This window comes from Centrocercus urophasianus, unplaced genomic scaffold, assembly GCF_019232065.1.
Source record: "Centrocercus urophasianus isolate 14NV4802_14NV808 unplaced genomic scaffold, USGS_Curo_1.0 seq_11, whole genome shotgun sequence".
In the NCBI taxonomy this organism is placed as follows: Eukaryota; Metazoa; Chordata; class Aves; order Galliformes; family Phasianidae; genus Centrocercus; species Centrocercus urophasianus.
Genome location: NW_024884253.1, coordinates 55034889 through 55179067, shown reverse-complemented (window position 1 = coordinate 55179067; position 144179 = coordinate 55034889). Strand labels below are relative to the sequence as shown.

Here is a 144179-nt window from a genome sequence, read left to right as displayed (position 1 = left end):
GTAGCCCTGTTAGCTCATAAGAATGCATTTCTAAGAGTAACTAGGAGAACTTCTGTAGAATATTGAGTTACAAGTGCTGACCTATCCTATAGGAGAAACAAACGTGATCTCAGATTCCCATTTCAATTCATTTTCTGATTATAGGCTGTAAGGATGTTCTCTGGTTTGATTCAGTTCTCAAATTAAGTTCAGGAAGAAATGTTTAGATTTAAATTAACTTGTGCAATGAATATGTTCACCAACGGCTCATCAAACAACCACAAAAATTCAGAAACAAACCACTCATGAGTATTGCCGGATGGTCTGTGCTGCTTTCTAGGGGAAGGTGTAATGACAAAGATTTATTTTTGTCTGCTTATTAAATATGACCTCATAGCTGTTAGCAATATGGTAAAAGCTTTTGACACTGTCTCCTGCACAGTATTCTCCTTTGCGGGACAATGACAGCAGGACCACTTTTACGTTGCTTACAGACTACTGACAATAAAAATACACATTAAATAAAAAGTACACATTCATACTGGAGGGGGATAAGTGCAGTATAAATGGCATTAGAAATAAGCTAATATTTCAAGATACACATACACTGTTGGGACTGAAACATATTATCTAAGTCACAAGAAGGCAAATACATTCCTCCAGAGAGATACTATAATAATAACCAAGTCCTCACTGATACCTACTATTTTCAAGGCTCTAAACGTTTCCACTGCATTTATCCAAGCCAACACAGGCCCTTTATTATCTGTTGCTCCACGCCCATAGAGATTTCCTTAAATGAAAAAAAAAGAAAAAAAGAAAAAAAGAAAAAAGCTTTCAAGCAATTTTAAACTCATTTAGTCTCATCAATGCAATCTGCAAATTTCTATTGCCACAGAAGCTGTACCAGCATGTCAAGTGAGATATCAACAGAATCAGGATTTCGTTGATGGGTTTAAATTAAGGTGGTGGCTGTTTACCAGTTAAATTCTATGTTGGTTTTTGTTGTGATTGTTTTAAATTTTGTTTACTTCATACAGCAGTTTCTGCTACATGCTGGGGCTTTTTTTTGTTTGTTTGTTTATTTCATTATTATTTCCACGCCTGTTTAAAGGAGCTCTTTGATCCCTCCAGATATGCCTGAAGAGTTTGCACAAGATGCAGTTTCAGCATAGGTGACAAGCAGCAAAAGAGCACAGATGAGCACCACCACAGAAGTGTGAACTGCAAGTACAGTTGCAGAATAATTTTTTAACAATCAGCTGTATAGCTACATAGGACAGATTTTAATTTCACGTACAGCAGTAAATATGTGTGGAAGTCCCCAGTGTAGGTGAAAGGGTTACCTTACTAAACTTGTTTGAAACCAGTCCCAGCAGATGGGAAACAGTGACTTACTGGCTACAAGACTAGGAACCAGAATCCCTGTGTTCTTGAATTCTCTCACCCTCTAACTCACCATCCACCATTTGTCTTCCTTCAGTGAACTTATCATGCTCAGATGATTGCAAGACAAGGATTGCTACCTCAAGTGAGGACTCATATTCTTCCATCCAGTGGCACTAGGTGAACCTCATGAGATTCAACAAAGACAAGTGCAAGGTCTTGCAGCTGGGTCATGGCAACTCCCACTATCAACATAAGGTGGGGGGTGTAAGGATAGAGTGGAGCCCTGCCAAAAGTTCTTGGGGGCACTGGTGGATGGCAAACTGGACATGAGCAAGCAGTGTGCCCGCGCAGTTCAGAAAGCCAACCATAACCTGGGCTGTATCAAAAGAAGTGTGGCAGTGGGTCAAGGGAGGTGATCCTGCCCCTCTACTCTGCACTGGTGAGACCTCACCTGGAGTAGTGTCCAGATGTGGAGTCCTCAGTACAGGAGAGACATGGACCTGTTGGAGTGTGTCCAGAGGAGTGCCACAAACATGATCTAAGGGATGGAACACCTCCTCAATGAAGACAGGCTAAAAGAGCTTGGGGCTGTTCAGCCTGGAGAAGAGAAGGCTCCAGGGAGACCTGAGAGTGGCCTTTCAGTATGTAAAGGGGGCTATAAGAAGGGGACAGACTCTTTAGCAGGGTCTGTTATGACAGGACAAGGGGAAATAGTTTCAAACTAAAAGAGGAGAGATTTAGATTGGATATAAGGAGAAAGTTTTTTTAAGATAAGGGTGGTGAGGCATTGGAACAGTTTGCCCATAGATGTGTTGGAAGCCTTATCCTTGGTGACGTTCAAGGTCATGATGAACTTACACTCTGAGTAACCTGATGTAGCTGTAGGTGTCCCTGGTCATTGCAGGGGATTTGGACTAGATGATCTTTAAGGGTTTCTTCCAACTGCTCAGAAGATTCTATAGTTCTATGAAATGCTCCTAAGTTCCAGTGTGGCAGGAGGAGATGCTAAAGGATTACAGTGACTGATCCAACAACCCAATCTTAAAGCAGAAGTGGACTTTCTAATGATCACTAAAAAGTGACATTAACCTCATGTAGCTCTTCCACACCAATTATTAAGCAGTCAGTGATGAGTCTCACAAATCACAACGTGGTATCAAGAAGTAAAGTTGCTGGATTCGTCCCATCAGATTCCATGGGAGAAGTTCTTGTGCTGTAGTTAACAATATAGGGAACATCCTCCTGCTGGAAATCTCAGAGTCATATTTCAAATGATGACAGAAGAATTATAATTGGGTACACACCATTGATTTCAGTCAATGTGAAAGGGTCAGTTTTCCAGCCATCTTCTTTTTTGGCAGGCTGTACATCCACGTGGCCATAGAAACAGACGGTGAGGTTTTGGGGATCCTTGCCAAGTTTCCCAAGAATGACAGGTGGCAGTGGAAGGTGCTGGCCATTCAGCAACTGTAGATCAACATTATAAACAACATTATAATCAACATTATAAAAGCAACCTTTGAAAACTTGCAAACGTTATAAGAACTGGAGAACTCATAAGAACTCATTGCAAATAATTCTGCATATTCAGTTGATTTGATCAAGTCCTTAAATCGGATTTTGAATCGAAATCTAACCCACTTAGAGAGATTAAGACTTTTTTCCTTCATGTTCTGCTGGGACTTTATGGAGCTTCTCTAATATTTTATTGCAATAAATGGACTCTTTACTAAACTAGTACTTCTCAGTACTGAAGGAGAGAAAGTTGACTGTATGCTGTGTTGACAAAAGCATATCTTGTGACATTAAAATAGTCAAAAGCTACACAGAAGCTAATTTGGGGACTTATTTTTCAACAGACAGATGGCAGGAGGATTGCAACTTCAGATAAAGAAACAGAATAAAACTTTGCTGGCAGCAGAAATTTGGTAATGTTTTGAAAACAGGTTGTGGCTCTAAACTACTCTTATAATTCACAGTTATGCAGAACAGATCACCACATCTTGGCCAGGAGAGGCTGGACATCTCACAGGGGTGAAAAATAAGAACTAAAAGAATGCACGTATCTCCTCAAATTCACCAGTAATATTGATTTGTATAAATCTGTTGAAGACTAAAATGTAGCTACTTCTTGCCCAGCAATAGAAGGCCCTAAGCAGAAAGATGTGCCTCTGATCTCTGCTTCAACAACAGGTAATGCGTTCCCTACTGTTATTGACACAGGCTGTTGATATATATCTTGGCAATCATAATTGCATGCCATGTGCTCAGGTTTTAATTTTAAATGCATTCATTTTGACTAGTAAGTGACATGGCCTGATAGTAATAAAATATTGCTGTGCCGCAAGATTCTTGAGTTGAGAGGTTCACTGACCTTCCCAGGAGCCTCATAGGAAGGAAAAGTGAATCCCTGGTCATGAGTTTTAAATTCCTGTGAGCACAGAAAGCCAGCAGCTTGGGGCAGGAAAGAGCCACAGCCTCAATGAGATGAGTAAACTGGAGATAAACATTTCTCAGAGGCTAACTCTTACCTGTTGTTTTCCAAGAATCATTGAGCCCCTCAAAAAACAAAGATGACACTTAAGGTCCTATTTCTGGTAACATTTTCCTTGAAAAAGTTGCTTCCTCGTATGGAGACTTTGGTGAAGAGCTGATGCATTAACTGTGGTACATCATCAAGAAGAAAGTTAAAATAAACCATGGTAAAAATTCAGACCTTTTTCCTTTTCTTTCTGTCCTACAATTAATGGGTAAAACATGAAACATGCACAAATATGACATTTTAAATACAAGGAACGGACATGCACCTGCTGTGACCCCAGGCTTACTGAATTAACAGTGGCTCCCAAAGCTGCAAGCCTGGCTGCTGCCAATGACATCATGCGTACAACTTCTTTCCTCAGGTCTGGTTGCACAGAATCACTTTCCACAGCCACCCATTCCTTGAGATTCTGCACAGGAAGAAAAGAACAGCTCAAAAAGCTGGTTGGTCTAAAACCTAGGAATGTGTGGTGATTTAATCTTCGTATGTGAAAGCATCACACGGGAATATGTTTTCCTTTCCATCCTGTCAGCAATATGAAGGAAGCTGTATGTTTTCCAACTGGTAAAGATTTGCCATGAGCCAGGATTGCCTTTCTTATGCTTAAAATGCACTCACCAGCCTTGGCCCCCAGCAAATCATTAGAGCCCCATGCCAACCCATCTCTGCAACGCTCCCTGGCATTAGCAGTAGGAGCTGTGAGGTCTGGTCACTTCTCCTATTCTGGTACATTTTGATTCAGTGGAGCCTCTCTGCCCAAGCTCGGTCTGCAAATGTCCGTGCAAATACCTCTTCCACCTGGAGAGTCCCCGGCATCGATTGCCTTTTTGCAACTTTGCTTTGCGGCACAAAGGTGGCATACCCAACTCCAGACCTGAAACCTACTGCTCTCTAAATGGCAAACACTTATCTGTCATGTGGAACGTGAGCCTCCAGTACATTAGTGCTGCCCCTCAACTGTTTCCTAGCAGTACAATTCCTACCTCAATGAAGTCACTTTGATGTGCATCAATGTAGTTGAAGATCTCAGTCTCCAGCACTGAAATGGATGACAAGGACATTCTTGCCTTAAAGAGCAGCACAAGGCTGAGGTGGGCACTATCTGAAAGTGAAAGATAAAATTAAGGAGTAGAGAAATCCTGTAACGTGCACTTCTTTTCTGCACTATGAACCACAGACAACTGTGCAGAATACTGAACCTTCTTTAGGTCCTCCAAACCAGGAGAAAGGATATCTGAGTTATTTTATCACAAAAAATCTGCAATCATTCATAATCAATCTTCCAAAAGAAAAAAAAAATAGTGAAAAATTGACCAAAGAGTAAACAGCTTTGTGCTTTGCAATTTCTGCTTTGGAAGGAAATCAGGGGAAGTATTTTCCGAAGAAATTCTCGCTGCATCAGTTTGCAATGCACAGCTGCACGCTGCACATTCTGCAAAGACAGCCGCAGGGGAAGGCTTACAAACACCAGCACACGGCCGCTGCCCAGGGGAGTCATCTTTCCTTTTCTTCATTTCCAGAAAAGGAGGAAAATAGGTTCCCTGACACACACTCTGTTTTTCACATGAATAAGGAATAACAGCCCCAGCACAGATAACTAATAGCTGCTGCAGGTGAACAACAACAGCAGATATACTGAGACACTCGGTAAGTGCAGAATTCATTTAGTGCTTGCAAACCTCTCTGCATCTTGTTTTTCCTGAGATGAGCGATGATTTTAAAAATGTAATTTTTAAAAGTGTTTTTCTTTCTTTCTGAAGTTTTATTTTCTTGTTTCTTTGAAGTTCTTACTGTAGATTCTTGAATAGTTGTTAACGAAGTAATATATACAGTGAGGCTAAATTCAGAATAGCTGCTGTGTTGGGCTGGGTGATGGGATGAATCCCAAGGTCAAGACCCCACACATTGACTCTATGCAGGTCCAGCCATAATTCCTTAACTCAGATGCATCATAAAATGATGATCTATAGCAATAATAATAATTTAAAGTATGTTTTTTTCCAACAGAGGAGTATAGGAAACCTGTGTGGAGAACAGAAGAGGGAAAGAAGGGAAGGGGAGTAGGAGAGTGGAAAGAAGAGCTGGGGTTATCCCACCTGGAGAACAGTCAGCTGAGGCATAGTAGTACTAAGTAGCCTGATGTGTTTCCAGCAACAGGCATAGCCATTGTTACTGCATGACACTTCAAACCAGCAAAGGAAACAGCAACAACAAAACACAAAAAATTCACTTTTTTTTTCCTAAAATAACCAGACTAACTCCAGTCAAGATTTTCAGTTAGTTCATCTCCTAGACCTTAATTACTTCAAAGTGTTTGCAATCTTGATCTTTAAAATCAAACTAGAGAAAGCAAACCTCCAAGATAATGATAACTAAAAACTGCTTCTGTGATTTCAGTATTGACCTAAAAGCCTGCAAGACCTGTTTTTGAACAGGGAGCTCTTTGTCCCTTTGTCAAAGCACATTTACCTGTAAAAACTACAGATTTGTTTTCCCGTAGAGACAAACTAGACAAAACAGCTTTGAAAATAATCTCTGAAACACTGCTTCAGCCGTGCCTTCTAGGAATTTGGTAAAGAACAGATCCTGAAGTTGAAAGCTGAACATAGAGATCCCTAACATATGAAGTCCAGGCACCATTTTTCAAATCCTCCTTTCAAGCACAGTTTCTTCCACATTACCGGTGACACAAGCCACTCTTTGAAGTAAAAACTTGAGAAGCTTTGTGACACTACATGTAATCACCACTGTCCGGTTCCTCATTCCTGCTGACACTGGCAGCACTGGTGTTGCCAGAGACCAAATGCCAGTTCTGCAATACATTAGAGCTGCAAAGCACAGCTACAGAGGTCGCCTGTTGATTGAGACAAGAAAAAAACAAACCCAGGGCAATTTTAGGATGGAGATGTTAAGTGTGAAATATAATTTAAGTGATAAGATTTGAAGGAAAATATCATAAAACCATTAAGGCCTGAAAAGACCACTAAGATCATCTAGTCCAGCCATCAACCCATCATAAGAAAAAACAAAAATCAAACGATGGTCAAAGAGGCACATTCTTCCCACGCTGTTTTCTTTATGAGAAGGCAAACCTTGCCTCCAGCAGGTGGACCTAACCAACCATCATCTTCAAATACTACTATCATCCATCACAGAAGCAACAATTTGGCATAACACAAAAGGGATTTTTCAAGCAAGCATGAAAACATTCAAGACATTTAAGAGGAGACAAGCTTTTAGGATTTAGCAACAAAAATGTAGTGGAGAATGAGGATTTGGACTTTAGTAGGTAAAGTTATTATAGACATCTTTGGATGGATCTTCAGTAGGGATGACTTAATAACATAAGTTTCTCAACCGGCATCCCAAACTTCAAAAGCCCAGTCTGGCTATTTCTTCCAGCCTTTGGCTGTGCAAAAGGCTGCAAAAATTTGGCAACTGAAGTCCATTTTATAGAGAACAAGCATAATCACACATACCACCAGCAGGATTTCCCAGATGCAGAGAAGACAAGGCTGGGAATCCCATGTGGGGGCAGTAGTGGCTCTTCCCTGATGAACAAGGTTTACTGACAAAAGTGAAATTTTGACACTTTCCAGGGTGCTGCCTGGATGGATACAGAGGTTATTTGGGCTGTGATGCTGCAGGCTGTGTCTGAAAGAAGCCCAAAGTACTGGGGGATGATAAATGTTAGGCAAGAGATAGGCATAGAGGCAATCTTTATGCAGTTTGTAACAGCTCTGTCTGCATGATTTTGCACTACCTCACTTGAACCAGGAGCAGATTACCTTCATGTTGTCACAAATCCTCCTCTGTTTCACATACATTTCACTCGTTCTTTCTAGTTTGTTGTTTCTAGACCTTGACAGGGTAAGTACTTGCAATGAATGCGTCCTGATTTAACCTTATTCTGTGAAACAAAACAGGCTTTTCTAATTTCAGCTACCTAAAAAAGTACCTTTTGGGTATGTTGCACTTGAACAAGGAAGATCAGAACACAGGTTACAATACGGTTGTTAAAGTAACCACATTCATACAATGAATAAGTACTGATTTCTCCATCATCCATAGTTTTCCCTCTTTCTGTTCATGTATTCCATCTTTCTGAATTGCATGCATTTTCACTGTAAAAAAAATAGATGAGTATATATATCTGGCAGCTTTGCGTGACTTGAAGAAACGCAGTTCTTTTAATATTACACAAAGGTCAGTATCACAGGAGGGCTTCTACATGGGAGACTTATAGTATGGTGAGGTTATCTCCTTTATATGCTACATATGAATGACCTGGAAGAGATGCAGACAAGAGACATACATTTTCAAGTCATGTCTTATTAGCTTCTTACCACTTAAGAAAATGAAAGGAGGATTCTAAAACCCTGCGGAAGGAAAAAGAAAAAACTCCTTCAAGCAAGCAAAACATTCTAGAAACAAGTGAGATAACTGCAAGGTTTTTCAGAGACAACCTTCACTAAAAGTTTATAGAATGTCATAAGATTTTCTTTAAAGAGATAAGCATTAAACAATGGCAAAGTTCAGAAATTGAATGCAAGGAGATACTTACACAGTCCTCCAAAGCAGCAGAGCACACCAAACACTCAAACAAGAAATTAGGTAGCAGAAATGTTGCACTGCACTTCAGGGAAACGGGGAGCAGCAGATGGGGCTTCTCATCCACGCATTGCTCACGCACAAACAAGGCTGATAGAAAGTGTTTGGACAGTGTCTGGGAAAGCTTGTGCAAAAAGAAGGTCGGTTTGATAACGGAGTAGAAAGATTTCAGGCAAGGCTGAAATAGCTCAGTGTTGCAAGGAGGGAAAAACAACCTGAAAGGATGATAAAGCCTGCAAAAGAAGCAACATCAAACAAAGACTTCAGTGTTCAATTTCAAGTGTGTTTGACTTGTTCTCATTTTAAAGAGCAGTTGCTGCCCTATAGGAAAGTGCAATATGACTATTTTTAGAAATAATTTCTGACAGTCACGCAGTTTCTCTTCCTGTGTTTCTTTGCAGTGAGAACACTGCGTGTCTCATTTCCTTCCATCTCCTTCAGTACATTAAAAGAAAACTTGATTGCCCTTAGAGGATGATTTAACAAGAAATCCAAGCTGATTCTTTAACTTGGATGTATCTGTGATAAAAGACCAGCTAAGTTTACAAAGATTTGAGAACTCCTGAATGTGCTTTTCCACCATTCTCCCCATTCTTGGCATGTTTATCTTAGGTGATTCCTCCCAGAGATGCTGAGATGCAGCATTTGACTGGGGAGCTGCAGAGATTACCGATGAGAACTGAACATTTTACAACCAAGCTACAGAAAAAATAAAGGCAGAAACCACCTAGTTTTCAAATAATAAAAATAAAATTTGATGTGAAAAGAAGTAAAAAAACGTGTGTGGCGGTAAGAGTTTATTGATGGTGGCAGGCTCCCTTGAGAGGAATACTCCCTCTACCAAATCACTGTCATTTAACTTCCTTTCATGATATTCAGAAAGAAGTGCTCCCTCTTTAATGGAAGCAGGCAGCCAAGGACCAGAGGCCTCTCCAGCTGGGTGAGGCTCTGCGAGGCGGTGAAGCACAGCTCTGCAGGCCAAGGACAGACCTCTTGCAGCTGATAAAGGTGTAACAACATGGAGCCACGCAGATCTGGACATGAGTACCCTCACAAAGCCTGACTGTGTGGAGATGGTTAAAGAAATGGCATCAAGTCCAGAGAGCTGCATAACAGCAAGGATGCTTTTTGGTGGGGAGCAGAGGTGACCCTGGCACTTGCTGCCAGATGAGGCTGCAGCCTCCAGCAGAAGCCCTGAAGAAGCATTGAATGTGAGCTGCCTTGAGGGCTTTTCAGAGAATAGCAATGGTCATCCTTGCACTTTTTTGCTCACAATGACTCCCAGAGAAAAAAACAAGCCTCTGTTTATCAGTTCTGGTTTGCTATATTGCAATAATAGTGAAGAAGAAAGCCCTTACCTCTTTGTTTTCTTGTTTTGCAGCTTTATAGCTGGTGATGAGACTCTGAGCCAAAAAAGATCTCCTCTGCCACGTGCAGAGCAAGGGCATTAATCTCAGTTCATGGTAGTGTCCTGTCGTTATGAAGGGTACTTGAGAGTTAAAGATTAACTGTTGGTTTAGATGTTTAAATCTGTTCCTCTACCATATAATAATCCAAGCAAGAAATCCAATTCACTCACACAGTGATTCAGGAAAAAATTTCCCTTCCCCTTCCTCCTTTTCTCTCTGCAAGCGTTGGATCCTAGCAGCAATCTCAGCATCAGAAAGCACCTGAGCAACGCTGATAACTGTTCCTGCTTCACAGAGCTGCTTTGGAGGACGGAGAGAAAAGAGATGGCTTTTGTTTGCTGCTTCAGTTTGAAAACTGGCAAATAAAAGTGTACATTTCTCCTAAAGGGAAGATCTTCTTCCAGGGAGTAATATTTCACTCTTTGCCCACGGAGGAAAACTTAATATTTATCTAAGATTTTTTTCTGATATCAACTGAGTTTGCAATCAGATAAACACTGGTTTAAGGAGATCCTTCTCGGGAAGATAACTGAGCTGCCTTCTCCTCTTTCATAACAAAAAGGTTAATATGAAAGAACTACAGGAGATACTGAACTACATGCAATAGCATGTAAGGCTGAGCCTATTATTATAAGGGTTCATAATGCCCTTTGGAACACAGTGAGCACCAAAAGGAAAAATGCAATATACACAAACACTGTTTACCAACTCTCTGGGATGACACTTGGCATGCAAATAATATCCTCTCAGATGTGGGTAGTCCCATCATCATTTTGCAGCCAGTTCTTCCTTACAAAAGAGCCTCTGAACTTGTAGCAGACTCCTCATTTTAGGTGCTTGTGTCTGTGGACAAGCTCTATCCTTACGTTCGCTGTCCATTTTGAAGTATTCAATTATTAATACCTTGTATTAACAAATCTTACAAGAGAGGTCATGCCTCATAGCCTTAGGCAGACATTTTCATTTATGTATTTCTTCTTCATTCAATATATAAAACCCATTTGCAAATGAAATGCAAAATTTAGGGGAATATTAAATACTTTTTATTTTTGCATAAATCTTGCCTTCCTTTACCCTAATTTTATATCTATTGCTTGTTGGAGTTTTACTTGCATTACAATAGTAAGCATAAGATTAGAAATAGGTCAACTAAATATGTAGTCATTTAAGTCTATTTATCATTATACTACAGGAAAATAATATGATTGTGGGAACAAAAAGGAGTGATGATTACTTTATAACTTATTATTTCATTGCTAATTGCTCCTTATTTTATACCTTATAACTTGGGACAAGGTTTAGAGTCCACAGGGTAAGAGATTTACTGTTTGATAGTCATTATATCGTTTATGGAGTACCATAAACATTGACAACATTGTTTAGAAGCTTTTTATATGCAGGCAGCTTTATCTCCTTCATAAAAGCACTGTGACAGTAGCTTATTAACTGCAAGAAAGGCTGGAAAGATAACTGCAGGAAAGATAACTCAATTTGAATAGTTTAGCTAAGTGCTGACGTGGACACCTTCTCCCTGGTAAGTCTTCAAGCAAGAGGAAGTAGCTTACAGAAAATTTAGAGAATTAAACGGCAGGTTGAAGTGAAGGAGAACCAATGTGTTTATTCATCTTGTCCTTTGAAAAGGTAAGCTATCCAGGTCAGAGATGGTCTCCCACTTTGAGTTTTTACTACACCTCAGGGAAGCAGCCTCAGTTACAAAGTGTTGATGCAAATATGAGTAACTTCATTTCAGAAGCAATTCAGCAGAAGTAGCATGCCTTAATTGTCATCTTGGTTTAAAAGTATCGTAAGTAATTACTAAGTTTGTAATAATACTAAGTTTGAGAGAGCAAATATGTAAGTATACTGTTAGGAGATATACTTCATTGGCAGATAAATGATATAGTGGGTTTCACCACTACCTGTCCCTCCACAAGCAATTACCTCTAGCTCCAGCCGGCTCTTTTTCATTTCTTGAAGGTATATTTCAGGAGAAGGAGAATGATATTGTAATATCACAATCTGTGGTACCTGGTAATTATTGCAGCCAGTATTATTTCAGTCATTTCTCAGTACACCACCTTCATGAAATTTAAATTATCCCCTTCTCCTAGTAGCATAAATCCAGAAAGGAGAAGCTCCTTCACACAACTCCCCAAAATACCAGTCACCACAAGCATTTCTCTTCTGCTCCCAGTGCAGCAGCAGCAAGCCCTTCTATCTCCTCACTCTTGCCTGCATCACGCTGCAGTCTGAGTAGAATTTTCAGACGTTGTCTCTTGAGATACTCATAACTGATGCCAAAATCTGGGACTACAAGTTAGGCAGCACTCTCTGCTACAAACTTATCAGACAGAGCTGTGAAATTGCATTATAACCTGCTCAGCCAAACTTTCTGGTTTATTTCATAATTATAACATCTTTATGTTCATTGATTATATACCAGGCAACAGGTCACACAATGCTTCACAAAGGTTGGTGGCTGCAGGCTGTGCTGCATGTGAAGCAGTGATGCTCAGCACCTTTCAGGAGCAGGGCCGCCAAGACTTACAACACTGTAAAACAGCAGTTAGTAACATGGAGCCTGCTCACCCCATATTTCTGGTTCAGCAACAGATCTCTGACCACGCAGAGTTTATATGACAGGCTGGGGAAGAACAAAAAAAAAAAATATATATATATATATATATATTTTCATCGAGCACCTTCTCCAGTACAGTGTATTAAATGGTAGAATAGAAGACTTCCTATTTTTTCAAGACTAAGATTGTAAATTCATTTAACAGTTAAGCAGAAGTATTTTCAAATGTTAATCATGCTGAAGTGACAGCAGGAGGTTCTGCCAGTCTTAATATCCTTCAGGCAGCTTTGCTCAGACAAACCACAACAGCATTCTTCCAGGGGTGATTAAAGCTCTCCATGCAGGTGAGGTTCTTACCCATAGATCACTCACACAGCAGTTATGCAGCAACTACAGTCAGACACCGGCTTTGAGTTTGCAGCATTAAATTGATGCTAACCATGCAGTACATCTTCTATGCATTCTTCATACTGCCTTCTCCCAGGAGAAAACATTCTGCGGGGCCCAGGAGCCAGAACAGACAGGAGGCGAAGGCCTGAAGGGTGGTGTGCAATGTGCCCCTGGGAGTACCAAGGAGTTAACACTGGGACAGTTCACTGACCTTCATCCTGGCTGGCATCAAAGGCCACAAGCAGCAGCCTTTGAATAAAGCCTGTGTATTTCCATTGCTGCCATTCTGTTGTTGGAGTGAACCAAAGCAAGTGGAGAGGTACTTATCTTAAACAATTTGCTCTTAAAGAGCTCAAAACTAACTGTTCACACATGTGTATATATACATATAAATGCATTATGTATAAACATGTAAACAAAACTTGCATCCTAGGGTAGCTGATGTTTCTGCTGGGAGGTCTGTGTGGTTGTAACTTACTTAAGGAGGAGTACGAGGTATTTCATAGCACATCTCTCCTATCAAAGTACTGCTGTTTATATCAAGGGTAAAATAAATACTGCCAGAGCCCAGAGCAGGTGTGTGTGTTAAACTGAGCCTCTGCACCAGCGATGTGTTGTGCACATCATACTATCAACAGCCTGTTTTGTGAGAGATGTGATAACATCCCAGCAAAAGCACAGGCAGATAATTACAAGGCTGGTGTCTTTGGTTAGAAAACCAGTTCATATTTGGGTACCTTGTTAAATGCCTGCATGCTGGCTCTGAGCCTGCTAATGAGTGAAGCAGATCAAGGCAAGAAGGTCAGGCACTTTGGATGAGATGCAATAAACTTAATGGCAACATCAGCAGGAAAAGCAGCCTTACTTGTTCCAGCAGGGTTTACAGTCTAAACATTAAATATTTTGCCTACAAATAAGCAATCTGTCCCCCTTTGTGACAGCCTTTCTGAGCAGAGGAAAGATTTCCCATATGTTCAAAGGCCTTCCAAGAGAAGTGCAGCACATGCCTTGACATGGCTTGAAAAACAGCAATGGCTTTACATTTTTTTGTACTATAGGCATCCAAACATTTAGAAGTGATGTTTTCATAGCTCATAGCCTCTAAGTGAATGACAGTTTTGGATATAAGTCATTAATCCTACATTCCAAATGCTTAAATCCTCATACAAGTTCCAGAATTTTTGTTGAAATATTTGATGTAATTCATGAAGATGCATAAAGTTGGTATCCATTCAGTGCACTTCAGAGGGAAGAAAATCACATCTTAATTATAGATCCCACAGCTGACAAGACTCTTGCACTCAAAATGAGTAACATCATTGGCTTTGCTTTTCTGCTTTTTCTGAAGCATTTTTTCTGTGTGTGATCCCACCCAACTGATCAGCAGCCAGACCCCTGCAGGACTCTGGCTTTCCTTCCCCTGCCTTCAGCAGATTGTTCTTAATCCTAAAAATTAGGAAACTGAAAGGAATTGTGTGACCAACTGCAAGGATGCCTTTGAGAGACAGAAACAAAAAATATCAAAACACATCCAGTGAAAAGAGGAAAATTACTTTCTGCCACAAGGATGATGTTACGCAGCCAAAAGGGCCAACCATACATTGGGGTGCATCAGGCCCAGCACTGCCACCAAGCAAGGGAAGGGGTTGCATTGCTCTGTGCAGCCACATGTTGAGTACCACATGCAAGTTCGGGTGCCACAATATAAGAAGGACATGAAACTATGAGAGAGCATCCAAAGGAGGCATACAAAGATAGCAAAGAGTCCAGAAGACAAAGTGTGAGGAGCAGCTAAGGTCCCTGGGTTGCTTCAGCCCAGAGCAGAGGCAACTGAGGGAGGCCTTGTGGTGACTGCAGCTCCTCCTTTTTTTCCATCCATTTGCACAACACCATGATTCTTTGATTATTTGCTGCACACTGGGACTGACACAGTGAATGGCACAGGTGAAGATCCTTTACCTTAATCCATTACATGAAACTACATAGAAACTTCCATAACAAAGCACTGAAAATACAGAGATGCCATTATTGTTCTTTCTACATGGGAAAAATACAACACCCATGTCCTTTGTCATGCCCCTTTATCAGAACACAAAGAAACCTTTTGATGAGCAAATGTATGAATTTTCATGCCCCAGGTCAGTGTCCTGAATTAAAAAAAAAAAAAAAAAAAAAAAAAAAAACCACACACACAGAAACCAGAACACTTTTTCCTCACATGCCCCTCACATTCCCAGGGCATCTCCCTCCCTTAGTTCTGTACAGATTAGGATTACATTTTTTCCTGCTTACACCTATGGGAAACCAGCTGAACAGGTGGATTTCCGCATCGGAACCTGAGAAGCACAATTTTGCAGTACAAATTTTGCAGATAATTTATGGCAAGCAATCAAAAACAGAAAATAATGTCATAATAAGATGCACTCAGTTTTCCCATCACATTTAGAGAAGAAAAAATATATTCATAATAACGGTATTTAGTTTCCCAACTTGCCATAGGCCTGCTTTCATCTATCTGATCATATACTGTTGGGGCAAAAGAAAACTTACTGTTAAAAGTGTTGCTAGAGGCAGGATATGTCTCTATTCCCAACACAGTAAATACAAAAAGAATTCATCTAGAAGAGTCTAGCTTGGAAGCATAGCGGGCATAAGGATACAAAGTCAAAACTCTCCCTTTGGTATCTTACATGAATGACTTCAGCTGAATGCAACGGCACCATGGATGTCTCAGATTCTTCAGAAGCATGCAGTGTCTACAGCAACAGGTAAACACACCTGTTATCTACCTAAACTTGCTCCTTCTTAGCTAGGAAGGAAATACTCTACAGAGATGTTAGATATCGCACTTTGCTGAGGCTTCATACGAAGCCTGCAAGAGAGAAGAAAGAACACATTTTCCCCATAAACAGCTAATTTTCAAGGAGTCACATTTATAGCATAAAAAATAATGTCAGCTTGAAGTAGTGTGGCTGATTCCTTTTGAATTATCTCAGCACAGTGTCATTTTATCTGGATATTTCATTCATCCCTGTGACTGGTAATTGGACCCTAAACTGGGTAACAGATTTAGGGGGATCAAGCTCTCAAATTCAGAGTACCATGAAAACAGAATTTTTCATCTTTAAACTGAGAGATAAATGGATGTTTTCCAGCTAATATGCGCCACTTTAAGACCTGAAGGAAGGGGTTTACAGGGTGTGTTGCTTTGCATTTGGTGCATTTCCTGTTAATACTAAGATGCAAGTTTTTCCCATGCCAATCTTGACAATTCTCAGAAGATTGGTGAATCTGAGAAAATAACTGACAGACCAAGCTTGTGAATTGATGCATTGCTTGCCAGAATAGCTGCCTTACCTGAAGTACCCAATCCTCTCTCAGAATCCTGCATATTTCTGGATATATTAGCCTCCCTACTGCATTGGTGTCTATTAATTTATATGGAAGAAAAGACTGCCCCATTGCAGACCCCTTGCTACTGAACAAATATCAAGTTCTTATTTCAGATTCATTTTGTTTTAACGTTAACGTTAAGTGCATTTATTTTCAGAATCTTTCTTCTCTGCCATTAAGGTCTCTTAATGGCAGAGATCATAGAATCATAGGCTCACCAAGGTTGGAAAGACCTCCAAGATCATCCAATCCAACCACCTGCCTAACTCCAATATTTTCCCACTAAACCGTGTTCCTTTATGCCATTAAAGCTCTTCCATGTTAATCAAATTACAGGAAGGAGTTGGAGGAGTTCTTATTGCTGCAGCTCTCTCCACTCTTCCTAATGAGGGCAGAGTAGCTGAACCTGTTTTACCTTTGGAGCACAATGCTAATCAGCTGTTAGTGAGCACTTGCTTCAAGGTGACAGCAGCATCCTGCTAACTCTGCTGTATTTGTATGTAGATGGTTGTGGAACTACAAGGCATTAAGAAAATGAGATGAATCATCTTAAATATTAATATTTTCACTTGATGACTGAATCACCTGTCATGTCATACAGGAACACTTTCACAGAGTAGGCAATGTAATACAGCATCATTTCCTATCAATTTAAAACTAAGTAAATCTAGCACTCCCTAATTATTATGTGTTTTTTTTTTTTTTAATTATTCTGTCTTTTAATTAGTTCTTAACATGAAATTTAATTCCCTTATATATCTTGAATCTCAGGAACTGGCTATAATTTTGTACAGTAAAGAGATCAGATTTCTTCTTCTATTTACTCACTATCCAAGAGAACAATGAAACAGTCATCTAAAGATGCTGCTTTATCTTGACATTTAGTGGTTTTATTTATTTGTAGACAGAATCAGCAGCCTTCAAAGGCTTCTTCCTCAAATACTATTCATACACATTGCTTGTGGACTCAGACATTACCAAAGCTGGTCATCCTGTGCACATCAGTGAGTTCCAATTGACCACTGCAGAACACACATTCACACGAGAACACGGAGGTGTCTCTGCACAAATACTTCCTTAAGTATCTTCCTAATAACTGAATGTTATTTGAAACTGATAATGTATTTGACACTTTCTTTTTTTGCCATTGGTCAAATTTGCTGCAATCGGCTATAACTATATAGGTTATATAGTTAAAGTTTATATAGATTATAAAGTTTATATAGATTATGTAGTTACTCATAAAGGAATTTACTTCCTCTTTCTGTGATGATACCCTGGGGGATCAACAGGTCTCACGAGTCAAACGCACCGCACAGTAAGGATGACAAAAGCAGCTGTTTAGTTGTGTTTGTTGCCTCATTGTTCAGAAGGGATGAAACATAAGAACTCTGAGGGTTGTCCCCATGATTGAGAAGAACACAAGCCTGCCCAGATAGAATGAGGCCACCATGTACCAACATGTCAGCATCAGCTGGCACATTCCATTGGCATGCATTTTAAGCAGTTCAAGAAATCTCAGAATCTCTCAGGATATGCAAAATTAATAGAATAATGAATATTTAAAATATTAAAAAAACATGCCTTACCATACAGGGTTTGTCAGAACCTAGCATCACAAAATGGAGTGGTATGAGTAAGATAGCAAGGGACTGCAGTCAGAACCACCCACCACTAAGCTTTTCTGAGCAGTCCAAGCAGATCCTTCAGAGTGATCTAAATCCTCTGCGTAATTTGTGAATTATGAGGACATTGAATCAGACTGACTCCTGATGCATAAAAGCATCTTGAACACCTTGATCAACTCTATCTTAATCGAACAAATTGAGATAAAAATTTTAAAAAAGTAATATTTTTAAGCTAATACCTTAACAAAGTGAACAAACTTGCATTCTTTATCTAGGTCAGCTGTGTTACTTCTACTTCACATTGCTTCCAGGTCAAGATCACAATGTTTTTGAAAGTGGTCTATAGAATAAACTTACGGAAAAATGTTTTAATTTATTTGCTCCATGTAAACTCATTGTTAAACCAAAGCCTGTGCTTTCCAAGTGTATGGGAAGTGTTAAATCACAGCCTGAACCAACTTACTGAGCACCTGGGGAAAGGACCTGGTCAGCCATGAGAGCACAGGTGAAGGCAATTCAGCTGTGCGTCCAGGAGTGGAGCCTGGCTGCACCTCTCTTAGACCCCATTTAAAGGCTGACTGCTGCTGGGGAAGGATCTCTTTCTGGTGATCCCCCCAGACCATGGTGAAGCTAGTTTGGCTAAGCAGAAGTTCATAGAAAATCCCAACAATTTAAGGACATGTACCATTGGGTCAGCAGGCAATGAGTTGAGCTCCTGCCTTGTTCAGCCATAACAGCTAAATATCAGATGAACAAAACATGGGTGCCAAACAAGAGCAAGCAGTAAACGAGCCAAGCATGCATACATTGGTAGCCCTTGTAGGCCCAGCCAAGAATCAGACAGATAAGAGAAGAGCATAACACCCTTCCTTTTTACAGCCTTACCTTTGTTTTCCTGTAAATAGAGAGCTGGTATTAATATTCTCTGCTCAGATAAATTGGAGACTGCAGCCCTGCACCTCTGTAAAGTTGTTCCTGTGTAAATCTGCCCCACGGAAATGGTGACTGTAGGCAAAGAGATGAGTAAAACTGCACAATCAGCAAGAATATTTTTCCAGTACTTAACATCACATTGGAATTATTCAGCACAGTAAAATGCCCAGTGGCTACAAAGCTATCCAACACTCACAGTCCTGTTCTTCTGTAGTACCTTCACTAAACAAAGACTGGTCTGGACAGCCAAGTCAGCTCATCTAGAAGCCTTTTAATGAGCATATATTTATACCTGCGTTCATGTTATATATTAACTGGAATTGATCAACCTTTCAGTAAACAGGGAAAAAAAAGCAACAATACAAAGTTTCGCAGGGAAAACATCACTCATGCATCCAGCAGATGGTGCTATGATCTCCCATACTTCACTGAAGTTTTTTTTCCCCCATGTTTAACTGTTTCACAACCCATGTAATGTCCAGCTTCCACATTCTGAGTGCTGCTTTTCAAACAACATCAGCTACTGAGAATTTAAGTAAACCCCCGTACAATGCAAAAGAGTCAAAGATGTCACAGACCAGTTCTCTGCAAAGGGTATTAGTTTCCTGGAAGCCTTCAAGAAGGCAGTTCTGAAGAAGGCAAACAGCAGAAGCTGGTATCATAGTCCTTTCTGCCTGCAGTGTTCATTCCAGTCAAGTATTACCATTTTTGTTATTGCCTTTGGCAGTGACACCTAAAGAAAGCTTTGCTACTATGCAAATATACACTACTATGCAGTAATACTGATTTCTAATTCTAAAGTTATACAACTTAACAGCTGCAACATTGTATAATCAATGAATATACAATCAATGAAATGTTAAAATTAAGAAATATACAAGGAAGTTAGGCTACACAGATTATCACACTAAAGAAGAATGGATGGAAAGCTTACCCTTGCCCTGGGCTTGCTGAGTATGCTCCAAGAGGAGTGATCTCCAAAAGATATCCTTTCCCAGTGGTAGTCAGCTCTTAAATGGGGTCTAGGAGAGGTAGAGCCAGGCTCCACCCCTTCCAGTAGCACAGGTGAATTGCTTTCACCTGCATTCCCAGTGCTGACTCATTGTTTGCCTTAGGTGGTCAATCAGAGGTTCAGGCCATGATTCAGCAGTTCCCATACAAAAGTCCATTTAGTTTTATAAAGGCCCTATTACTTTAGCAACTTACACTTCAGTGCTCATTTTGCTTAGGGACAAAATCTTATTCTAAGTTTTTTTCCCCACAGGGCTTGACACTCACCCCATGCTGGAATATTCCTGCAGTCTGTCCAATAGAATCTGTTTCCAAGCCTCTTCCAGAAATTCCTTAACATACCTAATGCTGTTTTGGACAATTTTCACTGCTCTGCCATACCATGATTATTCAGGAAGTGTAGGACCTTAAGCAGAATCTTTAGTGCAGAACTTGAGTCAATTGACTGATTCTCAATACAACAGTTAGAAATGACAACTATAAACATGCTTTCTGAACATAGTTCATGATATTATCAGTTTTCTGACCATTTAAGTAAGTTCCTTTACACACTGTGAGAAACTCATTACCCTCAGTCCATGAAGTGGATTTTAGAAGTTTTTATACTTCTCAAATTAATAGGTAGAAAAGCAATATAAACTCACCCTAACCCTTTTCAGACAGTCACTCTATTTAAAGAAGTATGAGCCATCAACTCAGTAACTAGGGAAGCTGCTTTAAACATACTGATTGCTTGGACATGTTGTCCTATATAACCAGTTGGTCTCCACATACAGATGACCCCTGAATACTTACACGTGCCATCTTGCACATACCAGATTTCAGCATCACTGGGAGGTGAGAACCTCATGTTACTAGAGAAGCTTGGTACTTGCAAGTACCAAAATGGCCATATGATGCAGGTCTCAGCCTGTACCCCAGCTGCAAGTACAAGTGCAATGTTTAAACTTCCATTTAAAAAAAAAAAAAAAAAGGGGCAGACAGAGAAGCTCTAAAAGATGTATAGTGAGAACAGAAGCCTCCTTCCTGCCTCAATAGTCTTTCACAGTAAAGACTCCAGATCGCCAGCAACAGTAAAAATCAGACATAGGGCATTACTACTTACTGTAGTTCCCTACAGATGCAGCAGATGCTACTTTACTCATCACTATACAGGACTTGTAGGAATGCACCATACTCTCAGGCACTTCTCAGAGCAAAGCATCATTACTTAAAATATTTGCCTATCTTAACCTGCTAATGCTTGTCTAGGAGGTCAGAAACAGTGAGTCAAATCCAATTCAGATTAGCAAACCCTTAAGAGATTTTTTTTTTTTTTAAACTTAACTTCAGAAAGTGCTGGAACTGAGTGTTTCCAAAAGATACTTTGAAGCCCAGTGTCAGTAATTGTAATGAGTGATGCTTCTCTCCCAAATCTGCTTATAGATTTCACCCACTCACTTTCACTATCACTTGTGTGAGTGCAATGTCCTGGCTCATAGAGCCAAAAAGAAACATCCCGTTTTCTCTCAGATGGGTAAGATTCTGCAACATGAGCTTCACATCAGCTAGCTGCTATAGAACTTAAAAGTACTCAGCAATAAAATTGTCTCCCAGCAAGTACAGTCTGTATCCATCTGCCTCAATAGTCACAGAAACGTTCCTCCCAAGTCATAACTTTATCCTCAGAAACAGAGCCAAATACTAGAGCATGATTATTTATTGTCCTTTTTAGGGAGTACAAAGGCAGCTTTACAAAGATGACCAGTAGTCATTATCACAGTGAATTTTGTTACAACCTACTGCAGTGAGAATTGAAACCTGCAGGCAGGTATAAACCGTAAGACAAACTACTCTTCCAAATCCTTTAGGAAGACAGATGCCATGCTACAGCTTGAGCACACTCCAGTATAGCCCCTAATCTGTCACTGTGACTACTTCCAGAACATATATCTTCAAAGTCTTGGAAAAAGTACCTTAAACCTGGCCAACAGTTCTGCAGCTAATGTGGCTGCTGAAACAGTTGAGAGCACCCAGTTCCTCCTGCATTACAGGAAAAGTAGATGAGTATAGCAAGCCAGAACTTTGAAGTGATGCAGAGAAGAAAGATGCCTTTCAGGACTACTGGACAAATAGGAAATAGTCTGTCATTTGAAGCATTTGAAGATTTTTTGTTTACAATGTTTGTTTCTTAAGTAGAACGGCATGCTCCCCTCTTCTCCAAAGTTGTGGAGTGTTGGTGGAAAAGGGGAGCCATGTAAGAATTAATAGATGCTGTTTCCTAAGAAAAGTCAGACTTCTGAATCACAAGCCAGAAGGTAAGATGTCTTAGTTCTTCAGTTGTGAAACTTCATAGAGGTATGCACCAAGCATCTTCACTCCCTGAATGTAGTTGTACCTGTAAAGACAGCTTCCATCAGCACTACTGTAGTTTGAGCTGCTTTCCTAGCAGTTGTGCATGCTGCAGCATTAGCCCTCTGTCAACAACAGATGCTACAAGCAAAACTGTGGCAGGAAACAGACTATTCCCAACCTGCTTGCATTTCCCTTGGCAAGACAGAAATGTCACCCATGAGGTAAGACAGAGCAGCCCAGCCCTGGGCTGAACTATGAGAAGTTACTTGTTGCAAGCATGCACAGCCAGAAGCAGTAAGGACTTAACAATTCAGCTACAGACCAGTTAGCACAACCACCCACTCAGCCATCCTCCACTAAGGATGTCTTCCTAACACTTGAAGCACTTGATTTGCCTTAGTTATTTTCATTATACACAAAAAGACCCACAGGCACAACTCAGTCTGGCACAGGGATAAATATTCTTACCTATTCAGTTTCTCATTTTGAGAGTGGGCACCATCATCTGCAGCTCCAACAGGAAGCAGCATGACATTCTTGCCTGTTGCTTCTTGGAAAGTGAGGGTAACAGGAATGCTTCCTCCCTCCCTTGTCAGGTCTGGTTCAACTCCAAAAACTAGAACAAAGTGATACTCTAGTCAGTTTGAAATTGTACCTTTTCTAAAGCTTCTCTGATAGGCTGCAAAAGTAACAGAACTGTGGAGTTCCACCCCAGATATAGTGCTGGAGTACTGCCAATTTCATATGGTTTATGAACTTCAACAGAAATCAGATTTGCCCTTGTTATCCTACCTACAGCTAAGGATGCCAGAATGCATAAGCTTTGAGGGCTTTGATAATGTAAATTGTCTGAACTACTGACATTTGCATCCTTATCTAAGAGCAACACCATGCCAGACTTGTTCCATGTATTGGAATGAGCTTGATAGTAACTTTTCCTCCATCCTGTACTTCAAAATTAAGGATGGCACATGAGATGCTTTCTTACTCAGCAAGTCAAATGTATCACCCAAGTAAGACACCACAAATATTCCACAAACATGACCTCCACAGTATTTCTTGAGGTGCTGGAACAAGAATACTTCCCAATACAAGTGGAAAACCCACTGACCTGTCTTCATGGCCCTTCTGCCAGCCATGTAGTGCGGATGATCAAAGTCTGACACCCAGGGTTTTCCACCATGGCCTAAGTATACCTTGAATTTGTTAGGGCTCTGCAGCTTCGCAAACTGTTTGCTCAGGTAATCTTTAACCTATAGGAAAAAAAAAAAAAAAAATCAAGTATCCTTATTTTACTGTTACATGTATGAACACTGGTGAAGACAGTATACTAAAAGCATCCTGGAGACTCGCAGGTCACAACTGCATGCAGCAATAGCTTTCATATTACTATAATCTCATATTACTATGTAATTCTGCAGTCAGAATATCTCCATCAGGCAAGTAAAAGCACTACTGTAAAACAGTCACTATGCTAAACTCTTACACTTTTGAATAGACCCTTGTGGTAGGTCAAGTGCCCCACAGTTCAATCAGCATTCAGTTCTCAGCTGCATCTTCAAGTTAGCTGAGAGAAAGCAGAGACCAAGGCCACAACAGTTCAGTGTGGTACTACACTCATTCCCTCAAATACCTGAGCTGAGGGGCAGACAGGGAAGACTGTAGCACAGAAAACAGAACTGTTTCAGAAACCACAAACATTTTTCCTCCCAGATACGGAGAAAAGAAGCTGAGAGGCTTTTAGAGATCATTAATCCATCTCAACATACATGGTTGGTGACCTCTTCAGGAGTCATGTTTGGCACAAGTCTGATTGAGAACTTGCCAATCACTTTCCTAGGAATCACAGTCTTGGCACCAGAGGCTGAGAAGGCTCCTTCAATTCCATGGAGAGACAAGGAAGGATATCTCCATCTATGCATAAGGATATCTCTCTGTAGAAGCAAAGGAATTAATGTAAGGTCACATCAAGTTTTGACAGATGATGAGATTGACTTGGGGGAGCTCTATTAAAGACTTGCAAAGAACAGTGCTTTGCTCTCTGACATGGAGAAGTGCACCTCAACCAAGACCACTCAATTGCAAACAGAAACCAACAATTCTATAGAGCACATTTAAATAGAAGAGCTGGCTTTCAGCAACTACAGAGATTTTTCAGTAACTCTAGTTTGGCTTTCACCTAGTTCTGCAGAACTTACTGGACATGCCCATTCTGCTTCTGAAAAGAATACAAATACATTTATAAAGATGCTCAAGCACGATAAGAAGCACACTAAGTTCTGGTCCCCACAGCATTAAGTCAGGCACGTCTTCAATACTGAGTCACACACTAACAAAGATCAGAAACTTCATAAAAGCCTCACTGCTGCCAACTGAGGCACACAGCATGCTCCTCCTTTAGCTGTTGACAGTACCAGCTGTATTAAACTGACTGAACTCCAAGGTCACTGACATGAGCACTACTACCTACTATCACAAGGCCATTTCAGATACACATTTCCTCCTTGTTGCCTTGGACACAGTTCAGTACACTGGACACTGTGAATTCAACACATTTGTGTCCTGGGCAGACAACTACAGTAACTCAAAGCTGAATTACACTGCAGAGGTTAGGGAGACTTAATTTTGTGGGCTTTAATGCCAAATTTGTTTTGTGCCAGGTACAGCCTGCCTCTATTCTTGAGCAGAACTATCACTTCCCAAAACTTTCGAGCATGCAGTTCCTCACCTGGAGATTTACAAGCCTTCTCATCTCCCTTTAGCCTCAAAACATTCCTTGCGCACATTAACTTTGAATTCTCTCCATGAATTACACCAGGATTTCAGTCTAGCTAAGACAGAACAGTTTTAGTACCTTAAGTGAAGGGCACCATGCCAACTCCTTATATACAAGTTATATTTCATCCATTACTTTATAGAGAAAGACTAAACAATAAAGTCTGTGTGCTCTCAGTTGGTATAAACTCCTGCATGTAGAAACAACACCGAGCATATAAAATTGTTACTTACAGCTACTTCAGTTCAGTCTGAAGTCCTCTCCTGATACTACCAGGAGAAAAGACAGACCTGCATGTGTAAACTTGTCTTTTACAACACTTCCTTCAGCATGTTATGATAGATTTACATCTATAGCTCAGATTTTAAACATTAGTATACACTACTTGTACCTTGTATTTTCTGGCATTCATTTAGAGAACTCATGGGATGAAGATTTGAGAAACAAAAGACGTGCATATACTGAACTTGAGCCTGGCCAAAGATTTCAGCAGCCGACAGAAAGGTCCTTGCTTGCTAAGACTAGGAAGATGTTCTGCATGTCAACCTTAAGATCACAGTTAAACTGTTTTCTTACCTAATGAGAAGATTCAACTACATAAGAAACTCAGTTTCAGATAACCCACTGAACTTTCTACAAAGATTCATTAAGTCAGATGCTTAGTGCAGACATAGCATTTGACTCCAGGAAACATTTCTCTTGTGCTAACTGTTCTTATCTAGCTTTAAGAGGACAGCATTAGATAGGAAAGTTCCATACAAGTTTGAAATGCTATTTACACGTGAGTAAGGAACAACTTAGGAGCAGCTTTCATATTGCCTAGACTGCTTGCTTTAAATACAGGATAACCTAGACAAAGTTTCCAAGTGCACACTTTGTAGAGGAACTGATAGTATTAAGTATGCAATTAGCTATACAGTTTGTCTGAACTTACAAGCTAACCAGGGCATGCAGGAGTACAGTATACCTTTGTATCATGCAATAGTTTTGTTGCTCCTACATCTTTCGCATATTCTTCTAGGTCAAAATCAATTTTCTCATAAATGGCCAGCTCCTCATCAGTAACAGATGCCACTGCTTCATTAATGCCTGGAATGAGGATTTTCCCTTTCTTGTCTATGAGAGAACCTGTAAACAGAAAGCACTTCAGATCAGGATTTAACCAGAAGAAATAAATGCCATTATGGGGGAACAGTTTCTGTGGGAAGTAGCAGTCAGTCTTCTGAAAATATCTGTAAGTGTAATGAAACTTCTCTCCACCTCCCAGGGTCTTTTCCACAAAACATAAAGGGCACTGATGGATTTTGCAGCTATCCAAAAACCTGTACGTTCTTGCACCTAGACATAAACCTACTGCTATGTGTTTAGCTGGCTGTTTGAAGACAGGACTGCTCAAGGAGCTCAATATGGCATCCACAGAAGAGTTTGCAGGGAAGAGCTGATTAAACTAGCACAGAAATGTACAAGGTTTTAAGAGAAGCTTGGATAGACCTTCCTCACTGTTTCTGTATCTAAGGTATCACTTTATTTTACACTTATCCTGGTAAGCACAGCTCCATCGGCTCTCCATAACAAATGGAGTGTAACCAGTGCTTAGGAATGCCCCCCTGTTTTAATGGGGCTTCCTCCCACTTTAGATGCATTCACTGAAATTTGCTTTTTCTTACCCATTAAAGCAATGAGATCCGTCATGGCCTCATGTATTGAGCCACCATAAACTCCAGAGTGAAGATCTTTGTCACTGCATTCGACCTGGTTAGAGATGAATTATGAGATTCAGGTTAATTTTAACATCAAAACAATGAAAACTGCATAGATTTCTATCCTAGATTTTTGTTGCATGCATTTTGAGAACGCATCTGTTTTTGAAAGCTGACCATTCAGCATTTGAGCAGATATGCTTCCTATTGCTTTGTCAGTGCAATAGGAAGCTCCTATGCAAGCTCCTACTACGGACTGCCCCAATCCTGGAGACTTCAGAGGTGACTTCTTTACTCACAGAAGTATCTGGATGAAGATACATGCCATGAGATAACCTTCCAGTGAAGCTCTTGGATAGCTGAAAGTTAACCCTTCTTGTCCAAATATCATATAGGATACTAAAAGGAATTATTCAGATTATTCAGATGATTATGGTAGAACCTGTTCTATCTACCCAGTCAGTCCTATCATTTCTGAGGAAAACCTATTGGCTTGAAAAACCTGGATTTTCTAATAGAAAATTTAGCTCTATAGTACTAGCCTGGCCATGTATTTCAGAACTTACCTCTATGAAGTAGTAGCAAATACCCCTCAAGCCATAGGTGATACAAGGTTTATTCTTGCCTAGCCAGTAGTTGTCAGAAATGCAAATATAATCCACATCTTTGAAGAAAGCATCACGCTGAGCAAAAATCAGTTCATCAAGGCCTTCTGACCCTGATTCCTCCATACCCTCTAGGCAGAACTTAATATTTACTGGAAATTCCTTTGAAAATGAACAAGAACAGATTAAGTATAGGAAAACATTCAATTCCTTCAGTGACCAGTAATTTTACATCTATCACATAACTAAAAAGTACAAGGGTAGCTTAGTTCTACAGAGGCTGAATACATTAATTATATTCAAAGTCTGTTTTACAAAGTACAGATGCACTTAAATCAAAGGCACTTGTGCTACCTTTCATTTGATGGAATCCAAACTCTTCAAAAAAGTTTTAACTAAGCACTAGACCAACTGGTTCCTAATCCTCTTAACTGTGGAAAAGCAACAGAACAGCTGCCAGAGGTAAATCACAGGACTAGAAAAATTAGTTAAGCATAAAAATAGCCTGCTACAGGACAAGTCAGAGCTACCTTGTCTGACCAGCCTACCATATTCTAGAAGCACTAGAGAATTGCTAGCTCTTATCCCAGTAATAATCAGTCTTACAAGATAGCTCAAGATAACTACTTTATTTCTGATTGCACTTTTTCTTTCACAGAAATAGGAAAGCTCCCAAGTTCGTGATACCATGTTAATCTTTTCTTAGAATTCAGTGGCAGTGAGACATTAAGCTTTGCTGAAGGCCAGGCTAATTTGACATGCCTTCATGCAAGTCAATTATTACTCCTACTCCAGATGACTGCATATATATTTTCCTTCCTACGTATTTCTTTAAAGCAAAAATGTTTTAAGTGCAACCCAAGCCATCTACAAAACCAACTGGTAAGCAAGTCAATTCAGTTCTACCAGGAAGTTAGGAAATTTACAGGACTGTTGCATCATTCCTTCAATCAGCTGAACAAACAGGTCTCAGGCTTGTGGCTTGGCTAACATTTATTGCTAGACTCAGCTGTATGCAAAAACGACAGAATACATACTGGGCACACACCTGATTAGTTTTCTGATAAGCCTCCAAGGCATTCAGCCAGGCAAGCACTGGACCTTTGTCATCTGTTGATCCTCTCCCATACAGCTTTCCTGCAGAAATCAGACAAATTAACCAGAACAGAGAAAATCAGAATGAAGTTTATCATCTCTTAATTGTAGAAGAAAATATCTTTCTGGATAAGCCTTTTAGTGCCACTTACACTAACTTTTCTATGAGATCCTTCTGAAATAGCAGTTTTATTATCCTACTTCATACACTCATGCAGTGGGGTAGGTACTGCAGTAGTTAATTCACCTTCAGAGCTACCCCACCTCTTCCATGAGCTGCTACCTGGGTAGAACAAAAAAACCTAGAAGAGATGCTACTGCCTTGGACTAATTCATTTCCATACCCTTTCCATTAATACCATTTTCTACAATTACATCAGTAAACATATAGAAACAATCCATCTCCTTTTAATAGAAACTTAACCAGCATTGATTCAATAATTCTTTATTTGAAGAATAAGACTTCAATAGCGACCAGTTTCCTGAATACCAGAAAACTAGTCAGAGAAGTTCTACAGGCAATAGAAAGTCCCAGGAAGCGGCAGTGGGATCAGAGGCAGATACTGTTGCAACTCCTAAGTACTGGCTACAACCCCTAAGCTGTATAACCACAGCACCAGACCATACCAGAGGCCGCAAGGTAAGGAGCCATTGGGGAATACAACACCTACACTGCCAGGCTGCACAGAGATAAGCCACTGCCTGAGGCAAGTCTAGCTTTTACTATGGGATAACAATCTAATCTTTTAATTTTGATTCTGCTACCTATTACCTAGTGCCCTGCTACAAATACCAGTTACCACAAACACTTCTTGGCAATGATTAATGCTTATGCAATACAAGAAATTTTTTTTTCAGGTTTTACTTTCCGCTTGGCTACAGGAAACATGTTGTTTAAACATAACTTACTGCATGATTTTTTTCACCCCCATTACTGGAGATGAACACTTCTCTGGCTACTGGCTCTCTCAAAAAGCTTGTGTACTCACTGGAGCACAGTACACAAAGCAAACCATGCAGGTTGCTGTATCGCTCCTCTCTCTCCAGAAGTAAGGAAGTAGTGTTGAGATACTGCCCCCTGCAGTGGTTCAAAATCTCAGTCTGGCATGACCTCTCAGGCTGCAAGTTCTGAAAGGTACAAAACTAGCACACAGAAGGTTTCTGACAAGTTGTTTTGTTTTTAACCATTGAGGGCAACAGTTATAACTTCATTGTAGTTACAGAGAGGAGAGCATGTAGGTACAACTTAAAAACCAGAAAAACTAAGAGCAGCTGAAATTTTATATCTCTATTGTCGACTACTTTCCCCTGCATCTTTTCAGTTACATTAAGAGTTCTCCCTTCCTACTAAGGGTATGACTCTAGAATAATTAAGGAATACCAGCTAAATAAAAGCTCCATTTCTGAAGTCAGTGCTCTTACCATCTCTTTCTACCAGTGTAAAGGGTTCACTGTCCCAGCCGTCCTCCAGTGCTGCTGGCTGAACATCTAGGTGCCCATACACACACACAGTCTTTTTGTGTGGATCTGAGCCAAGCTTTCCCAGAATAATTGGAGGTAGGGGGATCTCTGATCCATCAGGCAGCTAAAAAAGGTGGCAGGAGTTTTTTTTTTTAAACACAGTATAGAATTTCAGTGACACAATTACATCACATAAATGAATGACTTTAACACTACACCTCTAATCTCATAACCTCTACAGACAGAGAAACAAAACTAAGCTACTTAACCTGACTGCAAGAAGCAGAATGTGTCTGTGAAAGCATCACAGAATCATGTCAGAAAAGAATTCCTTACAAGTCTGAGAAAGAGTCAAAGTGTTTCCAAGCCCAGAAATGTTAAACACTCCTACATTAGATTTTAGCAGAGCAAGCTATCTGCATGCCAAACTGCCATATCTAATGCTTACCTCAGCATCAGTACTGAACTCCATTCAGAGTATTCTGCACTGCTTGTCATTGCACTTTCATCCTGTCCACAGTACAGATCTCATGACAGTGATTTCCTGACACTGAAATCACCAAGTAAAACATGCCTATGCTCACATAAGGTCTTTCTTTAACAGCTCTATTTCTCCATACTAGCCTACACTTTTAAGTGAATGGCAGGGCAGTGCTGATAAAGCTAAATTTAGCCTAGTTCCTTGGAGTAACCCATAAGCAATTACCACATGCTATTCTCAGTCAGCACTTACATCCATATTGGTGAACATACGCCTAGAAACTGTTCAGCAGATCAAAAGCAGCATCAGATATCACTTCTGGGCTCTAAGTTCAGATTTTTATCAGCTGGCTACAAGGTCCCTGGCCAATAGCAGCTTTAAGAGATTAAAACAATATTGCAAGAAGTTACAGTAACTAGTACAAATTGCTGTACAGCAGTAAACTTCAGTTGGGTCAGGCAACTTGGCCAATTGCTTTACACTGTTCTTCATTGCTGTAGAAGCAATAGTTCTTACCTCCCAAGAAAGTAACACTAACGAACAGAGCAAGTTTGTCTCAGGGAGTTAATTGAAGTTAACTGAGTTAATTCTTCCCCTCAAGATGAGGCAAGAAGTCGCATGCTGTCTTGCTGGAATCTGCAGTGCTACAAATAAGTGTATTCAAGTTGCCAGAAGCAAGAACTGCTCAGAGAATCCTCTGGTAGGCATAGATTTCACCCTTCAGACATTAGTACCAATTACAATAACCATCTTCTGAAATTCAGATGCTGCAGTACAACTCCATTTTGAATGCCACTATCACAGTGCTCATCTAACAACTTCAGCATGGGACTCATTCTGCATAACAGAGTGACTGGGAACTTCAAAGGAGCAGATCAACTGGATTGTTCTCTAGGATGAAATTATTCTCAGCACCACACACATTTCTCATGTGAAAAAGCAATCCAGACAGCTGAAAGTTAGGAATATGTTCATTCTCAAGCATCCATCTCTATGTGGCAAGTGACGAGTGCAATATTTTAATAAGTGTAATACCCTTCTGAAAGAATTATTTATTATTTAGAAGACTTTCAGAAGACCTGAAACTTCAATCAGTATCATATTTACAGTCTATGGGCCCAAGGGACAAAACCTGCCTGTCGTTAAAAATCACATTTTTCTTTGCAGATGCTCTCTTCATGTTCAATCAGTATTTAAAAAGATTTAACACACAGCCCAACATGTAACAATATGCTTAACTGATATGGACCCCAAGACTTTTCATAATAAAGGTCTTAACATGAAGCTTAAGACTGCAGAAGGACTTTACCCCATGTCTCATGAGACTGCTGCTTTTCTAGGTCACAACTCACAAGGCTCCTGTAGTGATCTAGTCCAGAAGATACTCATACACCAAGGAATTAGTTACCCATCTAAAAGCCCAAGTATCCCCAGTCCTGTGCAGCTCAGCCTTCAGGCAGACATTGCACTGTGCATATCACTTGGCTGCAAGATAAATCTGGCCAGCAGACTGCAACTTGTAGGCAGATCCCACTTGCTATAGGCGATTACAGCACCTCCATGTCCTTGTCTTTATCAGAAATCACAGCAAGTTCTCATGTGAACATCCCTTTTGTCTGACAATGAAATCAAGTAGTTTTTCAGAAATTTTCACATAGTTTAAATAAGCAAAATGGAACACCTTCACAAATAGGGTCTAAACAGCATGCTACATGCCAATGGGATACCTGCTAGATGCTGCACAGTTTGTATTCCCAGCATCTAAAAGGATATAAGATTATCTACGCTACTCTTTCATTGTAACTGTAGCCCTGGTAAATAACATTAAGTGATTCTTTGAAGTGTATGAGCACCTTTCTCACTGGAATTACAGAAACTAGCACACTTCTGCATGCAGACATCTTACCAGCTTAAGAACTCTATTGAGAAGACAGATGCTCACATACCTTTTGTGTCCCAATATCCATAAGTTGAGCTGTGCCTCCAAGTCTCTCAATATCCTTTGCAGCAACTTGCATCATATGTTTGATTTCAGCCCTCTTCTCTGGCCATGCTGACACACTCTGGATTGCCACCCACTCAGCCAGCCGCTGCAGAAACACAGAAAAACTACAGTTTTCACCATGCATTGGATGGAAGGCATTGTTAACACTAAAATTGACTGAAATATCACTAAAGCTTAAACTTGAGGCAAATCAACTCCATTATCTGCATAACAGCTCCATTATCTGCATAACAGAATACTGATATCACACTCAAAACCTCTCTAAAATCTCACTTTCCTACAGTCACACCCCACTGCCAGCCTAGCACAGTCTGCAAATAAGGCAGGCAGATTTAAGGCTATGGTATTTTGTGCACATTATGCCTCTGGTTGCTTTTCCTCAAGCAAGCAGAACCAACTAGTGTCTATCAGACCACCTTTGCTCTTTCTTCAAGTGAGATCAGTGAGAGCTAAACACCACATATTTCTTGTCTGGGAGTTGCTCAAACCAGTCACACCCTTTGCCTGACCCCTCTCCTTCCAGTTACCTGACTTCATTATTAGACACACCACACTGGTGTAACTCAAGCTTGAAGCTGGCCACCTTTTAACTTTCAGTATCCCATAGCTGCCTGTACTACAGCACAAATGTGAAAGAAAACTTACCTTAACATAAAGGTCTTGGTGTTCATCAATGTATTTAAAGAGGATGTCAAGAGCAGCCATCTTCTGACCAGAATGCTGTTGCTGAAAAATTATGTGACAAAAATAATTTAGCCTCCTGAGGTTTCACTAAAGAAGGCTTTCAACTTTCAACTGCTAATGCCAGACATCAAGCCATACAGATGTAAAACTTGAGGCCATTCCCTCTTAAGAAATCACAAAGTGACCAAAGCATGTTCAACTTGAACACCACTGTCTTTGCCTCTCCGCAAACAAACTGTGGGAATTACAACTGAGCAGGCTGGTCTGTAGAGATGCTTCATGTACTTAACTAAAGAAACACAGGATAAGCACTACTCAAATGAAACACACCCTCTGAAGTTGTGTTTTATTATAAGAGTTCATCTTGAGCCTTGAACATAGCTAAGTTCACTAAGTGCTTTTTTTTTTTTTTCCTTCAAATCTGACCTCCTCTGAGCACTGAAAGCAGGCAGTTTAAGAAAGTCCTAGCCTTCCACTCACACTTCCAAAGGAGGTCAGAGTGAAGTCACAAGAACAGAAATCAGCCCCAGCAGAGCCAGAAACTAGTCCAGCACTACCACTTCCTTCTTTTTGTAGGGCTTTTTTTTTGTACCACCTGAAGCTCATACGATAAAAATCCAAGACCTTCTCCCTTCTCAGCTCCAAGTCAGAAAAAAGTGAGCTTTACAATCCAGCCTCTGAAACCAACGCACCTGGACCACAAGCAGAACTCCACATTTGCATGCTACTCTAAGCAAGTATGTTCAGCAGCACTAGCTGCTACAATTCAAGAGCTTGTTTAGTCAGCTTAACACAGAGCCCTTAGGCCTTTCTACTTCTATGTGGAAGTCACAAGACAAGTATGATAGTCATTAAAATATCTGACTGTTCATCTCAGGAACAGCTGACTGCTCTGCATAGCAAAATGAACACTACACCAAGCTGTCCCAGACAGTATACTGTGATATCAGCACATCCTACTATCCCAGATCTGTAAGAGACTTATAGAATGCATTTTCTGTCAGTCAGGATTGTATTCACGCCAATCTCTGATGTCCTTTTACTCACTGGAGAAATCATGAACTGGTCCAAGCCTGAGATAACTTATAATCCTTTCAAAAGATTACACAGATACAGCCAAGTTGAAGTACTGCCTTCTACCACAGCCTGGTTTCCCTAAAGAAGCCATCATACTTACATGCAGCTAAAGCACACATATGACTCACAGGATGGCCTGCATTGAAAAGGACTTCAAAGATCATCTAGTTTCAGCCCCTGCTATGTGCAGGGTCACCAACCAGCAGACCAGGCTGCCCAGAGCCACATCCAGTCTGGCCTTGAATACCTCCAGGGATGGGGCATCCACAACCTCTTTGGGAACCTGTGCCAGTACATCACGCTCTGACTGAAAAACTTCCTCCTAGTATCTAAACTAAACCTCCCCTGTCTCAGTTTAAAACCATTACCCTTGTCCTACCACTATCCACACTTGTCAAGTCATACCCCATCCTGTTTCTATGCTCCCTTCAAGTACTGGAAGGCCACAATGAGGTCTCCCTAGAGCCTTTCTTCTCCAAGTTAAACAAGCCCAGTTCCTTCAACCTTTTCTCATAGGAGAGGTGCTCCAGCTCTCTGATCATCTTAGTGGCCCTCCTCTGGACCTGCTCCAAAAGCTCTGCATCCTTCCTGTACTGGGGAATCCAGGCCTGGATGCAGTACTCCAGCTGGGGCCTCACAAGAGCCAAGTAGAAGAGGACAATCACCTCCCTCTCCCTGCTGGCCACCCCTTTCTTAATGCAGCCCAGGATGTAATTATAGATGGCCTCCTCACCCAGCTTCTCATCTACCAGGACCCCCAAGTCCTTCTCTGCAGGACTACATTCAACAAGATCTTCCCCCAGTCTGTATAAACACCTAGAACTGCCCCAATCCAAGTGCAACACCCTGCACTTGGCCTTGATGAAACTCATTAGGTTCACATGGGCCCACTTCTCCAGGTCCCTCTGGATGTTTTCCCTCCGGTGTATCAACTGCACCATGCAGCCTGATGTCATCTGCAAACTTGCTGACAGTACACTCGACACCGCTGCCATATCATTCAGATTTAGAGAAGTCATCAAGAGCACCACCACTGCACTCACCCTACAACACAGTGACCAGTTCCTATGGCAGAACAGCACTTCAGCTTCACAGCAGTCGTCGAGCCAACCCTCTTCTTCTGTCCACAATGAAAACGGACCGAAATGCCTCTTCAAAGCATTCTGCCGTTTGCACCATGGACAGCTTTGCCCTCCTCACCCCTACGGAAGGGCAGCACCCAGGTGAGAGCACCGCGCCACGCCAGGAGAGGCCCGCAGCCCCTCGGAGCGCTGCCTGCTCTCACGCCGCAGTCCTGCCTCCGGGCTGAGGCCGCCCGCAGGGCTCCGTCCGCGCTCCAGGTTCTCGGAGCGATACAGAAACCCGGTCGCGGCCGCTTAGGGGAAGGAGCGGGCAGAGCAGGCAGGAGAGGCACGCGGAGAGCCGCCCGGAAGAGAGCCGCCCGGAGAAGGGCCGCGGGAGAGCCGGGCCGAGATAGCAGGCGGGACACCGCGCAAGGCCCACCGCCACGCCGGCAATCCGGCCGGCCGAACCGAGCCGCGCCGCCCCGACACTCGTGACCCCCGGCCCGACACATCCGCTCACCGTCCTCACGCCGTACCAGCTCCCCTCAGAAAGGTACAGCTCCGCCTCCGTGCCTTAAATACCCTACGGCCGCCCCGCCCTGCACCGCGTGGTGCACCGGCCGTGGCTCAGCAGCGGGGGCGGAGCGGGGCGGGGACGCGGGAGTCCGTTGTTGGGAAGGCCTCGCGTTAGGCCTTGCCCGAGCCGCTGGTATTGGCCTTGCGCGGGCCTGCCCGGGCCTGGCCATGGGAAACTTCTTCCTGGCCTATCCTCAGCCCCAGCAATGTGCTCTATAGCATCGTGTCACCTCACGCTGGCCTGTGTCGGTGGGAGAGCAGAGACACAAAGCTACTTAACCCAGGCATATTTGGCTTAGAAGCTGGAATAAACTTTCTGTCCTCATTTTTTTTATTTTATGTATATACCTATATATATTTTTTTTTTAAGGAAAAACCTTGCACGGGAGCAATGGGAAGGAAAGCATAATACACACAAAAACAGCCACAAAGACAAACAAAAAACCCTGCTTCTAGAATGTAGTCTGTTGCATTTCTGAAGAGAATTGTGTGATGTGACAAAAGATGCTGTTCATAACAGTGTGTCAGTGGACAGAGGAACAGCCTCTGATACCGTCTATCTGGATGTCAGTAAGGCTTTCCTTCCAAATTGGAATGATGTGAATTTGGTGGGTGGACTGTTGGATGGACGAGAAGTTGTGAGATCATATCCATAGAGTGGTGGTAGATAGGTCAACGTCCAGATGGAGATCAGGGATAAGTGGTCCCCAAGGGTCAACGCTGGGGCTGGGGTTCTTTAACATCTTCATTAATTACACAGACAGTAGAATCAAGTACACCCTCAGCAAATTTGCTGATGATACCAAGCTGTGGGGTGTGGTCAACACACCTGGGGGTGGGATGTCATTCAGAGGGACCTAGACAGGCTTGAGCCGTGGGCCTCGGTGAACCTCATGAGGTTCAGCAAAGCCAACTGTAAGATCTTGCACCTGGGTTGCAGCAAGCCCCACTACTGACATAAGCTGGAAGATTAAAGAATTGAGCTCAGCCCTGCTGAAAAAGACCTGGAGGTGATGGTGGATGGGAAGCTGGACATGAGCCAGCAGTGTGCCCTCACAGCTCAGAAAGCCAACCATATCCTGGGCTGCATCAAAAGAAGCATCACCAGCAGGTTGAAGGAGGTGATGTTACCCTTTAGTTTGTGCTGGTAAGACCTCACCTGGAATACTGCATCCAGATGTGGATTCTTCAGTACAGGAGAGACAGAGCTGTTGGAGTGTGCACAGAGAATTATTCAGGAGAGAGAACACCTCTCCTACAAGGACAGGCAGAGAGAGCTGGGGCTGTTCAGCCTGGAGAAGAGAAGGAAATTACCATGTATTGTATTAGAGAGTTTTATATATGCCTGTATTGATCTAAAATCCACAAAGGATTATACTGAAGATCAAACAAGGAAACAACACAGTGGCTTTCCTGAGTTTAAACAACATTTTTAAAAGACTGTGGGGCCAATTATCAGCTTTGAGAGCCTTATAAATTGCTTGTAAGGAAATGCAGTTTTATTTTACAAGGCTGGTATTTTGGAGGCAATGTACGCAGAGACATGTTTAGAAAAATCTTTTGGCAACACAAGAGGAAGGAAGGATAGGAAAGTAGGACTGGTTTAGGAACAGAGGTTGACAAAGCAAAATATTTTATAATATATGTATATATGAGGATATTCAGCCTTCTCTGCTCTTACAGAAGCCATCTAAATATCTAAGCAGCTAAATGGTTTTGTTGTAAGCAAATCATTAGTTGATACTTGTGCCGGTGCTTTTGAATCAAGGGGGCGTGTTGTGTGTAAGACAGCTGAAGCGACAGTTGTTGTGTAGCTGAGGGGCCAAAAGCAGAGCCGTGCTTTTGGAGTAGCCGTGTGCATTAGTTCTGTGGTATAGCTGCAGTTGTGTACGTGCAGATGTATGGCACCTAAGAATCTCACATTTCTTAATTTCTTTTTCCTTTCTCTGAATTAAGATAATTACACAACGGTTGTTTTAGGGTGCTTTAGAGGGAAAACAAGAACAACAGCAACAAAAACCGCAATAACAACAATTTGGAAGGCTATAAATTAGCTGTCTTCTGCCTCTTTATTTGTCCTGGTATTTCTCTATCTATTCCTTTTCATCTTTATCTTGGTACAGTTCTGCTTAGGTGGGTTACAGTCTCAGCTTTTTAAGCATCAGGCACTTACAGTACATGAGGTGGACTCTGCTTGAAAGGAAAGATTATGTACGCAGATTCACAGAACAGTGCAGCTCTGTTTGTTTTACATGCTTTCCTCACACACAATAGTTTTCAGACTAGTGACAGTAAATCTAAAGCATGAGGCAAGTTGTGACTGATATTTAAGGAATTACTCGCTGATGGCTTTAATTCCTTGAAAACTTTAGTGTTCTACTTAAATCACTCCTATGTACGTGACTTTACGTATGCATTTTGACTCCATTAATACTGCCTACCTTAAATACTCTAATCTGAGGAATGACTTGAAAGCTTCAAGAAAATATTTTTTGCAGTCTTTCCTTTCGTATTTTCAGGCACATAAGATGGCATAGTGCATTAAGTTCTGCAGATTCTTGGTGGATTCACCGAGATTTTGTTTCTCTGTTTTCTCAGGTGCTTCCTACAACCAGCATTATAGACCTCATGAAATCAACTTAAGTGCCCAGAGCACACTTATAAAATAAAAGGAGCTCTTAGTCCTTAATCTTTTAGGATCATGATCCCTGGGTATATCTCACTCTCATTGTCTTAAAAAACATTTCATTCCATTCTTCTGGAGTCTGAAAAACATTAAGATGCCACCAGGCTGTGTTACTGAAAGTACATAACTAACTTCATCTCTCTTGGACAGTTGCAGGCAGCTTGTTGTGGTCAGTGGATTTATGTCCAGATGGAGTGACATTCCCCAGGTTCAACAAGGCCAAGTACATGGTTGGGGCAATCCCAAAGTTGTGTACAGATTGGGATAAGAGCTCCTTGAAAGCAATCCTGTGGGAAATATTGTGAACTTAGGGATTGTGATGGACAGAAAGCTGGACGTGTGTGTGTCAGCAGTGTGTGCTTGCAGCCTGGACAACCAACTCCATTCTGGGATCCATCAAAAGAGGGCTGGCCAGCTGGGAGAGGGAGGAGATTGTCCCCTCTACTCTGTCCTCATGAGGCCCCATCTGGAATACTGAGTCCAGGCCTGGGACTCCCAGCACAAGAAGGGTGCAGAGCTGTTGGAAGAGGTCCAGAGGAAAAACACAGAGGGTCAGAGGGCTGGAGCATCTCCTGTGAAGGGAGTTGGTCTTGTTTAACTTGGAGAAGGCTCCAGGGAGACCTCATTGCAGCTTTCCTTACTTGAGAGGAGCTTATAAACAGAAGGGAGACTGACTTTTTACATGGTCTGATAGTGATAGAAAAAGGAGGAATGGTTTTAAAATAAAAGACGGGAGATTTAGTTACTAGATATTAAGAAAAAATTATTTACTCTGAGGAAGGTGAGACATTGGCACAGGCTGCCCTAAGAAGCTGCGAATGCCCCATCCCTGGAGGTATGGATGGCCAGGATGGTTGGGGCCCTGGGTGCACTGGTGGGTGGCAGCCTTGCCCACAGCAGAGGGTTGGAACTACATGATCTTTAAAGTCCCTTCCATCCCAAGCCAATCTAGGATCTGTAAAATTTATGTATGTTAACACCTTATACCAGACTTTGATGAGTTTTCTGTCCTTTCTGCAATCGTTTTCTGGCCAAGTATGAAATCTGGGACTAGAGAAGACTGAGACTGATATGTTTCGACCCAAGAAAAGGAAGTAAATTTGTGGACCAAATCCAATGATGGAATTGTGCAGCATTTGATGCACGGACTTAGATGTGAACTATCCAAATCATTTATTACAAGTTCTCACATCACTTAGACACCTTCACAAGTTTTCTTTTTCTAGCTTTCCCATCTGCCCCTACAACTTTCCATGTCAACAGAGCATCCTACAAACACTCTTCAACCTTTCATGCAGGAGCTTATCCAGTCAGAGCCGTGAGACGTTCTTTCTTCTAGAGGTGTCCTTGGTTCTCATGCTGTTTGCCTTGCTCCACAGCTGCTGCTCTGAACAGCTTTTCTTGTATTCCCACAGACTTGCAATCAATTCTGCCCTGTTTGCTTTAGATGACTAAAAGTGAACAGAGCTATTGAATGCCTTTCTGTTGTCATTCCAACAATGGAAGCCTCACCTTTGCAAAACCAAGTGGCAGGAGGAATGAGGCCTCAAAGGCAAAACTCATTTTGAAGTAATTAATGAGTTGGATCCTCCCAAATTTCCTCAAAACAAAAACAAAAACAACAAAAGGAAAAAAAAAAAAGAAAAAAAGAAAACCCCATCCAAATACTCCTCTTTTTTTTTTTTTTTAATAGATAATTAATCACAGTAAGGGCAGATTACGTTTGGCTTATGTAAACGTTCGTGTTTAGCTGAGAGAGTACAGTGTGGGCTGCCTACGCGACCATTTTCCTCGTCTGAATCCTGTTGGAGTGTCCCTTCATTGGACTATGCACCCAACTTTTGCTGTTGTGGACAAAAATATGCCAAGAGGATTGCTGCAATTGAGACAAGAACTAAAGTCAAGAGTCTTGGTGGTATGATCTTTCTCACCCTTGCACAAAAGGGTGCCAGTACTAAATGGGGCTTGTGTCACTTGATAGCCCAAGTAATAAAAAATATTGAAGGACCTTTCCTATCCTCTCTATGCCTTCGCTTTGCCACACTGTTTATTGCACACTTTTTTGTCATCTCCAGTGTCCTCTCACTAGACTGAGCCTGTCTGGTGGAGGGTTTATATTGTCAGATCATATATTACCCTGTGGCTCCATCCAGACCAATTCAAAACAGTGTCCACACCAGCCTCCTATGAACTCCACAACATGGGGTGGCTGTGTACCAAGCTGATGAACCTGCATAAACACAGCACTACCGGGTGGCTCTGAGCTTCTGTGCTAGGCTGACTTAGGTACAAGCCTGATAAACTCTGTGCCCTGAAATGGTGTGTTGTATGCAAACCCAGGATTTGAAAAGATCTTTTTCCTCCTCATTGATCCCTCAAACTTCTTTCTGTCTCCAGCCTTCTTGCTTTCTGGTTGATGCGTAGAATCATAGAATCCTTTGAGTTGGAAGGGACCTTTAAAGGTCATCAACTCCCTTGCAATGAACAGGGACATGCACAGCTAAATCAGGTTGCCCAGGGCTTGATCCAGCATCTCCTTGAAAGTCTCCAGGGATGGGGCATCAACCACATCTGTAAGCAACCTGTTCATACCTTTCATCAAACCTTTCTGCACCCCTGTTATCTCCTGTAGCAACAAGAATTACTTTCCTGTTAAAAGTCACACTCAAAAGCTTCTTCAAATTCTGGGGTGTCTTTACAAAGTACCAAAACTTGGTTACTCTGCACCTTCAGTAGTTACTAACTCCTATACTGAGTCTATCAAGGACACCACAGATCTTGAAGTCTTTCATCTCAGGCATTAATTTTATCCATAAACAATGAAAACACTAAGTAGAACACAAGGGTCTTGCTGTACCCTGCTGGATAACTCTTTGCTCCCTTTTGTTCAGCCTTTATTCAAGGTGGCTTGTTCCCTCTCTGCAAATGCTATTTTGCTGAGTCTGTACACTATATTGCAATCTGTATTTTCTATATCTACTCGTCAGGATGCAACAGTTACAAGGTGGAAATGTAGGTAGCTGTTAGTAACGCAAAATAAACCTGTAGGCTGGCTAACCTGCCTGCAGGGCTGGAGAGACTATCTGAATCTAGGAGAGTGGCAGAGAGCCAGGCATTAAGAAACTCATAAATTTAATGAACAGAGTGCCCAAATATGAATGTGCTTTTTGGCAGCGCACTCCACATTTCACTGCCCTAACGTTGCCCAGGAGCAATCAGGCTTTCTATTTTGGGGATCTTAGTCTCACAGAGGGCAGGTACAGCTCCCTCTGTGGATTTTGAGGCACAGATGAAAGAGTGGCTGGAGAGGCTGTTAGTAGATTGCTCTTCCCCAGTGCTTTGGAGGACTGGCTCACAAAGTGCAGAGCCAACACATCTTGGAAAGTCATTGAGTGGGCATGCCAAATGATCCCTTGTTTTGCTGAAGTGTTAGGCCAGATGTGCCAGTACTCTAAAAGGAGTAAAAAAATCCACCAGTGTCCCTTCATTCAATGTCTGCTTCTTTGTCTAAGTCACTAAAGCACTCTGAGCTTCTGCCTACTAGTATTGACACTCAGCATTAGTTCATCAGGGCAACAGCTGAAACAGGAGTGGTGGAATATGTGTCATGTAATAAACAAGTGGAATAGACAGGCAAGCAAAGGGTCAAAAGCCCAGCTAGATGTGGTCTGACTGCAAATGAGAGTCACAGCCCTTGTAGACTAACTCAGTCCAGAACTTTTCTTTGGAATGACCATAGATCTCAAATGCTGAAACCTTTACCCTTTTGTAACTTAATCTCTACTGCCCTTTATTTTATCCCAGCTTTTCATCCCAACACAGTGCCCAGTTTATCCTCGCTGAAAGTGCATGGAACATGCTGTGTGCGTGAGTAGATGTCACTTTCAATTTCTTCTTGGACATATTTTGGAGTGTTGGAAGACTTTATTTCAGTCTTTTATTAGTTGTTGATTTGCCAAAGTGAAAGAGAAATATTAAAGAGACTTGGCCAGTGCTTCATGCACTCCTGAAGGAAATGGAGCTGAAGTGTTTCCCCAGATGGAATTTTCCTCCAGTGTTGCAGCTCTGTAGGAGTTTTCTTTGGTGCCTGTTGTGGCTTCGCGGTGGTTCTTTCCCCCACCCTTTGGTGGATCTCCACACTTCTCAGACTGAATATCACATCTAAAATAATGTAATCCGTTTTCTATTGAGAGATTTGCTACAAGATTTTTTTAGATAAGAACATACGTGAGTTTCTCTGTGTTGAATTAGAAATGTACAGGGATGAGGGGAACATGAAAACAAGGAATATAAAATATTGTGTAGTAATGGCAGCTTTGTGTATTCCTCCTTTTGTGTATCTTAGTATAAACTAAATCCAATGATACTGAATCAGAATTACGCCTCTTTTTGCCAGAAGACCCTTACTAAGGGTTTGGAAGAAAGTATTTCTTCTACAAGACATGTTGTCCTTTGATGAGAGAGATGATTGACAGATGCTTTGGTAGTAGATAAGTAAAGACTAAGAAGGCTAGAAAGGGTCAATCACCGAAGAATAGAGAGAAATGAAAAAAAAAAAAAAGGAGAAAAACAGAATCATACTGAAGAAAAATGAGAAAAGGCAGACAATAGGAAAAGATGACAGTGTCACTTCAAAAAAAAAGTAATGTCAAGTTAATGATTAGAAGTTCTGCATCAAAAGCTTCATTATAAAAAGGCATTTTTCAAGCTTATACGAAGTTCTACTTTTAAGAAAAGGATTTAGATAATCCAATAAACAAATGCAGATATGCACCATGCCAAATCCAGCAGAAAACTGTCAGATGACTTCTGCTAAGTGCGGTGACCATTGGCTCCAGCCCTTAACAAATGGCTTATTCAAAAGGTGTGTTATTGCCCAGTACAGTACTTCTCGGTCAATATCGTTTCTTATCAAAAGACAGCTCACAAAAAGCAACACAGCTGGTAAAAACAGCTGACTCACTACCAGATTATAAAATATCATACAACAATAATATTAAATCTCCTGAAAGACCCATCTACAGAGACAGCCATACGCACTTTTGATGAGAAGCAAGTTATCCTCTCTGTTTATTCGTTTTTGTGAGAAGAATTGAATTGCAAACGGTCTACAAAAATTGTATCCATGGAAGAAGCTGTGGAAAACAACTTCTGAGTTTTCTGAGCCATAAGAATTCCACTTGAAGCCGAAGGCAGTGCTGCATTTCTTATGTTAGCTATTGGTATCTCTGCAGCCATAACTCCCTTTTAATAGGCCTGGCTATTTGTGGTTGATGGACGATGCCTCTATATAACAGGGAGAACATCATAAGGTGGTGATACAGCTGCTGCTCACTCAGCTAGTCAGGATCACTCACATGTATTTATTCCCCAGGAGAAATACAGAAGGGTAACTCACGCTAACAGATATTTAACCTCAGTATAGTTATGAGCAGTTTGTTGCAAGCAGTACTGCAACTAAATTGTCTACTCTTCTCTAAACAAATGTCATCCAACATTGAAGGCATGTAAACTTGCAATATACTACCTAAAGTAAAGCTAATTACTTGCAGAGATGGATAGAAAATTGAATTTTACTAGTGGATCGTTTTGCTCCAGCCATTCATCATTCACAAAGAAACTGCAAAGAATGGTTTCAAGGAAACAACTGAAAGTAATTCAGTTTTACAGAACTGATATGGCAAATTATCCATGATTCTGCTGAATCTTCCTTTTTATTTTTTCCCCCTGCTTCAGATCTGCATTTGTACAAGAGAAATAAAGGAATGGACATACCCAAGTGTAAATGCTCTGTGATCTGTCATAGGTGATGCCCACATTTCATTTAATTTTATAACATAGAGTGCTATAGTACACAGCCCTTGAGCCAAAAGAACAAAGCAAAATCATCAGGAAAAAAAATGCTATAAAATCAGATCGATGTCTGTGAATGGAGTAAAGCATCTCCAGTTCTGTATGAAACTTGAATGCGTAAATTACAAAGCCTTACAAGTGCAATATCAAAAGCGTCCACTTGGTGGTCACTCGTGCCTTCGATGACGATGCTTTTCCATATCCACGAATCAGTTATTTGGTTTTTCTGGCTCCAAGAGTGCTCTGAACAAACTTGAGCTGCATTTTAAACACCACAGCAAAACAAGATGCAAGGGAGTGGGCCTTGGCTGTCCTAGATCAGCACCGTCAGTGAAGCAACTTTAAAACCTGCCTGATGCAAATTGCTAAAATAATTTCAGGAGGTCTGCAGCCATTGGATTGCATGGATTTTTATTTACATGACAATATGGTGACTCTCCTGAAAACATCCAAGCCATAGCAAAATCTTCTAGACCAAGACACTGGAATGTAATCCAGTCACTGAAATAGGTGTGGCACTTAACTCTCTTACTCTTCTGAGCTACCACATATCTAAATGACTGCAGCCCAGTGAATGCTGTATGTCCAGTGTATAACATAAGCTGCCTGGCTGAATGACTTCAGATCCCTGATGTAAAGAACAGCACAACGCAAGAGGCTGCAGGGAATTAGCTTATTGGAATTTTTCTCCTTTTTCTTCCTACATAACCTTACTGCAACTCCAGAATATTTCCAAAATTGCTTCAGAATCTCATAAAAGGAGTCTCCAAAGATCCAGATTCAGTACCGGTACAACGAGATCACTGGGCCTGAATTTGGTGCAAAGCTTTGGAACCACATATAGAAAGAAGAGAAAAGAATTGCAGCATTTCTCTCTTTGTTCTCCTTTCATACCGTGCGGACAGACACGTCTCCCTTTCACACATTCTGGACAGAAGAACAATGTGCCACACACTGCCTGATTCCATTGGTAATAATTCCTCTGTGCTAGAGAAATTATTTCTCAAGTCACTAACTCTAATCCCTCGTCTCCAACTCTGGCAAAGACAATTATACCTATAATTCAGCTTATAAACTGATTGAGCTGCATCTTACAGTTAATTAAGCTGTTTTTCTTCTCAATGACTGGTGGAATGAATGGACAAGGGATGTAGCAGAGAAGCACAGACAAGTCTGTGTTGGAAACCATTTTGGATATATGGACAAATATTCCAGAATATTTTTGCACCTTTGTTGTCTCATCTGATCTGAAGAACTGCCACAGCCTGTTGCAGTCGCTGCCAAAATATCTCACTGGCTTTCTCAATGAAACTGGAGAAAAGTTGGTATGAAGTTAACGAAGAGATTAAGTGGAAGCGGATATATGAGAAGAGCAAGACAATTAAAAATTGCAGTGCAGAGTCTAAGCAGTAAGTAGGAAGAAGAAAACAAATGTATTTGGCCTTTATGGGTGGCTATGTCTAAGAAATATGTGGAGAAAGTGAAAACAGGAAAAAAATGTATTAGAAATTCCCTATAATATGCATGATAGAAAAGCTTTTTCTGTCTCAACACTTTCTCTTCTTTATATCAGTGCATCAATCCACATATTTCCCTTGTCCACAATGCTATATTCTCTGTACTTTATATTCTGCCCTTTTTCTGCTCCTGGTCTGCAGTGTGACCCAATAAACTCAGTGCATACTGATACAGTAGAATTTCTGCAAGGGGTTTGCAACATATTCTTTTTGATTAATGGCATAAATGAGAAAATACATTTGGATTCCTTTTCTGGAGTCAGTACTCTGCAGGGGAATTTCACTGCCTAAAGGACATGTTCAAATGTATGTCAGATCTTATGATGTTTTTCTGTTACTCAATCTCACCACAGCAAATCAGAAAGAAATATTCATGCATTAAAATTTATTTTAAGGTGCATTTGAACAGCACTTGAAAGTTTTCTGATCTTGTGGGAGGAAAGTGGGAGAGATATGTGTGCCCTGGACTAACCAAAATGTACCCTATTTCCAGAGACAAACTAGAGCCATTGACAGAAGGTGATACAATCAATCAAACAGAACTATAATTCCTAATAAACCAGTTTTACATTTCATTAACTTGAGTGCCAAGGTACTTCTTAATGATCGATTTATTTTTTCTTTTAATCTCTCCAAGTTAATTAAGTAGTTAGGAAAGTAAGGACTAACAGCCTAATGTAGCCAGCTTCTATCTGAAGTCGACGAGAAAAATGTGGGCTCAGCAAATCCCCATGATGGGGACTCCTCATGGTCCCTGCTTGGCCATGCACCACGGCTGGACACCATGCCAGGCTCCTTCACACAGCCATGCCAGGGCACCTTGCTGCTGGGCGCTGCACCCTGCGGCTGTTCCAGCCCCGAGCTGTCACTGGGGATGTGCAATTTTCTGATGAGACCAACGTGATGCTGTATTTCTGTTCCAAGCTGTAATTCAAACTTTTTGGGGTAATTTAATTGGATATAAATTGGTGTAATTATGCCAGGATTATTTTTACTGCCCTTATATTGCTAATTGAAATTCTACTAATTAATTTCCATCAAGCTTAGGTTTCAGTTTAAATGAGAAGAGGAATGTAGCTCCTTTCAGGAATGAAATGTCAAATAGCCGTATCTGAATGTATATAGAAAACAAAATTCTCCCGATGTAGGGGTCTTCCTGTTTCACTTTGCTTTATTTTCCTAGGGAAAATTGCAATGAGACAGAGGGACACTTAGATTCATATTTTTCAGCGGCTGGACTGGAGCTAATCCTGTTAGCCAGAAGATCCTTAAAGTTCAGGGAAATCTAAAAGCCAGCTTTCAATTTTGTAGCTGGCACCTGATTGCTAGGAAAGAAAGGCTCCTGATCCTCAAACACCGAGGCTGTGATCTTTGACTGCATCCAAGTTTTCTGGATCAATTCTTGTTATGATCTGAAGAGATGCATATATGGGTGTGTCTGTGTGTAGATATGTGCATGTGAACTCACACACCTACAGTTACTTCATTGTTCACTCCTGCTGTTATCTGCAGGATATCTGAAACTTCAGGGACTGAGATACAAACCCTTTCCACTCTCTGAAGGCTGTATCAAAATCTGTTGTGGAGATAGGGTGTCATTTGCTGCAAATGCCTCATGTGGGATTTACCATAAAATTAAACTGGTTGATAGTCCAGTGTGCCAAGTAACTTGCATTTACTGCATCGAGTTTCTTCCACCCAGGGCTTTTTAACTATTCTTTCTTAGTTTGCTTCTTTTTATTATGAGAAGTTCCATCATTTCAAAGTAGCAGAGACCTGTGGGTGAAACTATTTCACTTGTTACGTACAGCAGTTGTTTCCATTTTGAAGAGAGAGTTGCAGGCTCTTCGCTCCAAAACCCAGTGCACTTTAGCTGCTGCCTGGAGAGGAAATGCAGAGTGCCTCAAAAACCTACAGGTACTGCCTGAAGTTCTAACCAAGCTGATGCACCTGCCACCAGGAGCAGCCCTCACACTGTGAGTAAATGCAGTCTAGTGATGTGTGGCCACAGGGTGAATCGCTTTGGCTGGCTGAAAGTTCATTTTTGCAGTTTGTTTTCTTCCAACTCAAGCAGCTGAGCCAGGTCACCCTGCTGCTAAGAAGTTACCAGAGCCAATGCAAGGAAGCAGCAGAAGCATGTGTCTGGGGTGAAAGTAGGGGAAGGACTGTCCCTTCAGCAATTATTTCCATGTAGAGCCCCTTATCTGTAACGTCACGTTGCATTCTTGACATGCAGATGTGACACAGCCGAGCTGGCAGAACAGTTCTGTCTCGTGCCCTTCTGCGGGGCTCGGCCTGCTGCTCTCCTCCCTACAGAGCTCCCCCTGCGTGCCTGGCTGCATCCCCAGCCACTCCGACTTTCCTACCTGCCTGAAAATAATCCTAGCAAAGAACAGCTTTGTGGGTTTCTTCTCTCTTAATGAGTTAAGTGAATTCAGTGGGCAGCAAAACACATCTTTTGCTAGGGGACAGGACTATGCAGCCATGAACAAGAGGAAAGCACAGAGGGAAAGGAAGAGAAGGGCACGTGCTTGGCTCTGTCAGCAGCAATTAGAGCACTCAGCTATGCCACCTGACCAGAGCTGAGGTCCCACAGCTTGATCTTAGCTCAAAGCCAAAAGTAACTAGAATTTATTTTCAGAACAATGCAAATGATACATATACAGAACTTTATGGATGTGAAATGGTAATAGATTATGTCCTCTGGGGGAATACTGACACGGAGAGAAGCCAAGATCCATGTTTTAAAAAATGAAATGGGAAAACAAATATAGTTTTGGTGCTTATGCTATTAAACAAAAAGCTCTGTGCCAAGCTGTACAGAAAAGTTCCCCTGCCACGTGTGACCCTCTTCCAGGTAGGACACAGCTCCGTCTCAGCATTGCTCCAGACGCTGTCGCAGCAGATCTGCAGCCGTTTGATGGCAGCAGCAGCAGCCAGTGCTGGTTGGCTCAGCTTGTGCCCAGCTGGTCCTCTCTATGGGGGGACATCAAAAGAACCCTCCTGCCTTTCCCCACTTGCTGCCCAAAAAAATTTCAAGATGAACCCCCGAAATTTGTAGGAGAGCTTCAGAAAGTGTTTTGAATCAGACTGAGAAATAGGATTTAGTTTTCAGGTAGTAGTCAGACTTCCCTGCTTGCTACATCCTCTGGAAATACACTGTATCCCTGTTGCCTCAAAAGGTGCCATTCTCTGAGTAGGATTAGAGTGTGAAATAAAATGTGAGAAGGATGGGCATAGACGTGGAGGAGTAAGGTGGTAGGAGAGAGGAAACACAACGGAAGATGTGACAGGGCCTCACCGCCCTCCGAGTGAAAAATTTCTCCCTCACACGTAATATCAAAATCTCCGCTCTTTTAGTTTAAAACCATTCCCCTTGTCCTAGTGGTAGCAGACCATGTAAAACGTTGTTTTTCCTCTAATTTATCATCTCCCTTTAAGTACAAGAAGTCTGCCATGAGGTGTCCCCACAGCCTTCTGTTCCCCAGGCTGAACAAGCCCAGCTCTCTCAGCCGGTCTTCTCAGGAGAGGAGCTCCAGCCTTCACCTTACCACCTTAAATTAACAGACTAACAAAACGTGTCCCAGGGCAACTTACACAAGGCACACATTAAAATTCGCCTACTGCATTATTTTCTAGTTTTCAATCCATGAGGCAGATTGCTATTCTTATTCATTTGGGGAAATAATTTACTCTCCAAGTGTAACTACAATTCATCTTCCTGCTATGGGGTTGCAAGTAGCCTGACATAACTGTCCATACAAAGGAAAGAAAATGAATCTGGTCATTTCTTCACTATATCTGACAGCAAACCTGACTCAGACACCCTTATTTCTTTGCTCAGAGGGCGGTGAGGTGCTGGCACAGCTGCCCAGAGAAGCTGTGGTGCCCCATCCCTGGAGGCGCTCAAGGCCAGGTTGGATGGGGCCCTGGGCAGCTGAGCTGCTGGGGGACAGCCCTGGTCGTGGCAGGGGATGGAGCTGGATGGGCTTTGGGGTCCCTTCCAGCCGAAGCCATACTGTGGTTATATGACTGCACCGATCTGCCTCCTACTTCCTCCGGCTGCCATGGAGCCGTGAGGCAGCAGCAGTGCAGAGCTCCTCGGCGGCTCGGGATGGGGCAGCAGAGCAGCAGGAGGTGCTGTGAGCAGCCCAAGGGGCAGCCCATCATAGGGGTAGCGTTAGTAAACGGGCAACCATCGCTGGCAGAATAAAACTGGACAAAGTTACTGCAGAATAAACAACTTTTTTTCTTTTTTCCCATTCTTTTCTTTCTTACCCCTCCTATTTAACGGGTGCACTCTCCAAGAGCCGTCCATCTCCGGACTGCCCTTTTCAGAGTGTCAGGCAGCCGCCGGGATGAGAAGTTCCCACAGCAGCCCCCGCCCGCTTTCAAAACCCCTTTTATTCCCGGGTGCGAAACTTGGAGGGGAAGGGGGAGGCGGAGGGGGGGGGAAGCAGCCGAGCAGCTCCATCCGCGGTGGCAGGGGCCGCTTGGCACAGGGAGAGCAGACAAAAGAAGGCGGAACTACGTGGCTTCAATTCAAAAGGAGAGCTCCGGGCTCCGCGGGGACGGCACCGGCCCGGGGCGGGGGCGGCGGCCGCGGGGAGGCGGCGGGGTGGGGCGGGGGGCTCCGGGCGATGGACGCCGGCACGGAGCGGGGAGAGGGCGCGCTCGGGGTTGGAGCGGCCCGGCCCGGTGGCGGAGATGAGGGGCATCCCGGGCTGGAGGAGGCTGCGGCTCGCGGGCTGGCGCCGGTGCACCCTCGCGTTCCTCCTCGCTTGGGCTGCCGGCTGGGTGGTGCTGAGCGCCCTGCTCTTTCTCCTCCACGGGAGCGTCTTCTCCGAGCGCTGCACGGATGAGGACGGCCACCGCATCCTGGCCAGGCTGGTACGTGCGCCCCGACGGGGGCTGCGCCGTCGGCTTCTGCGGACGGGAGGCTCCCGCAGCACCGAGAGTGGGTGCGCTGCCGGAGCCGCTCGGGAGCGGGCAGCCCGCCCCGGAGTGCTTCGGTCGGGAAGGTGCTCGTAGAGAAAGCGGCTATTAGGGAGCGGTGCGCAGCACGAGCTGTTTGCCTCACGTCTGGCACATCTCAGACGCGGTGCCTCGGGATTCATGGAAGGATTTGTGAATATTCGTTAGCATCGAGAGACCTGAAAAAGAAAGAAATTAGAGCAGATTTTACGTTTGTGTAGGAAGCACTTGGAAAAGAGGAGCAGCATGGGTTAAGGCTTTGAGGTTGTTTCTTAACATATTTGTAGTGTCGTTGGTTAAAGGGAAGCAGAAAGGGAAAGGGAAGAAAAAGGGAAGGAGAAAGGGAAGAGAAAGGAAAGAGAAGGAGGAAGGGAAGGAGGACAGAAAGGGAAGGGAAAGAGAAGGAGAAGGGAAGGGGAAAGGAAAGGGAAAGGAGGAATGCAGATGGAAATGAAATAGTCTGCAGCAAGCAAGCAAGTATTGCTCATAAAATGCCCTGACGTCCGTGCAATAGAGGAGGAACGGTGGCTGACAATGCTGTATTCATCTGTGATCTCAAGGTGTGCAACCCAGTCTTCCCAAATGGCATTAGAAAGGGATTATCCTTCTAGTGGAATAGTTAGAAAATGAGCTCAGCGTCACCTCAGCCCAGAGATGGGTCTTTATACGCTTCCCAATCACTGTGAGTCCCACAGTTGTTGGATGTGCAGTTGGTTGGCAAAACAATCTGGTCGCTGTGGTATCACACCTCTTAAAACTGACTTCCAAGGGAAACTACATTGCCTGTCATCTGTACCATTTTCAGTAGGAGATCAGAATATGAGCTATTTTAAACAAGTGGGTGAAAAATTGCATCAGTATATGCCCTTGTAAGTGGTATTTCTAAGGACTGATGTCCGTCTTCTGAGTACAGTGTACCATTATGTGGATGTGTGTTGTTCTGGGATGGCCCAGGAAGACCTGTGCGTTTTGCAGAGGTGAACTTAAGCTCTTCATAAGACTGCTTCCTCTTTCCTAGAACCAGTCCCAGTTTTGCTTATACTGAACAAACTAAATCGTACAGTGATCAATTTTCTTTTTCTCTGGAGGAGTTTGATGCCTCCCAAACCTTGATGAGTATTGCATTTATGTAGAAGTACATGATAAGAAGACAGAACTCAAGCCTCATAGATATACACCAAGTGATGGTGGTACAGTAAATTATATAAATTAATGTAAACTCTAGGTAAGGTTTACATTAATTTAAACTTTTACCTGAAATTAACCCCAGCTTTCTTAGCTTATCTTGATGTACTGAGGTTATGAAAAATTATGCAGCCAAATTAAATAGAAACAGATGACAGAGTCCAAGCCCCGCTTCTATTTGCATTCTTGTGTTGTAAAGCTGCTTTTCTATATGGCTTTTTGCTTAGTATCACTTCCATATTTGGGGTTTAAAAGTCTGATACATAGTGGCGTTCAAAGGGCGCCCATTAAGAAGATTTAAACTATCTCAACAGATCTCTGAGTTCAGCCATTAAGACAGAGATGTCAGTGTGGAGGACCAAGGACCATTCCTAGATTTCTTTGGATTCTAGTTCTCCTTTTTGTCAGCAGTCATTGTAAAGTAAAATCTTGTATGGTGAAAGTTGCAGTTAGGGAAAAGGTTCCTGAGCTGGTAAATAACAGAGGCCAGCTTTAATCTGAATTACCTGTCTAAAAGTTTTCAGTCCACAAAAATGACTTTAATACATGCTAATACTCCGGGAATCAATGCCACCAGGATAGAAGATTGCCCTGTGTAACTGCATAACTTTGGAAAAGGATGTGAGGATCAATTAATTGCTTCAATATGAGCTATCAGTGCAGAATATGCCAAAAAGGGTGATAGGAGCTCTGTATATGTCCTAAAGTGAGAAATAGGGAAGGGCAGTTACCTTTGCAATGCTAAACCATAGCATTCAGTTTTGATATTGGTGCTGCTAAGATGGATGGGGGAAGATTGGAAAGAAAAAATGGAGTGGGAGTTAAAACACAAAAATGATCCAAGGGCTGAAAACACAGTGATTATAAGGAGGCAGTTGAAGAACTAATCTTAAAGCATTATGCATATGGCAAAGCATAAAACACCGAGCTGGAATAACTGGGCTGAAGTACTGAGAAGTGAAGTTGAGGTCAGTCTTTGCTGACCTTTGAGGTTACAATGTCCAGAAAATGGGGACATTTTTAAAGTCACTGTGAGACTTTAAACTCAACTACTTGCTACATTCTGTGAGTAGACACTTTGAAAATTGTTCAGAATGCTCAGTTGCTTTTCATTATTTGAGGAAGCCTTTTTGAAGTTCTTGCTTGTATTGGTTATCAATAGAGGATGATACTTGAAGGCTAATCTGTGCTTAATCACTATAAGAGTAGGAATTCCTTGGCTAATTTCTCTTTGCAAACATTGCACGTTTTCAGTATAAGAAGACTCAGACTGTTTGTCAGATACTGGTTCAAATGGAACAGCAGACAAGTCCTGAACTGCAGCCGTGTTTAAAAATGACTCAGCTCCTATGTCTGGGAAATGTGAGACTATTTTTCCAAACTGCTTTTTCTTATTATTGCTGTTACGTATGATATGATGGTAACACAAGGAAACAAGCTGCATGTTCACATTTGACTGCAGGTCTCCTGAGCTTGTGATCTACTGGACATGAGATGTATGTGCATTTGGCCCCCAAGAGTTAACGTGGCACAATAAAAATGTCCACAAGGGCAGGGGTTCACTCATGTGGACCCAATTACAGGATTGAGTCCTCCATTCTCAATTCTGGCAAAACAAGAATTAGGTTATAGTTTTCTCAACAGTAGAGCAATGATTTTTAAATATAATTATGTTTAAGTTCCAAAACAAAACATATTTCCTACTTAAAAAGGGAAAATAAACTTGTATTGCATTCACAGAAGCACGTTTTCACAAACATCATTGATCTGTGCGCTCTGACAGCCCAGGGAGTCTGCCAGGGAGACCATCCTATGGATGCCAATGTGTGAGTTTCTCAGAGGTACCTCACCCTGGACTGAAGCAGTTCACTTACATGGCTGCCCTTGCTGGCACTGGATGTTCTCTTTTGGGCTGCGAGAACATTGCGAGAACTCTGTGCCTGTCTGAGCTGTACCCAGTGAGCTGTGTTAGCCAATTTAGCACCATTTCCTGCATCATTCCTGGATTTCGGACATAATCCTGCACCCACTCTCCAGTGATTTTTAACATAGGCTCTTGCCTGGCATCAGAATGCATTCCCTTGGTGTAACACCTCAGAGGCTACTCTGAGAGAATACATTGCTTAAATTTTATGCTCATGTTTCCTGTTTATGTAACGGCAAGATACAAATGAGGCAGGGGGTCAGGCAGCCTTCTTGCGAGCATTCTTACGTGCAGCAGGAGCTGCCAGCTTGTTTCAATGGAAGTTTAAATGCCAGAAAGCAATGAAGAAGGCTGACGCTGTCAAGCCGCCTCCCAGCTGTTTGGCTTTCTTCGCCACCACAGTCCATTCCCCATCCACCAGAGACTGCTGATCATTCCCTCCATTGCTTTGCCCAAAGTAGTCCCTGCAGCTGCGTTTCTGAATGCCCACAGGAATATAGGAATGGCCTACACTTTGGGAAGTGACAGCATGGAAACAATTATGAGTTTAGGGAAGGATTGGTGAGGGAAACCTTGCAATTCTTGTACAGATTTGCAGTGACCACTTAAATATCAAACAGCAGTTCCCAGGTTACAGTGGACTGCTTTCCTCTAATTTTTAAGAAAGTAGCTATGCAGTTCATATAAAAATATCACAGGGACAGTGATAAGTACATATGAAAACTGAGCAAGTCATTTTGTTCAACAACATGTACATATTTAAAAAGAGGTTTGGAGTGCAACCTCTTTGTTTTGAAGCAGTGCAGAAGGAGGTTCTTAACGCTTCATTCAGGGCACATTGAATGCAGAGGTGACACCCAAAGGACTGCTGAGGGTCCCAGCTACCCAGCCAACCCCCCCGTATGGCTTAAATGGAGATGTCTACATTACACTGTGCTGAACCTTCCAGAGGAGTCCTGAGTTACATTGGAAGTCATCTATTATATCTTAAATTGTTACGGCCCAGAATCTCATGTAACACCTAAATATGTTGAAAGTTTGTCCCACTGAACTCCCATGTGGTGAAAACTTAAGAAGTAACCTGAAAAAAAAGCCTGCCCTTTTACCACTCCCCTAGTCTCTGTTTTAATGCAAGACTCCCCACAGTAAAAGAAGTCTCTAGAGCCTTCTGAAAAGCCAATGAATCACCCAACAGATGTAGAAGGATTGTGCTTCACAACTACTATGGTCCGCTCGAGCTTAGAGCCTTAGAACCTTCACTGATTTTCTGATGTTCTCCTAAGTGGCCCATAGGATTATGAATATGAATATTCCTTCTTTTTCAATCCAGTGCCTTGACTACAGCAGTGGAGCCCTGACTGGCGACCTCTGCGAAGACCTGTGTGTGGCGCAGAAGCTGGTGTACAAACACTGCCTTTACTATGACAGAGGTAAGAAGGTCATCCAGGCTGATTGGAGAGGCCAGCCCATCATCCTGAAATCCAAAAAGGAAATCTTCTCCAGCTACCAGCATCTCAGCATGCTGGACGAGGTGGAAACACAGGATATTCCTGAAACAGAGATTCTGCTGATGGTAGCCTTGGAGGTAAAAAACGTTCTGGGGCTAGAACTGTCTAACAATAGCGCAGGGCCCCTGTGGACAAGGAGGAAGGGACCACATTGGAAAGCGCAGGTGGCCAGCATGTGGTCCTTGATCCAGCAGGAAGAATATATTTTCTTCAGTTTGCTGCAGGACTTCAGCAAACATGTGCTACGAATTATTGGCTCTTGTGGACATTTCTATGCCGTGGAGTATCTTACAGCTGGACATGCCTGGCACAAAACTCTTTTTCCCTTGGAAAACATAGCAGGTCCCTCCCTTGCTGGCCGCAAAAGCAGAGTGAGAGCCATCATTGACATTGCACTCAGCTTTCTGGATATGGTGCAACATTTTGATAATGATTTCTCTCATCGCCTACACCTGTGTGACATCAAGCCAGAAAACTTTGCTATCAGGCAAGATCTTACGGTAAGCTGGGGCTTTGGGGCTGAGTTGTGGATATTTGAGGTTAAATTTTAATCTGAAAGTGGCAGCGTAAAAAATGACAGTTCCTTTCTCGTGCAGTTTCCCGCCAAGTTTTTGCAAAACAAACATTTAAAAGTGACATGGGAACTTCTTCACTGTTTTTCCTCTTTGTAATTCATGCAGCTACTTCAGAGCACTAGATCCTGCTGATTGTTTTCAGGACTATTTATTCAGTTCTGATTTGTTTCACCTGCTCAAACGTATTGACACTGACAGGGTCGTATCCTTTGGATGTGATGATGGATGCCTCCTGAAGGCGAGGAGATCTGGGAAGCTTTTAATGAAGCTGTAACTTGAGTCATGGTAATTATCTCTGGTAGTGATGCTGAAAGGAACACTAAGGCTGAATCTTCTGGTCTGACACAAGGGGAACTCCCTGCATAGAAACATATGCATCTTTCTGCTTTAGTCTTCAGCCTATCCAATATGGAAATGATTCCAGGATGGTGATATGAAAACCCTTAGTACTGTTACTGCTTGATTTTTCATTATACAACTATAACTCAAAGGTGAATAGCTGTACATTTTTCTAAGTGGTGATATAGCACACCATCATGTTGTTGAAAATATCTTGCATTCATTCTGCAGATGGGAATTCTGACGATTTCAGTGGGAACTACATGTATGGATTGGAGCCCCAATGTGTAGTGTTTGAACCAGACTTGCAATTTGTGGTGACATTGATGGAGTTTCTGCACTTTGAGTGAATATACAGAGTTCTCAGGAACTTGTAAGCTGTTATCAGAACTCACAAACACTCAAGTCTTCAGAGCACTTGAGAAACATAACCTGAACTTATAGTCATTAAGAGCAATTAGAGTGATTCCCCTTCCCCTTCTCTTCACTTACATTGTTTATTCAGGTGCAGTACAGCAGCTGAACAGGGAATGGGTGGGTAACTATGGCAAGAAACTGAGAAAAGCATGCCAATGCTTAAGCAGAATGGAATAGGGCAGAAGTTCTTCAAAGCAGGCTTTACCTATCTTTTTCAGTTACGCCAGGATGTAGCTGCACGTGAACACACGCTAGAGCATCTGTTTTACTACCTGTTAAGAGAAAATGAGATTTCAATTAGAAGAAGGGAGAGAATATTTGATGTGATTTCCATTACAAGTCCTTCTGGTGAGGCTCGATTCTCCAGGATTCTACCATGAGTTCTAGGGTCAGAAGAGACAGCAATCACCTTCTGATACAGTAAAGCATTCTCAGGTAGCAATTTCTAGGAGGGTTAATTACAACAGCAACAGAAACAACAAAGTAAGCTGTTGCTCACACACGGTTCTCCCCGTTGCACATTACTTACACCCCACTTGGCTGAGGCAAGAGATACATACAGCCAGGAAGTTGAGAAGGTAAACAGAGAAAGCTTCTGCTGAGTGACTGTGAGAGGAGTGTGAGAAGTAGAAATTCTGGGCTGTGTTGTCAATTGCCAGAATTGGGACACAAAAAAGGCAGCTTCTCTTTAGTCCTTCCTGTCTGTTTGAAGCAATTTTTTACTTGCTTGCTTTTGTATTCCGTATTGGATAATAATAAAATTCCATTATAGTACCATTATTACTTATCTCAGTAATGAGACTGCTAATGCTCAAAGAAGTGCCTGGCATGCAATAGTTTTGAGAATTATTTTCAAGTGTTGGGGATAGCTCTCCAGTCCTCATTCCAGCCTTTGTGTGCTGTTCCTGCGGTACAGGAGGGTAGAGATCACTGCCTTGGTAAGTCATCCTGATGGCTCTTTTTCCTAGCAGAAATGACAAGTGACAAGATTGTCAAAGATGCACAGTTGGCAGAGAGCCACAAGGAAGTTCGTACAGTGACCAAAAGACTGGGGAAATTCTGCACAACTTTTGGTGCCTTTTTGCCCTGTTCTTGCACCAAATGCATCTTGGCCAGATACAAGAAACTCCGAAGAAGTGAACATCAGAAGTGCAAAAAGCTTAGGAAGATAAAAAACAACCAGCCTGTTGAAACACGTGAATCTCCCTAGGCTACATCATGACTATCAAGCTCTCCAAAAAGCTTAAAAATACTCGAGTTTTTAAGCTATGCCTCATCACATTAAGATTTTCCCTGGGGAAAGAAAAAGGAAAATAAATAAATAAATAAATAAAAGCATAACATGAAGATTAGACCTTGCTCTTTTGCCTGTGCAAGGTTTGCTTGGCCCTCTACCAGGCCAGATATCTTTAGTTCCTGGAGATGATCCAGCTGGTGCTCCGGCCACAGTGCAGTATCACATGTTACTTAGATGGATGCAACTTAAAAATGAGATTATCCTTTGTGCCCATGTAATTCTGCTTTGCCCAAGTCCCAGATGTTTCCCTACCTGCAAAATTATTTCAACCCCTACAACCCTCTCTGAGTGAAGGTTCCAAGTGCTAAGTGCTAAGCAGGGCTTTGAAGTTATGCTGATGGCTGCGTTCATGGCACCATAGGGAGACTGCTTTCACTGTGTTCACCCACAGTCAGTCTACAGTCAGGCAGCTGCCATCACCTAATTGCCTTCCCTCCTTCCCTTGCTGATTTCTGCTTTTTTGAAGTGAAGTATCCGTTGTGGAGTGATACTGACAGAAATTGAGATTCAGCCACTCAGTCCCAGAATGGTTTCAAATCTATCCCAGCAGCAGCACAATAAATGACTAAAATTGTAACTAACAGTCCCAATTTCCCCAGCTTTAAACAACTGCAGGTATCTGTTTCTACAGCTGAACAGGTATAAAGCGGTACAAACCCACCAAATGCAATGGGAGGTCTGGAGAAGCCATGCCACTTGTGGGTACTTCTGTGCATCATAGTGCTCCTCTCTGCAATGGTAAAGTCACAGGCTTAGTCTGGAAAGGCAAATTGCAAAGTGATACCATCTGGCCTGTGGGTAGACTTGTGACATCATATAATTAAAAGGTTGAGCTGCCATCTGCATAAATTGCAAAAACAAGTAAATCAGTCTTCAAGTTGGATAGTTCTGGTTTAAGGCAAATCAATCCAGCTGACCCCAGGGACGCATACTGTCCACAGATAATTTTCTCTTTCCTGCTGTCTTGAGTATTGGCTGCTTTTGTTTAAAATGTGGTATTCATAAGACTACTGCTGCTCAGTTAAGCGAAAGAAAGCTCTTTCATCGAGAACCCACTTCTCTGCCATGCTCTCTGCACAGCATTTCCCAGAGAAAGAGGCAAAAGAATGCTTGCTCAGTCCTACCCACAGCCTGTGTTCTGCCTGTTTTAATGGCTTGTTTTGATCCACAGGTGGTGGCCATCGATGTGGATATGGCTTTTTTTGAACCCAAAATGAGGGACATCCTTGAGCAGAACTGCACAGGAGACGAAGATTGTAATTTTTTTGATTGCTTTTCAAAATGCAATCTGAAAATCAGAAGATGTGGAGCACAGAGAGCCAATAACAACTTGCAAGTGAGTAGAGACAGCTGCTTTATGCTTGCCTTTCTTTTAAAATCATATTGATTATAAAATGTACGGTATATGTACTAGAATGCTGTGCAGTGCATGTAGGCACATTTTTAAACAGACATTAGGTGCCAATCCCATTCAGAAATCACATCCTGGGGCATGCAAGCAGACCATTTATTTGTTGTCTTTCCACATAGCTGCTGCTTGCCCAGTTCCTCAGATAGGAAGTAGGAAGAGTGGGGAATTCATCATTATTGTCTCCACTAACAGTGAAGTCCACTGTAAGCAGTGGAAGGTTATGGCTGTGATTCTCTGCTGTACAAAATGGAGTATGCAGATGAAGTGGAGAGAGGGGAGTCCATAGGGCGAGTGGCCCTGCTATGAGCTGTCTTGTAATTCACTCAACTTGTGCTGCTGCAACATACTAATTCAAGCACAGAGGCTGGGGGAGCACAGCTTGGCTGTGCTTTGCCTGTTTCTCCCTTTCCTACCCTCACCATTTGTTATGCACAAGGGGATGCCTCAGCTAGAGGATAGCCTCTATACAAGTTCCTTTTCTTTATCTTCCCCTTTGAATGGCTAGACACATTATGGGTTCAGCTGAAACAAGAATAGAGACATTTGGCTACAGTCCCAGGGAAGCAACAGGGCATTAGTTACAGCTCCTGCAAGACAGCAATCTGCTCTTCTTTCTTTCCTCAGGTCATTTGTGACAAAATATTCCGTCGCTGGTTTTCTCCAGCTCTCAGAGGACCATTGGTTTCCTTCCCACTGCAGCCACAGTTGCAGAAGGCTGTGCAGGAGTGTGCAGAGCTGGGACATGTGGATGCTACTGTGCACCAGAGAACTCCGAAATCTCTCATTGAATTATACCATCTGCTTCGGGTCAGCCAACAAGAACTGCAAAGGGTGGAGTAGATGCAGAAGGCAGAACTGCAAAGGCCACATCACAACCACTGCTAACAGATACTGTATGTGAGGCAGCCTGTGTTTTCTGTCTCTCCTCCATCCCTCCTACCCACTGTATTACATTCATAGCACATAGTTTTCCAGCTATGCAAATGAAATTCATGACTGCAGGTGCGGCATGTCCTGTTAATATCTCTTGAAATATGAAATTGTTTTACATTACCTGATTTCCTTCTTCTTTGTTTTCCTGTATTCTCCATCGATGTTCAGCGCATCATTTGCATTCCTGCTCAGATAGCATCTGAGTGCACACTCCAAGTTATTAGGCATTTCTGTAGGGATGAGATGGTGCTTGGAAGTCAAAAACTGGAAGTGCAGAACAACTAATATCAATCTAATATCAATCATTAACAAGGTGGTGGGATGGATGTGGATAAATACATGCAAGTTGTTTGTTTTTCTCTCATTGTAGAATAAGGGTTTTAAAAGTAAAGACTGAGTCTTCAGTATAAAAAAGCCAAGCTAAAACAGGGAAACATTGTCACATGGAGAGCTGCTTTTGTACAAAGCACTCCATTCTAATGTTTCCAAATGGTGTATTATGTTACTTGTGCCATAGCTAACTTTCTGTGGAAAAGTTATGTGAAATTATTTAGGGTTTTACTAGAGCAAAATAACTGTACCCGCTTTTAGTTCCAGTGTGGATACTTATATTCTGCAGTGAAGAAAGTGACACTGACTCTTCCTTTGTGAGCAAGCCCTCAGGCACTTGAACATCAGAGCACTTGGTAAGAAGCACTACTTCGCCAGATAGCAGAATTGCCCAGGAATGCCAACAATCTGTCCTTTGCACTGAACAATATCAAGACATTGAGATTCCTTATAAAATTAATATTTAGTAAACAAAAGGAAATTTTCAGAAGAATTCCTGATATTGCAAACAGTTACAGAAATGAAGGCTCCTAGATTTCTTTAAAATCATTAACCTTCCCTTTCCAACTTTGTAGGAGGGGCTGGAGAATCTGACAAACAGGTTCCAAAAAAAATTGTATGTATTTAGTATCAGAACTAGGTAATAGATCTGTGAGTTGCTCGTGCCATGAAGACCTCACAAACCCCACAAACAAAAATAAACCAACAGCCTGTGATGGCCCTCAGCTCACAGCAGTCTCTCAGTATTAAGACTGATAGTAACTGCTTTGTGGATGTGAGACACATAACACTTAATCTTTTTTATCTGTATATCCCTCAGCCTTATCACATTCCTGAAGTGTGAGAGCACTAATTTTACACAAACCTCTCTATTTCTGGTCAGTAGTGGTCCCTTGCACTTATGTTTCCAAAGTGATGGCCCATGACCAGAACAACGAGACCTGCTTAGTAGACCTTGACACCTACCCAAAAGTAGCTCAAATTTTCAAACTAGCATTAGTTAAAAACTAACAAACACCACTATTTCTTCTGATAAACTGTAATTTTAAAAATCATTCAAGTACTGAAAAGTCTATAGAGAGGACAAGGTCAGCTGTCTTGCCTGGGGCTGTTCTGAAGGCAGTGTGCTACTCATCCAGAACTAGGACTCCAGAGATCCTATTTTAATGAGCTGTGTTCAGTCTGTGCTTCTCCTCTAGCCTGGGAGACAGCATCATAAGGTCATCCTTTACAAAAGCAGGAAAGCAGAACAAAACAAGGCACACAAATTCCAGAGCAAGGCCCAGCACAAAACAATGAAGATGATAGAGGAGAAAATACTGAAGGAAAGAATGGTGTGAAAGGGTTGGGAACACATGATGCATCTAATGTAGAGAAAAGATGAATAGGAAATTGGAAAAAAGTACATTTCACTTTGTGAAGACTTGGAGTATGAGGTAAGTTTGAGTAAATTGGGGGAAGTCTGTGGAAGAAGGGACTGAAGAAGGGCACGGCAACTCTTCAGAAAAAGAAAGAGGATGATAAGAAGAGTAGGAGTGAACTGTTCTGCCCAAATTTTCTTGGTGGATATGCCAAGAAATGAGCTTAAGCTAATAAATAAGATGTTAGAGATTCTCTAAAAGTAAGAAACAGTGGACCTGTGGAACAGATCATTTGGGAAAATTTTAATCTTCATAACTAGCATTTTTTAATTGTAGGCCAGAGTGAGTGTTAGTCAGGAATGATGCGAGTGTGGTTTTATCAATGATCCTGCCTTAACACGGATCTGGTGCCTTTATCCCTAGGTACAGTGATTCTGTTATTGCTAGATTACCTTTGTGTTCTTGCAATTCCTTCACAAGGGAACAGACATTTCTTAGTCACAAGGGTAAGTGAAACAAAAAACTAAAATCCATAGTAAAATGTAATGTAGCAGCAAAATGCTGGTGGAATGTCACTTTTTCAGAGGATCCTTCTCCTTAGCTGAATTTAGGAAGGGAAACTGCCTTTGACAGCTTTCTCCAAACTCTTTGGGACTTAGTTTCAGGCACCATTACCTGACAGGGACCTCCTTCCCCCACACCATGCACTTTCCCAGGTCATTAAGTTTCATTCCTTCCTTTCATGATACTGAGAGCAGTCCTCACAAACAGTGCCTCAGAAACCCCTCAATAGAACACAGTAGGATTATGTGTACGTGGCTGGGTTGTGAGAGTGAGATTCACTTACACAGCCCCTCTGGCTGGCTTTGGTACAACTTCAGCAATGAATGCAGACAGGGATAATCTAAGAGTCTGATTGTCCAGCACCTTGTGCACCTTGCAAAGTCAATCGAAGCCGGTAAACCATTGGTCAGAAGGTGCTCCTTTCTGACAAAGCTGCTTTCCTTTTGCCTTACCACCGATGTGAAAACATAACCAGCTGGGTCAAGGGTTTGGCTGGGTCAGGTGGGTGCTGCTGAATGTCCTGCCTGCTGTTGGGCCCTGGCTGTTTTCCCTTTCCATCTCTGCATCCTGGTTATGATGTTAACATGGGCTGTGGTGGTTTCTGCTTGGTTTCTCAGTTCCAGGTATCTCCAGAGCTGCTACTCCTCCAGATAAAAAATGACTCCTTTTATATAGGTTCACTAATAGCATTTGACTGTACTGGAAACGGACACTTAATCCAACAATCCTGTTCCCTTTAAGTTGATCTCAGCCCCATCTCTGTGCCTGGTCAATCTGTCCCTGAATCCTTTTCTCCCTATAAAAGTGGCACTACCTCTTGATTTGTTTCTACCTCTTGCTGTAGTCATGCCTTACTCAGCAACTTTCTACCAATATTTACAGCTCTCTGTGAAAGAGGAATGATGTTAAGTCATTGTTTATTCCTTCTTTGCATCCTGGTTAACAGCAGGTGTTTCAACTCTGCAATAATATACTTATCTGTTCCCACAGTTTACAAGAGCTAATTCAGTTGAAGCTTATTTCATAATCTTTAGGAAAAATAATTTTGGCCCTTTTCCTCAACATTTTCATGCAAAACTTCTTCCTCAATGCAGATTTTTGTCCTTCTGGTATAGCATCCTTTTCAAAAAGAATCTGCAAGCCATTGTCACGCACTACGGTGATATGAAACAAAGCAAAACATGACCCAAAGGATTTTCCTGTTGTCCTCTGTGCTTCGGGGGTTGACATAATGGTGACTAACCCAGAACAGCAGGTCATTACTGTAGCCACAGTTTTTCCTACACAGAGCCTACCTAAACCCTAGTGGGAGTCTGCTGGACCCCTTTCACTAAAAGCATTCAGATGTATTGCTTAAGGCAGCAGTAGGTGCTAAACCACTTGTTCAGGACAGGGGAAGAAGGAGAGAAGGCTTTATTTCCTTTCAACTAGAAACATGAACTGAACAGAATGCTTCCAAGTGGTAAAAAATGGGATCAGGATGTAGAAGTAGTTAGGGACTCTGCACTGATATGTATTTTTTCTGTGGTGAAAAAGTGTGGACACAAAATGCTCTTTTAATTTCTTTTGTAATTTTAAGAAAAAGAATTGAAGCCACAGACCATGCTACCTACCTTTTGGCAGATCACACTGTGGTATGCAGTTGGGTTGGAAGGTGATGAATTTCAGCTTGTAATGAGTACAAGACCGTGACATCAAAATCTGATGCTTCTAGTATCAGTTTCCATACCTGGACAAGCAACTGTAAGAAAAACCATAATCACTATCAATGGAGTTGTGCAATCAGCTTAGCAATCCTGGGAAATGCTCTCAGAAGCCCAGAACAGATGAAAGATGAAATCCACCTGTAGGAGTGCTTTTCTCAATAGAAGTGTTACGTGTTTATAAGTGACAAAATGGTGAAACGTTAAATCCCTAGGAAGGTTACGATCCATAATCTTATGGGGCTCTTTCAAATTTGATAAACAAATACCCTGCCAGCCAGGCCCCCTAAGCAGCAGTGATCACTGAGCTCCTTGAAAACTCTGGGATTATTTTGTCCTTCTGAAATATACTTTGAACTACTTTTTTTTTTTTTTTTTTTTCTTCTGTAAACTGCCAGGGTTTTCTTCCTATACTAGAAACACACATAAGTGGTGATGACAGCCAGGAGGACACACATATGACTGAGTACAAAGACACTTCCACAAGCATAGTTGCTTGTGCTAGTGCTTTCAAGATACATGTAATCCAAGCTGGAAACTACTGCGAATAGCACTTATTTTTCCGTATTCCTTAGCAGTTTGCAGGTAGGTAGAAAAATAAACAACCATGATTCTGCTTAAATTAGTCATAATCTCTCCAGGATTTATACTACAGAAGGAAGAGACCAGACTCTATTGAGTTCAGAATGGATTCACTCTCTTAAAAGTATGACATGAGAAGTTATAGGAAAGAACAAGATCACTTTTTTTTTTTTTCTTTAAAATAAGAGGTTAAGTGTTAGTACCTGAAGAAAGTAGATGCTTCAACCAGTATCCCAAATTAATATTTGCATTTGTGGAATTCAAAGTGCTCTTCTTCTTTTCCATTGAAAAGAATAAAGCAGAACATATTTCCTACTCCAAATTTTAAATACATTCAAATTACTTTTTCTCCAATTCTCTGTGAGACATTTCAGGCCTTATCACTATTCTGAGGAAATAGATTTTGTCCTGTATACCAAGAAAGTTTATAACTGAAAAAATAGTTTCCAAGAGTTAAAGTTTCCTCCAGTACAAGGATTATTAAGCACCATTCTAATCTTACAGATGATAGTTGTCAGTGACTAAATATTTATTACATGAAATAAAGGCCTGATTGATAGACTGATATATAGTCAATGAATATACAGATGTCATAATCATGAAATAGACGAGAGTTTGGCTAAGCAGGTTATTATACCAAAAATAGAGTAGATAGAATGCTTACCCTTATGCTTGGCTTGCTGTAAAGCTCCAAAAGAGGGATCTCCAGAAGAATTGCCTTCACCTGTGCTCCCATAGCTGACTCATTGCTCGCCTCAGGTGATCAATCAGAGGTTCAGGCCATGATTCAGCAGTTCCCATACAACCGAATATATAGCAGGTGAGTAAATATCCATGTCATTACTCCAGTATTCAAAATCCAGCTTTATCATAGAATCATAGTTTCATTTGAGCTGGAAGGTACACTTAAAGATCACCCAGTCTGACTCCAACTGCAGTGAACAGGGACACCTACAGCTACATCTGGTTGCTCAGAGCCCCGTCCAGCCTGACTTCTAGTGTCTCCAGGGATGGGGCACCCACCACCTCTCTGGGCAACCTGTACCAGTGCTTCACTACCCTTATTGTGAAATTTCTTCCTTATATGCAGTCTAAATTCTCCCCTGTTTCAGTTTGAAACCATTTCCCCTTGTCCTATCACCACAGACCCTGCCAAAGAGTCTGTTCCCTTCTATCTTACAGCCCCTTCTTTAGATACTGAAAGGCCCCTATCAGGTCTCCCCTGGAGCTTTCTCTTCAGACTGAGCAAATGTACTTATACAAATAGTATCTGATTCTAGATTACAGATAAATGCCAAACTCAGGTTCAGATATGCTTTCACATGGATTAAGACTATAGCTCCAGTCTGGAGCATGGAAGAAGAAAAAATAACCCTTACAAACATACATCCAGAGGCTTTCCTTCAGTCATCCTATTAAACTGTTTGTGGAATAAACACAGCAGATGTGCACATGAATGTTCATGCATCTGCTTGATGAACTGTAAGTTTATGTAAATGTTCACTGAATAATGGAATCGTAGGATATCCTACGTTGGAAAAGACCCATGAGGATCAAGTCCAAGTACACAGTATTTTTATTTTTCCTACTATATTCTGTACAAATTGGGCAAATGCAAGATGAATTAGTAATAGCAATGAACATCACACACTGCGCAGGAATAATGAAGATTTAATGGAATGCTTAATCAAATTCCATATCTTTACCCATTGATTTCACTAAGATTTCTTATGTGATTGAAGAGTTAAATTTGATGGATCAAACTCACATCTTCAGCTCTTAGAAAATGTCAGATGAACAGTAGTGTATCAGCCAAAGCAATATTGCTGAAGAAGCATTAGTTAATGCAAGTATACTGCATAACTGCCATTTCAGTAGATATCTCTCTAAACCAAAGAAGTGAAGCCAAGACTCAGCCAACAAAGTGATGAGTACCACTGAAATGTCTGCAGTAGGAATCTGCTAAGTAGCAGGGATCTGCCTCGTTCTTTTTGTGTTTGTTTTCCCTTGTATATGTACTTAGATTAATTCACATATGATATCAGGCATACTTTAGGGCTCCAGCTGGATCACAATTTACAACAGCCTGACTCATTGACATTTTGGTGTTCACTCTTGATTCATGTCAGCGAGACAGCAGAAGCTCCTGGCATTTTAAGTAGGCAGAGGGGGGAGTAATGTGAGCTATATATTCATTTAATGTATGTGAGAACACAGAGATTTCACTGTAGCCCAAGCTCAGCTGCACTGACTCAGAATCAGTCCAAAGGTGCTCTCTGAGTACATCAGCAACATCCATCACAGTCACTGTCATGCACACTGGCTCAGCATTGGCAGCTGGTATGTTGGCAACAGGGCTGCAGATCCACCCATACTGCAGCTGCTTCCTCCCAGCTTTAGGAAGAGGCAGGGAACAACAAGACATAGCTCCTGCTTCTTCTCTTCACTACCTGGAGAGATGAGCAGGTAGATGAGGCACTCCTGATAGTTCAGGACAGCAGATCGCCCATCTCCTCCTCTTACGACACTCACTGACAGGTAGAGCTATTGAAGTTGAGTGCCCTGTCATTTTGTCACCCACTTGGTAAGAGGGTGGTCCTTGGCTTGGTGATCTATAAAGCTAGAGGAAAGCTGTGCGTTGGTGTTTGGGATGTGCAGTACAGCTCCTTCTGTCAGGCTGGCTCCCCTCAAGGCTTTCTTGGTATCATTGCCCAGAGTCACCCCAAGGCACTAATAAATCTTAAAAAAACTTTGAGTTTAGAAGAGGTAAAATGAAGAACACAAAGTGTTTGAGTCTTTGACTCAAAGTGAAAAGAAGGTCTGGATAGTGCTGACAGGCAAGAAATTATGAGTACTAACTCTCCCCGTTCTTAAGAGCAAGTTCACTAGGAAATATGACCACCTTTGGGGTCTTAGTAGGCTGCTAATGCATGAGTATTTAACCAGTTCTCAGTCCTGAGGTGTACCCACTGGGAGTTGGAGTGGATGATCCTTGTCAGTCCCTTCCAACTCAGGATACTCCATGATTCTATGATTCTATGATGATAGTTTCTTTCATAACTTTCAACAACTGGCATTCTTGTACGCCCATGAAAGAAGGCAGAGCAGAGGCTGAAAGGACCCCTCCTGGCTGTAGACCCTATCCAAGCCCTGGCACTATGGTGGGGCACTTGGCTCATGCTATTGCCATCATTCACTGATGCTCCTCCAATGCAGATTGCCTGGCTGAAGCTGACATCTCAGGGCAACACCATATTCACGTCCAGAAGGGCAGTGAAATAAAACAAATATTAATTCCAAATATAGGTTGATTTCACCCTGTTCCCATAGCTCTGGGATTTTGGAAGTCTGATATAGATGTTGTTGAAAAAGGCCTGCTGTCCCAGTATAGCCTACTGCAGGAAGTTTGTAAAAGTAAATTTAATACCATCAGCTTTTCAATGTAGGAAACAGATAAGAGTTGTCTGAATACTCTCTATGAAATAAGACATTTTTTCTCTGGAAAGTGTGAAGGAAGTGAAAGGATTTATTTGGCTCCCTCCTTTCATATTTCAGGCAGCAAAGCAGCATAGCACTGTCTCATTTGAAGTCCAGGACCTTGCAAAGCTGTTGGCCAGATAAGATGCTGACTCTGGATGGAAGAAGGATTTCATTCCAGGCACACACACAGAATCACAGAATCACAGAATTGTAGGGGTTGGAAGGGACGTCCAGAAATCACTGAGTCCAACCCCCCTTCCAAAAAAGGTTCCCTACACCTGCCTGGGCATCTGGTAGCTGGACTGTGCAGTTCCACAGCACTAAATACTTAAGCTGGCTTCCCTGAGGACGTGTTCTCAAGCAGCACTTATGCTGGAGTGCAGAGCAGAGTTGGAGCAATGCTGAATCCATAGGCATAGGTTTTTAATTGGTATTTGTATGCATCTGTGGACATTTCTGGAACTATGAAGGGCTATTAAAAGAAGATAAAAACATCTTTTCATCAGAAGAAAGTTGTACAAAACAAATCCAGCTTTGCTCTTGCTTAAGAATGGAGAATATTTTTATGAGAGAATTGGGCTTCTTTAGCTTTCAGAGGTGACTTCAGTCTGCAGTTAAATGGAACATGCAGGAAATGGAGCCAGACTCTTCTCAGAAGCATGTGGTGAGCGAAAAAAGGCAACAACAATATGCAGAACATGGGAAATTCCAGCCTCACATGAAGAAAAATATTTTGAAGAAGTTCAAGTACTGGAACAGGGTCCCAAAGAAGAAGTCATGGGTTCTCTGTCTTTGATACTCAAATGCAAAAGGACAAGACCCCAGGAATTCTGCTCTATTTGAGTGAGAGATTGGATTGGGTCATCTCCACGCCCCAGTGCCTGCATACACCCTTTTCTACAATGTTGATCATACAGTTTAAAATCAGAAAAAACACAATGGCCTTTCTTAACTACTATTACTCAAAAAAAACTAAATGTTTCTTGCATCTGCGGATGTGGTTTACATGGGGGGAGCCAAAAGCACATATTTGGTCTCCATGTAATAAGTTCTCCATCTGAACTTCTAAGACAATAAACACTTTTTAAAAATATTTTCTTGTTTCTTTTGAGCTAAGTGGATAAAGGCTTTGTTGTGATGGGTGCTGTGCAAGACAGGAGTAAAATGCAATGCTTGAATTCGTTCTCACATTTAGACCCCTTTTCACTGCTCTATAAAAGACCTACAGGATCAGAAGTGGGTGTCAATATAATCTACATTCACTGCAAGACCTCAGCATACCAAAAAATAATAATAAAAAAAAAATCAGAATCAAGCCTAGGAGTTTGGTGCCCTTTGGTGTCATTTAAATACATCCTCCCAAAGAGAACCTCACCACTGAGAGAGTCCCACCACTCCTTGCCTATTCTAGATTGAACTGGAAGATAAAGGGGAAAAAAGGGACCACACAAACAATGGAGGTGCAAAGATTTTAAAAGATAGTTGCCTTTTAAAAGATGTAACTAGCAGCGAATTATGAAAGAAACTCTGTGGATATTATAAAATAAATGTCATATAGATGTTGAGATGAATAAGACAAAGGAGGAATCTAAATAATGTATCACTACTGTTAAAAGTTTGAATGTTACAACTTTATCTCCCAAATAATCATTTTTAAAGGCAGATATATATGTATTTAAGCATTATACCAAGTTTCAATCTCAGATCAGGGGTGGGAAGAAATGGGCACATATCCATCTTGCCTTCAGGCCAAACTATTTAATCAGAACTGGGAATACAGACAAACTTTCTCAGCCTCCCTCTCTACAGTGTCATTGTATAAAGCCACACTTTGCAGCTCACTCCATGAAAATGACCAGTAAAAATATCATGCTATATGACTCCGTTTATCAAGTGGAAAATTATTTTTAATGTACTCCAGAAGAAAGGTAGCAGGTACGTACCAAGCGTTCTTGCAGTCATTATACAGGGGTATATGTCAGTCCATAAATCAATAGCTGGCCCAGTGCCATTCACTTCTGAATGGAAACCTGCTATTTTTGCAGAGTTCTGCTCATAGCAGCTGAGCAACAATGCTAAGTAGTGTGTAGCTATCAGGAAAAAAAAACAGGCATGACAACACAAATCATGGAGCCCCTGATGAACATCTCTGCACATGGCTGCTTCTTCTAATCACCAGCAGAATTTAATGAGACACCTACAGTTTATAGACGCTCCTGTTCTAACATAAATTACCCTGAGAGCACAAAGTCTTCTTTTCAAAGTACTCGTCATTAAACCATAAGCCACAAAGCATCCATTGTCACTAGTAACATACTCCTCATTAATTTATAATTGCATGAAACAATATTCTTCCATACATGACCTACCACAGATCTGAAGAATAAGGCAAAGCCTGTTAAGATTTCCTAATTGGCACAGTTTTGAACTTTTTGGTTTCCATTAATAAAACAATGTTGGAGACCTAGAAACTGATTCCTTGCAATGCTGCAAATAGAGTGGTTCTTCGTAGGCTGATCCACAGAAGGTGAGATAGAGTGCGGTGAGCAGCTGTGGGTCTGCTAGCTGCAGCATGCCATAAATGCTCCCAACTTCCCTTCCACTCCCACATCACTTACGACAGTCTCAGCCTTCAGAAAAATAAAAGGTAGCCAGAAATCACGAAGGTAACAGTTACAAAGGTCTGGAGGGTTTGTTTTTCAATCAATGGTAGGACATTTGCTATGTGGCAGAAGACATAAAGAATGGCATCCCCCTAAAAAGAAAAAAGCTGCAAAAATGAGCTCATCTGAGTCAGAGAGTTCAGAAAGAAAGAAAAGGTTTGTTGCCAAGATGACACTGTCATCTACCAGGCAAGCAGCTGGCAGTCACTGGCATGGATTGCTGCCCCTACGACATGCCCTCAGCTTTATCACCTCAGACCAGAGCATGGTACAGTCATGACCAAAATCCCATCAGACCTCTCTGATGCTCTGTTCAGTAGGTGTCTCGGGCTTCCCAGGAAATAGGCCACGAGCTCTTTTGTTCCCAATGTCAGAGGCACTTTGACTTTTTAACATCTGGGAGGAATATTTCAGGATCCTTGCCTTAATTTTGTTGTAACCTGTGAATGCATGGAATACTGTAAGACTTTCCTGAGAAGAGCCCTCAGAAATTATTAGCACCCTGTAAATTGTGATCTGTGTGAGTGCATATCTACTGCTTGTAGGAGGACACAGAGCAACAGATTTGTGGCATTAGTAGAAGAGCAGTTAATTGCATTGAAAAAGTAATGGAGACTTTGTTCCATTTCTCTTTTGCTGTTAAATATAAGCTGTTTGTCAGGACCTGCCTCTGACATTTCACACCTCCTTCCCTAGACAGACAACCGCATTTCATACTGTGCCACCTGCTGTAAGCAGACCCATCTCCAGTGAAGTTAATGGGGCTGCAGTTTTTTACTGTGTCTGAGAATCTGCCATGGGCCAGATAAGCTGGCCTTAAAATGCTGTGCCTCCTCTTGGTTTGTCAAATTGGATGTGTGGGGAGCTGCTCCATGTCAGACCACTTGGTTCCTTACGAGTCCTGGCCATCAGCACTCTATAGAGAAAAAAAAAAAAAAAAAAAAAAGAAAAAAAAAAAAAAAAAAAAAAAAAAAAAAAAAAAGAAAAAGAAAAAGAAAAAGAAAAAGAAAAAGAAAAAGAAAAAGAAAAAGAAAAAGAAAAAGAAAAAGAAAAAGAAAAAGGCAGCATTTTTTTTCCTCCAGCATTATTCAGATCCTCATCTTCAGAACAAAAATCTGCTGGAATAAGTTTATTTGAAAAATCATTTTTTAATAAAGGAGATGTAACTTTCTCAGCTAAATGTAGTATGAGGAAATCACATTAATGGAATACTTGCTAGAGGAAATTTTAAAATAATACAGACCACTGGGAGGGGAAAATTAACATTCAGGTCCCCACTGGCCACAGTCTAGCATTGCTCTAATGACAGACCAACATCTCTCTGAGGGTTTCAAGTGTGTTTGATTTGGACATCTGTTATCTGCTATCTCAGGCTTGTTCCTGTTACCTCAGGGCAGCCAGGCATGGAGACAATACTTTAGCATTCCCTCTTGTAGAGAAGGGAACTTATTTGTAATAAGGAGAAACAAGCAAGTGACATCCAACACTAAATTTCTTGGAGTTTTGGCCTTTCTTACAAGACAATACCAAAGTAGCCCACAAAAATGCATGTTTCCACTGAAATCAAGTTTCAGCAGTTCAAAACCTTATTCCTATAAGGTTTAGGTTAGGGATGCCCTTGCTTGCTCAGTTCCCGCCAAGCAGGGCCATCTCTGCACCTCCTGCACCCAGGGCCAGCCCCATGGCTGCCCTTTGCCCCCACAACTGGGTTGTGCAAGCAAGAAGTTGTAAGCTAGGCCATGAGAGCCTCACAAAAACTTGACAGGCAACATCTAAGAGACAAGACAAGCCTCGCATCTCCAAATTACCTGAAGGTAACCAACTGACTTTGATATTTTTCAGGTAGTTTATTTCCCTGTGCTTGAACTGACAGCTGCCTGTCACTGCCATGACCTCCAAAACAAGGAGGATGAGAATCCCACAAACATTACTGCATTTGCCTTTAAAAGTTATCTCTACAAAGTTAAGCTTTGCTACTCTTCGTTTTCCTATGTTTTGAATAGCTTTCATTTACACCAATTTTTAGAGAGAAAATGGAGGAAAAAATGTTTCTTTGGGTTACTAATGCTTAGAGGCAAAGCCCATCTCCTGGCATGCAGCAGTGGGGGAATCCAGGGGATTCCTGGGTTGGAGAGGTTATCTAACACCTCCTTCCTTCAGGCTACCACAGCTCGGGACCTCTAAGCAGGTTGCAAAAGTTTGGCTCAGGAAGTCTAGATCAGGTTTGGTGCAAGTTTACTGACTTCCCTTTCAGGCTATAAAGGTGAAGTGGCATTTGGCAGTGTTTCAGGAGAAAAAGCACGATGAAATGTGGTAACACATAGCTACAGTGGGTACGGGTGGGGAGTCAGGTGAACAAACATCAGTGGCAGCGTCCAGGGAGCAGGAACCTTTCTTCCTATTGGGAGGCCCAAAGCGGCTCCATCAGGAAACTCAGAACACCTGAGAGGCACAAAAAAAATACGAAGCTTAGCAGGACATCTGCTCATGATGAAGCCACCGAGTGAGCTAGGGAGGTTAATCACTCACAGGCATGGACCAGATCCAAGGTAAAGAGGCAATGACCCACCAGTTATTAGGGAAGGCTCTGGTGGCAAACTGCTCTGAAGAAGTGCGCTGCTTCAAGCATTATTTTCTGTGGAGAGTTGCCACAGTTGGCTGCTTGGGAATTCTCTAGCAACTCTGTAAGGAATCACAGAATCATAGGGGTTGCAAGAGAACTGGAGATCATCAAGACCAACCCCTTGCTAAAGCAGGGTCCCTAGAAGAGATAGCACAGGGAAGCTTCCAGGAAAGTTTTGAATATCTCCAGAGAAGAAGACTGTCCCTCTGGGCAGTCTGTTCCACTGCTCTGTAAACCTCAAAGTAAAGAAGTTCTTCTTCATGTTTGTATGGAACTTGTTATGCTGCCCTTTTTCCTGCTGCTTCACGCCACTGAAAAGAGCCTGTCCCCATCCATTTGACTTTTGCCATTTAGATTTTTGTAAACATTTATAGGATCTCCCCTCAGTCTTCTCCAGGATGAATGGTCCCAGGTCTCTCAGCCTTTCTTCTTGAGCAAGCCAGCATCTAACCTCCACTGATGTTATTCCACACTAGGTATAAGACTCCGCACTTGCTCTTGTTGAATCTTACCTGGTTCCTCTCTGCCCATCTCTCCAGCTTGTCCAGGTCTCACTGAATGGCAGCAAAGAGCAACCAATTTTGCAAAAAAAGAAAAAAAGTACCTGCTTTGTGAAATACTTCAGCATCCCCATGTAATTTACTGGGAGCACCTGGCTGCCCTGGGAGCTGGTAGGAGGCTCTGCACATTCCCTGCAAGGCTGTGAGCATTCCAAAGGACGCAAACCCTGAGGTCCAGCCCACAAGCAACTTGATTCCCAGCAGCCCCACACCACCACTACATCCTCCCTTCCAAAAAAACTCATCAGGACACTTAGAATATTAACATGATGTAATTTGGTTTCTCAAAATGAGCCAGAACTTCTTTTCTACATTTACAATCAGATAGGGCCTGCATTTGCTAATTCAGAGCCTTTCTATTTCCCTGTGGTGCTTGATCCCCTGGAAGCCTGATTCTGCTTTGACTGTGAAACAGATACAAATGTGCAAGGCCACATCCAGAAGCAATTGCTAATCAGATCCTTAATTTGTACTTGATAACGTTCAGCTCATACGCACAGCAGGTGGGTGCAGGAATCTGATGGCTTTGGATTGTGTGAGGAAAAGAAAAAAATACTCTTGTTCTGTATTTGGCATGAAAATTATTAATCTTCTTTATGTTCTTTTAAGTTAAAACATAGGGTATGGAATGTGAGAGACTAACATTTTAATCTTTTCACTGGAGTAAAATAATTAAAAGAGTTTCACAAACTCATTTATTTCCACATGAAATATTCTATTTCAGGCATGCTTGAAAAAGAATTTCAGAAGTTGGCAATTCAAAGCAGGAGGCTGCATACTGATAACGGGAAATATCTCTGTGCAGCCTCAGATCACAGGAACCCACTAAGCAAAGGAGCCAATTTGTCTTTCTACTTTTGAAGAAAATGGTTAGAATGCTAGTCTGAAATCAAAGCACATGCACGCTTGTTTTGCAAGAGAGACTCTATAAAAATGGATTGAAAGAGCTGCAGCTTATTTGGTGTCTCACAATTATTTACTGTGAAAAGAAAAGCTACCGAGTCTTTCCTTTTCTAATTACCTTTCATTTATTGTATACAGACAGGGGATGTAATGCTGGGCATTTTAAGAACTGTCTGAAGGTGAACTTTCTGCTGACTGTCAAAGTGTTTGATATTCTAGGGCTAGGAGTGCCAGAGGCAGGCAGACCTTCTCTCCATGGGGCCTTAGTGCGGGAAAAGCTTCTCTCTGTGATAAGTTTTCACCCACAAGCATCTCCTGGGACACAATGGCCCGTGATTTCCTTGGCAGCTCTTTCAAGATTTTTTTCCACACTCACTCAGTTCTTGGACATTTGGAGTCTGGCAGATTTGGAGAAAAAAATCTGCAAGGGAATTTTGGGTTCAGAAAGTTACATTCACATTATCAGCATTCTAATTTGCCCTAAACTCAAACTTAACCCAGAAGGAACCATTAAATGCTGCAATCTTCTGCAGATCACAGAGCACTGATTCTCATAGTGTTGCTCTTTGTGGAGGATCCATAAATGTTTGTTCAGTTATTTATTTTGTCCACATGAGACTGATTGTTGATTTGAAGACATCCAGGCACGGAAAGTCCTCTGCTTCTCTTCGTAGCTTATTTCAATAGCTAATCACTCTCACTTGCTCCTCAATTAAATCTTCCTGATTCTGGCTTCCAGCCATCCATTCCCAGTATGCATTTCTCATTAAGTAAGACAGCTAAGAGCAAGTCAGGGTCAGTTACTGGCAAACTACGTCCTCTTTGCAAGAATGTGTGTCAGCATTTTTTTTTATTATGAAATCTTTGTACATTTATTTAAATGAATTCAAAATAAAACAAAAACCCACTGACACCACCAACAACAACAAAAACAAAGTGAATTTAAGTGATAGCATTTCATTTCAAAAGGCACCAAGGCCAATGTGAGCATATGGTTTTAATATTTCTCTAGGCAGGCATTACCAAGAATTGGCAAAATACAAAAAGGTATGTATTTTTCCTCTGCTTTGTATATCGAACATCTGCATTCTTTTCTACCTCAAGTGTCTGCTTATGAAGAAATCTGCTGACTAAGGAGGAGGCCAGAACAGCATGAGAAATTCAAAAGCTGTTATCAGCCAACCATGTAAAGGGAATGACTGAAGGGAATGAAACAGGACTCAAGGCTTCACCTGTCTCTAGCAAAACTCATGGGAAAAAAAACCCTCAAAGTCCTAACTATGGCATTCAGCAGCTCTATTTTCTTCTCTGTAGTTGTTTCTTCTTGTCAACTCTACCCTAAAATCAAGATGGACAGAAAAATGGAGGCATCAGAGCCTGTAAGAAACAGGAATTACTCAAAAATGCAGGGAAAAACAAAAACAAAAAACAACAAAAAACAAAGCCAGCAGAGAGAAGGAAAAGAACTCTGAGCTTGCTTCCATTGAAATCAGTGGTAGTTTTGATCTCAATGCTAATGTGCGCTTTACTACACTGACTGAATTATTTCTTCTATCCATTCCTCTCAGAGCCAATATCTGTCAATGTCTCTCAGCATTTCAGTGTCTCTGCACTGGGGTAGGTCCATCTGGGTTTGGAGGTACGCAAGGACAACATGAAAACCTGAGGTTTTCATTTTGTAAATGATTTGTAAATCCACTAGAGCCTGAAGTCCACAGAGAAGTAAAATTAGGCCAACAGCCCTAGGGCAAGGGCAGAAAGAGAGTAAATATTAAAAAAAAAAGAAAAAAAAAAAAAAAGTAAAAAAAAAAAGTACTGTCTCATGAATTTCAAAGCAGACTCCTATAAAACAAGCCAGATATGTTTTAATAACTAAGATATTGGTCTAATTTGATATTGTTGTTCTTCAGCAGGCACAGGCAACGCTGTGTGTAAGCAGTCATCCCAAATGAGTGGGTCCCACAAATACCATTACTGTGGTTATCTGGCTGTGCCCTTTCAAACAACTAAATGAAATCAAAGACAACCTACATACATTAATATGTTGTACCTTTTCTGCAGGATGTTCTGGCATCACATTAAGTGCTATTTCTAGAGACTGCCTGCAGCAGATTTAAATTCCGCTTGGGTTGAATAAAGGAAAGATAATGTTACTTCAATCTCTTCAAGTCATCTGGGTTTTGTTTTGATCATATTTCAGGAATATTCACATGCTTTCCATATAGTCTTAGTCTGTACAAGTATTTTTGTAACATAAAGTTCTCTTTTCTAAGGTCACTTCTTTTGGATTCAGTGCAGCCATACTGATAAACAGGAGACGAAGGGGCATGAGAACTTATTTCCCCATTTTATCACAAACTCCAAGCAACAAAACATACTCCCCAGATACTAAAAATAGTTTGGGGCCAAATCTTACATATGGAAATTCCCATGACTTTTAATAAGCAGTCAAGAACTGCAGGGCTGGTCTCTCAGCCACCTCTGTACCCCCTTATTAGATTATTCCTGGGCACAACTGAGGCTGAAGAACACCTGGATTTGTATCACAGCTCATTGGTGCACTCTGCCAGACCCTGAGCATGGGGGGTACCCCTAAATCTGTTCAACTCTCAGCTGGTTCTTTGCATTGCATGCAGCACTATTTGCTCTCATACAAACGGCTCTGCTTGGTTTAGGTTATTAGTTATCACTGCCACTAAAGTTAAAAAAGGCAAAGAGGGAAACCAAGTCCTGAGCTGTCTAGGCTCCAGCAGCTGGCACTGAATGGCACCATCAGATTTCCCTGAGCACCTATGCGGGCATATACAATACTCTCTGGCTAAGGTCAAAATCCATTGATGTCATCTAGGATAGAAATAGCTCCACCCCTCAATCCTGAGGCCATTTAACCCTAATTCCTTGCATTGCTTAGATCCAATAGTACCTTTGTTCCCTCCATCTCCACCTCCTGGGATGCTACAGGATCGCTTCCCAGATATCATAGTACACTCTAAGTTGGACCCACAAGGATCACCAAGTCCAGCTTCTGGCTCCACACAGCAACACCCACAATTCAAACCTTATGTATGAGAGTGGTGTCCAAACGCTGCTTGAACTCCAGAACTTGGGGCCATGCCCACTGCCCTTGGCAGCCTGTTCCATACCCACCACCCTCTGATGAAGAATCTTTCCCTAACTCCCCTCTGACCTTCCCCTGATACATCTTCATCTCCATGCTGTTCCCTGGGCCCTGTCACTGCCCCTGTGCTGCCTGTGAGGAGCTACAGCCGCCATCAGGCCTTCCCTCAGCTCCCCTGTGCTGGGCTGAACCACCCAGGGACCTCAGCTGTCCCTCATATGTTTTCCCCTCCATCTATGTACGTAGTTGAAGGAATTCTCTTCTCAGCATCAACCACTGAGCTTTGAGCATAAAAGGATAGAGAAGATGATAGAAGAAAAGTGGTTATGCAGCCAAAGGAATAGCATTACCTGTCTGAAATCAGCAGCAATTTCCCTCACACTTGCATCCTGGAAAAGTCACTGCTTCAGAAGATAACTCCCAGGGTCCCTCTTTTAGAGGTACCTTCAAATCAGATTATGCAAGCATAGAGTACTGGCTAACTTTTTGGTCCTTCCTTGGCCACCACTTGGGGTGATGCACGTGTGGAAGCTAAGGTAGGAGTGTGTAAAATTTATCAGGAGAAAGTGAGGGAAACCAAACATTTATGACTAAGAATGAATTACCTTGATCTCAAAAGACCAAAACGGTGAAAAGAAAGGTTACTTCAGTTCTTGCCAGATTCTCTTTTCAAACGACACCTGGCTCCACACTTAGTCATATCTCTCCTCTGAACTAACAGTGAACAACCTAAGCTGTATGAAAATCATTGCTGGCCCAAACATGACTCACCGGGAATGAAAGCCAGGCTCATTAATTACTTTCTGCAGAGCATTCCCCAAAGTGCATTATTCATGCTGAAGTCTTGAGCGTGCTGTAGTTCTTAAGGCAGAGGTGAGAAGACCTTCACTAGACTGCAGGCTCTGAGACTTTGGACTGAGTGTGCACCAACCTGAAGGAAAGGAGGGACGTATATAACACAGAGCTCAACATGACTGATTAACTGGTGCTAATAGAAGTGCCATCATAACCCTGAAGGGAGACATAATTCCATGTGCAAAGAACTCACTGAGAAGCAGGCAACCAAGGTGCGCAAGTTATAAATCGTGATGCTTACCTGCTCTCTGCTCTTATCAGAAGCTGGAGTCTCTGACCACGTTTCCCTAGCCAAGTGCTAGCAACACTTCGTGGCACCACAAAGCCTTCCTGTACAGATCTCCTGAGCTTACCTGACTGAAGCAGTCAAAGGTGATAATAACATTATTTATATCATGTATTATATTTTCAAGTAATAGCGAACAAATATCTTTGCCTATGTTCACAAAATAAAATAAAAAAATACTTAGTGCTAAACCTTTGGCAATGAGCATATTAAAAGACTGGTGCATTATTATTCTGAAGCCTTCTCCCTGATGGTACAGAGAGGCATTTACAGCTGATGTGAAGGAGCCACACTTTGTGTCAGATTTCCCTCGGGTACTGCATGAAACTGCACAATAAATGAGCATCACTGTAACTTAAACAGATACCAGCTCTTCAGAGACATGAAAATAAGAATGTTGTGCTGATAAAACTTAGCCCTGGCAAGTCTATTACACTCATCACAAAGTCTAATAGTTTCTTTCTAACGGGAGCTGTCTTAAAAATTAATGATGCATACTTTCAACGTTATGCCATCACTGATGCACAGCTAAGTGAGCTCAGTTGAGATTGCAGCTGGGCATGTGGGTGGTTATGTCCTTGAGGTACTGAGGGGTGGGCTCAGCAAAAACTTTCCTGCTGCACCTTTGTTTGCCTATTTTGTCTACGGTGATGTTTTAGCAGATCTCCCAGTCTGTGTTGTCCTGCTCAGCTGCCAGCAAGGCTGCTTCAGTTCTCCACCTTGAGTCAAAAATTGCATACGATAGGACACAAATGCATCTTTTTGACTGAAGTTCAGGAAAAATGCACAACTAATTTCAGTTGCAAAGCAGAAAAAAACTTTCCATAGCACCTTCCAAACTTTCCGGTTTGAACACTGAATGCAATACTTAAAAAGATGCAATCAGATGTCAACTTTCTATGCAAAGTCATACAGCATTTAATATTGAAATTCCCATTGTATTGACCCTGACTTACAGTGCAGAAAGTAAGTAGCTTTTAATCTGAGTTTACTTAAAATTATTGATCTCTGCAGTCACACATCAGACGTGTGCACCAGTTTTCTAAAGGGCTCTTTGCCATTTAGTACAGCATGGTGCCCACTCCCACTCCTCCAGACCAGCAGCAGTCTGGGAGAGGCAATGAGAACCATGCTCAGAGCCACGGGTTGCAGGTTTGGCTCTCCAGGATATGAAGGTCAGCATCCCACACCCTGCTGTGTCCTCAGAACTAACCAGACACTGGCATTCCAATGGCCAGAGAGTGTAAGCATAGCTAGTAGTAACAGGCTTAAATCCTGAAACTAAATTTTCTCCCCTGAAGGAGGTGGCTTACTGTTGTTACAGGCGTAAAAGAGGCATAACAGAATGTCGTGTTGTCACGAGACAGGATGACCCCTCCCTAAAAGGCGGTAACATACAACAAGGCATGAGTATATAAGAGGGTGTAGTGCTCAATAAAGAGAGACTTCAACATCATGCCATATTGGTGCTAGTTCGTGCACTCCCAGGTCGTGAAGCACACCGACGCCAAAAGGAACTTACAGGCAACGTTGCTCAAAGCTGCAACAGCTTACACTGTTTGAGTTTACACTGCTAGCATCAATCAATTCCTCTCTAACTGAGAATTAATGAAGATGTATACTTTTACCATGCTGGGCTGGCCCAGTGCCCAGGGACAGGGAGCCATACATTTTCCATTACTGGATGCATTCAGTTTCACTGATGGGCAGAATCCTGATTTCATTGTTACTCTTTCCAAACTACAAAATCTCTGAAAAAAAGAGGCAGAATATTCAGTTAGTGCTAGAAGACTGAAAAACCCAGGTTTGGCCCACTGGACCAAGTGCTTGGCTTCTCTGGGTGGCATTTTGGTGAGGGCATTCCTACAGGAACTGTGAGGTTTGATACAAAATGAAATGCTTTTCATAAGAGTCACGGAATGGCTCAGGTTGGAAGGGACCTCAAAGCCCACCCAGCCCCAACCCCGTGCCGTGGGCAGGGCTGCCCCGCACCAGCTCAGCTGCCCAGGGCCCCATCCAACCTGGCCTTGAGCACCTCCAGGGTTGGGGAATACAGACTTTTGTCAGCCTTCGAAGTCTGATCTTTCAGGAAATAAAACTTCTGGAACTGTCTTTCTTACTTCAGTCTTTCTTTCTATGAAAAGAGCACTATGTAAGGTATATGGTTAACAGTGTTTGAGTTTACACAAATTTCATCTCTTTATAATGCTGGTCATATGTGCTACAAGATGCACAATGATCTCCAGGAGGATATTTAATTTATAGAATGTCCGTTTTTCTTTTTTCCTTATTATTTTCCACTGAATAAATGGCAGAAAAGGAAATGAAATTCATTTTATAGTATTTTTTTTCTTTTGATGATAAAATGTACACAGTATCAGTTTGAATTATGACATCTCACCCTTTTCTGCTCTTCAGTAAAGGCTGAATTTTGCTTCATGTTCCTCCTCTGAAGTATTCCACAGCTGTGTAGCTCCGCTCACAATAAAAACATAGAATCATAGAATCAGAAAGATTGAAAAAATCCTCCAAGACTGTCCAGTCCAGCCATCCACCTTCTGCCAATATTTGCCCACTAACCCATATCTCTCAGTAGCATACCTACAGGTTTTCTGAGCACCTCCAGAGACAGTGACTCAACCACCTCCCCAGGCAGCCTGTTCCAGCACTTCACCACTCTTTAGAAGTTTTTCCTAATATCCTACCTGAAATATCAATGCTGCATAGTAGAATCCCAAATGTAACATAAAAAGTTAAACAAGTATTTTTATCTATTTTGACTGTGCAGGGACAAGTACCTTTGTAGCATCTCACCATGGGATAACTTTCTTTCATTCTGGAAGGCACTGGGGCACATGAGCAACTGAAGCCAATTCTGCTGGAGCAGGTAAGCCGAGTCAGGTGGGCAGCAGCTCTAAGGCCAATCTTAGCACTTGCTTAAATCTGCTGCAACATCTTATTAAGGTAATTAAGGAAAATGCATTTCACTGGGCCAACGCGTGCTGGTTGGTCACAGTAAAGTTCAACGGCAGCACTTCTACCCACATGACCACTTCAAATAGTTTAACAGTATTTAAGTAAATTCATACATTGATACGGGGGTTGAAGCCAGCTGAGCTGGGCTGCACTCACACTATCTGTCTGTTGAAGGTATTATACAACAAGGTGATGCAGAGTAAGCTTAAATCTTTTTAACATAGAGTCTAAAAATAAATTTGTCACTCTTTTTAAAAAAAAAAAAAAAAAAAAAAAAAAAAAGTAAGATCATTGCAAGAAGCTACGTGTGTTCCTGATAGAATTGGGAACAATTTGCACATATTTTCCAGCAAAGTAAGGCTGTTTTGTCCTGGAATCTAATGCTGCCCTGGGGGGATTAAGCTACTCAGAGTTTGCATCCAGTTCTGTGCAGATCCCAGGGAAAATATTTATGCTCATCCTGGCTGCAAATTTTTAGGTGAGAGGTTGAGCCGCCGCTCAGCATTGTGCAGACTAGCAAAACTACAGCATTGCAACAAGATAGAACAGTGAATCTTTTTCACAGCTGCAACACATCGTTTTCCAGAACAAATAGGACAGATGCCATGAAATTCTTCATGGTTCTCCACGAAGTGATGACCAGCATGCTGATCAGCATGCGGCCCAAAGTCCTTGAATTACTCCATTCACTCCACTACTCTGTGATACAGTGAGAGGGGGCTTCAACCTGGCTGTTTTAAAACCAACTATTAACACAAGCTGGTACAAACCCTGCACCAAGGGAATAAATAGCAAGCTTATCTGCCTAAATAATTTGTAACTTTCTAAGTTTAGATTTGACAAGGAGTTTGAGCAGAAGCCAGTTTAAAGAATGTAAGAAGTGCCTTTGGCTTACATCTGTTACATCTGTGGAAGAAAAGAACACTGTCAACTTATGAAAATATGCATAATACACCAGATTGCTCTCTGGAAGTATGTATTTGCTAAATAACGTAAACTCATCACAAATAGTTCAGCTGTAGTCCTCTGAATCCTCCAGTACTGAAGACAGAGAAAGCTTTGCCACATGGAAGTCTGAATTGACTTAGACACAGAAAAACTGATGAAAGAGCCATACAAAATGATAAACCAGCAGCCATCAAAGGGTGGGTAATATTTTCTACCTTTTGACCTTTGACCATTTTCTGACTCCCAAGGATTTCTTTAACTTTTTACAATTCCACCTGTTACTGATGCACATCAGGATATTTTGGGGCAGGTGAGTGAGTCTGTCTGTTCCTTCCCTCTGAGAAGTCCAACCTGCAGACATTACGGACGGAGGCCCCAGGTGACCCCAGGCAGTGAGGGCACTGCCCAGCTAGTGAGAATTCATTACAGGAGGAACTGAGAGAAGCTTTTCATGCTGCTCCACATACAGCAAAAGGCAGCAGTGAAGATCCCTTCAGCACCAATAAACCCCTGCAAAGGCAGCCCCAGCACTAACCTCACCTCCCTAACAGCAGCATTTCCACCACCACTCCTGCACCTGGTGCATTTTCACTCTGTACCAAACATGTTGCTGCATATTTACAAGGGCTGGGAGGGTTAGAGTAATTCCCACCCACAGCACAGGCTAAGAAGGATTTGGCCATTTAGCACAAATGAATTATTCAGTAGTTTATTTGAAGTGGAACAAATGGAATATACAATAATTGTATTTTCTCTCTTTGGAGTATTATAATTGATAACACGAAGTGATGCAAACATTTTAAAACATGAGAGTGATGCAGAATGACTTCCGTTAATAAGGAGATACCAGGCAAATGCTGGAAACAGGCAGCACTTAAATAGCTACTATGACAGACAGACCAGATGAAGCACAAGCTTACATAGCATAGCAGAAAGACAACTTTTCCACAAGCTTTTCCATATTGTGAGAAAGGAAAAGATAGATTACATCTAAACAAACCTATGAAAGAATAACTAATCCACAGCAGTTGAAAAGTGGCTTTGGTATACCAGTTTTCAAACGACATAAATATGGTTTGGTTTCTTGATGAGTATATTGCTCTTTTTCGTGTTATTTGTGTGATGCAGTTTTTTTTATATTGTATGCAATAAATTTACAAATCACTGAAGTGCTCACTTTCTTTTAAATGCTGGCACCATTAAATTAGAACTATGCTAACATTTTCCATTTCAAATAAATAACGAAATGTTACGAAATAAACAAACTTGTTATTGCAGGAGAGAAAAATCCTAACATGAAACATGAGGCAAATAAAAACACAACCATGGCAATATCCAAAGTTTTCATAAAGCATGTGAAGTCTTACTGTACCAATTCCTTTAGAAAAAAAAAAAAAGGTTTTGGCAATGTATTACCAAAGCAAACCTTATACTACAATTTGATATCATTTGAGTTTAGAAATTGGTGTTTGCCTCTTAATTTCCACGTAACACAATAATATTCACTTACAAACAACAACAATGGAACCAAAATAATTCATATGTAAATTTGTAACTACATTTATTTTGATAAAATTACTTAAATGCCAGCAACATATATTTTGCATGAATTGCTCAAGAGCGGCATTGTGAACGGGACTTTAAAAACCCTTTATATCCAGTGGTTTTATCTGTGGGAATGGAAATTCACTAAAAGATATAACAGGAGCTAAAGAAGATGTAATCAAATCCAGCCTTGAGATCATTCCCTGACTAATAAAAACTACTTATTAGTTATTTTTGAACTATTTGACAAGAAGTTATTTAGGAATGTTTTACTGTTGAAACAAAGAGATGCAGATAATATAGCAAATAATTGGGTCATTAAATATGATTATGACATAAAAATACAAACTTGAAACTTCAAAATAACTTGGAACAGCAATCAGGCGTGTGAGCAAGTGCTTGGATAGACATAATGTGATTAAAGAATTCCAAACAATTAACTGAATTTCCACAACCATTTGAGGATTATTAACCTGAACTGTCTGGGGGAGGTGGTGACATATGGATTCACTTGACTGTATGTATTTAACCTTCAATTTTTCATCCAGAACAGGTAGCAGTGACATGACATAAACAGAGTAAAGGTCACAAAGCTCAGAGATCCTCAAGTACGTTAATGGCCTCTTGGAAGCCTGAATGAGGAAAACAGAAAAAGCTGAGATCACAAAAGAAATCTAAAGGCAACTCAGAACAGCACAGCTAATATGCAACAAAAGTTGGTGTATCTCTGTATTTGTGTTTTCCTTACAGAGTTTGTATCTAGAACATTCCAAGTTCTTTTTTTCCTTTTTTTTTTTTTTTTTTAAATCTTTACACAGAACAAATGAAAAAGCTGTCATTCATACATACTCAACCCTGTCTTTCCTCTAACATTTTGAGTATTTAAATTTAAATCCCTCAAAATATTGTTTTTGTGGTTCTGGAGACAGCAATTTCCATTGCAGAAGTACGTTCACCGCTTTTTAACTAGCTGAGATGAAGTCTTAGTTCTACAGAATTGTAACAGACAGAATCTGAAGAAACCATTCTCCAGCATTTTAAAATAGTTGACCATGCAGTAAATTGGATTAACCGCAATTTGGAACAAGCCTGCAGCAATGAAAAATGGACAGGATAATAGCAGTAACGTGATAACATCTACTTTTTGGAGCAAGGCTCTAACAACTTACTAAGGCATACAGACCAAAGGTTATTCCCGATCTGATTTGGAAATAAGCTTTCCTGCATTATAAAATAAATTGCTTTATCTTTGAGTGATTAAAGTGATTAAAAAATATTCAGAATCTTTTTTTCAATGAAAATACACATTTTCACCACGTATAATTTCCATGTAAATGTGTTCAAATTTATGTTATGTGTTCCTTCAATAAACAGATCATGCTATGTTTATATAACAAAAAGTTATTACTTCAACTTTATATTTTACATCAAGAAAGCACTTGAAAGATGGCTTTGTTTGAATTTCATACTGTATCGTTTCGATTACAAGAGAAATTCCTAAATGTTGGCTTGGGACAATCCACGTTTTAGAAGAAACAATATAATAGTGATCCAGCTCTCATATACAAAACTACTGAGAATTTTTACTTAATTCCAGTTGTGTGGATCCCCCACATTCATTGTGTGTACAGTATCCTTACATCAATGGTAGAAATTAATTTTGTGTAAAATATTAGTATTATTACTCTCTCAGATGAGTTTTTAGGTTCTCATTTGCTAAATGGAATTTGGCAACCATATCCAAAGGTCAGTATCCTACAACAACACAAAAGTAGAGCTACAGGAAGAGTTCTGTAGATGAGTGGCTTGGGAAATTCAGCTCTGCTATTTTGAGTATCTCCTTCCCCAGAGAGGGGGGAATTGTCTACACACAGATACAAACAGAATGAACGAGAATGGTTTAGTGCTAGAATTAAATATTAAGGATCTTAAAATATTATGTGCTTCTTTCAATAGCATTTTATATGCTTTATCAACATATCCCCTTTTTTTGGTCCAGTGAAATTGGGAAGAAAATCAGAATCACTCTGAATTCCTCAAGCAGTTTACAGGCTGTGAATGTGGCACATTAGTAACAAACCAACCCTTTTCAGAAGCTAATAGTAAAAAAAATAAAAAATGTTTTTACTGCCATGAATTACAAGATCCAAGTCATTCTTGTCAACTACATAACTGAATTCCACTCTAGGACCTTCTCACCTACAGCTGTTGCTGCACAGTAAATTTGAAAACTTAAAAGTAATTCTCAAGTGTTGAAGAAAAAACGTATTCTGAATGCAAGTACAGTAATACATCATAAAGAAAAATCAAAGCAAATTTTTTCAGAAATGAAATCGTAGGCACTGATCCAACAGCAGAAGTTATTTTAGCTCTAGTTTTGTTTTTAAGTCTCCAGTGCCGATGATGAACCCATACCAGTGGTATTCTTAGAAATCATATATTAAATATGTGATCAGACAAAGAGGAATGGTTTCAAGCTAAAAGAGAGAGGATTTAGACTGGATATAAGGAAAAAAGTTGTTCTACCATGAGGGTAGTGAAGCATTGACACGTGTTGCCCAGTGAGGTGGTGGATGCCCTGTGCCTGGAGACACTCAAGGTCAGGCTGGATGGATTCTGAGCAACATGATGTAGCTGCAGGTGTCCTGGTTCATTGCATGGGACTTGGAGACGTTTAAAGGTCCATACCAACTCAAACGACTCTATGATAAACACTTCATGAATGACAACTTGTTCTCCAGCATTTATGCTTTACTTACAATAATCAACTTGGCCATTTGGTGTCTAATCTATAAATTTCTATATTTCTGTTTTTATATATTTCTAATTTCTATAAACAAGAAAGTTGTAATTTTATGTACATTAAAAAGTTAAAGTTCTGGCCATTCTCAGGAACACGATCCCTGTCAGTTCTCAACAAGTCAGATGTCTATGCTCAATATGCTGAAACAGATCACATCTGTAGAAGGGTTATGCCTCAACTGTCTGGCTTTGAAACTAAAGCAGGGCAGATGAAACGCTAGATACAGAAATAGATTTGCTGAATAGCAGAATCCAAAGGCCCCATATGAAAATCTTCTATGGGTACAACAGACTTCCTTCAGGAAGAAAGGCAATTGATAGTAACATTCACCTGAGAGAATTTATCAACACTAAGAATAGAAGGACAAAAAGTATACGTCGGAGACAACATGCATATTTGGCTACTTGTTAGCATTATTGTTGAAGCCAAAAGCCAGATTAAAAGACACACAGTTTGTATTTTGCTTTTTTTTAAATTTGTATATTTTCTATTTGATTTGTGCTTATATTTTTGTACTGTTGTGTCTACGTGATCATTGTTCACACACCAATGTTTTTCTCTGAATAAATCTTCTTCTACATATCTCTAAAACAGTGAACTGGAAAGGCTTGCTCCTGCCTGCATATTTTTCTCCTAAAATGTGCAATATACTACTAGAGCAATAAAAGTAGTGGTTTTCATACATTGTATGCACCCTTAATATTCTTAGGAAAAGTTTATTCTATTCTGCAAGAGAGTTATCAGCAACAATCCATGCTGTGGGTTCAAGTATCTGGCCATAAAACTAATTTTTTTCATTTTGTATGACAGGCCATTTTGTCCTTGGATCTCGGCACCACAAAAGCATTTAGCTACCCTATTTCATGTAGTGGTATTAAATAACCACTGTAGTCCCACTGTAATGGTTTATAGTTTTAACTTTAGCTGAGGTTCAAATGAAACTCAGCAGCAGCAGAAAAAAAAAAAAAAGAAGTTTATTTTAGTCTAAAAAAAGAGCAAAGATACAAATTAAAGCCAAGTTCTCAGTACTAGAATATGCTTTTGTCTGTAACAAAAGGAAAAAAAATAAAGCAATGCTTTATTTGCTGGTGTCCAAAGAAACCAAGGACTTTGGCTTCTTGTTCCAGTTAACCTTGGCTTCTGCTACCTCTGTATTTTATTCTAGAAACCAGTTGTTTAGTAAAAGTGATTCGTTTGGAGACAGTTGATATCATAATCCATAAAATACAAAGGTTATTATAGACATGCAGTATTATTTGAATAATGAGAAAAATCCTTTAACTTCATAATGAACATACCCAGAATTCTCTTCAGTACTTCATCATATCCTAAATAAAAGGCTTACTTCTTTTGACTTTCTTTAATTTTGAGGAGCCTTCTTCTTTCTGTTAACAAAACAAACGAGCAAAAAAATCAGGAAAACAACTAAGCAGTAATACAAGCTAACAGCACAACTAAAAAATTTCTTCTGGATGTTCTCAAGCCTCCAGCCAAGGCTCCCCTTCATCTGTGCACCCAATTCACCGGTGCCAGCAGTAGTGTTGCTGCAGTGTGGGAATGGCAGGCAGCCAGCGAGGACTTGCTGCCACCTCCCTAAAGCAGCTTGCAGGGCTCTCAGGTCGACATACAAAGTGCAAAGACCCTTCATACTGCATGGGTAATGAGACCTCAAATGGTCATTGATTGCTCGAGATAAAACATAAAAGGCAAGGGAACCTGGATGGAAACAGAGATAGGTGTGTGCAACATATGCGCCTCCGGACTTATTTTATAGAGCGATTGCACAGTATGTTCTGCTGGCTATTAGCACAGATAATACTTACATCTCTGTGTAAGAAAATACAATTGTACTGAGCTTTAGACCCGCTCCTCACTGATCAGCCTAATTTCTAGACAGTAAAAGCATTAAGAATGTGAACGTAAAGAGAAAGAAATGAAAGATATAACTGAGTTTTGAAGGACTGACATTGAGAAGCAGAAGTGTAGCCTAGAGGTAAATACAAGTAATAACTAAGAGTAATGAAAAAATTAAGAGGATTTTAAATTACACACTATTGTCATTAGAACAGAATTTAGAGGAAAAGGTCAAAAAACACAATTGGTATTAGGAACCATTTAATTGCTGCTGTCCTTCCTAGTAATAAAACATCTGAAATACATTAAATAATTGAGAAAATATACCTTTTAAAATTCCACACTGGTTCATAACTAGCCTTTAGGAGTTCATTTCTACCTAAATAATGCTGAATTCAAGCATGTAACATGCACGTAACATTTACACAGCCAATAAGAATACCCACAGTTAAGCCAGACAGATAGAACTTTTGTCTGTACGATTCTACTTCAGAAACATATTTACATTATGTAACATCATTAAAGCTTTCATTCTAGTACTAACTTCTGCAGGAGACAAGAGTGTTAAATGCACATTTGAAATAATACCAGCATAAATGATCATTTTTGCCAAGAGTGGGCTCAGTAATATTTCTTTATTTCTCTGTTTTAAATGGAACATGATAAAATGATAAAGCTTATATTTTCCTTTTTATTTCTTAATTTGAGTTCTTGTAGATTGGACTAAGGGTGTATGTGTGTAGGTCTTTTACCTGTCTTTTTCTGGCAGAGCCTTTCTTTACAGATGCTTCCCTGTTGCTCTCCTTTGTTGAATGAATCAGATTTGAGGTCACTGCTTCATCACATGTCTACAGGGAACAAATATCTGACATCTTAAAGTATAGAAGTTTATACATTCATTGGAAAAAAAGAAAAAAAAACACCAACAGTATCTTGTCAATCAGATCTCACCAACAAGTATTTGTAATGTCTACCACTAGCAGCGTGAATTATGATCTCACTACTCCTCAAGCCAGGTTTCATCCTGATATCCTGACTTACCCTGTTTAGAAATTGCTTCATGTCTTGTCACTCTAGAAGCTAAAATGTGTCTATTAGATGGCAAAAAAGTCTTATGCCCCTTAGTTCCCAGTGGTTTGGCACTTAGGAGCTAATAAGTCTAAAAAACTGTGCACATGGAACGGTAAAAAATGCCAGGACATAACACATCACATCACATTTTATAGGTGAAAACAGAAGCACAACACATTTCATCCATGTGTCCTACCTGCAGGACATCATTCCCATAAAAATTGTACTGAAATCAGCTTAGCTATTTGTATTATCAAAATACAATAAGAATCACAGAAAATTCGGATTGTAGAGAATGCCTTGAGGTCATCTAGTTGCAACTTTTACTTAAAGCAGTGATAACTTCAAAGTTAGATCACATTACTTTGGGCCTCACCCAGTCATGTTTTAACAAACTGAACAGATAATAGTTCTATTTCTTCATGCAACTTATTCCAGTGCTTAGCTACTCTCACTCTGGAGATTATTTTCCTTATACCAAGGAGGAATCCTTTGTGTTGTGATTTGTACTTTTAGCAAAATTTAGATTAAACTCATATTTGCAAAACCTTCCATGTCATCTAACAGAGCACTGCTTTATATACTCTGCAGTCAGCACCACACAAACAACGAGGTTTGAGATTCATCCCAGAGACTGCTCATTAATATGGTTTTACAGTGACTGAACACTGAAAAAATCACCCTTAAACAAATCTTGATAGACTGATAGAACAGTTTTAAAGAAATTGAAACTAGTTATTCCACCTTAAAAGCCTGAAATAAATAAATAAAAAAACTATCTGTCTCAGAGGTCGAAGTAAATCATCTTCCCTTCCAGAACAACACTGGAAATTGTTAATTTCAAAACATTAATACATGTGGTAGAAATTTCAGATAATTTTAGACAATTATATTGAGAATGATGGCAGAACATGATGAAAGACACCCTCTTTATCGCCCAGTGTTGTTTCAGAATATGCTGATTTTGTGAGAACCAGTGACTGTTCTTTACTGTACCTGTTCACAGACAGAGTTGGAAGGAAGACAGGTTGTCTTAGCAATACAGTTCTTAGAACCGTAGGATGCTTTGCTTTCATCATTTTTGGCAATGCACACTGTATCATTTAAGATGGATTCATGAATATTTAACCCTCGTCCTTCATTTGATTTCTTTGTTTGTTGCTGTAATAAACTGGAATTTCTCATTTCATTCTCTAATTTACAATTCTGCAAATGTACTTTCTTTGACTGGTATTGTTTCCTGAGAACTTGTATGGCATATTGACTTGCAAAATTTTTTCCCACTCTTGAATTGGAAGTGGAAGATGCACATGTATTTAGTTTTGGACTGATATCAGATTTCTGAAGCGCTGACCTAACATTCTTATGCAGTGAAGGAGAGTTTGCCTTATTGTGACTTACTTCACATGAACTCCAACCTGCAGCTGAGTTACTGGAAGAGTCAGAATTAATCATTTGTCCACTGGACTCTGTTCTCCACTGAAATACAGATACGTCTTGTTTTATACATGCTTTCTCAGTAATTATCTGAAGCGAGTTGCTGTGAGTAGCAGGCTTATAAACCCCAGCTAAGCTGGACTTGCAAACAGTCAACATAGAAGATTTAACACATTTTACCAGTGATTGTCTTTCAACATTTTTTCTTTCCTTCCCATCAGTTTGATTTGTGGTGTTTCCATTCATCTGTGTTAACCTTCCTTTGAAAATTGGTATAATCTTACTAATCTTTTTTGGAGGGTGTTTAAAGGCGGAGCTTCCAGGCACTCCTAAGGACTTCCAAAGTGGTAGTTCCGATATTCCAGGTATTTGCTTACTGATTAATTTCTCAGTTGCTTCAACGCTGATCTCTTCTGCACTTTCCTTGCTACTTGAAGAAGTGTGCGGTTTTGGCTCTTTGATCAAATGCTCCATCCAGTGGCTGTTCTCCTTACTGCGTGAGGAAGAAATGCTAGCCAAAGCCTGTTTCCTTGGAGGTGTCTGGGTCAGGGATACTACACAAACCATCTCTCCAGCCAATTTCATAGACTCAGACTGTATTTCCTGCAATATAGGGAGAGCTGCTAAACTCAATTAACCGGGTTTAAAAATCTGATCACCTAATGCATCTCTATACAATATATATGATACACTCAACAATATATAACCATACAAAATCCTGTTTTGAATTATAACTGCCTGTATTTTTGAATAATATTTTCTTGTAACCATAACTGAAGATCCATTTTTTCCTTTCCTAGTTTTTCTGTTGTTTATAAACTATGCTGCAATATTGTATTTCTCAGAAGGAAAGTCTTAAATTACAGATATTATCATTGACTCAGAATCATAGAACAGTATGGGTTGGAAAGGACCTCAAAGCCCACCCAGCCCCACCCCATGCCATGGGCAGAGCTGCCCTGGGCCCCATCCAACCTGGCCTTGAGCACCTCCAGGGATGGGGCACCACAGCTTCTCTGGGCAGCTGTGCCAGAGCCTGAGTGAAAAATTTTCCCCTAACAGCAAACATAAATCTCTCATCTTGTAGTTCAAAACATTCTTCCTTGTCCTGCCATTACCAGACCATGTAAAATATCTGTTATTACTTTGGTTCAGTGATTCTCAACCGGACAACGCCCTTTCAAAGGGGTCTGCAGGGAGTTTGTCTGATAGGCTCTTAGGACTAATAAAGGCATCTATATTTTGAACAAAAGTTGTCTGGATGCCTATAAAAACTGCAGATGACAAGGAGAAACCATCCTAGCTTTGATCATTGAAGAGACCTAAATAGGAACTGTGTTCTGAAAGAGGATTATAGTATTTTAAAATCTCTGCAATTTCTGTCAGCATTCTTTGTTGAGAATTAATTACTTCACTTCTTTCACATACTGCTGCCTGAGAAATTTGAGTCTCAGTCTTTGTTAAAACTCCAATTAAGGGTGTTGTGCCTCCTCTCCATCACCAGCCAGATTAAATCTAACAGCTGGAGTGCTTTTAAATGCCCAAGTTTATGCAACTTAATTTTTCCCTTAGTTTGTTTTTTAAAAAATAATTTGCAGAATATCTTTAAAACTTATTATTCTGAAAGGAGTGTGGGAAAGTCCTGGAAACTTGACTGTAAAATAAGGATGATAGAACAGCAAATACTGATGGCAACAAATTAATGCTATAACACTAATTCTAATGCTAATTTCCTTTCTAATGTATTTTTCAACTGAACAACAATATAACAATGTAAAATAATGACACATTACACATTTATTAAAAAGAACTTGATCATTGTTGAAAGCACACATTCATGCTGTCACTGAGTTCTGAATATCACAAAGCTTACTTCAAATCAGAAACAGAATACATGGTACTAGTATTTTTATTAAGAAAAAAATGACAAAAACCTTACACACACTGGGGTCCGGGAGAGTTCCTGTGTAGCATAAAGTGCTTTGCTTGACATCCTTACTGGAAATCCACACAGGTGTGAAAACTTAGCCTTTGCATCAGAAATAAAAGAATTCAATACACTTTCTGAATCTGTTCTAGGGAAATACTGCACTGGCTGACTCCGAATGCATCTCAGAGGGTACCTGAATAGTGTTCAGGGATACATAACAAGCTTCTTTGTATTTTCACAATTATGAATCACTTTCCTTTAGAAAAAAATATGAAGTATGTCTAAAGATTTTTTTTCTCCAGAAAGTTGAAGAAAAGCATCTACTTTAAGTGACCGAAGCTTATAAACTGACAGGACTTCAAACGTTCTACCCTACTGCAATAATGGTATATAACCTTTAATCTAGTCTTTCCTAGCAAGAAAATCTCTTTACAATAAATATTTGCTCACCACAGTTTTACAGAAATAGTGTTAATTTAACTGTTCCTTTTAAGGCACCATTTAGATTGGCAATATCATATTTACAGAAGCTGAGAAGCAACCTGACCTATTTGACTTCCTATTATTCTAGCATATAATTTCTAGCATAAAATTCTAGCACAGACAGATGTAATTTTTTGTTTCAGTTTGACTAACAATACAATTCCACTGATTTCTGGAAATTGTAGAAGAAAATGTGGAGCATTCAAAAATGAAAATTTAGGTCTCAGCCAGCAGAGTGATAGAGAACGTGGAACAAAAACATTCTCAAAGGATACGTAAATAACCTTTCCCCTATTGGCTTGAAGTAAACACTCAAATATATTTCTCTCCCTTCAGTATTCTCTGGAAGAATATATCCATACTAAAAAACAAACAAAAAACCCCACAAATGTGCATTACAAATTTAAGTTCATATTAAACATGAGGAGGAGAGGGAAAATACGAAACCAGTGCTTTTTACCAGATTCTTCCAGTGCATCTGAAATTCTTCATATGAGTGGAAAGGAGATCCTGGAGGAATTCCATGGCTGATGTTTATGATCTGACCCATTTTCATGCTGTGCACAGGTGGAAAAAATGCTTATAAAGGATGTCATAAAGCTCATTTGAAAATACATTGGACTTTGAGGGAAAAAAAAAAAGAAAAAAAGAATCAGGCACTGAAATGGGCCCAGGGAGGAGGAGTCACCAACCCTGGAGGTATTCAAGGAGTGTTTGGACTTTGTGCTGAGGGACACGGGTTAAGTGGGAACTACTGGTGACAGGAAGATGGTTGGACTGGATGAGCTTGTAGGTCTTCTCCAACCTTGATGATTCTATGATTCCATGATTATTTGGCATTTAAAGTATTATTATTCTCCAGTTTTAAGAACTAACATCTTCAGTTCATAAGATAGCAGAGCAAAAGCAACATTTCCTGAAATATAGACAAGAGCTTGGAACCTACAAGGCTGATTGCACTCATCTGTAATACCCACTTGTAATACCTACTACCACTGAGTATAGAGCAAATTAAAACATATAATGACTTCTGACACTTATGATGAAAGCCATAGGTGAGGATTGAGACAGTCTGTGGCAGAGATGTAAATATTTTTATCTTTAAATTTACACTTCCTTCTACAATTATACTCAAAGAAAAGTAACATTACAACAGTAGCAAAGAGTACTAAAATTGAAACGATGTTTAAACACATAATTTGTGATTCACTCGTTTTTCTTTCACATTTTCCATAACACTGAGACCTAGAAGGAAAATTTCCTGAATGTAAAACGTGTTCTTATCACTAGCACTGAATTTACAATTTGAATGGCATATGTTCCAAGAAATATTTGTTTCTGCTGTAATTTAAACAAATGCCTACCTTGGCAAAACATAGCACCAGTTAGTTAATATGGAATGACCATCAATAACTGTGTTTTCATTGCTTTCAAACAGCTTTATGGCGTTGGCCGAAATATCAAAATCTTCCAGCTTAAAATAGAAAAAAGTTATTTGCAAATATCTCTATAGTAGTACAAAATTTAAATATAAACACTAATTGTATATCACAATATAATGAAATTCATACATTATTCATTCATCTCTCACAGACTCTTTATGAAATAAGTGAAATCAGTGAAATTTAAATATTGTGTTAATAAGAATACAAAACAAACTAAGAACTGTCTCACTTTCATGCAGAGTTTCTGAGTTTAATTTTAAAAAACATGTTCGACTGCCTAGGAACTTCAGAAGCCACTCTGCATGATCAAGTGATTTGAGGTTGTGGACGCCCCATCCCTGGAGGCATTCAAGGCCAGGCTGGATGTGACTCTGGGCAGCCTGGTCTGTTGGCTGGTGACCCTGCACATAGCAGGGGAGTTGAAACTAAATGACCATTGTGGTCCTTCTCAAACCAGGCCATTTTACGATTCTATGAAGTGCCAAGATCCCAGCAACAGAATTAGAACACATTCTCACAAAGGAAAAATTTGGTTGTTGGGGCCAACCTAACACAGATTTAAAAAACATTTTCTCATTCTATGCTCTAGCATGGTTTGCATTTCTTAAATGATAAGAAAATCAGTCAATTTCTGTTTTAGAAAAGTATTCAAATAGTCAAACAGACAATGAAGCCACACCACGATCCCTTCCATTAATCCAATTCCAAAATGACGTAAGGACAGCTTTAATATTCATGCTGTCCAATTAGGTCACAAAAGAAATCTTATTTTTTCTGTTCTTTAAAAGAATACTTTGGATCCAAAATACTTATTTTGGAAAAAAAAAAAAATCAGAAAATCTAACAAATATGCCTCTGTATGTGTGGATGTACTGACATGGCCAATTTTTAGCCTCAGCCATTACTTCTTAAGCCATTTACAAAGATGCACAACAGGCTGCTCCTGCGTTTTGGAAGCTGCATAGAAAACACAACAAATTCCAGAAAAAACACATCCATTTACCTTATACATAGTGCTGACATATTACCTGCAGCTTCACTTCTAATATGTTACTCAAAACTGGTTATTTATTACAGTGAGATTGTGACTTGCTTTTAGAAAAGACTGTTAGAAGGAAATTTAGAAAGTAGTCTAGAATCTGTATGACAAAGATACTTGGAATGCGTGCTGGAATGCCTCAATATAAAAAAAACACGGGTGTTACACACTTAATGATTGTATAGTTAGTCAAAGTGATTACTTCTTAATACATCAGAAATAAGCCATTCTATCCCCATCATGCTAATTGTAAGTCACCTAGCAGAAATGAAGATAAAGAGTAGTAAGATAAATACAGCCATAGAAAATAGAACTGTGTAATACCTCAGGGGGTGGTAATCGGACTGAGCAAGCCTCCACACTGATGCAAAGCTGCTTCTCTGATACATTGATGTCTAGAACTAAAATAAAACTGAAAGTCCAAAGTCCTGTTCCAAACCACAACTCAACTGTTAAGCTGCTGAAGCAAATGATTTTTTACAGCCATTGCTGGTTAAAGTACTGAGTTTAAAAAACAGATCTCAGCATGGAAATAAAAATTGCATTTTAAGAATGAAAATAAACCCAACAACTAACTGCAATCTATACATCCCCCTGTGAACTCAGGGCCATCCATGCAACTGGGAGCTCGAAACTATACGTTTGACCAGGGCAAGCACTTACTGACTTTCCTCTGAAACATTCACCCACCTGTGGTGCAGAGTCTGAATGCATTACACTTCCAAATATATATTCTTGCTGCAAATTGGATGCCAAAATATTCATCTGTTGTAAATTGGATTCAATACCCCAAAATGTAATCTTTCATTTTTATACCAGAGTTTTAAAAATAAATTTAGTTTTGTATTTCCTGCAATAGTTAAGCAGCATGCTTTAATTTTGCAAACTGCAAACAGTCAGTTTTGTTCCTTTTCCTATCTATTATTATGATTAGGCTTCCACGCTGTAATTTTAGGCCAGTGCATTTAAATTGTAATAACCATAATATTTTAATGATAGGTTTTAACCTATAGCTATAGATTAATAGTAGAAAAAAAACTACTTATCTGTGTGTAATCTTACAAGGGTTCAGACAAATTGACAACAATTACATAGAAAAAAAACAGTCTGCCATCAAGGCTGTTTTGTCTGAGATTACTTCAGAATGAAAAAATATTATGCTGTAATAAGATAGAGGCATCATTTCAACCTTAAGTTGACATAACTACACCTTATTCACTTACACAAGGTTACTCCTAACAGAAAGCTGTACTTACCAACTGCATTCTGCTTTCCTGTTTGAGACAAAAAATCTCTTCCTTAATAATGCAAAATAAATAAATATTATTTTCTAAACTATTAGCATCTTAAACAAAAAGCAAGCTAGACAAAAGTATATTAATGGATAAAAATTCACAGATTTCTTTTTCTTCTGAGAAGGAACTTACACATAGAAATATTTCTAATTGACTAAAAGGTCCATGAATTCCTTAAATTCAAAATCAAAGCTGTATAGTACTACCATACGTTTTAACACCTACCACAAACTTTGCCAGACTTAGCAATGCACACATGATTAAGCAAGCTGCATGCACCAGGAGCATGCCCATTGTTTGCTAAAGTTTCACTGAAGCTGCATTTTATATGAGCTACTACCTAGCCTTCTACTTGTTATTACTGAATAAGCTGATTTCACAGACGTGTATGCCTTGAAGACACTGAAAAGAAAGATACTGCTAATACTGTGGCTAGAAATAACAGCACATAGCCCTTTTCTCATTGTATATTTTGAATGATCTACACAACAGCTTTACTTAGTAGGAAAACACCATAGCATCTGAAACACCTATTTTTTCATATTTCAGTAATTTGAAATCTTAATGCATAATATAGAGATGTCAGGCAACAGAACTTCTATCCAGAAGAACAAAAAATGAGTAGGAGATTCTATAATCAACAAACACACAGATGTAACAGTCATGAAATGTACCAAAGAGTTTAGGTATGCAGTTACAAAGCCAAAACAGAATAGAGAGGATGCATACCCATATCCTGGGCTCACTATGAAACTCCAAAACAGGGACCTCTCAAAGGGGGGTCCTCCCTCACTAGGGGTCAACTCCTATATGGGTCTAGGAGAGGTGAGCCAGGCTCCACATCTTCTGGCAGCACAGCTGAATTGCCTTCACCTGTGCTCCCATGGCTGACTCATTGCTCGCCTCAGGTGATCAATCAGAGGTTCAGGCCGTGATTCAGCAGTTCCCATACAGAGGTAGATGATAGAAAAATGCTTCTGTACTAGAAAAACATAGTCAAGCCTAGCAGTTCCATTGATGAAAGCACAAATCTGAAAAACAGATGATGTTCTTAGAAGACATTTACTGTTGTAGGGGGGCTGTTAGGTCACAGCCTGAATTGGTGATTGAGCACCTGGTGAAGGGGTATGGCTGATCCAAGGAGCACAAATTGTTTGCATCTGTGCTCCCCACATGATCAGAAGGGGTGGACCCAGCATGGAGTCATGCTGGGCTCATATAAGGGCCAGCCATAGAAGGTAGAGCATCTCTTGGGTTTAGGCTACTTTCTGGGAAGGAGTGCTGTGTATTTGGAGAGTCTTTTCCCTGCCTGGGTGAGTTTGACTTCTTTTTTCTCCTGTATGTGTTTATTGGCCAACCTGCATAATGCTTTGCTTAGTATAGCTGGGAATCTGTGAGCAGTGCAAATGCTTTGCTTAGTATAGCTGAGAGCCTGTATGATCTCATTTCTTTGTGAGCAGCACAGCTATGTGGTAATATCTGATTTGGAAATGATTAATTCTCTATGTTACACTCAGTTAAAATAACTTAGTCCATTATAAAGAGGAAAAGATAAAAAAGATGTTGGTTTTTTTTAGGTTTAAAACTTAAATAAAGGAGTAAATAAGCAATGAAAATGTAACTAAAGAAAAGACATATGGAAATAATATAGTAGTTAAAGTAAGGAAAGTAACTGCAATAATAAAAAAAACAAACGCTTGATTCTTAATCTGAGTGTGTGGAATACCTTGCACCAGGAGATGACCAGCCTTGTTCCACCTAGGTGTAAGTCTGGCTGTAAGTGTGTAGGAGAGACAGTTTTGGAGGATGGCTGGATTAACTTTTTGTGGTGCTGCCAGCTAAAAACCATCAATGAGAAAAGAGGAAAAAAAATACTTAATGTATCTTTTGTAAAGATTTATATCAGAATCTTAGCAAAGATACTGTTACTTTTAAGTCAAATCTGAGTGTAAGTTACACCTCTTTTCATCTACATAGCTACAAATTAGCATAGTATTTGATATAAACATCTAGATTTTGTGGTTTGTTGGAGTATGGTGCGCTACAATTCATTTGATGTTTTCATAGGGATTATAACTCCATTCACTATGGTTTTTTTCCACAATGGAGCTATCTATTACATATCTTCATACAAAAGCCACAGCTTCCAAAACTTAGGTATATTAAGTTTGTGTGAAATTCCAGACTTCTTGCAATGGCTGAAGCAACATGCACGGAGCTTTGCTCGTGTACAGTACTACTTGTTTGTTTGACTCTACTGTATAGCTGCATGAAAGCAATACCTACAACTGGTATATAATAATACCTACAACTGTGCCAGCACTTTGACTGCAATTAGTTTTTGTGAGTTAGCAATTTCAGTACCTCCACACATCTATAAAACCCACAAATAGTGCATACTAAAAGATAGAAAAGCATATGCAGAATGGCCTGAAACAGGAACTGCTGTTATGCTTCTGGGTTCTGTCTCTTTTCTATGCTTCACTTTTGTTTCTGAGACACCCAATCCTATGTGGGCCTGGGAGAACAAAACATGAGTGGGGAAATATTCAGCTCTCTAACACCTCATCAACAGAACCTACAGGACATGTGGGTAGCTTCACACCACCAGAAGGACTCTTCAGTCTGTCTTTGCCTCAAGGTTAAATGTTAATGCTTTTGAACAGGATTAGGACCCCACTACAGCAGAGGAATCTAGTGAAATTGCTTAGGGAGGTTCTTAAGGTTTTTGGCTGATTGAGTATACTTATTATACTCAGATTAATGAGATACATTTTGACAACAGAATGGGCTTAAAACTTCGAACTTTCTCTTCTGTAGAGCAAATTGCTTGCCCTGTGAAAAATACTTGTCTTTGTCAACAGCAGTCACAGACAGATGTAACTGTCTGAAGAAGTGAGATGTCTTCCAGCACTTACAGTAGCTCCTTGTCTTTCTACATATGCTTCACATAATCCTGATTTGTAGAATGGTATCTAAAAAGAAAATTCAAGTGTCTGAAATTGAAGAGAATTTTATCAAACCTTACATCTTGACCATTGGTATTGCTGACTTAGAAAAAGAATACTGAGGAGTACTTAAAGAAAATAGCACGTTCTATGCTTTCAAGGGGAGTAACAGCAAAACTATATTTAGGTGTTTGCCATGCAACAATCTCATTTCTTGGTGAAGATGCATTGCCAAGTGAGCAATAGACTGCCCAAAACAAAGTGGCAGAACCTGGCTCTGCTGTTCTTTGTGGCATCTTACCAAGTCAATTCTGTTCCACAAGAGGTTCACTCCTTGAGAAGATAATTTCATCAAAAGAAAAAGACCTAAGCACTCATCAACATTACTAATGCATAGTACAAGTGTGATTGAAATTACAAGAATAACTTATTCTTGGTGCTCAGAGTCCTTTGTGAAGATGTGTGGTTATATGAAACTACATATCCTTATTTATTAGTGGTTACTGACCGCCATGACAACTGAAATTTGATTTAATGTTCCAATAACAGGTGCAGAAAGGACGTCTTGATACAGGAATATTAGCTGTCTGTAGATTTAAAAAAATAGGAAAACTTTAAAAATAAACTCCCACTTTTAGTTTATTTTGTCTTACTATTAAAAAGATAATACATTGATTCTGATTTTTTTTTTAATCAGTTTCCAGTGGCTCAGTGTAATGTGTCAAACCCAATTTACTTATTCTTAACCAACCCACCCACCCACAGAGGTCTAAGGCACAGATCACAGGCCTTAGGGAAATTAACAGATCTGCCTCAAAGTATTCTATCTGGCAGAATTTCTCATTTCTTCCCTTTACAGGGAATGGAATAACACTTTCTGAATGCAAGGAATGTGCACGTTCTTTCTGAGTATCCTGTTCATTGTCTCAACCTACAAAAAGCATTACAGTATCTCAAAAGATGTACCTAAAGCATTCCAAGTTTGTATGTTTACAGAGTAACTTCACACATTCATCAGTTTCAAGTAAGTTGTTCTGTAAGTTTTAACTGATGGCATTTAAAAACACAGTAGTATATTTTTTCTCCAAAGCCAGCACATCACCCATCAAAAACCATAAATCACTTTGAAAAAATGTCATAGTGTTTACTGCTAATAAGAATTGTGCTGATCTTATTACAGCTAATTCTAGTTGCACTAATAACATTGCTGAATAGCAAACACCAGTAGCTTCTGAAAATAACTCATAATTAATTACCTGCAGACTTTTATCTGAGTGCTCCTCATCTCACTTTCTGGTAACTGGGGGCTCAGTGTTATTGTAGCAGCACAGAGTTTCTGCAGATCTGGCAGACTGGCAAAGAATAGAGACTGATGCCTTCTGTCATTCATGTTCTACCGCTGATTTCACTGAAACAGAACCTGGATCTTACAGGAATGAATTGCATTCTTTAAAGGTAGGTATTTACAGAACTTTGGAAGGATGTGATATCAGATAAACCACTAATCAGTTAATTGTCTTCTGACAAGATTAGATAGGTAATATACGTATATGGTGAACAGAAGCAGGCAGCACAACATACTTTTTTAAAATAAATGTGTTATACTTTATTTTCTTTTAAGAACCAGAATATTAAGACTAAACAAGGGTGAAAATATCCCTTACACGTTGTGAGTTTATGTTTAGGCTGGAATCTATCTGGGATCCAAGTGCTGAGGAATTCTTCGGTGAAGTTTGTCCCCTACTGGCTGGCAAGAAAATTAAAGTGCCAGGAGCTCAGCAGAGAGAGACACCCTCACCAAGTCATACAAGGACCCCTCCTAGTGCTGCAGGAGACTTGTGCACTCCCTGCTTAAATCCACCACTCGTCAGGTGACAGGTCAGTGCTGTATCCTTGCCTATGTGAAAGGCAGTATTTTCTTACGCAATACTGCAATCTCTACTGATTCAAAATCACATTAAGCATGTTGTTTTCCTATTCTCATACTCAAAGAAGGTATGCAAAGCAGCATTTTTGTCTCAGTGGGTATCTTAGTTGTGGGTATCTTAGTTACATTCTGACACAGCTGTAAAAAGAGAACAGACTTGTTCTTTGGAGTGGAAGGTGATTTGACATATAGTGGTTCTAATGAAGCTATATCTCACAACCTAAGCTTTGCCTTAAAATAGAAATTGACTACATTTTGTGGGCAAGAGCATGAGGCGGTTTGGGGGAGGCAGTTTGGGGCTCAGGCCACAATATTATCTTGAATTACATGTGACTGGATATTTTAGAGAGTTAGAATGCAGAGCATGTGTATGCTGATTGCTGTAACACAGACCAGGCCTGCTGCAACTCCATAATTTTTGGAATTTTTCTAAAAAAGCATTGAAAAGAAGAACCAAAATAGCCAGAAGTTCAGACAAAGGACAAGATCCTACTATTCCTTCTTGCTATTTCTCCCACAAATGGGCGGAGAGAGCAGTCAGTGTAAACTGTTATCATTCTGTAATGCTTTGCACAATTCAAATAGCAATAACTATTTCAGGACTATACACTGAGCAGAGACAGGAATTTCTTCCTTTCCCTGAACTTGCTCCTCAAAATGCATTGTTGGTAAGAAAGACCAATGCTAACAAATTTCGAGAGTGTGAATAACATAGTTACAGTTGCTACCTGGTTTTCTGTTAGGTGCCTACTGTATGAATCTACGTGCTGCAGCACAGTCCAGGTGCAATACAAAGGAAACAGAATGTTTATGACAAAATGTACATGTAAAATTTCATTATTCAAAGAAAATACAGCCCTTTACTACAGCGTAGATCTCAAAGTGCTCCACAGAGGGAAAAAAAGCAGGCTGAAAATCTACTTTGTATCCAAGGGGAGCCACCAGTGCTACATACCAAAAGCAGCTGTTTTAATGTTTCTCCTACTCATCTCCAAATCAAAAAAGCCCTTTTTGGAAATGGCCTTACCAAAGTGGTGAAGTTATCAATAAATAGAAAGCAGTTTTGTTGTCCAAATGTTATGAAGTCATTAGATATCTGAAAGGCAGATCGTGTAAATCATAGGATCCTTGAATCCTTAGAGTTGGAAAGGACCTCTAAGGGCCATCTGGTCCAACTCCCCTGCAGTGAATGTATGATATTGTTTAGATCAATAAATATGATAGACTGGATAAACTTTTTGAGGAACTATTTCAACAGTTTTTGCTAGTTCTGACAGTTTTGCTGTTCTAATTTTTTTGCTTTGCATTACTTACTGTGAAACACTAAAAACCTTTATCTCAAATTGTAGAAAAATCCCAAGATTGGCGTTTTGAGACAGTTTTTGAGAAAATGGTGTTTCCTTGTTTCTTATCCTTAAAGCATCTTAAGTTTCTTCTTGCAATCATGAAAAGTGACATGAAACTTCATCAGATACTTCAAAAACCTATGATTGCCTTTAAGACAAAGCGCCATTTCAAACAAACGAAGAGAAAAATCATCTTATCAGATTGTGAACACAGAAAAGAAAGGCTGGGTCCTCTGCTTTCATTGAACTTTAAAAGTCTTTCAAATGGTCAAACTGGGGATTTCTGTGATAAAGATCACAGAATGTAAAGCACTTTGCAGTGTTCCTGGGCTTTGCTTGCTGGCAGAGGACAACTCTCTTGGGGGAGCCACTTGTTGTGTTCTTCCCAATGATCATAAAAAGCTAATGGGGCAGAGTGCTGGTAGATGGTTTGTTCCCTCAGGGGAGAGCAAAAAGAGAGAAGTGCCCAGAGACAGAGATTTGCTAATCAGGAATTGCATAAAACAAACCCAAGTGCCTTCTTTATCAGTAGATCTTGACTGTGCAGGAGGAATTACACCTGTAGATGCAGTGATTGTAACACACCATCTTAAAATCAACACAACTCATGCTAAGGTGGCCTTCAGTCAGAGAATGGCTGTCACTGTTCTTCATTCAAAACAGGCAATCACAGAATTGGTGAGCAGTATTTCTTGTTTTCATACCAGCCTGGGCAATGGTACCCAGGGAAGGAGGGCCTTCCTCATTACTACTGAAAGCTACACAAAGCTGTGAGGGGCTGCAGGGACTCGTGGCCATTGGGCTTGCTGTCATACACTGGAGGTAGCACCTGAATCATGCCCTGTAAGCGTTATGTCACTTAAGTTATGTTAGAAACAAACAAGCAATCCCTCCTCCCCCCAAAAAAATGAGCAACCAAACAAAAAAAAAAAAAAAAAGACCACCTAAAACCACACTGGAAGCAGTGAATCAGGACGCTGCTGACCTGAAGGAGTTGACATACAGCTGCTCTGGAGCTGGGTTTTACCTCAAATAAAACTGAAGGAAAACAGGGCAACTGTGTGTGGAAGATCGAAGCCGAGAGAAGGCGAGGGAACAGCTCCTGACCCCTCAGAACGGTGGGGAGGTGCTAAGGAAGGCCGTGAGGGCGCACCTGCGGTCCCGTGAAGCGCTCCACCTCACGGCCACAGCGCGGCGCCAACAGCGCCTCCCGCCCGAGCAGCCACAGCGGAGCGCGGCCTGAGGGGAAGATAAGCGGGCTGGAGTCCGCACGCCTCTGGCTGACTGAGGGGGGGCGGCGCACGTGACCGAGTCACGCGGAGAGCGCCGATCGCGCCCAGGGAGGAGGAGACCTGGAGCGCGCACCCCACATCTGTGGCGACATCGTTAGCCCCGCCCAGTACATGGGATCCGCCAATCCCCGGCCGGTAGCGTGATGACTTCTTTGAATGTCATACCCTTTCGCCAATGAGAGAGCAAGAAGTGGAGGGGGGAGGCGGGCGGTGATAGGCTGTTGGCGGGGCTGTATTTGGTATCCGCGCGTGAGAGCGGGGCTGTGGTGAGTCGCGGCGGTGTACTGTCTGTCGGGTGGTGACATGGTGGGCTCCAGCGAAGCCGGCGGTGAGGCGTGGCGGGGCCGCTACTATCGGCTGGAGGAGGTGCAGAAGCATAACAACAGCCAGAGCACCTGGATCATCGTGCACAACCGCATCTACGACGTCACCAAGTTCCTGGATGAGGTGAGTGCCCGCGAGCGGGAAGTGTCCGTAGGGGGCGGTCGGCTGTGGGCTCCGGGCTGCTCTCGGGGCGGCGGCTGTCCCCAAGTGTCGCCTAGGCAGTGGCGAGAGTCGGCTGCTGCTTGCTTTAGGCTTGCCGCGTTTGCGGCGCAGCCTTCTCGGTGCAGCTCCGTTCCCGAGGGAAATTCTTAAATATCTGGCTGTTCCACGTGTTGACGACTCCGCGGAATGGCACTCCTGGGTTAAAATGGTCCGTAGTTATACTTTATTGTTTGCCTTCTTCGCATGCTTTTGATAGCTGGCTGACTTCAGAAGTGAAATACTGATTTTTGTAGACCACTCGAAGGCACTCGAAGGTATTTACACGTGACAGATAAGAAGAAACTCATGCTGGCCGCATGCTGGTGCGTCCTGGGTTATGGTAAATGCTTCTCAGCAAAGCAGGAATTACATTAGCTGTTTCTATAATATTACCGGTCAAACTCTGTACCCCCTATGGCTTCTTCTTGCAGGAGCTGAAAAGCTTAATGTATTTCAGTAATTAATTATAGGCTACTGAAATAAGGCTACTGGTCCTTCTGCGAGAATGCTGCTAGAACATCATCTCACTCTTTCCTGATAGGAGATTACACATGAGTATCAATTTACCAGGGAGTGAAGAGCTGGAAACAGCAGCAAGCTTCACCAGTCTTATTCCTTAGTTCAACAGGAAATTCTTCTAGCTGCCGCCTTAAACTGTAGAAATATTCCCTTAGTGCTTCTGGAGTCGAACACTTTCCAATGCTTCACTGTTAAAGACACTGGATGTTCTCATGCTTAAGATGTGAATGGTGGTGCTGCCTTTCACTACATTACAGTACTTACAGGGTATGTTTTGTCTGTGCAGCTGCAGTCTCTACTAAAAGCTTGTAGATGCTTTGTGGAACTTGGGCTTGGGGAGCCATCAGCCTTTGTCAATACTGAATTGAATTTAGTAGGTGGTGTGAGGTATACACAGTGTGACTACATTAGCTTAGTTTTCTAAGGCCAAGGCTTAATAAGATGAAGTGCTGGAGAAGAAAAGGGTTACATACTTTGATATCTTACTGCAGGTAAAGACTCCAGCAACCGGTTTTTTTTTGGGTTTTTTTTTTCCTTTCCAAGTGGAAACTCTCTTACTCTCTTAAATTTTATAATTTGAATATATATCTGAATTTTCTTTTATATCAAGGTATATCCTCTTAAGATGGGTAATCCGAAGAGCTCAGTTTTTGGAGTGTGCTGTCTGAACATGTTTGACATGAAAGACCATGCTTGAGACTGGGAACTTTGGTATCATCTTCTTCATTTAAAGGCTGTTGGAACCCATGTTACTGCAACTTTGGGAAACTTTTTTATGGTTTAGGGTCTGGCATCCTCTAGGAAAAATTAGTTATTAGAAGTGATTGTGTACTCACAGCAGGATATTATGGCTATATCTGTACTGCAGATAATTAAATACATTTATAATATTAAATGTAAATTAATGAGTTAAGCACGGTGGTAATGTTTGATCATATTTTTAGGCAAGTAAATAAAGCAATCCTGCTGCACAGGCTTTGACAGCAATCTAACAAGCTAAACAAGTAGTTTAGTATATTAAAAAAAAATAAAAACCAGAAAACAAAATAATCAGTGTCCTGATCTCTGCCTTCTCTTGCCTAATTTCTTAGGTCCTCCTAATTTCTTTGATGGAATCTTGGTTGGATTGCGTAAGCTTGGCCAATGTGCATAAGAACACCTCTACCTCAGAGAAATTATGTGTTCTGGAAGCATGCTATGAAATGTGTTGAATATTCACCTAGTGTTAACTTCATGTTTAAGTTACTTTATCATTTCAAAGATTGATTTGGAAATACAATTCAGAGTGAAAACATTAATGGCCAATGTAGGCTTTCTTCATAAGCTGAGAACTTGTACTTTCAGGGCACTTCCTAAATGGGATGGAGAGCTCTCTCAAAACGGGTTTTGGAATGCTGATTGAATTAAATGCAGAAAAAAGAAATACTGTTTTACTGTGCCAGAATGAAAAATGGTCTCTCTGCCATGTGGCTGTGAATTCACAGTTTTGTGATATGGTGATATTCTGGAAGATGGTATAAGTTAATGAATAGCTTACATCAAAAGGTGCCAGTAGGAGCACACTGTTAAGTCTGTCAATATACCACATGAATTCTTATTGCAGGACCTTGCAGTCTAAAGATTAAAGCCAGTGCTATGGTGAAACTTGCAGGGGGATTTAAAAATGCTTTGAAAAAGAGCAATTCTTAGCATTCTTCCTGTGAAACACTGCAGGCTGTAATTGTTTTGGAGAAGGGGGTGCTCAACCAGTGAGTGTTTTCTTTGCACTGTGTATAAAACCCTAATGATGGCTTTCAAAAATACAACTGACAAGAAGGACTACTCTTCTACACCCCTTAAGTCTTATGTGATTGCAGAATTTCTGTTCTGCAACTCTAACAGTTGATGGAACTAATTTGGAAGACTCCTAACTGTGTGAAAGTGTCCTTAAAAGACTAACAGCTGTTTGCTTTTCTACACAGTAGAGCCAAAGGTTCTCAGGGCATTTCTGTCTCTGCTTCTGGTGTATTTTGTAGAATACAAAACTGGTGGAGGCCTTCAGTTATCTCCTCAAAACTTAAATGGGACTGAAAACTCAATTCACCCCTCAAGTATGGGGGGGCAGGATGGGGTGATAAGAATGGTGAATTATGGTAGTTAAACTTAAACAATCTTGGACTATGACACTGGGGAAGTTGCGTGACTGTGGCAAGAGGGAGAAGATCTGATATGTGTTCTGGATGAAGTAACTGCAGACTTTTGACCCAGATGACAACAGTGAATTTAACTGCTTAGTTGCCTTATCTAAATCTAGGAGAATTCATTCAACAATATCTAGAACCTGTTAGATCCAAGTTCAACATTTTAGACTTGGACTTGAACGATCCCTAAACTTTTGTTCACTCCTTTCCCTGAATACTTATCAGGCTGTATTCAAGGGCAAGATTTTAGTGAGCATGCCATGTTTGCAAGCCTGTTTGCGTAATCTTTACTCTGCATGCACTCTCTTAACCTTTTTTGGTGCAGCTACTATGGCTGATAGCTCTATCAGTTGCTTAATCTTGCTTTTGCTGAGTCATACTAAAGATTCTTTGCCATTCTGGGTTTTTTTTTCCAGGGAAAACAGCCTTGCTTTTGAGCAGCTTTCTCAATCTGTAAAAACACGTGCCTTTGTGAAGATGAATTCAAGCTTTGGAGTTCTGGCATAGCTGGAATACTGTCGTCTTAATCTATATGAACGAGTCGTCGTTTGTGAAAGAGAAAGGATTGATAACAAGTTAACAATGAGGATTTGAAGTAAATGGTAACTTCAGTTCCTTAGACCAGGAGAAATGTTTGTGTCACTTTAATCTCCTGTAAGAATGGCTTTTCTGTTCAATTACACACTAGGCAAGATAACTTTAAATAGAATTTTTGCGTACGCTCACCTTTTTAGATTCTGTAGTCAGAAGCCTTAATAATGGAATTAAGGCACCAACACCTTATTTCTTCTGTCCATTCTCAAGTAGTAGGACTTTATGGTTGCCTTACTCCAAGGCTAAAACAGTCTCAACTTGTTTACCTACCAACTCCTGTTGTTTATGGAGTAGCTCCCTGCTTCCAAGTTAAGCAGTGCATCTTTTTGGCAAGTTGCTTATCTGATAACTGATGAACTTGTTGATGCTGAGAACTTGCTCAACTAGACAATGATGTATTGCTGTATATATGCAGTTTATTAATGGATAAAAATGGAGAGCTGCATGCAATTCCAAAAGTGCATCCTGGGGAAGAATAAAAGTCAGTGGTTAGCAGGGAGTTTGGTTAAGGGAATAGTGATGAGTTGAGGCACTGAGAGGTGAGTGACTTCTTGCAGTCTCACTGCTTTACCAGCAGTGGAGTCTGGCGATTCCATACTCTGCTAGAATGAAACTGCTTTTTTTGCCTCTTGTATGTGCTTCCAGCGCTGCTTAAGCTGCACCAAAGTAGCTGGCTTACTGGATAATCATGGAATAACTTTTTTAGGAAAGAACGCCTGGAGGTTAGGAGAGGAGGCTCCATCCTCAGGCTGAAGCTGGGATTACCTAGGTCAGGTCAGGTTCCTCGGGACTGTGGCGAGGTGCGCTTAAAAGGTAGAAATTCTGCAAGCTCTCTGGCCATCTTGTTCCACTGTTTGGTTACGTGGTGTAGGGAACCTGCTTTGGTAGGGGAGTTGGACTCGATCTCTGGAGGTCCCTTCCAACCCCTACGATTCTGTGATTCTGTGATTACCCTTTTTATGTGCATCTTCTTTACTGCAACTTATGTTTGGATAGAAATATTTCTATCCAAGTTGTGGAATTGTGAACACAGAGTGTAACTTTAGATAACAGCTTGACTGCTGAAATACTGATTGTTTCTGGTAATGTTCTAAATGCTGCTTTAGCTGCTAGGGTAATGCTTCTTGCTGGTCTGTCACTGATCAAGTGGAGACCTTTCTTCTTTGATTTTGGTCTCTGAGAAAGCTAAGGCTTTCTGGTTATTTAGAGGGTCTTATATTTGCTCTAAGAAGTCTAGCAAGGACTTTATTTATTTTCAGAAATAAATAAATGAAATTCTATATTTAGAATAGGGGATGGTTTTCAATAATGAATTCACACTGATTAAAAATTGCAGCACCCGGGTGGAGAAGAAGTCCTCAGGGAGCAAGCTGGGGGAGATGCTACTGAGAACTTTGAAGATGTTGGCCACTCTACAGATGCAAGGGCACTGTCGGAAACATTTATTATTGGGGAGCTTCACCCGGTGAGTATGCAAGAATACCAGTACTTGATGTTTTTGTGTGTAGCTATTTTGCGCTGATATTTTGCTTCAAAATGTGGTGAGTTCCCAGTTTGGTTGGATGCTACTCTGTAGCTCTGGATGGACCTGGTCTGGAGAGAGTCCTCCCTTGTGAAGTGAGTTGACTAGTGCAGAATCGGGATGGTCACATCTCAAACTTGGCTTCTTTGGAATATTTCATAGCTTTGTTTTTGAATAAGTTGAAAATGGAATCATGCTGTTTCTGGTGCACCCTTTGAGCTTTATAATGAGACTCTGTAATTCTTGAAAGTTAGATATATAACTGTCAAGAACCTTTCTTATATCAACATGCTAAGTGTTTACTTAGCCACTCTCATGCATTCATCATTGTAAATGGTGTACCAGGCTTCCATCTCAGCCTAGAGCTTTGTATGTATATTTAGAAGACTGCTTCAGCTGAACTGTAGAATTGCAGCGTGGATGAGGCTGGATGGGACTTCTGGGTCCATCTGGTCCCACCTCTGCTCTAGCAAGGTGCCCAGGCCCATGTCTAGGTGGCTTCTGCAGATGTCTGAGGAGGAGATTGCACAGCCTCTTTGGACATCCTGAGCTACTGTTCAGTCATCCCCACAGTTAGAGAAGTGCATCCTGATGTTTAAATGGAAAGATGGAAAAATAAATCTGATTCTTTGTCGGTCTTCCCTGTCTTTGGTTCCTTGTGTCTTGTGCTGTGTTGATGTTGCCTGCTTCTTGTCAGTTCCCACTAGATCATGTCACTTTTCTTTTTCTGTACTTTCACACTTACTGTTCCTACCACATGTTTGCTGCCTCAAGCTTTGAAGGATAATTTCTGCTGCCATGGCTGCCTTCTGTATGTCGTTTATAAGCTCTCCAATGGCAGTAGTTGAAAACCACTTATGGGAGACCTAGTCAGATAGCGTACAGGGAATTGTACTTTCCATCTGTGCCTGTTCTCTTGTCCTCCCCAGTATTTTGTGTCTTGCTTTTGGGGTGGATATGTACTACTCAAGACCGTGATATCACGCTGATCTTGGGATCAGAGTCCTGATCCTGTACCTATCTGAGGTTCTCTCTTGATGAATATTACTAGTGTAAGCCTCTCCTAATATGAAGTAATTCAGGTCTGGTACATGTTTGCAGTCCTGCAGATTTGCCGTCTGTTTCAGGTGGCAGCTGTTACCGGTAAAATTATTTGTATCCTGGCTGCCAGTAGACTTCATTCTTGTTTGACAGGTGCCTGTTTTCATTTGGAACAAACATTTCAATAGTTTTGTGTACCATACACTTAAAACAGTCACTAAGGTGCTGTTTCTTTTGTAATGAATGTGACTGTCCCTCGTAAAGCTTCAGGAGTTTCTGAAAGCTCTACGGAACTTGAGACCTTTGCATTGGAGATTATACCAAACTAGTTAGGTAATTGTGCTCAATAATATGAGTAGGCTTGGTAGGAGTAAGTAGTTGCTATTTAGGGAAATGTGTGCTATATGGAGACGAAACAAATGTGAAAACACTGGTAGAAGAAATAATTGAGTGCAGAATCAAGTTTTACTTCTTTACTGTCTCGTGGCAAGTGTTATACAAGGAGGTGATCTTATGGTAGCTGAACAGAATACACTGACATCTCTTTGCAAGTCTCTTTCCTAGTGGAAAAATAGATATACATTAACAGATGAGAATTGTGAATGGAATTGAGTAATTAAATGTATTTTTTAATTTATTTATTATTTTTATGTTCTGGATGCTCATCTAGATTTTTTTTTTTTTTTCCTTTATTTTCCTGCAGGATGACAGATGGAAGCTTCAAAAACCAGCAGTAAGTGTGTTTCTTGCAATTATTTCTTTTGAGTGTTAGGTGGCATCTCTGTAAATGGTATATTCAGCAGCAAAAATAATTAACTTTATTTAAGTGTGGTGTTTCCAATCATAAGCCTCTTAAACCTGTTGATCTGGCCTTATAATTTATTGTTCCTGTTAGCTGTTCTTTATTGTAATTTTTGTGGTTTCTAACAAAGAAGTTAAGTCTTGTGACATTATACTACAACAAAAAGATGAATCTAGAATCTGTCAGTGGTTATCTAGCATCTAGTTTAAGAAGAACATTTATAGACAGGATAGATTAAGCTTATACTTCTAAACAACAACAAAAAAAAGCAAATGGCTTAACAACATATTGGCAACACTGGTAGATAAAGAATTCAGACAGATTTGATAGCTGTAATATAGATCAGTTAATTTACAATTGTGAACCCTTTTCAAGATGCTGTTTGCTTCCTGACTACTGCAGCAGACTTTGATGTCCTGTCAGTGCAGTAGTGTGTTTGTTCCAACATATTCTTCTGTCGTCATTAAAGTTGTGTTAGCATTCAGCTTGTGAACTCCTAAAATTAGTGTCTATTAAAGAAGCAAGTAAATCAGAGATGAAACTGCGCAGTTATTGCTGCTGAGCAAATAGAGGCTGGTCGGTTGGAACCATCTTCTGGCCCTGGCACGTCTGTTTATATAAGGTGTTACACTTAATAGGTGTTAGGCCATGCTCCACGCGGTTTGACTTTAGGGATAGTTCTTCATGGAGGTATCCACAAAATCAATAGCGATGGGATTACTGAGCCTTTTTCTTTAAACCTAGCGTTTGTTGTGCATCAACCTGTGACAGGCTTCTGAAAAAGTAGCCTGTTTAGACCTGTGAAAAGATGTGAGGAATCTTTTTCACTTTTTGAGAACGTTTATAGTTCAGTCATACTGAAGGAGTTCATTTTTCTGTTCAGCGTTAATGCTTAGATCTTCAGGGCTGTGTGCAATTGCTAATCCAGAAATGAATAAGTATTCTTAAAAACTGTGCAGCCAGCATTTGATCTTCCAGTGATTCTTTTTCTGTGGAAACTGAATTTTTAAAAAGTGCATGTCTATATCAAAAGATATAATATAAAATAAATATAAAAGATATAATAACTTGCCTGTAATTCTTATACAGTCTGAAATGCCACACTAACAGACTGAGCTTAATAAGCCTCATTTGGATATAAATCGGGACCTTGCTTCGGTGTAAGAGTCTCATGTATTCATTTGGAGTCCTTTCAATTGGATTTTCAGCAAGCAAGTGATCTTTGTCTTTTAGGCCACTAAAACTTTTCATATGTAACCTGAAGTTGAAGTTTCATGGAAATCTGGCAGCAAAATTTCTTGTAGTGTGTTTTTTAATGAATTTTGTTGCAATGTTGACTACAGAAACTGCTGCTATCTAGCTTCTTATTCAACAGTTCCATTACAGGAAAGAGGCAGAGCACTGAGTTGTGCTGAAAGTTAGTCTCCCTTGATCAGTTTTGAGAAATTCAGGGGCCAGTAAGTATGGACAGGAGTATGTGCTTAATGTAAATCTTTCTCTGCTTTGCTTTTTAGGAAACTCTTATTACCACTGTGCAGTCTAATTCCAGGTACAGTATGGCATATGGTACCAAATTTGAAATTACTCACAATAATGTTTCTGAAGTTCAGAATGTTATAGCATCTCTCTGTAGGAAACACAGAGTGGAAGGATGCTGCATAACAAGTTCCATTCTGTGTGTACTATGGTTTGGCATCTGTGTGCCATCTTACATGCATGTTAGTGTAATGTCTAGATTTTTTTTTTCTCACATTGATGTTTATCAGGCTCTACCAAATTGCTTATGCAAGCCCTCATTTCTGGATGCTGTTGGCTGAATAGAAGACATTTGATGCTATGAGTGGTGTGTCTTCCATTTTTAAGATTTGTTGTATCTAAGGGGAACAAGAGGATTGTCTACAAGAAGGAAAATCTGTCGGTGTGGTGGGTGGGCATATGTTCAAACATCATTAAATCATTACTTTTAAAGTTATACTTTGCTTACTGTTGCCCATTGCTGAAACCTCAGATGAACTTCCTGTACCCCTTGGAATGAGAAGCTGGGTATTTGGAAGTTGTCACATGTTAAGTCCTAAATTTCTATGAAATAGTTTTGGAATGAGTGATATTCTGGGCATGATGCTATGACTTTAAACACATCTGAAGTCCTCCTCTTTTCTAGCAAACAAATCTGTTGTAAGCTTTAGTGCACAGTCTGAAGAGGACAAACTTTTTTTTCTTGGCTAGAGTGGTACTGGCCTAGGTGTTCTGCTCTTGTCTTCACATTACGTATTTCTTGGGGTGGGAGGGGCAGACTTTATTGAAACTGACTTTTTGAAACTTGCTGGGTGTCACTTCCTAAATTACTTGTTTCAAAAACTTCTTCCTAGTTCATGGTCCAACTGGGTGATCCCGGCAATAGCAGCAATTATTGTTGCCCTGATGTATCGTTCCTACATGTCGGAGTGAGCATCTTACTGGGAACTAATGCAAGAAGAGACTGATCTGGGAGAGAATAGAAGCAATCCTAACCCAATGTATTTCCAGACGAATGCCTGATATCTGAAGATAAATTCAATTTTTTCAAAAAACTGAACAATTCTTTTCTGCTGTGCACTTTTCTTGATGTTGCCTTCTGATTTGCTGTACTGAAGTAATAAAAAGGCAGCATTTCTTTTCGTATAACGACATATTCTCTAATGAATGATTCGATAACTGTATTATTTTCTGTATTAAAATAGTTTTGTAAGTAGCATTCTGATTCTGGTTATATCTTTTTAATCTGTAATGGGTCTGTAGGACTTTCTTTGCATATAAATTTTATAGCTTTAAATTACTACCAAAATTTGTACATGTATTTGTCCAAGTACACAGCTTAACTTAAAAATCATGTTGTCTTCTTATATGCAGAATGTTAGAGAAAGAGGCTAATTAAAATAAACATAATGGAAAAAGCTGAGTATAGTAATGAGTACAGGTGCCTGTAAGTGGCTGGGTCCTGCCAGCTGGGCTATAAGAAGATAACTTTCCTTCTCTCTTGCCATGTGCTCTTAGAGTTGTTACAGGTATTCCTGCTGGCAAGCTGTTCTGTTTGACTGCCAAGGGAAAATTAAAAGTAAAATATGAGATCCACTGGCCCAATTACATGTCTCCGTTTTGTGAACTGTTCTGCAAAAAAGGCAGAAAGTGCTCTTCCACTAAATTCCACTAGAGGTAATATAACTGCTACTGAGTAATACTGTTCTTGCCAAGCACTCAGGTGACTCTGAAACTTGTTCTGAAACTTCCAGACTTGTATGCAGTCTTCAACTTTGTCATGGTATGTTGTGAGGGGAAAAAATTGATGCTCAGAATCTGTTTTTGATTGTTCTGTTATGTGCTCCTTGGTGCTGCACTATGGAGAGATGACCATTTTCTGTGCTAAATACAGACTGAAAGTGTGCATTTTGTGGTGAAATTTTTTATTTTTATTTTTTAGTCATATATAAATGATTATGAATAAAAGTTTAATTGCTTACTTTCTCCTGGCTGAAATATACTCATTTCAATCTTCTGTGAAGCTCTTGGAAGGGATGCTTTTGCTTTTTGGGGCCCTTTTCAGGTGAACCCATTCAATAATGTGTCCTCCAAGTGAGACCCTTTATCAAGTAGGGAAGTTGCATGTAAAATGTGAGATAGTGTATCCCAGTACAGTTAGTGAGAATAAATGATTCTAACCCCTCTGAGATAAACAGCATATCCTCAACGCCAGCTAGTGACTGTTAGCAGTGGTTTGCCTTTGTAAGCTCTGACAGTCACCAGCACTTGTAGCCCTATTGCAGCAACTGCCCCCTGGGAGCACCATGGAAAATGCATTCAGTGTAGGTCTTGTATCAAAATGAGCAATAGGAGTTCTGTGATTTCTAGATGAGAAACACATCTCTTACACATGCATGACCATAATATGTCAAGAATTCCTTATTGGGGGATTCTTTTTACCTTTGAAGCAACTAAGGATCTATTAAAACCTCTGTTCTTGCAGAAAACATCTCACAGTTGACTGTGAAAGTGCTTAGTATCTTACTTTGGTATTCTTGAGTTCTCATCTTGATTTACAACTATAGGCATTTATGTTTAGAGTAGATCCCATCACTGTATTTGCCTTGGAGACATGACTTGCAGTGTAAACATCAGTGGCTGGGATTTTGTGTAATACTAATTTCTTACTCTGTCCTGTTGTCCCAGCTTTTTCTCTCAATGTAAGGTGAAGCTGAGTTGAAAGTTCAGACTTTGTTGGCTTGTTATAGATTACTTTTAAAAAGGATATATTAACTCTTAAGTTGATATTTAGACTCATGAGCTAAGTTTGAAATAATGAAGTTTCTGTTAGTTTTTAAAGTAATGTTTAAATTCACATCTGATCAAGAAAAAAAGTTTCAGAAAACTTAACCTTTCAAACAATTTTGCAAGAATTTCAGAAGGGGATAATTATGTCCACATGAGCAAATAGGGTAATGCAATCAAAGTGGATCCATATAGCAAAATACTTGTTGCAAAAGGTGTTTTTTTTTCCTTCGTGCTTCAGGAGCTTTACTGTGGTATTGTTCTGTTTGCATCCTGTATAGCAGATGCTTATTGGAGGTTGGATTTTACTATGTTATACCCTAGAGTATCTATTCAAGCTCAGCAGAGTAAAAGCAGTCCAGCTGGCACAGAGAATTTCCATAGTGTGAACTAAAAATGCAGTGAGTGCAGACAAGTAGCAGATGCAAGTTAAAGTGCTACTGTAGGTGCACTGAACTTGTTCCTTGCAGTTAGTGTGTTTGTGTCAGTGCTGGTGTCAGTTGTTCCTGAGAGAAGAGCATTATTGTAGTGGGTTTTTAAATGTGAAATGATGAATGTAAAACATATATATTAATAATCCTTTTTAATATAGTAATGTTAGATGGGCGTTCCTTAGGGGGTCACATAGGAATTTTGATGTGACTTCATGAATATGAGAGGAAGAAAAAAATTGGGTGCGGTGAGGAATGAATTGCTTTGCTACTGCAAAACAGATGAATTAAGGGTAGTCAATATTCATATGGTTTGGCAGCAAAAAGAAATGAGTGGGCAAAGATCAATTTATTTTCAGAACGAGAATCCTCATCTTCAAATCCCATCAAAGATATTTGCTCTAATTTGCTCTATTTGTCTGGTCATGTCCTTTAGTACTAATTTTTGTTTGGACAAGCTGATTTTGGTGATCAATGTTTTAAATTAGATGTCATCCCATGTTTACTTGTACAGCAGCACTATTTATACTGCTCTTGTGTCCTGAAGTCATGTGTTTGTGTGCTACATTTTTGGCCTTAATTTGACTATGTTCTGTTGTTCAAAAGAGTGAGAAGAGAGCACCTTGCAGTGGAGACAGCATTGGCTCCCCCTTGCTTTTTGTGGAATAAAGCCAGCACACTTGTTCGTTTTCTCCCTGTGCTAAGTTGGGAAAATAAAATACTATCTTTTTCTCTGGCCTACTTGCCTTGGCACAACAGTCTAATGCCTTTCTCTAAGTTTTGATGCTATGCTGCATTCAGGGTTTTGCAGAATGGTGGGGAGGAACTGGCAAGGGAGTAAAAACTAGGCAGGTGGAATCCAGTCACAAATCTGTAAGTCAGTACGTTGGCAGAGACAAAAAGAAAAAAAAAGTCATTACTGTTTTTGTTTTCTGAATGTTTGATGTTGAGGGTAAATGGATATTTATGAATTCAGAGTCATGCTGACAAACTTGTTGCAGTGTCTTCTGCAAGGCTGGCAGTGAGGATTACTATCTGAAACTGTCAGAATGAATGAGCTGAACATACATAAGGATTTTAGAAACTATACAAAAGGAGGAGGAGGAAGTTCATACTCCTGTATCCTTTGCTCTGATGACTGTTCAGATCTAAGTTGAAGCTAGTAACCAGTAGATCATTTGAGCAAATTTGAGATTTGCTTTCCTGATTTTACTTTACTTTCCTGTTACATTACATTCCTTCTCCACAGTTAATTCATTATTTGTTGAAATATTTCAAATTGTGGGTGAGCAGACGAACACCCAAATTCATGAGAAATGATGAAATACTACATCTCGTAAGGTGACTAATGCTGAATTTTCTGTTCTTTCTGGAAACCAGTTAGGCTTGTTCTTGATCACCTTACAGGTAAGGGCGTGCATAAAGCAATTTTTGAAATTTTCTTTCCCAGGTTGCTAAAACTGGGATATGCAGCGTAACTACTGGTCTCTATTGATGCTTGCTAAAACAGCTCAGAATGGACTAGATTGTACTGTGAAGTCTTATATATAAGAAATAGATTTTGACTTCTGTATAGTACAATTTCTGCTCCTGTTTCTTCCAGTCTACTGTGCTTAGGCAGAAAGCATAATACCAGAAAACCTTAGGGAAACAGTTGTGGTATCTCTGGACAGAACGCCACAGAAATCATGTGGGCTCCCAGAACTACATCCCAGAACAATACCCAGTAGCATATTCTCTGCAGAAATCTATCCTTTTTCTGAGGATCCTGGTCCTTGCCTAATGCTTGATGGCCAATTCTATTACAGGTAAAAGCACTACACAGTATCTCTGGAGTTCCACCTACTTAGGTCCTGGATAAATGCAGCCTTGTGTTGTTTGAAATCATGAGGTTGTTAACCATCAGCTGTGGGAAAAGGACTTGCCTTCAAGTAGAATGTCTTTTGGAAACTGCTTCAGGGGCTAGGAGGTAGGTAGACTGGAAAGTAGTAAGCCAAGCAGGTGGAGTATTTTCCAATGGCATCCTGAAAATAGGGAAGGATTGTTTCTCCTGTCACATTCACTTGTCACAGACTTCTGAAGCTAGTTGATGCTTTGAGCATCACTCATCAAACCTTAGCAGGGCCTGCAAGGATTACCTTAAGAGCATGATGAGTATTATTATCTATTTAGGTATTAAGAGTAGACATAAGAGAAAAGCTCAGCCTGCATCTTAGAAGCCCACAGGTTGGTGGGTTGTAATCGGGAACAAGCAAATATGTTCTTTCATTTGTAAACTGACTGGATTCACGCTTTATGTTTACTGAATGTCTCCTGGCACAACTTGAGGCCATTCCGTCTAGTCCTATTGCTAGGAGAAGAGGCTGACCCCCACCTCACCACAGTCTCCTTTCAGGGAGTTGTAGAGAGCAGTAAGGTTCTCCCCTGTCCTTCATGGCTACCTCTCCACACTTCTGCCCATGTTCAGCTGAGCGTCAACCAACACCCCCAGGTCTGTTTATTCCATGCAACCTTCCATCCACTCTGCCCCAAGCCGCTAGCGTTGCCTGGAGTTATTGTGGCCAAAGTCCGGGACCCAGCACTTGGTCTTGTTGAACTTCAACCCACTGGCCTCTGCCCAGCGATCCAGCCCATCCAGATCCCTCTGTAGGGCCTTTCTATTTCTTGGCAAATTAACACTTCTTTCCAGCTTGATGTCATCTGCAAACTTACTGAGGGTACACTCGATCCGCTTGTCCACCCTGATCCCTGGGGAACAGCACTTGTGACTGGTTGCCAACTGGATTTAACTCCATTCACCACCACTCTGGGCTCAGCTCTGCAGCCAGTTCTTCACCCGGCAGAGTGTATCTGTCCAAGCCATGGACTGTCAGCTTCTCCAGGAGAATACTGTGGGTTCTTTGCATGGGTCAAAGGAGTACAAGCATTTTACAAATAGTACTGGAAACTTCGTTTTTTAGCAGTTAGAATGAGAAAATCTTATTTTAATTTCAGTTGATTCTGCAGAATTATTTTTTGACCCTATTTAAGTAGCAGATACTGGAGTAAGGACACAGGTTGTTATGTATGTATTTTCTTGCCTTGGTGAGGACGTCAGACCTGAGCATATGGATTAACAAGTTACTAGAGTACGAGCTGGAGTGTGTAGATTTAAAGCTAACTAGCTTCATGACGACTCCTGGTGGTGAGCTGCTCCTATTATTGCATGCGTATACTTTCACCGCCACAGATAACTTTCACCACCTTCCCTGAGAGATTTATGATCATATGCTTGAGAAGCTTAGCATCTAGTAGGTGTGAAAGTCTGACTGAAAGAGGCTTACCTGTCTCAAGGCCTGATGAGGCCAGCATGTGTCTCAGAGCATCACACATTCTCAGGATCAAACTCTTCACAACTCTCTTTTTTTTCATACAGAAAGTTGATGTCAGGGAAATGTGTCAGCAGGTGAGAAGGAGAAGGCATAGTCACTGGAGAAAATGGAAATAGCCTTTGAAACAAAGAATATCATCCAGGGTTTCCCTTTTGAGCTGTGTAACCTAAGCGGGTGTGTTCTGTACCATGGGTTTGGGCTGCATGAGGCACAGCAGCACAGCTCCAGACTTGTCACAGGTTTCCAGGAGGACATGTTTTCATTTGTTCTTCAAATCAGCACAAACCTATTAGGAATCCCTTAAAAATAGATGATCTTCCTCCTCGCTCATCTGAATTCAAGAAAACACACTCATAAGGTTAACATCAATAAATCAGCAAACTACATACTTCTTGTCCTTTAAAAATCTGTGTATTTTAAACTCATCAGTGCAAGGACTGTGCTTTTGTGTGTAAAAATGCCCAATACAAACAGACTGTGATCCTGCTTGTAGTGCTTAACTTCTCTAATAAAACTCCTGGAAAGAGTAAGTGTCAATAGCAGGGCTAGCAGGTAAGCTGATGAACCTAAATTCCCTTGTAAATACTAATCTCAGCATGTGAGAGATTTCTTTCATTTTGTGAACTACTAGAGCAATAAAAATCTGAAGTACACAATGGAGACTACAGACATTGTCTTGAAATTGAGAATAAAATGAGCAAATACTTGCAGACATGTGCTGTGGAGTATTATTTTAAGTAAGCAATGGTGGTGTTATGTATGTCTCCAAACACCAGTCATTCTATCCCTGGGGTAAAACTTCTCTTAATAAGCTGATTTTCAATCCACTCATACAATACCATTGGAAAAAGGATAAATTTACTTCCATTTTTCTTTCAGTAACACAACAGAAAAGGACTTCAAAGATGTTAAAATGTTACACTAATTTAATGAGTTTTAGTATTCACTGATCATGACCTGGCTGTGGTGTTACCTTTGGAGATCAGTGACCAGGAAATCACAAAGGAAATAGGATTTCCAGAAGAATTTGATTGCTACATAATGAAACTGTGGGGTTTGTTTTCTTTTCAATTAAATAAACTTTAAATTGAAACAACTGCATTTATTTTAGAGGGATCAACCCAGCCCATGCAACAAACTGCTGCCCAAATGCTCTGGAATAGGCATAACCTTAATCCAGAAACAAGTTTCCTTAGTCAAATGTACTTTTTTTAGTGATTTGTCTCATAAATCAGCCATATGTAGATGCCAAATCCATTCAAGCAGCTGCTCAGCACATGACAAAATTTCTCTCCTAGGAGTATAACAAAATAGGCATTATCGTCACCTGTGTGTTGCACCATAAACAATGTAGACAGAAAATACTATCAAAACAAGCTTTTTTGGCTTTTTAGCGGCTAAGGCTTTATTCAAAGATACACCATATACCCTGGCTGCCATCCTCCTCTGGATTTCTCCATTTCGCAAAGTAGTTTGAGTCTTATTTTTACGAAGAATGGCTCCAAGCAGGTCTGCGGGCATTTCATATCTCTGCCTTAATGGTAAAAATGTCATCGGGTACATTCAGAGACTTCACAAGTTCATGACTTGACTTGATTTCTACTCTGACTCACAAAGTAGATCAGAGATTACGAGTGTAAAATACAATCTGTGTAAGGCGCTCATCACAGGTCTTTAAATTACTAGCAATATACAAGTTTAATGAAATGAAGTGCAAGATAGCATGCCTCTTGCACCCTTCCTGTTGCAGAGGTAGCTGCACCTCAACGGCACAGCCATGAAGGAGGCAGTCCATATTAGAAATGATTTGGCAAAGTAAACAGATTTACTGAGCTAAGGCATCAAGGTCTTTATGTTTGCTTAATGACAAGAACTAGTTGGACTCTACTCTGTGCTGCTGAAAGGACCTACATATCTTCCTAATTGCTTATGTAGCTGCAGATATATAGATAACAATTGAAACAGGAAAGCTGGTATAGAGAAATCAACTATCAAGCTTATCTGCTCATCTATGAGAAAGAGGCTCTGGAAAAAACTTTTCTCCTTGAACATTCCTGTTCACATTTTTACCTAAGAATGAATAGCTCTCTTCTACCTTTTCTCTCAAGCCCTCAAAGACTTCTGGGGGGTGAAATTTGTGTCTGCATTTTGTAGATGTACAAAAACACAGCATTCAACCAGGCCAAGGTCTCAGCCCAAACAGCACTGCTTTGCTGTCAGACAACCAGCAAGGAACAAAAGGTTTTCTAAGAGGTTGAAGTGATCTATTTTTTTTCCTTGTCAAGATAAAATTACAGAAATGTGTGCTGTGCAGAGTTACCTGGCTTTTTTCAGCTCTGCTGCTGCATTCTCTTCCTTCAACGCCAACTCATCCCACTGCATGCACAGCATGCCATTGCCAGGAGCTGCAGGGGATCTGTATGGATCCTGTACTCAGGCCCTGGTATGCACTATACCTTTAATTCAAAGCTAGGCAGAGGCAGATGAAAACTCAGTGCTTTTAAAACATTATGGAGCCAAGTGCTTCTGGAACATGAGTTCAAACTAACACTCTCTGGCCTTCCTGAGATAAAAGGGCTCTGGGTCACACAGGAGCTTGGTCTGCTCCTAGGGGAGTTTTCGCATGATTCTCTAGAACTTGGCGGAACTTTTCCTTTTTGTTTTCACTATTCAGGATTCAGTGGATAAAGAAATACTGCACACCCACTTCATAAAAGGGAATTTTGTATTTGTTTTTAGTGAATACTTGCCAATGCCGCCAGCATGTTGACTTAAGGCAATTGCTGACTCACTCTGAGGCCAAGTGTTTAATTAACTACAGCTGAATTTTTTTAAAACAAATGTCTAGCTGTAGAGGACTTGGGCTGTAAAGGTGAAGTTTCAGGGCTGCTTATTGTGTTCTTTTATTTTCTGTGAAACTATGCATATTTGCAAGACTATGTTCACAGGCACCCTTGACACACGCATTTTCTATGACTTATGAGAGTTGCTACAGGAGCTTCTCTTTAAGGTGTTCCAGGATTAGCTGTGTCAACTGAGTGTATGTTTGTGAAATGAAATCTGTGACCTTAGAGGTGTGGCTTTATGAAGCAAGGATTGTAGGGATCTTCTTAAATGGAAACATTTTAAAAAATAGTAAAAAAAAAAAAAAAAAGCCAGGATGTGGGTGGAAAGTCGTAACAAAGCTGATGAGTTGAATGAGAATAATGGGGGGGGTTCTTTGTTTGTTTGTTTCCTGTAAAAACTACCATTTACGGAACATCTAAAGCTGAAAGAAGGTGAGAAGAAAAAATTCTTCACGTTTGTTTTTCAGGGTGATAGTATGTCAAAATATCTCTTGTTCATAGCAAGCTATTTGTAAATATGAAGTGGGTGAACAGGAAAGTAAGGTTTTAAATAAACAAGATTTTCAAAACACTTGGGTTTTGATCTCTTTTAAAAGGGAGAGATGATAAGAAAGTTTTTTCACTTACCCATAGAGTATATTTTCTTACTGCTGATGTGTGGAATAATTTTGATAGGAATATAAATGGGTATGGCTTTGGGGTTGTCTTTTTTTCTGTTTTATTAAACCGTTCAGTCTCTATCACTGCTCTGCAATAGTAACCCAATCAATCTTTACATGGTTATCCAAGCAGTTTACTTTATTGCTTCTCCTCCTCCCAGTTGCCCTAATGGTCCAATAATCTTTTGTTTGCTTGAACTTCGCCTGTCCTTCTGGGAATTGTGGAGGCAACAGTCCTGGGACAAGAGTTCAAGGCAAAAGAGTTAAATCGACTCTTTTGCATGACAGTTCTGCTCAGAGGCTGACTGCTTAATTAACTGTTTTTGTTGCCTAAGAGCTTTGCTGTTGTCTTCTATCCAAACTGCATAGAAAAGCATCCAAAGTTCTTTGTGCCCGAAGGCCTAAGCCCTGGTCCAGGGAGACACTAGAGAGCAGGAGCAATAGGGAAATATGGGACTTTACAAGGAATAGTGAACAGATCCGGCCTCTTCACACACAGTGTCTCCCCTTTTCCCCTTCCAAAAGGATCACAGTAGATGACCCGCATAGCTCAGCCACACCTGATGGACCTTCTGGAGGCCAGGCTTTACATCTTGTGAAAGAGTCCTGCAAACTTGAGCTTTGACCCTAACCTTAAACCAAACTGACTCCAGCCTTAGCCAGAGTCTAGCTATCCTCACTGTTCTTTGTTCAAATACTTCCATGCTTAAGAAAGCTCAGTCACAAACAGAATCTTGTTACATGAGGAGAGCAGGGAAAGCTGAGAACCTACCATTAGCATAAATGATGTATTGTCAGTCTAAAAAAAATCGAAGCAATGATATGCAGATAGATTTTCTTTTCTTTTTGAATAGAAAAGGAAGAAGGAAAAGGAAGGAGCTATTTATTGAAAAAAATCTCAATAAACAATACGGTTAAAACTGTTAAGCATGCGATGTGTAGGATCTACCCTTTTCCTTTGGTGTCCTTCCACTGCTTGTCTGAGTAGAGTGAGTATGGTGAGATGTCAGCATCCCAAGTATTTTGCTGGAATGAGTTTGGTGCTGGCTGCTTTTTCCTCCTACTGTGGGATCCTCTGAGAGTCATTTCCATGTTTCCTAACAACCTTTTGTTGTTTTGTGCTTTGTTCTTTTTTCGTAGAGCTGCATTTCTGTTACACCTGAATTCCCTATACATGGCACATTTTACCTATGTTAAATATTTGTTCTTTATTATTTTTGTTACTACTAAAATGGGTGTTTGGCTTCCAAGCCTGTGTTTTATTATCTGATCACTGCTGTGCTGGCTATAGTCCTGCAGCCCTCAGCACTAGCCTGTGTTCCTCACCTCAAATTTTGTGCCTGCTCTGCAAGCCCAGCAGTCATACCCAGCCTGTTTTTCTCTGCATTGCATAGTCATGTTAAGGTCATTAATATTTTGTCAGACACACAGAAGCTACGTATTACTACTCCGTATATACAAGCTATAGCTGTACCATGTGAAGACAAGCAAAGCAAGTTGGGTGTAGTTACCTGGTCCTTACAAACGCTGTCATAGATAAAAACAAAACCAAACAAAGTTCTAGGCAGGTCTAAGCAAAGTAGCCCTGAGAAACCTCAGTACTGAGGCTCTGCAAAGTCAACAAAGCGCACATGCCCTTTAACCTGCAACAACTATGTTGTCTTCACAGGGATGTAGCCTCCAGAGTACCTTGGACTTAATATTTTTTGAACATGGGGACAGATAGCATCATGAGAACTTACCCCAAACCTGACCCCATCCTGTGTGGCCTGAAATGCTGATACATTGTGTTGAACAAGGAGAGAAGCCTTTACTTCAGCCCGGCTAAGCCTTACCAGATTGGTTACCTTCCTGCTTTAGGCATGGCAGGTTTTGATCCCTTATCTCAAAACCACAGGCAAGTGTGCATCTTGAAATTCATCCTTTTTCTTTATGTGAGCCCATGCTCCATGGAGTGCTGGTAGAGATGTGAGAAAGCAAGCTTGGGTTTCCATCCACAGCATTCTCCTTGGCCGGGACCGCCTGTGGTGGTGGGGACCTTGCCTGAAGCTAGGCCTTTACCTCAGCTGAAGGTCCATGGAGGAAGCCCTGAGAACTTGGGCTGGTGCTGGGAGGCACCACTTCACAGTAGCATCAAAGAGGGCTGAAGGTTGTTGTTAAAATGCTAGGCTTGGTTGGAGGTAGCAAAGTGAATTTTGACTGGGCCATAACAAAGGAGGCCTTTTTCACACCCTCTTGGCCTATAAATTGACCTGGGTCATGCTCTAGACTCCCCTTGCCACATAAGCTTTGCAAAGTCCAGCTTTGAGATCCTTAATGGATTTGGTGGCCAAGTTTTGCGGATGCTGATTTTTAATCCTGTTAGGTGAATGCATTTATTTCATAACTGAATTGCAAAGCACTTGGCTGTATTTTCAGTAAAGTACTCCTAACTTTATCCCAAGTCTTGTTCCTTGATCAACCTCATTTCTAAATGAGGGATATTTTGGAGGCCATTTATGTTTTGGAACTAGTTAGAATAAATAGGACTCACTATAGAGCTTGTATGGGAATTATACAATTTTTAAGAAGAGGAAGATCATGCTGGTAGAAGTAGCTTCTATGCTAGAGCTCTGGCATGAGCTGTAGATTGTATGTTTTAGATTCTGGGTTTTCTGAAATGAGGCTTGATCACTCGATCAAGCCTCCAATACTCGATCAAGCTTCCAATACACGTCAGCTGCCTTTTTAAAAATGGCTATCTGAACCATGAGTTCATGGTAATTCTTGGAAGATTCCTGTCCTAAGAGTCTCTTCTGGAAGTATTACGCCTTTCTCCAGGGGAGCTGGTTGCTATAAAAGACAGCTACACCAGGTTGTATGTGTACACTAGCATGTCCAAAGAGCAATGTTTTTTTAAGTCTTGATCTTCAGAAGGCCCTTTATCCAGGGCTCAGGTTAACACTTGTGCATTTTGGGTTGCAATGACGGAACATTAGATCAGAAAAAGGACAAATAGGGAGCTGATTCATAAATCAGCACAGGTTGATTTTGTTTGTGTGTGCAAAAGATGCATGCTTGAGTTCACTGAAGAAAAATAAGGTCTTGCTTAGAAAAATCCCCAAGGAATTAGATATAGGACTTTTTGCCATCTTCTGTCCTATAGTTGACTGGGTAAGATTATGGCTGCATTTGTTTTAACTTTTGGAGGCCGGAGAATGAGCACAGGTCAAGTGCCATGGTCAGTCATGGTAGCTTTCTGATGTCCAAACATAAAAATTGGCTAGGGCTTGGGTTAGTCTCCGAGTAAGGGCTGCCCTTGCTCAAGTAATGAAAAACTGGGCTTTGTTAAAACATGTATTTTAGATGATGCTTCTCAATTTACTGACACATTGATGTGTCAATATCTTTGTACAAGAGGAGCTGATGGCAATCCTAATTGACAAGAAGATCAGGTGAGCAGAAGGAAGTTGGGGTTCGGCTGGGGTTGTTAAAGCAAGTCCTGGTTTGTGGTCTTCTTTGCATGATCATGTCTCATATACCTGTTGCTCTGTGGTTCCATGTTGGCAAGACCAACCTCCTTGGGCATTTTCATCCTCTGCAAGGGATCTGCCTACTGCTGTGTGTGATGAATAGCCTAGTCTGTAACTCAGTGTACTAGTGCAGTGCTGTTTTCTTAAGTGGCAGGTTTGCAGTGTCCATGATTGTAATGGAAGAAGAATGGAGATAGGTGAGCTCAGCAAACATCAGCAGCAAAAGCAGCCCTTCCATAGGGTCAAGATCATCTGAATTGACTTTTGCTTAAGCAACAGCAACTCTTTTTTTTTTTGTTTCCAATTCTTTGTTTCACTTGGGTCCCACCTAGCTAAGAAATTTCATGTTGCTATTCAATGTGTTGAGTATGTAAAGCATTGTGTTAGTGCTTTCTGAAACAAGTGATATTTTTGAGCAATTATATTTTATGATGCAAAACATTTTGCACTGCCTTTCAAAATAAATGTGTAACACTTCAAATACTGCAACATTTTGAAACTTATCTTGAAATGGACATAGATTTTTGCCGATTGATTTTATTATTTTGCTTACTGTCAAATCTGAGCTGCTGAAAAGGAACATTTTCACCTCAGACAATTTATTAAAGCCACAACAACAACAAACCAGTTACTTTTACAGCTCTTTGAAAAACTTGTCTGTTGAACAAGTGCAAAAGAGTTCAGTACTTCAGGTCAAACTTTGGACTGTTTGATTGCCAGATGTCTGTTAATCAGTATAGGAAGTTTTTCAAACTCTGTGTGGGAGAGAACCTAAAAGGAAACATCTTGGTATGATTTTTATGTTAGCCCTTTAAAAATTACATAATATAATACAATTAATGTTTTCATCCTCAGGGAAGAAAATGCACCATTTTGATGATATGAAGGTGAAAGTAAAACATTTGGAATAGAAAAGGAATTAATCAGACAATAGTAGATTATAATCCAAACAGTAGATTATAATTCAAGACTAGATCTGATTCTGATGAATAGGATAAAGTTTTTACTTTTATATAATCCCTTCAGTTAGTTTTCTTATTTCCTTTTGTTGATAAACTCTGAAAGTCCTTGATCTGCATGTGCTCTAGACCTACGCCACTTGTTTGTTACGGAAAGAGCATTTCTATCCTTGGAAATATTAAGAGCTTGACTAGACGTGACCATGAGCATCTGATTTAATTCTGAAGTTGAATCTAATTTCAAGGTTGTCCTGCTTTGAACAGGGATCAGACCAGATGGGATCAGGAGGATCTTTCCAACAGAGGTTTTTCTGTGATTGTGTGTGTGTGTGTATATATATGTGTACACAAGCAAGTACTGAAAGAAGGTAACCCCTCAACTCCAAGACATCTTTTTCACTGACAAAATCAGTATGAAATTTGTTTAGTACTCCTGCTGTATTAGTGAGTAAAAAAATGATTGTCTGTTATATTGGTTTTCCAAAGCACAGAGTATAAAAAATTAGTTATATAGCAGCCAGGCCATTTGAATAAGGGGCTCCTGCAAGTTAGTTTAATTTTCCATTAGATATTGATTTCTTGGAGGAAAAAATTGTGGAAACAAGCTCAAAGCCTTGCCTGTGTGCACAGCAAAAAGTGACCTGCAGTAGCTGGGCAGAGGTAGTGGCCTAAAGCAGGGCAGAGGCAGGATGTGGGTCTCTCCACCACCCTGTCTTGATCAGTCTTTGCCAATAAGCATCCTGCTATTTCCACAGTATTTCTTTTCCTCTTTCTGTCTGTTTTACTTCATCTTCTCCTTTTCTCTTCTAGTTGCTGTTGTCTAGGAAAGACATTTAAATTCTGTCTAAATCCTTTCTCAGTGGTCAGAATTTATGTTCTGAAATATATGGTCATCAGAAAAGAAAATATTGTTTGGAGAGAAAGCCTCCTAGAAGACATGATGTATTACTCTATCTTGATTTTTCTGCTGTTCAGTATGCAATCACAGAGCCACTCCAGCTTTTGCAACAGACCTAAGAAGCTTTGAAAGTTAAGTGGATTTTGACAGCAGTTCAAAACTGAAATTATAGCTGGTATTTCTTCAGTGCAATCTCCAAGGGTTTGATGATTCTTAGATTCAGGCATTCATCTGTGAAGCCTGGAAATGTTGCAATCTAATGCTCACCCACGATGAGAAAAAGTTGTGCAAGTGGATGAAAATGGCTTTGTAATGGGTTAAAGGAACAATGTAATTGGGAAATGTATAGAGACCAGAGTTTAGGCTGTTGCTGGTATAAATGAGCATAACTCTGTGCTAACTCACAGATTTACTCCATCTTTCAGCATCTGTGCATGGGACATTGGAGCAGTGAGGAAGTTACTAGTTATACTGCTGGAGATGAAAATAAATGCAGAAAGCATGGTTGGCAGAGTTGAGGATCTTTCTGCCAAGAAGCTCAGGTTCTGGCCTACTGACTAAAGTACCTTCATTTTTCCTTCCTTCCGATCCTGAAGCTCAGGGTTTAAAGTAGCCTGGTATTTAGGTGTAATATTTGAATGGTAAGGAGCATAACACTAAAACAGAAAATAAAAATTCTGGCAATTATGTTTCATTACAAAGGAGCTTTCAATTAAAAGGAACATAATTAATACCAGCTATACACAAGATTTCCTCAGTACTTCAGCACAGAGGGTCGCTGTAAAGCAGCATGAAATAGTGTTTCTGGAGGTGGTTTTCATTTGAAATGAAAATGAAATGTTTATACTCAAAATGGACAAACAGTCATGCAGAATAATAAATCAGCAGTGGCTCATGCAACCCTCTTCTATTCAGTGGCTTCAGTAGCTTCCCCTGACTTTTCTGCCAAATGAGGTCAAAGATAAAATATACCATGAAATCCCTAAAAGCCAGGATTGAAAGTTGAGTTGTCTCCCTTGTTAGCCAATCTCCTTTATTTCTTCCTTTCTCTTAGCAGTACAGCCAGGTCTGGAGATCATCCCTAATGATATGACTCCAGTGGAGAGGTACAGCTACATACACGATGTATTCATGTCATTTATGAGCATTAACTTGAAAATTGGCTTTTTGGTCCCAGGGACATATCTTTTAAAACTGGACAGAACAAGGTGTCTTCAGTGTCTTGATTGATGGTCGGCAGCCAAGTCGATGGAGACCAGCTGGTGGGAGAGCAACAGAAAGTGGTTTTTACAAATGTCTCCAAATGCTGTTGTTTCTTCCAAATGCCTATGGTTTGAGGATTTGTGGTACAAATGGGCCTTTTTACCTCCTTTCTTGTACTCCCCTTGCTGAGATAGCTTTCTTTCCTGGTTTTGCTTTGCAGACACCTACATTGGGACACCAGAGATGATTTATCTGGGCATCCTCAGAAAGGAAAGGAACAGTCTTCTTCCTCTACGTGCTACTTAGCTTACAACTTTTGCATCCAAACTCAAGTCTGTTGCTCATTTTGCAGCTCTGGAGAATAGTCTGCCTACCTGTGTTACTGAGGAGCGCTGTGATGGATTTCCCTCTAGTGATGAAATATGTCAACTGCAGATTATTCCACAAATCTAAGGTTCTGGTACAGTAAAATTACATGTTTCTTCTTTCCTTTCAGAGATGTTTTGAGAGGGGAGGAAAAGAGAATAAGATATTTATTGGATCTGGAATACTATGAAATCAAAGCATAAACAACGGGACTCTTTACTATTGGGAAAAAAAAAGAAAAAGTAAAAGAAAAAAACATCCAACCCTTTCCAGATTTAACACAGAGTTGTACATTAAATATACATTCTCACTAAGTTTGGTTACTCTGGAGAAAATCAATATTTCTGAAAGGAAAATGAGTAATATTATGCATTTTCTGGTAGAACAGACAACTCTAGTCCTTTTCTTTGGGTTTAGAAAATACCTTGACTTCTCTAGGCCTGGCCCTATTTTCAGACTTCTCACTTTGTACCAAGATTTTAAAATTGTATCAGAAATAGAGCCTCCAGGGCTCAAAACCTGCATATTATATTTGGTGTGGATTCATCTAATTTTGCACAGCCAATGAAGGAATTATTTACTTAATCTGAGTGCAAAATACAATAACCTATCTTTTGCTGTTATTACTTTCTATACAACTGTCACTTTTAAAATCTAGAGTGTGTGTTACTGAATAATTTTGAAGTTATTGGTTATTTTCAAATAAGCTCAGCAGTAGAAATAAGTTTTGGAGTTATTAGAATTTGACACTGCCTGTCACTAAATTCAGCCACTAGTGCCTGCTCTGGGGCAGCAGTGTGTGAGCAGTGTCCGTAGGCACACAGAGTGCTGTGAGAAGCTGATGTGCCTTCTGCCCAGCCATACCTCTGCTCGTGTCATATTAGCAAGTGGGCATTCTACACCTTGCTCGAGGTGTCTGTTATGTGGATTTTCTTGGATGGAATAAGGGGAACAGGGTTAGAAGTCACAATTTTTGAGAAACTGGAGATAGGGATGAGTTTTATCATGGAGACAAAAGACAGCTGCTATGGTTGGGCAGCAATCATCAACTACCATCACTGCACAGGGTGCAGCCCTTTCTCTACTGCTAGAAGAGATCAAAGGACATTAGAGAGTGGCAGGCCAAACAGTGCCACACTAATGTAACTAGGACAGGAAGCAATGGAGGAGGCTGTGCGAGTTGTTCTGGAGCAGCCATAGCCAAAGCTCTTCAGGTTCAGATGAATGCCTACTTTTAGGTGTAATTTCTCCTGATGTTTGAGTAGAGTGTAGACTAACTGACCTCTTTTGGTCTTTAAGAGCCTTGGGGTCAAAGAAATGATGTTTCCTGTGGTTCAGTCAGAATGTCTGATCCCTGAGGCAGCAGGCTTGCACTGCGGTCCCAGACTGACTCATGTAAAGAGTCAATAAAAAATGAAGCGTAGGGAAATAGAGCATCTCTAGCCCTGGTTAACATGACGACTGCAGAGAACAGAGTGATTATAAGATGGTTTAGAGACCAGAATTTGTAAGGAGATAAGTCACTAAGTTGCTACCCTTGAAAACCATGGATAGTCTGCGTTTGCCTTAACAGCATGTGTCTTTATGAGAAATACTTCCTTGTATATTAATATCCTTAGTTCTGTTCTGCAGGAGAGGTTCAATGCAAAGTGTTAAAGAGGGGTCAGCAATGAACAAATCTGTGGGTGCTCCTGAACATACTGTCACCACTGGGTAAACCCTGCCCCATGCTTGTGTCCATTGGGACAAACCAAACGAGGCAAAGCAGGGCTGAAGGAACCGCAAGTTTTCAGACACCTCCCTGAGACATAAGCCGCATAGTTTTGGAGGGTAACATTCAGCTCTGGTAGGGGAAGTCCACATGTGACATGTCATTATATATCTTATCCTCCTTTTTCCTGTTCCTTGATCTTTTCAGCTGCTCTTTTTGCACTCAGATGAACAGCCGCAATCACTCTGCTCACTGCTCCCTGTTTTGCTGTGTTCACCTTCAATTTTGCTATTTGTTTTACAGTTACTGAAATTGTTTCAGCTTTACAGGGCATAATTGAGGTGTTTTCCTTAGCCCCAGAGTCCCCATACAGCTGGATGTTGCATTTGGGCATTTCTCTTGCAACACTGCCTTGATCACTGTGAAATTCAGCCACACCTCTGTGCCCCCACTTACTTTTGTAGGTTCGTCTCACTGTCATCTGCCAACTCCAGCCATTTTCGCAAGTCCTATTCCATTCACATCAGTGTAGGCCAGGGACCAGCTGCCCACGTGCAACCCCAACACATCGTTTCATTTCTTCCTTCCTCTTTGCTCCTTCAGCAATCTGCCTCTCCCCCAGTCTCCATCTGTCTCCACACGCACTATGCACTTACTATTTAATGTGACTGCATACACAGAATACTTGGCATGTGCAGAAAGACAAGCTTAACAGATATTTAAGGAGCTTCTGTTGGTTTCATTACGTATTTTGAAAAGCTGTTTTCTGCAAACCTGGTAAGGGGTTGTGGGAGGAGGGACATATGGTTGCAAGATGCAGAATCATAGAATCACAGAATTGTAGGGGTTGGAAGGGACCTCCAGAGATCATCGAGTCCAATCCCCCCTGCCAAGCCGGCTCCCTACGGCAGGATGCACAGGTAGGCATCCAGGCAGGTCTGAATTTCTCCAGAGGAATCCACAACCTCCCTGGGCAGCCTGTTCCAGTGCTCTGTCTTGCTCACTGTGAAGAAGTTCCTTCACGTATTGATGAAAAACTTCCTATGCTCCGGTTTATGGCCATTCCCCCTTGTCGTGTCCCCACAGACCGCTGAAAAAAGGTTGGCCATGTCCCTTTGACTCCCACACAAGATATTTATAACCATTCATCAGATCCCCTCTGAGTCTTCTTTTCTCAAGACTGAACAGACCCAGGTCACCCAGCCTTTCCTCATAAAACATACAGTGCATTGTAGTATTTTTTTTTAAGATAATTTTGAAGTTCAGATTTGTTGTTCTTGGGAACACATAATGCTCACAGCAAAACTATTTTCCAAAGCTGGAAAGGGTGCAGAATCTGAGAAATAATCTACATGACTTCAGGAAGACCTAAAAATCATTAAATATTGAAACTAATCTCTCTGAGAATCTTAATTATATTTAAAGAGCAATTCTTCTCTTACACATGACAACAGAAACGGTTTATTCTGTGTCAATAAATCTGCATGCAGGCTGTATGTGACATCACTTCTGCATATTTTAGAAACTAAAATAAATGATTTCTGTCTTTTGGAGTTGTTAGCGTCACAATGCTGATATAAAATGATCCTTCTGTAATTAGATCCTCCTCATTCCCTCTGATGAGATCAAACCCTGAAATGTTAATTTGAGATATATTATCATACAAACCTTTGGGGCTCCTTGCATTTCTTTTCAGCTGCATGTTAAATGCATGTCTTCCCAGCTTTGTTTCCAGTAACTGGGGATTTTTGTGTAAAAATTCCCTAATGTAGGCAAGACCTGTAAGCTAAGAGCCAAACTCAAATAATTTTCTTTCCTGCAGATGTGCTTGGAACAAGAATTGATGTTATTTTGCAATCAGGAAGCCAATCAAAAATCTCTCAAGACGCTTCACAGTTTTCAGTATAGTGAAAACAGCTTAATGAAGGACATAGTCAGTGATGTGGGAACATGAAAACTGTCCTGTGAGACTTCAATTACTGAAGATACAAAAGAGGGAAAAAGAAAATGGACCAAAAATTCAACTTAATTTAGCCATTATCTGGCAGGCTTTGCAGTGCTGACAACGTAAGATCTTTTTGACCTTGTAAACCAAGCACTTTTAAGATGATAACTTGATAACTTGACAGTCAGTGCAGGTACATATCCTCATTGCCATACCTGCTTAAAGGTGTCTGTTCACAACAGATTTTCAGGTTCAGGTGTATATAATCCTAAATTAAAAACTACTTCAGAAATTAAATTTGAGTAGATTTTTATTTATTTTTCCTTTCTGATTTGTACATAACAACTGATTTATGTCTATAACTTTATTTAACATGCCTATTCAATGCTGTGTGGTTTTGATCTCTTTAAGGCAAGTTCTCTTCTAACTGTTTTGACTTACGGCACACAGTTGCATTTCTTAAATCAGGAGATCCAGATGAACTCCTGAATGCTTCACAGCTTTCCATTTTAGCAGCAAGGTGCTGAAGTAGCCGTGCTTGGCACGTCGGTAACTCCTGCATTAGGGAATGACAAGAGGAACAGACACAAAACCTGTAGAGAAATACAAGCAGCAAGCTGCTAAATGCCTTTTACTGGACATTTATGTGTGTCAGAGCACTATAGAACAAATAAAACTGACTGTAAAAATAAGCAGCTCCTGGAGATGAGTGGCTCACCACTACATCTGTTTTGGCAAAGGGTGCAAAACAAAGCAGCACTGAAATGTCCCAAAATAATTAATCATGACCTGTTCAGCTGGTAAGATCCCAAATTCTCCTCATCTAAACTCACTCCTGGTAAGTAAGCTGAGAAATGTGACAGACTTCACCAGGAAAGTAGCTCCTGTAGCAAAGGAAAGGGTCTATTCATTTTCTGATAGTAACATACAAAGGGATAAAGGATAATCCTTTTTGTGTCCCCAGAAGTACCAAATCAATCCCATTCAGAAGCAGGCCATCAATTCTCTCTCTTCAGGATTGATTCTCTCCCATTACTTGCTTGGTGCTATCTCAGGCCTCAGCTGCAGCTAGAAGTGAGCCCTGGGTTTTATGGCAAAGTTAGTACACAATAAAAATTTCTGTAGTGTGAATGTTTATTAGTTCCTAGAATTTTATCTGTTGAACAAAGAATGCATTATTTGATGCAGGATAATGTGCAGACTTTCCTGTAGACTTCTTGCCAAGAAGGCCATACCAAAATATGTGTTTTGCCAGATCTGTGTTTTTTTCTGTCATGCAATTATTTGGCTGCTATCAATCTGGTCACATTTGACTGCGTTCTTTCTTGTCATAAGTCTAAAAGCTCAGACAATAGCTAGTGTTGTCCTACATTTTCATTATTGTATGTATGTTTTAAATTAAACAAAAGGACAAATAGAGGAATCCAAGAAAGTAAGAATTTCTGGATTTGCAGCTCCTCAGTGTTACAGAATTATTGTCGGTAGGAACAGGCTGGAGAGGGACAAGCTGCCCTCCTCGCATTCATTACATCAGGGAAAGATGCATAGGGTTAAGCACCACTGAAGACAAGATCCTCGTCTAAAGTGTCACTTTGTTCTGAATCAATACAGCTTCTGCTTGAACTTTTCCCTTTATTCTGAAGGGGAAAAAAAACCCTCATGGCTGCGAGAAGTGGATGAGGACAAAGCCCTGAGCAACCCACTCTGACCTCAGAGCTGGCCCTGCTGTGAGCAAGAGTTGGACAGGGATGCCCCAGTTCTTTTCCAGCTGACAATATCCTGTCATCCCAAATGGCATTTTCCTTATTAATGTGAAAATACTCTTCAGGCGTTTATTTGAAAATAAGCTATATGATAAAAATTATGTGAGGTTAACTTTGGACAAAAGAAAGTTCGTTTGTATATAGTCAACGGTTAAGAACTTTCTCACTTTTTAGCAAGATTACATTTTCTATAAACTCCAATTAAATAAATTCCGGTGACCTAATGCATTTTGGGCACAAGAATCCCCTAATTTTTTCCTGCCCTTATTTAGTGGTTTCTCAAGGAAACAAGATCTTCCTGCTTTAAATTTCTGGAAAGTCCCTTGTTACTGTTCACAAACATGCTGCAGATATTTTAATCGTAAATTATTTTCTCCTTAGTTTCCATTTCATTTGTTTTCTTCTACCATTTGTCTGGCTATTGGTAGTGCTGGCTCTCAGTCTGGGATGTGTGAACTTCTGACTATTTCCATAGAAGTCTGTCTGTCTCCCCAATAACATATTGGACCTAATAGCAGAGTTTGCAGTTCTGTAGTACAGCTGAAGCTGAAATCCTGTATGTGTGTGCAGCAGCTCTCTGCAACATACACTCCCTTTGTAAACAACTGAATTGTGTTTTCACATGTGCAGACCTAAATAAATGCATGTAGAGGAAAAGCTGTGGTGAAGAGACTGAAAAGTCTCATTTATCTGAGAAGAACTGGTGCCTGCAGGGCAGAGGAAAGGTGATACTGCAGGGGAAGGGGATACGTGTCCTGGGAAGGGCATTGCATATCTTATAGCCTTGTCAGCCTTATTTGGAAGCTGTTTTCCCATTTTGGAGTCTGTAACTAGGAATGTAAAAAGTGATGCATGATAGACAAAAGCACTATGAAATGTTATATCTGCTTTCTGTAAAGATCAGCCAAACAAGTTGGGTCATGAACAGAAACAAAATATTGCTGGTTCAGAAAAACAACCACAGAAATTGTATTTTCAGCTACCTCATCTATTTTTCATTCAGGATAAAGTGCCTGTCACTGCAGTGCTGCCAGGTAGCGTGAAACATCAGATAACCAGGAAGTGGTTTCAAAGCACAGACATAATTCACAGGTCTAAAATTTTATGCGGTGAGGAATCCCAAAGAAAATGGAGCACGAGTGGAGCTGAGGCAGCAGGTGTCAGTGTGCACCCTGCAGCCTGTTGATGTGAACCCTCCTGCTGTGAGCAGACCTCAGGCCTTCTTATGCACATCCTGAATTCTAAAAACACCACAAAAGGAAACAAGATTTTCCATTTCCAGGGAGGAAATGAGCTTAGAAATTTTCTGTACTTCTGCAAGAAAGCAGAAAGCCAAGCTCTACTTCCTTAGAAACTGCCACATGTTGTTCACCCACGTGCTATGGCCAATTGTACTCTCACTGAACCAAACCAATGAAGATTAAGCAACCAAACTTTCAGATATAGATATCCCTTATCTTGGCTACCTGATATAAAAATGAAAATCTGAAACTATCTAACCTATTTTTCCTACTTTATTTCCTTGTTTACTCTTTGAGTTTGGTTAAACTTGGGTAATAATCTCCTCTGATGATCAGTGGTAGAACCCAAGGGAACGGAATGAAGCTGTGACATGGGAAGTTCAGGTTGGATATCTGGAAAAGGTTCTTCACCAAGAGGGTGTGGTTGAGCACTGCAACTGCCTTCCCAGAGAAGTGGTCATGGCACTGACCTTGCAAGTTCAAGCAGCGTAGGACAGTGCTTTCAGCCGTATGGTCTGATTATTGTGTGGTCCTATGTGAAACCAGGAATTGGACCTTGTGATCCTTATAGGTCACTTCCAACTTGATATATTCTATGATTCTGTTTAATAAAAATGAACTTTTTATTTCTCTTCTGATTGTAGACTTCTCCTTTACAGTTAATTTTAATTTTTGTGGGTTTAGAGCAGGGCTAGTCTTTTTTGAACACATAACCATAAATCTGTTTCAGTAGTCAAGTAATTTAACTGAGATTCTCTGTTTACTAGTTCGTAGAGACTGACAGTGATAAAAATCAGAGCATATTGAAGCATAATTCAAAATGTAAGGAGATAAAGTAAATAAAATGCTTTTCAAGAGGCTTGAATCATGATTTGTGTATTCAAGACAGTATTAGCATTATGGTTTGTGACATAACAAAATAACCATTTTTAAAAATCATATTTTAGAATTACAGAATATCCCGAGTTAGAAGGAACCTACAGGGATCATCAAGCCCAACTCCTGGCTCCATACAGGACCACCAACAAATCAAACACTATGACTGACAGCACTGTCCAAATGCTCCTTGAACTCAGGCAGCTTGGGGGCATGACCACTGCCCTGGGAGCCTGTTCCCTGCCCACCACACTCAGGTGAAGGAACTTTTTTCACAACACCCAGCTTGACCCTCCCTTGATGCAGCTCCATACCATTAAACACAGCTTCATACCACAGCTTCATGTCAGCATTGATAAAACTCAAATTTTAAGTTGCCTTTTTTTTTTTTTTCCACCCAGAGTTTTAAATTCTAAGTTTAACAAATATAGATTTATTCTCTAAATCATAATATTAGTTCCCTCTGGAGATTCTTCTTTCCCAGAGTTTTCAGTAGGGCAACAAAATAAAACAATAAGATTTTCTGTGTGCCTTGTGCACGAGCCAAAGATACATCAAGAGACACCAGTCCTACAGGGACGCAATGATTTTGAGAACAGCTGATACTAGAGCTAAGAATTCTATTAAGATATAAAAATATACCACATCATGAGAGATCCTGAAACCATTTTCCTTTCAAAATAGGCCATGGAATTACTGATATTCTAGAATAGATAAGTTCAGGAGTGTTATGTTTACAGATCATCACTAAGCTCTAGAGCTCTAGAAAGAATAGTACAATAATTATTAATTGTAGTAACTATCAAAATATCATGTACAAAAGTCTGAAAACAAGATACCATAAGCCCTAGTAGTCCAGGCAGTCACCCAGAGGCAGCCAGTTCTATCACAGGTCATTAAGGAGCACACAGGTGAGTACCTCAAGTGCTGAATATTGCTGTCAATTAACCACACCAGGAAAAACCTGGCCCCTTCCACTCCTGCAGGGAAGCGTTAACAGGGCAAGTTGGAGCAGCAGAGAGTAGGGAAGCCAGTTCTTTGGGAAATGTGATGGGATATTTTGAATTTATGGTATGTAAATAAATCAGTAATGTGTAAAAATGCAACTGCTGCCGCTAATTAGAGATAATTACTGAATATGGCTGCTCCTTCTCATAAGAAAGCAATTCCTGGTATGTTTTGTTCATCATCGCTCAGTTGCAAACTGGAATCAGAAGGACCAAAAGGCTGGGAGGGCAACAGAGCATCATGCATGGGATACAAAGTTTGAGTCTTTACTCTAAAATCACTTCTCTCTAACATGTGTTTGCATATCTCACTTCTACTGGCTCTTTTCTGATGGATGTCATTTCCTGATGTTTGTTTTATAGCTATTCAGCACTTTTATTACCCTACCATCTGCTCTAAGCAATTAAAAATGCTTTTATTCTCAATTTTTCTTCAGGGATTTAGAAGAGGCATCTGCCTCCAAACGTTTAAAGTCTCCCAATATCCTTCTACAAATTATTTACGTGAAATAACCCATAAATATTCAGTATGATTTACGGATGAGTAAAGAAAAAGTGCATTGCTTATGCCTTAAAAAAAACTGAAATTGAAAACTGGCATGCATACCAATTGCTCATTTTTCCTAAGAAATTAATAAAGTTAGGTTTAAAATCAATGGGATTATTACTCTGGAATTCCATTTTAAACATGATCTGAAGTATTTTGCCTAATGTGGATTCTTAAATAACTTCTTAGTGCATTTTTTTCCAGTCTTTAGTCCTAACAGTGCTAAATCTACAGAACACATTATAGCAAAGCCCTATGTAAACACTGATTAATCTAGTTGGTACAATGGGGACTCTGAAACAGAAAAAGAGACTTCTTAAAAGCTTTGGAGCAGAATTAGTGAGTCTAAGCTGAGCTTAAAACTAAGGATTTCCACTTGTTAGGCCATTGAAATAAATCCCTTCCTGACCCAAGTGTATCAAGGAATGAGGTGATGGTTCAATTTCAATTTTTTTCAACTGTCCCCAGCGTATGGGGCTTTTCCCATATATTTAGTAGGAGCTGTTGCTAAATACCTGGGGAAAAACATGCTTTCCTATTGCTACGGGCCTCTGCTCCAGCCTGTACTTATTAGTATTCCCCAGGTGATAGGGAAATCCCAAGTCTGTATGGACATATCCACATCGGGGCAGCTGAAGGAGCTGCCCATCCCCAGTGTGATGTGAACTGTGGGGATTAAACCAAATCTGCAGTCCTGGTTGCGGCTCTCAAGGTATAGAAGGATACAAAAAACAACTCCACACTGGAATCTACTTCTGAAAGTCTAAGTAAAATATTTACTGATATTCTTCTCTAACATGACCTCACAGTTCTGTGTTAATCTAGCAGCCATCTCCTGGGTGCCTGCATCTTGGGGCTGAGGCCTGGGTACCGGCTCGCCATGGTGCCTACATTGGGCCTGGCCATGGGACTGTGGCCCCACAGCCACAGTTAGCCCCACCACTGATCTCTGCTTCAGACTGGAGGTTATTTAAGCTGCCAGAAGAATGTCTTTGTATTTCACATCAGGCAGAGGAGAGCTTTTTGTTCAGCTTTAGCCCCAGAAACAGGCAAACTTTCTTGACTGAAATTTTCTTGAAGAAATGTGGGGAAAAAATGGCTGAAAGCAGATGCTCATCATGCAAAAAATAATTCCAAGTTGTTAAACAACTGTAAACTGATTTTCTACCTTTTAGAGTTGGTGCTGTCACTTTGTATAATCAAACAGTAATTGCTAATATACTGAGCCTTCTGCTCTCTTTGGATGCTTTTCATTCTGTTCAGATTTCTAATACCAACAAATTTGAAGTGTAGAAGCTGAAACACAAAGAGAACATTTCCAGTGGCACAGTTCTCACACATTTGCTGCGTTCAAGGAGCTGGCTTTGAAGTTTGGTTGCCTGAAAGATGGAAAATGCTTGGCATACAAGGGTGTGTTTGTGGTAGAAATCTCTTATTGCCCACAATACTTTGACTTAGTTATCAGTCACTCATGAAGGAAGGTGGATCACACTGAAGAAAAGCATTGCACTGAAGTGACTGAGACCACAGATCCCATTTTATTACCTTTCTGCTTCAATCTAGCATTGATTTCTCCCAAGCAGCCCTCGGACACAACTCTATGCCCCTTTCAAGAGGCCCAAAAGTTCGTGGTTGCTTTCTGTGATCTGCAGTGCTGAGGATTGTGCATAAACTACCTGCTTTTTAGGATACAGCTCAAGATGGAGGAAGGTGGAGAATCGCTGCCTGCCCAGGTAAACCAGCGTGATTTGCCTGTGGCTTTTGGCACACCAGAGTTCTCCAGGGCATGCTCTCCAGTGATAACAACCCTGAGACAGCCACTGTCTCATCTGTAGCACTAATACTTTGCAAAGTGAGGTCAGAGCCTGTCCAAATCAATTTCATGAACGAGGGATATTGACATTATGACTGGAAAACATCATGATGCTTCTCCATGGCTTTCTAAATGGAGCTGCCTATCCCACATGCCACTGGTTTCAATCTGATGCTGAAGAATCTGAAAGGGGCTTTATAGACAAGAATTGGTGTTTGAGAAGGTCTGAAGAGCCAATGGGATTATATTCATCTAAAAATGGTCTGTCTTGCCAGCAGGAATTAATTTGTTTCTGTTTTCATGCAAACATGCTCAGTGTAATTTCTGTGCCTGTAAATATCACATGCAGTTAAAAGAACTCTTCTGATATAATACTTTTTCAATGCAAACTCCAGATGCAATAAAAATCAAATTCAAATTTTAATAGAAGCGTCAAATATATGTGCCAGATCCACTTATGCAGTTTCTCTACTGAGTAGAAATGTCTCTGGCAATATTTCTATGCTCTGTTAATTAGGACAAGAAAAAAATATGTATCTGTTTAGCACTGCATGCTATCTAGATACCCTTCAAACTACAGTGCATTTGGTTTTTGCCTTCTCAGGGACACAGTGAAAATGCAATCCAAATAAACTAAAATGAGAACTGAAAATATATGACTTAAACTGCATCACACAGAATTATGTGGATGCTGTTTGAATTACAGCAGCTTTAATTCTGTCTGCTTTTGTTCTCCTTGGAAAGGAAGTAAATTAAATTAAGATCATTTAAATTTTTGAACTCTTAATGAGAATATCGACATCAAAGTGCAGAGAAATTAAAGTAATTCACCTTAGAAGACTCATTTACATTCATTTTCTTGAGAGTGCCTCCAGAAAAGGTACGCTTATTCACATGTATTTTAAATGACACCTGTCATTGCTTTGCTCTTATTACTGATCAGACGTTTTTGACAGATGTAAATGTGTACTCACTCCAAAGCTTACTGTCATTACTGAAGCCGTTGTCAGTTGGCATTTTAGGAAATGAAGATATGTGATAGAAGGATGGAGACCTGGCAGGGATATACGTGATGGTTGCTTTGTATGCATACCTTTTTTCATTCCCAGAAGAGACAAACATGAGCGGCTGCTTTATATTCAACATCAGCTCGTTCTCAAGTAGTCACATAGGCAAAGAAACTAAGCCACAAAACACTTAAGACATTTCCCCCATAGAAAAAGCATTTACTGAGGAGAAAACAATTTCACAACCAGAGAGGGAAGCAAAGGTTTAAGAGGAATGAAGCTTCAGCATCCAGCCTTGCAGTAAGTGGATTAGCCACCGGGCTGTACTTTTAAATGCAAGCACAACTGCCACAATGTCACCCAGAGTTTTGTGACCTCTACCTGGGATAGCACTGCCTATGAGTATCTGATGCTGCATCAAAGTGAAGGACTCAGCCAAGAAAAGGGGTCTACTCACCTCTTGTGGGTTTTGTTTTGTTTTGTTTTTGAAGAAACAGCAAATGAGACTTCCATTAAAGCAATCACGTCACGGGGGGGTCATGAGATAAGGAGCTCAGCCTAGAAGTAGATTTTGTAGAGGGTGAATGTAAGGTAACTTTGTAATTAGGCATATTCTTGGTTAGCTGATCCTAGACATGCCCCAAACAAGTGAGGGCAAGCTGGGAAACATGCCAAAGAACATATTTTAAAAAATACTTGCTCTAAGATGAGACAAAAAGACTGTATGAAACCTTGCGGGACCTGAATGAAAGACCCCGAGACAGCAGACCCAGTGCCCTAAGAATGTTGCAGACAACATGGGCCACCCTGCTTAGGATCCAAATTATGGGCA

At 40.6% G+C, this 144179-nt stretch overlaps 5 protein-coding genes and 2 long non-coding RNA genes across 16 annotated transcripts in view; 2 read left to right on the top strand and 5 right to left on the bottom strand.

Moving 5' to 3' along the window:
* LOC122172088 (beta-Ala-His dipeptidase-like) overlaps positions 1–21326 on the bottom strand; it is a 27217-nt gene extending 5891 nt beyond the window's left edge. The window contains exons 1-7 of one of the 8 annotated variants that reach the window (XM_042840107.1): positions 19049–19140; positions 18805–18924; positions 7869–8034; positions 4894–5012; positions 4176–4319; positions 2673–2835; positions 684–772 (exon numbers count right to left, since the gene is read on the bottom strand). In XM_042840107.1, coding sequence (XP_042696041.1) covers positions 684–772; positions 2673–2835; positions 4176–4319; positions 4894–4971 — 474 coding nt within the window. In that variant the 5' untranslated portion in view covers positions 4972–5012; positions 7869–8034; positions 18805–18924; positions 19049–19140. Of the gene's footprint in view, positions 1–683; positions 773–2672; positions 2836–3899; positions 4031–4175; positions 4320–4893; positions 5013–7868; positions 8035–9879; positions 9985–18804; positions 18925–19048; positions 19141–19786 lie in introns of those variants that run through there. The other 7 variants (XM_042840108.1, XM_042840105.1, XM_042840110.1 and 4 more) reach the window with 7 other exon arrangements.
* A 218-nt stretch (positions 21327–21544) lies between these two features.
* Positions 21545–35746, bottom strand: CNDP2 (carnosine dipeptidase 2). 2 transcript variants are annotated; one of them, XM_042840115.1, is made up of 13 exons: positions 35666–35705; positions 35125–35283; positions 32966–33046; positions 32262–32405; positions 29796–29958; positions 28327–28415; positions 27240–27440; positions 26641–26725; positions 25941–26101; positions 23967–24131; positions 23309–23450; positions 22666–22813; positions 21545–22240 (listed from the first exon to the last, which is right to left on the bottom strand). In XM_042840115.1, the coding sequence occupies exons 3-13, from the start codon at positions 33023–33025 to the stop codon at positions 22171–22173; spliced, it is 1428 nt and encodes a 475-aa protein (XP_042696049.1). In that variant the 5' UTR covers positions 33026–33046; positions 35125–35283; positions 35666–35705; the 3' UTR covers positions 21545–22170. The 2 variants fall into 2 exon arrangements, with proteins under 2 accessions (XP_042696049.1, XP_042696047.1); XM_042840113.1 differs by lacking the exon at positions 35125–35283 and having other exon boundaries at positions 35666–35746.
* A 14738-nt stretch (positions 35747–50484) lies between these two features.
* DIPK1C (divergent protein kinase domain 1C) lies at positions 50485–60497 on the top strand. The gene is made up of 4 exons (XM_042840014.1): positions 50485–50667; positions 55191–55868; positions 59168–59332; positions 60032–60497. The coding sequence occupies exons 1-4, from the start codon at positions 50485–50487 to the stop codon at positions 60245–60247; spliced, it is 1242 nt and encodes a 413-aa protein (XP_042695948.1). The 3' UTR covers positions 60248–60497.
* LOC122172026 lies at positions 50791–65812 on the bottom strand. 2 transcript variants are annotated; one of them, XR_006172160.1, is made up of 6 exons: positions 65545–65812; positions 64209–64336; positions 60462–60570; positions 58658–58753; positions 56905–56971; positions 50791–50930 (listed from the first exon to the last, which is right to left on the bottom strand). It is a non-coding gene; the product is annotated as an uncharacterized LOC122172026 (long non-coding RNA). The 2 variants fall into 2 exon arrangements; XR_006172159.1 differs by having other exon boundaries at positions 58658–58726.
* Positions 65813–75270: 9458 nt separating this feature from the next.
* LOC122155165 lies at positions 75271–82602 on the bottom strand. The gene is made up of 4 exons (XR_006167156.1): positions 81770–82602; positions 80997–81119; positions 78999–79158; positions 75271–75530 (listed from the first exon to the last, which is right to left on the bottom strand). It is a non-coding gene; the product is annotated as an uncharacterized LOC122155165 (long non-coding RNA).
* A 1383-nt stretch (positions 82603–83985) lies between these two features.
* On the bottom strand, positions 83986–102545 carry CUNH18orf63 (chromosome unknown C18orf63 homolog). Its single transcript, XM_042808964.1, is given in 14 exon segments — positions 83986–85469; positions 88939–89025; positions 90247–90366; positions 91562–92605; positions 93942–94125; positions 94691–94776; positions 94876–94972; positions 95780–95889; positions 97224–97300; positions 98156–98197; positions 99921–100032; positions 101113–101169; positions 101651–101729; positions 102399–102545. Coding segments are annotated over 13 exon segments (2199 nt in total). The 5' UTR covers positions 102533–102545; the 3' UTR covers positions 83986–85469; positions 88939–88968.
* A 3405-nt stretch (positions 102546–105950) lies between these two features.
* On the top strand, positions 105951–116391 carry LOC122170921 (cytochrome b5). The gene is made up of 5 exons (XM_042838190.1): positions 105951–106154; positions 110862–110990; positions 112792–112821; positions 114405–114439; positions 115260–116391. The coding sequence occupies exons 1-5, from the start codon at positions 106011–106013 to the stop codon at positions 115336–115338; spliced, it is 417 nt and encodes a 138-aa protein (XP_042694124.1). The 5' UTR covers positions 105951–106010; the 3' UTR covers positions 115339–116391.
* The last annotated feature ends 27788 nt before the right edge of the window (positions 116392–144179 follow it).

Coding starts and splice junctions, on each gene's coding strand:
- LOC122170921 (XM_042838190.1), top strand. CDS start 106,011: ATGGTGGGCTCCAGCGAAGCCGGCGGTGAGGCGTGGCGGGGCCGCTAC. Junction 106,155..110,861: donor TCACCAAGTTCCTGGATGAG/GTGAGTGCCCGC, acceptor TAAAAATTGCAG/CACCCGGGTGGAGAAGAAGT. Junction 114,440..115,259: donor ACTGTGCAGTCTAATTCCAG/GTACAGTATGGC, acceptor ACTTCTTCCTAG/TTCATGGTCCAACTGGGTGA.
- CNDP2 (XM_042840113.1), bottom strand. CDS start 33,025: ATGGCTGCTCTTGACATCCTCTTTAAATACATTGATGAACACCAAGAC. Junction 29,959..32,261: donor TGGATATTGGGACACAAAAG/GTATGTGAGCAT, acceptor CACCTTTTTTAG/CTGCCTGATGGATCAGAGAT. Junction 26,726..27,239: donor TTTGCTACTACTTCATAGAG/GTAAGTTCTGAA, acceptor ATCTCTAACCAG/GTCGAATGCAGTGACAAAGA.
- DIPK1C (XM_042840014.1), top strand. CDS start 50,485: ATGAGGGGCATCCCGGGCTGGAGGAGGCTGCGGCTCGCGGGCTGGCGC. Junction 50,668..55,190: donor ACCGCATCCTGGCCAGGCTG/GTACGTGCGCCC, acceptor TTTTCAATCCAG/TGCCTTGACTACAGCAGTGG. Junction 59,333..60,031: donor GAGCCAATAACAACTTGCAA/GTGAGTAGAGAC, acceptor TTCTTTCCTCAG/GTCATTTGTGACAAAATATT.